This window comes from Parambassis ranga, chromosome 20, assembly GCF_900634625.1.
Source record: "Parambassis ranga chromosome 20, fParRan2.1, whole genome shotgun sequence".
Classification (NCBI taxonomy): domain Eukaryota; kingdom Metazoa; phylum Chordata; class Actinopteri; family Ambassidae; genus Parambassis; species Parambassis ranga.
In genome coordinates this window covers 11346819-11489441 of record NC_041040.1, presented here as the reverse complement: position 1 = coordinate 11489441, position 142623 = coordinate 11346819, and the positions used below count along the sequence as shown (strand labels likewise).

The window sequence follows — 142623 nt, the reverse complement described above, 5'->3', positions numbered from 1 at the left end:
AAATAATTACAACAACAAAAAGTCAGGACAAATACATACATACATATATACATGACAAATGGATCCCTGTGCCTGCATGTGATGTGAAACTCCCTCTCCGTTTCACCCCGACGACCTTCCTCCTGGTACACAAATATTGCTCATTACATGGGGGGTTTATGTGCTCGAAATAGCCATTGACCCTCAGCCTGCCTCTGCCTCCTGCCTTTCCTTCTCTCTTCCTCATCTCCTCCCTGTCGATGGCTAGTTACCGATGGGGCAGTAAATTATAGTGGCTAGGATTAGGTATGAGAGGAGGTAGGTGGGGGGGCGTCTGAGAGGCAGATCGGAGGAGAACAAATACACACATGCCCACACAGATGATTGTCTTTTCGTATGCCAGACCATTCCACATTTTACTGCTCCTCCCTCCTCCTCCTCCACCTGCAGATTGTGCTATCAATCAATCTAATTTCCTGTTTTTTTTTAATACGTTTTTATGTTTGTAGACGCACATCCAGCACATTCAGAGAAGCAGCAATTCTGCATCTGTTTAGGCAACAAACATGATGGATAATTAAGACTGTGTGAACTTGGTGAAGAGAGTGGTGATTGGTTTTGAAGTTTGTCTTCCTGTTGGTGGAATAAGAACATTTCCTGACATTTTTTTTCTGCGAGCCACTGTAATGCCCCATGCTTTCTTCCTCCTAAAACTGCATGAAGTGGATATATTTTTGTTTGCAGTGCATGTTTGGGGTAAGAGAAGCCCTGCGGTCTTAATATAGGGGGTGACCTCAGTAGTGTCCTTTCCTCGGCTCCTACTATAGACGGACTTGTGCACACATGGACTCGCGCTTAAGGCATCCGATGGAAATAGAATTGCTGCAGGGATTTCTCTACCAAATGACCTGGCAAACATTGACTGCTTGACTTGTGGTAAAATATGTGTATCTCCTACATGATTTCACACTGACACCTAATATCTCAGAAGTCATCTTAAGCTCTGATGCTTAATTAAATCATCGTCTTCTTGATGTGAAATGATATGAAATCTCTGCATCACAAGTCTTTAAATATCAGGACTGTGCTGTGTTAAAGGAACAAATTCACTTCATGACTACATGCTAAACCAATTCAAGACTTCTCTCTTGGTGTGACTCCAAACTATTTGGCATTCCTTTCCCAGTTCTCTCTGCTGAGCACTGCCAAAACATTTTAGAAATAATTACGTGTACTTCTGTGAATACACTCAGGAATCTCCCCCTCTCTTCCCTCTTCTCCTCCTTTCTCTCGTATGCACGGGCAGATATGCTAGCAGTCATTGTGTTGGTGTTTTTGCATGTGCAAGTGTATTCAGTGGAGTCGGCGTGTGGGGTCTTTGTGTCCAAGAGTGAGAGACCTGCTTCAGTGATTAATGGGGTTCCTGTGTGAGGCGCTGCAAGGCGCCGTACACAATCACTGGGCCAGACCGCAGCCCCGCCAGGCTTGTCCTTCACATGAGAAGAGAAAGGCGGGAAAGGAGGGAGGGTAGAGGGGAACATTTTCCCTCGCTGTCCTTTACTTTCTCTCCTTCCTTCTCTCTACCCATCCATCCTCTATCCTCTTGTTACAACGACTCCCACCTTTTCTGCCTCCTCTGCCTTTCCTCTGGCCCCTGTCCTCTCTTCAAATGTGCAAACGATGTGAAAGACATTTTTTAAAAATACACTGGAAAAGAGAAAAAGCAGAACTGCAAAGGGAGAGGGAGAGAGAGAGAGAGAGGGAGAGAGAGAGAAGATAACGTGTCAGCTTTAAAGAAAAAAAGCACCGGGTGGAGGATGAGGAGCCTGCTGTGAATCTCTTTCCCTCCCCCCACCTTCCCTTCCCTGCGGTTCGGGTATGTGGCCCCTCTTCTCAGTGTTAAACAAGCCTTTTAACTAGGCTTTAACCTGGGCCCACCCTCAATGGGGCCATTGTGGGAACGGATGTGTGGACAGTAGTGCTCGGTAAACACTGCTACTTGTCCCTTTCTCACATTCTGAGGCCATTCAGCACCAGCCTGCCCGGAGGTTGTATGTGTGTTCTGTGAGGAAGTGTGTGTGTGTGTGTGTGTGTGTGTGTGGAGAAAAGTAGAATTACCTGATACCAGGAGGGAAATAACAGTTTGTTCATGGAGGGGAGGGTGGGGTGGAACTCAAAAATTCATACATTAATGTGCCTGTCTATTAGTCTGAATGACCACCCAGGGTCGTGTGACCATGTTTCTTGCCCTGATGTCTACCCACTCATTTTTTTTTTGCTTACACCAAATGACTGCACTTATTTAGTCAGTCTGCGGCTGGATTTCATTATCTTACCCCCTCCCCAGGTCTCTAATTGGACCTCGCTGCTGTCGGCCTGGCACCTGCAGTTGGCCTGTATGTCACTGTAGCCGTGGTAACAACAATGTGCTGTGATGCTGATTCTCTGGAGCCATAACGACTGCACGTCCCCCAGCGACACCCACCAGCTCCTCCCCCCTTGCCGTTCCCCCCACTACCAGCTCCACATTGTCCTCAAGTAAAAAAAAAATTAACTCATCCAAAGTTCTGTGCTGATTTGCTTTGACGACAACCGCAGCCCCAAACTAACAACAGCCCACAACACAAATTAAGAGGGCGACATGTTGTTAGGTTGAGCTGTCCTTCTTAAATACCACTAGATGGGCTAGTGAGTAAATGAGGCAATAAATCTGAAGCCTAATGTTGGGAAGAAGAAGCATGTCAGGTGTCCATGTTTAACTAACTCACTTCATCCTCTTCAGTGTTTGCTCCCTGGACAATAAACTGAACTACGTCCATCTTTAAAAGTCTACACAACCAGAGTTTGGCAGCCAGGAAAGCGTACATGAGGTCGATATTTCCATCTTTAAAAAAGTGGAACATGTGCATATTTCTCCAGCCGCATCACTGCATGTTCAGGGATCCAGGGACAAAATGACCAGCTGCACCGCAGTGTTTTTTTCTCGAAAAAATGTGTTTAATGCTATGAATTCATATGCGTTAAGATGATCCTCACCTAAGCTTTTACAATGTTTTTAATATTTAACCTTAACTTGCAGTTTACTTCAGCTTCAACTGCGATTAAAAATTAACCATAACCGTGGACCAAAATGAAACTTTACACTGTGGGTGTTAAGAAACATCTACTGTGTGAGGGGGACTCAAACCCTCAAACCCCTGAGTGACAGTCCACCACATTGTGTGTACCCCCTCTGTCCCCAACTTACTCAGCTGTATCGGATGTATGTTGAGATGATGTCGGGCAATGTTCTCTCTTTTTGTGAGGACATGTTGAGTTTGGAGGTTAATGCATCTTTGTTTTTGCAGAGACATTTACATCAACATCTTGTTTTGGTTGTGTCTGCATCAACTCGATGCTTGTTGTAAGCTACTTCTCATTAGTGGTGAAGCAGTGGATTGACTCAGCAGTCCACGGTTCCACTGTGTATTAAAAAAAACTGCTGCTTTTATCCCTCATTATTCTGCTTCTACGCATGGAAGTTGGCTTCAGTATCTCAGGGCTGTTTAACAGGCACCACAGTGACCCTTTCTTGGACGAGGCACTGCACCTTCTTTTTAACACACATTTCTCTTTCAGGTGTTTGAAACCTGACTCCCCAGTTTCCTCCAAATCCACAAGACAGCAGTGGGTCAGTGTGCTTTCTTTTCACAGCACAGCCTCTTTATGATATACGCATGCATGCTCTGAAACACACACACAGACAATAAGAACAGAAAAAAAGAGGAAGTGCTCGGTTTGTGACGGGAAACATGGCTGTGTGTGATTTCCTTCTCCTTGTGTCAGTGAGAATATGACGTGGTGAGGGACTTCCATCACATTCTGACGAATTCTCACCTTCTGTGGTAGAGAAACAGCTTCGCATTGTTCTTATCATAGCCGATGTGTTTCCATAAAACAGGTCCCTAATAACACTGACAAACAGTACTAACAGCAAGGTATTTCATGTCAGATGTAATATTAATTGGAGTGGCAGTGATTGTAAATTTAGCCAAAGTCAAAAATATTCAATTGGAAGCTCAGTGTGTGCATGTGAAATAATAACGTATCATTTCTTTGTTATCAGCTTGCAGTATCAGCACAGTCACTGGCAGCTTCCTGCGCTTGAGAAGCCTTCTTTTCTTTGAAAGCACGTGTGCTGCATGTAAACACTTCAATGAGGAAGTGCTGCAGTCAAAGGAAAATAAGCTGATGAGCGGTTTCAGTTTTGTTGTCTGGCACTCAGCTGAGCTAATATCTCTGTGCGTGCACTACATCCTTTAGGACTGTTATGTAGCCATAAAGCACGAGTTGCCATGTATTGATTTCTGGGCGATGCAGGGAGCCATCAGGAGCTGTAAATTCTGGAAGACATACAACAAACACTGCTGCTGCTGCTGCTGCTGCTGCTGGCGGAGCACCGACAGTGGTTTCACAGCAATTGAGGAGAGTCTGATGACAGCTTAGAGGTCCACAATGATCACAACGTCTTTGTGATGAAGTGGCCAATTGCAGGGTCCAGAGTGGAAGTGGGGTTTAGCTCAGTCGGGTGAATGATGAGTATGGCTGAGCGATGTGATTGGATGGGCCGTGCATGCCTCGAGCTGGAGACCCCCTTTGTTAATACTGGTGTCACTCATCATTAACCTTTTCAGCGCCAGATTTACACACCTCTTCTTTCAGCTCCCTGTGATCATAACTTTTGTGTAGTGAGGGATGTTGTTTGAACACCGTGATAACAGATCCAACCCCTCCCATCCGTCTCATGTCAGGGTTTGACGCTATCCATGTCACAGTGTGGTTTATACTGTACATATGCAACAGGTCACATAAAGGCCAGGGATGACAGAAGAGCTGATGTATGAGGCCGACTGAACAGGAAATGAAGCCATATTGGTATATCCTTATTGGTCAAACATCATATAATGTTTCTATCATCAAATCTTGGGCTTTGTAATATGAAAATATTTAGACCAAACTATCAGCTGATGTATTGAGACAATAAGCAGCTAATCACCATTTGTGCATCCCTATTGTTTTTTTTAATTGATTATCTGAGAAAATAAAGGTGCCCTCAACTCTTTGTGCTTTAAGTGGAGCCATTCTTTTGATAGTCTATTAGGAAATCAATAACATTATGTCGGGGGGGGGAGTCTATAGCACATCACACCGATGAATAAAACATAGAACAAACGTCCTGGGAGAGACAATCCAGAATGCATTAGTCAGACAGACCAGTGACATTGCCAAGTAAACAAAACACAAACTTGCAGCTTTTTTTTTTGCCCTAAAGCTAAAGACAGAGTACAGAGAGGCTGTAAGAGCAAACACACGTACTGTATGCAGCGAGAGCGAGCCCGACATAGTGCTTGTTTGTTAATGAATGAATGGAAGCATTGACAACTGAACATTTCTTGTCACAGTGTAGTGGTGACAAAGGAAGACGGCCGAGGCAAGTTGTAGAATTTCTGAATCGTGCCTGTCTCAGAGCTGAACAATTGAAACTGATGAATATATACATTCAGATCAGACAGTCATGGAAGGTGAAACTATCATTTTTTATGTGAACAGTTTGTGAAAACATGAAAGCCTGACACTTAAAAAAAAAGTCTTCAGAAGTTCAGCCTCACGTGTCCTCACTCTTCGTCCTCTCTGAGGTGCAGGATAAAGGGATGTGGAGAAAAAGTGACCTCTCCTTTAATGGGCAGCCAGTGATGTCATATCACTACACAGATTCTTTGGTCTCCAAGTAAACCAGCTCCTCTGCGTGCTGATTGGCTGACAGGCTGCGAGAGGGGGAGGGTGATTTTTTTTTCCCCTTCTTGCTTCTGGATTAATCCCTGTGCCTGAGTGAGCTCATCTCCTCTTTCTTCTCTTTCTCTCAAGTAACTTTAACAGTCCTTCTTAATGTCCGAGTAATTGCACACAACATTGGATGATTTAGAGGGCTGTGTTGTCATTAGACGATGACGAGGTGTGTGTTTTCTGCTCAGGGTTTTTAAGTAAGCTTATTAACCAAACACTTAGGTGTTGAATTTGCTTTTTCTGCTTGACATCCAGTAAATTAGCCTCACGTGTGCTTTACTTGGCTAAACCTGTCTCCTCAACACGCCTTTTATTCCATGAGTCTCATCCCCCTGCAGCCCTGCTGCTTGTTTTTCCGACTGTGATGAACAGTGGCCTGAACTCTGCGTTGCACTGGTTGCCCTCTGCAGTGAAACACAATGCCATGCGCCTCTATCACAGTCATGTCTGGGGCTACAGGTGACCAGCTGTCTGCCTGTGTTCCTCTCCTCTGGGACAGCTGGAGCCATCAATCAGCTATAGCCCCCCTTCCTCCTGAGCCCTGTTGTGTCCGTCTGCCCAGCCGGACCACCACCACTACCACAACAACAACAACAACAACAGTGTCAGGCTGTCTCATGAGGGAAATTTGTCCTAAAGTTTTACAATAAGAGTCCTATGAGGACTGTTGTTGTGGTGGCAACGTCAGAAACGTTAAAGTTTTTGGTGGTTGGTGTTAAAAGATCCTAAAAAATGAAAGTACACAAAGTAGAGACCGAACACCTTATCACAGAAAAATGTGTCAGAGCTGTGCTGATTCAGTTTTTTTGTGTGTGTGAGGTTTTCAAACACTGAACTGAAGTGTTGCACTCTTGAAAAAAAAAACAGTGACTGAAAGTGATAGAAAACACTGAAAAACAAAAACTTAACTCTTTAAAGAAGCTGTCCCTGTATGTAACAGGATCCCCTTCAAACTGACCTGATGTGAACTTTTGTTTAAAAGGATACACCGAAAAACCACCTCACAGTTATTGAGCTTTTATTTTAATGTGTTTTACTACAGAAGCCAGATCTTTGTAGACTAGCTGCTAAAACCTTAGCTGACACTTTTGTGCAGCCTTTGCCTTTTTTTTTTGCCCCACTCTTCCTCTGAGTTTTATGCTGCCGATGATGGTCATAAATTGATACATTGTTGAGCCCACTCCACGCAGCACGTGCAGTCACAGGCCTTTCTCCCTCCGCAGATGGAAAGCATTGAAGCCCATTATTGTGCTCTTGGAGGGGCGTCTTCCACCATGAACTCTTTGGCACACTTTTAAAGAGAGTGGCCTTAATGTATTCAGGCCTGATTCACAGTGGCTTTGGCACTACAGCTACCATCCCCCTTCCTACACACACACAGTTCTTTTTCTTAGAAGAGAGGGTAAACATGTGTGAGTCGCACTGTTCCCTGGAACTTTTCCTTGTTTATCAAAAAGGGAATTGATGGGCCTGACAGGAGACTTCAAAGGGCAACATAAAAAGCATGAGTTCTACCGCCAAGACATTTCCTGTTTATCTCAAGAGAACTTCATGAAGGACACTTCATCAAAGACTAGAAAACTCAACTTTGTATGCTGCTAGTTGCGCAATGTGTCGAAACAACGTTGTTGAACCTGTGTCAGTGATCTGATGTTTGCCAACGCCGCTGCTATAATTAGGCTTTACACTGAACCAAAAACCACAGAAGTGGCAGAGCGAGCAAGAATGTCTACTCTCTGCTCCCTGGGTCAAACAGAGGACTAATTGTTAAGTGTTTGTGATTATTAGGTAGTTTTTTGTGAAGAGAGCAGAATTCCTCAGTAATAGCTGCGACTGCTGTGCTGTTCATGTGACTGTCATCTCTCTTTCTTTCCCCCCTCTGGGCTCTGGATGGTTCATTGTTGTGTCTTAAAGAGTTGCAGGGCGACAGGGAAGCTAATTGGGTGGAGTCTGTCTGGACATACTGACTCCCAGGCTCTCACTGGAGCATTGCTGTGTCACACACCCTCACCTCCTCCAGCACACACCTTTGGACACATGACAACACAAACGTAGACCGTATAATTACTGTAGCACGTGCAGTCTGATTGTGGATAACAAAGATTCCCAGTGAAGATAGCGCTGTTAAAAGTTTACTTAGATACTTCCTTGTTCCTTAGATGCTTCCATTTTAGTGAGCAGAAAGGATCAACAAAAGGATTTTAGATATTTAAAGTACTGAAACGAGCCAATGACTAATAACAAATACAAGTTTTTTCACTTCCCTTTTCTTTTTAATCATCTCATTCTCATCTGGTGTCTGTTTACTATATCAGCAGTGCAAAAACACTTCTTATTATGCTGTTATGTTAAATAAAACAAGTCTTCTGTATGTTACATTAGCTCATTTATTTCACAAAGAAGTTGCATGAGGAGCCATAATCTCTGTTATCTAACACGTTCACACAGGCCTTGTTTTAGTCTTGTTTAAATGCTAATCAGCAGCTCTAGTGAAACCACCTCCAAAGCAAATGACTAAAATCAGTAAGTAAGTAAATCCACTTGGTTGCATACTGTGCTGTGCACTTATAGCACATATCACAGTCTGGAAGCCACTGTGAGTTCAGTACGAGCTGTACAGACACTACATTTCTGCTGTCATTCAGCTCGATGTGCTCGTTTATCCTTTCAGTGTGTGACGCCGTTAATGGGACCCTCAGGCGCAACAAGCTAGTGAGAGAAGGAGCCTCTATTAGCAGGAGACAATTAGCATAGGTCTATGTACACAGCTCTAGGAGAGCCCCCCCACCCCCCATAAGTCCAGCACCTGTATTAACATTGGCAGGATACTTTGCCTCGGAGTTCAGGTCCTGCTGAGAATGAAAGCAAAACATCTCAGTGTGCTTCACTGTGAGCAGCGAGACTAGTAAATACCTGAGAGGAGGTTCGGTGGAGGAGGGAAGGGTGTGTGATGCTGCTGCTCCCAAGGAAAAGTGATTACAGCACGGTGGCATTTAAAACATGAAGGTACCAAAGTAAAAGTAAAAATGTATAATCGGACCTGATTGGAACAGCTTCAGTTCCTTTTGAAGGAAATTCCTCTGAAGCTTAACCAGTGTCCAATAAACTGGACTTTAAAACAACAGGAAACAGTCATGGTCCTGAAAAAGTGGTTTTAAATTAATGACTACATTACCAAGATGAATTCATTTGTTTTGTTTTTTGAGGACTCAGCATTTTAAAGCAGTAACTTTGTGGGGGTCTGTCTGACATATGATCCTATAAAAGACCACTGATTAAACTGTGGGTGTACATTAAACAAATGATTCATTATTATTTAGTTTCAGGCTTTGTGTGTGTCCACTTTACATTCTTCACTTTGACTAAAAATACATAAGACTTGATGTCAGTGACCTCTGAAGGAGCTACAAACAGAAATCATGACTCACACTTTCAGCCACAGCTCTGAGCTAAGATATCCATCTAAACTGTCTTTATGATGAAAAATACCATGGCCTAATGATAGCCGTTATTGTAACAGGCTGCCTTTCCTCTGAAACTATACATCACGCCGGTGTTCCATGCAACACAAAGTGAGTCATATTTTCATTCGGCTTAGTCAGTGTTTTCCTTTAACGGGAAATAAACCACTACACTACACTACACGATGATAGCACCTCCTACATCGCACACACAGAAGATGTTTTCTGTCCAGGGATCACACCTATCCTCACTGCTCACCTGCTTTATTTACTGTTCATCTATCCTTCATCATATCATAACAACCTTATAATATCCGATGATATCACTGTTGGAGTGTCACGGCCTAAAAACAAAACAAAGAAACACAATGACAATGTCACTGCGTAAACTCAGAAATCAGCATCACCCATTCGATAAAACGCCGAAGTAAACTATAAGAGCTAAGCTACATGACTTTATGTGGTCACCACCACCTCTATCCGGTCATTCAGCTTCTGTGTGTGGGTTAACCACATGATCGAGTTAGTTTGTAAGTTTAGATTATCATGTGAAGATTTTTGGTTTAAGCATCTTTAAAAAAAAAAAGCTTTCTAACAAGCAGCTAAATCAAACTACACCGAACACTGCTGAATCAAACAGGTCAGGCATGTTTTGTTTTTATAGAGTCTTGTCGCAGTGCTGTTTCCCCCTGCTATACTTAAAGCTAATGGAAATTCCAATGTTTTTGGCTAACTTCCGGGTTTGCCTACAAAAATACGTCATTGATGTGGCCCCAAGAGAAATAAAGATGCTGGATTATTTAATAATATGAGTTAAAAACACACCTCTTCTTCTTCTTTAGTTTCTTTTTCTTCTTCACATTATTAGTATTAATATTATTATTAGTATTAGTAGTATTATTATTAGTGAGGTGTTTTCTCAGGCAGGTAGTCGGGCTACAGTAACAGAGGAGGACAGGCAGGAAGCAGCGTGGGCAGCCTCTCTGTGTCACCGCCTGCGTCAGACCAGACGCCAGGAGGGAGTTTTCCACTGACGAAAAAGGCTGCGCTTCTCGGCAGCCTGCTACAGACAAGGGAAGCGCTTCAGCTGGTGCGGAGCCCCGTGCGGCGCGGACACTCAGACAATAGCACAGAGAGGAGAGCTGTGTGTATGCGAGCGGATAAAGCGCTGTTTCTCATTCGTGCCGTTTGGATTACTTCCACTGTTATCCCATCGACTCGCTCAGATCCATTTGGTCCCTGATGGTGATCGGAGACTTGAATTGGTGGTGAGTACTAAACAGAATCGGGACGGAGTTGGCTTCTCTATTGAACAGCGTAATTTACGTGTTTACCCTCAGCAGCAGCAGCAGAGGAGGAGGAGGAGGAGGAGGAGGACAGCCGAAGAGTTTGAATTGACTTCTTTATTTTTCTGTCATTTAAATATCCTGCTTGTGTCGCCTGTGAGAGAGAGAGACGCTGGATTTCTGTTAACTTGACGCTTTATTGTGACACGGCTGCCGCTAAAGTCAGATTAACTTTGGTTTCACAGGCAGGTGATCATAGGATGAGAGAAATAATCATTTTAAAAAATGTTGATTTAGGCGACAGTCCATCCATCCGCTTCATTCACTTATTGATTTGTGATCGATCAGTGATTAATCGGAAACTTCCCAGCTGACATAGAAAGGGCTGCGCTTTACGCACCGGCGTGTTTTTTTGTTTTTGTGTGTATGTGTGTGTGTGTGTGTTTTTTTACGGTCGTGGGCTCGTTTGTGTGAACTGTTGATGAGGTCGGCTTTGTGTATCGGAGTTGTTCTTGTTCACCTCAGCGGTGCTGGTGCGCCTCTTGTAACTAGAGCGACTCCTGAAGGCACTACATCTGAGCACACACAGCTGACAGGAGCCGCTGTCATTAGAATTAGCATTAATCATGAGGAATGATCAGGTCAGCGGGGAAGGAGCGCTGGCTGGCTGGGCTCACGAGGCGCACGTTTTATACCATTTAATCAATGATTTGTGATTGATTTCCCCGCAATACACCTCGTGCAGGTAACAGCTGAGGCTGAGCCAGGTGCTGCGCTCCTTCATTGTTTGAACAACGCATTTTCCCACATATAACTCAATATAATTTTAAAGAAAAGCAACATGCGTAATTGGGTTTATTTATTTAGGAATGTATTGATCTTATGTGGCGCTGTTTATTTGCACATTTTTCTGGTGTGACGCTGTTGTCTCTGGCTCTTGTGCGCGTGTTTTTTTTGTAACCAGTATGTGCTCTTCATAAAGCGACTGAATCAAATAAAATCGTCTCTAGCGCGACCTCACCCGGATCATTTTTGGAATCATGTTTTCTGGAATTAGGCTACAGGGAGCTGAATGATCCTTTGTTTACTGAGAGGCCATATAGCACTTGCTGCTGTGCATTTAATGTGGCATGCACTTCCCAGGAATGTTTAAAGACGCTAAATAACTCTTTATTTCCACTTATTTAACATCATTTTCCATTTTAGCCCACATTTTATGCACCCTGAGCAAAATGTTGTTGCCTTGCCTTGTAGGCAACAAAAAGCCCTGTGCAACATTTTGAAGGAATTTCAGCCTCTCTACTCCCTCATGTCCATCATGTGATCCTGTCTTCAGCTAACCTTGTGGTGCCTGCAGCTGTCAGACACGGCACAGATAATCTGGATAGCCACTTCCTGTGCACTGCAGCAGTGTATGTTTCACAACCTCAGGAAGCTCAGCCACAGTTTTAGTATCCGTCTCCGCAGCAGCATGCCGGGTTCAGACAAGGTTGTCTGTGCCTGCTTCATTTTGGTCACGCAGGATGGCCCCACGCTTTTGTGCCTGCAGACGAGAGAGAGAGCTAGAGGAGTGGAGGAGGAGTTGGTGGTGGTGGTGGTGGGGGGGACTGGGAGCCTGCTGACAGCCTCCAACACAGCAGCAGAGAGCTCCCATCTGCTTTGTCCTCTCCCAGCATTCCATACAGCAAGTGTCCCAGACTGGAGCACGACCCCTGAACTCGCAGCCACCTCCTCCTCCCCCTTCTTCTCTTCCCTTCCTCCACACAAAGCTGCATGTTTTCTAAGAGATTTTGCTGCACTGTTTGCGATCATTACAAGCCTGTCAGATAGAGGGAAAAAATAACAGCTGCATATTTTTCCACCATGTCTAAGAGAAATGGCTTCAACCAACAGAAAATCTGTGCGCAGGCATCACCTGGCCATTCAAGTTAGGCCTGCACAACAGATTAATGACAGCTGAGGGCATGTGAGGTCCGCGTGCAATCTAATACCCTGACAGGTGTGGCTAGGAAAAGGTAGCTCACTGCACTGCCTTATGGGAGCAGGACTTTCCAGTGGTTAGCAGTTGAAAACACATCTGGGTTAGATAGAGCCTGTGTTCTTCTCCCACTATTACAGTGAGAGCAGCGCTGCCAGAATGGAATTCCTGCGGCTTGGAGACATGACATTATTTATTTGTTTTGTACGATCCTCCCTCCTTCTTCCCACTACCTCTCCTTTTTGGAATCAGCACGGGTCGAAGCGGAGGAACAGAATGTTTCTGTGGCACAGTCACAGCGAGCTTTTAGGCTTTAGTGGGAACAACAGGCTCATAGAGGAAGAAGCAGGCGCGCTCCCTGCATTGTTCCAGCAGGTGGAGCGCTTCTGGCTTTTTTTTTTTTTTCTTCTTCTTTTGATGGCTGTGATCAATTACCTCCATCTTCTCAGTGACAGAGCTGGAAGTGAGAGGTGCAATACCTTGAAGCCTGGAGGAGGAGCAGGAGGAAGACGGCCTGCCCAGACATGACTCCCAGGCTCATCATTATCACATTTTATGAGCACTCAGGCAGTCATTCAGACACTGTACAAGGTTGTCATGTAAATGCTCTCCACCTCCACCTCCACCTCACCCCTACCTCCGTAATCAGCTGCACAGAGGCTGGACAGGGAGTGCAAGGGGGCAAAGTCAACTGTGTCCTGTCCTGTTGGACTTCAGGGCAAACGTGCAGTTTACACAGCCTGCTATAGATGCTGTATCAGCATCTATCCAGGAGTGTGTATAAATATTTTTGCAACTTCGATGGTGAACTAATTTAAGGCTCTTAATAAGAAGCTGTCTGCAGATAAAATAGAAATGAATAGGGATTGTGAGGACTTATGAGCAGCCTGTAGCTGCATGTATCAGGATAATCTTATTCCACAGACATAGTTATGCATCTGACTTGAGCTGTGTAGTGCTTCTGGTGACAAATCTCCTCGCCAGAGATTTATCTTCCCAACTCTGTGACAACTGGCTGGGGAGCACCTCGCTGGATGCGTCCTTTATCTGCCTGCCTGTGTGCGGTTGATGGAATGACAGTGATGCATAATTTAGTGCGTGCTGAAAACATGCTGCGCTCCCTCTCTGCCTCGGCTGTCCGATCACATCCATTCTACCATTTAGAGCAGACATTCACAGGCACGGCTTTCTTGAGGAGTCAGCTCTGAATTCCTCCCTTTCTTTCCTTTTTTTCCCTTATCTTTGTTCTTTTCCCCCCCTTCCACCCTCCTGCAAATGAGTCATTCCACAACGTTGTCTTCTTTACTCCCAGTCCCTTGTTCCATCCGCTCACCGTGCTCTCTTGGCCCTTGTTCTGTGGGTGCAGCAGCTGAGCAGGCTGAGAAGCTCCAGATTGACTACAAGCCGTCCCCTTGCCAGGATTAACCTCTCGCCATTGTTTCTGCCCGTTGAACAGGATTAACAAATCAATGTGTCAGGTAGACTGCAGTCAAGAGACAATGACCCAGTTCTGACACCACTGCCCCAGCCCCCCCTTCTCCTCCCCCTTCTGCCTCACTGCAGCTTTTAATTAAAAAGACTTTGCTTAGCTGGCGCTATGCGCTCCCTTGAGGTTGCCTCACAGCTTTATTTTCATTTTTTTGCAGTGAATTTGGGGGTGGGGGGGACTGAAAAGGTGAGTCCTTGTGCGTTCCACTTCGCTTGTGCTGCAGCATTTGCGCACATGTTGTCTGATAAGTGCAAACACAAGCAACAGATGCTGCACCCAGGTGTTTCTAAATTGTTTCAAGGCAAATCCCATGATGTGATAATATTAGTGGCTGAGGAAGGCATTCGGAGATTTGTTCCTGCTCGAGTAAGTTGATGGATGGGAATTTAGTGGCTTTTTTTCCCCCTCACCATTGCCTCACAAGGGTGGTTACAGTGAAGAGGAACCCTTTTTTTTATTTGTTGCAGAGACGGTATGAGCCAGCTTGACCTATTGCAAGGTGATTCATTCATCATACGTGTGCTGGGGACAACAATATCCGACTGCAGCAATAACAATAACACGCTACACAGCTGCAGAGCTGTACCAGCTGCCTTTCCAAAGGTGCCAGCCTCTTGCCCTTGACTCTGACTCTTCCTTTATCCTTGTCAAAAGGAGGACTGGTTTTGCATAATTGCTCCCCATGCTGAATATGCCCCCCCCCCCTCTTGCATACGCGCATGTTTTTTTCTTCAACTGCTGACACTTGCATAACATCCTGATAAGACAAGCCAGCCACACAGGTCACACATGGAGTTAAAGTTGCTTTAAAGTGACTGGAGGATTTCTGACATGTCCTGCGGTGGCGACAGTTTAGCCTGTTGGCAGGGCAGCTCGGTGTTTGTGTGTCTGACTCGTGTGCTGTCTATTAATTGACACAGTGGAGAGTTAAATATAACTTGATGCAAATGCAAAGATCCCTGCTCTGCAATTATTCCAAAAAAAAGGTCTAGAAGCCAGCAAAGAAACAGAAGCAGTGGGAAAAAAATGCCTTTGACTGTGAACATTTTTCACATAATTATAGGTGTTACAAAGAAAATATTTGAACAAGCTCAGCTAAAAATAACCAAACATTTGAGTGGATACACACACACAACAGGCTCGAGCTGCAGCAGCTGTAAGCGATTCCAAAGACGATAAACAGTTTGATGGCAAAATGATCTCTTTATGGGCAAAGTAAAAGCCTCCTTTTCCCATTCCACATCATCGCTGGGAGTGTCTGCGCTGGAGCAGAGCCCAGTCATGTCTTACCATCCCCTCACTTCCTTCCACCCTTCACCCCTCTGTTTACGTTAGCAGGAGCACAGACTGGATGATGACCTGTCCTGTCTGGCAGCCGCCCTCACTTTTTGCGCTTCATAGATGTGAAGAAGATTCTCTACCCTCACTTAGAGCTACATGACAACATTTATGTCCATAAACACACCAGCAGTAACTCTCTTTTTCACGGCAAGGATATTAGGTGATATTTTTAAAGATTAAAAAAGTAAATGCTGCTGATGATTTTTCTTTTAAAGGATTGATTGCTTTTATTGCTGAAGCTGCAGCCCCCTCTCAGGGGAGCTCTGAAGAAATGCAGGAGTTGCATAACAAAACATCTTGACCTTGCATAGCTGCACATACTATGAATTCCATGTGAATGCATTTAACAGGACCAGTGGCTAATTGCCCAGGCGCTGGCTTGCATATTTGATTATGACGTCTGCCTGAAGAGAATGATTGGAATGGAACATCTGTGGAAAGATGATTGGGTCACCTCTGTCCAGTTACTGTTCTCTAATCAATGCATTTGCTGAGCTGATGAGATTTGGAAGAGGGTGAAGGGTCCAGTAATTGTTGACTTAGGCAAATAGAACTGATTGATTCCTTCCTGTGCTGTGGCTCCAACTCCCACTCTCCGCTGAGTGCAGCTCAGAGACTGGGACGCACACAGCCTCACACGGACCAGCGACACTGTACAAAAAGCCTGTGTGTGTGTTTGCCAAACAGATACTGTTGATAAGGCCTTTTAAGGTTGTTCAAATGAGTGTGAATAATTCACTAATAACCCCTCTCTCTGCCCCTTCCCACAGATTGTTCGCGCTGACGCCATGAGTGGGCTTCTGAAGAGGAAGTTTGAGGAGGTGGATGAGGACCCATGCTACTCCTCACCCTCACCCTCTTCCCTCTCCTCTGCCTGCTCAGGCTGGGACTCAGAGGGAGAGAGCTGCTACTCGGACACTCTGGATTCCACTCCCAGCAACCCCAGCTCCCCAGCAACAAATTTCAACAGTGAGTGTCCTCTTCCAGTCGCAATAAATCATGGGAAACGCATGTTTTTTTTATGCATTCCCTCACCTTGTCTTCAACATCCGCAGAGGCTCTGATAACAAAACCATAAAAATGGGGAGAGGTTAAAGAATTTATGCAGCTGGCAGCCCATGAAACACTTCACAGAAATGATTTCAGACTTCTGCAATGAATACCTCTTTTGATTTCATGCCCTAAAGCTGCAAAATGGCTAATCGCATTATGTAGTGGCTGCTCACCTTGGCGCTGCCTCCACCTCCCTCCCAGGAGCAGACAGACGGACCAGAGCCTCACCTTTCCTTCGCAGATGTGGGTCGAGCCGCTTTAGGGTGTTTTCTGTCTGTATTCGGGTTCGTCCCTAGGTCTTTAGGGGACCCGGCACCGGGTTTGAGAGGGATTGTGGTGTACAGGAGAAGGGCAAACAGTTGTGAGGTTTCCAGCATGGTGGGGCAGGGAGCCAGGAAGAGAAGTGTGGCTGGTTGCCAAGGCTGGAAACACACAGAGCCTTGTCTGAAGCCTGGGCACGCACCCAGCACAGGTGCTGAAAGAGGCTGGGTGAAGGGATACAAAAAGGAAGGGGTGAACAATCAAGAAAAGAAGGCATGCAAACACATCTAGAAGAGCACATTATAATCTAGTGTTTGTGTTGGACAGAAAGTTGTTTTTAATGGAGAGAAAAAAATCAGTCAAGTTAGTGTCATTCGTCTCCTGCGGGTGTCTGACTGGATTTGATGGATGTGAAGCTGAGGCTGGCAGTTTGTTTCATCTGTATTACCCCCAGCAGCAGCAGATTAGACAGCATAGTGAGGCTTTTTGTGTTGCCGGTTACCTGTTTTGGGGTAAAAGGTTACTTTTCCTCTCCAGTTATCACACTGATTTTCCCAGCTTTGCAGACTAATTGTGTCAGGGTGAGAAAAAGGGAATGTACAAGGAGTTTCCCACCACATAAAATAAAGGTAATGCCCAACATATGTGAACGGTGGATTATCATCCTTACACCCTCATATAAAAAGAAAAAAATGGCAGTTTAAGCAGCGGAACATTTTTGCTTCTCTGTAAGTGAGCCTTAAAACTTGAATACTCCTGGGTGGAGGAAGTGGAATTTATAATGAAGCTTAAATAATTGTTGGGCTGTTTTCCATCACATGTGGTTCCACTTAATTTGCCATATTGCTTTATTGCACTGGGTATAGAAAGATGGCTCGTTGCTGTGGGTCCTGAATGTTTTTAGCAGAGTGAGAACCTTTGACTCCTGTCAGTTGCTGGGCCATCTGTGGGGATTGTCAGCTTGCAGAAAAACCGGGGCGGCCAGCTTTTATTCCTGTCCTGAGAGCTGCACTTCCACCCTCCTCCCCATCTGGAAGCCTCAAGCATTTGCTCAGGAGCCCTGCCTGTTCTGCTTCCTCCACTGTGTCGGCCACCAAAGGGAAATTCCTGTGCTGGGTGTTATGTTTTGTGAGCGTGTGTTGCACACCAGGACAAGAAACAAAGCTAAAGGGATTCTTGGTTTGGGTTTCACTTTACAGGATATAACAGTGTTGGGCTCCTGTTAGCAGTATCTTTTAATTGTGTACATGATAAGACCAGGGCAATGAATCAGAGGGGTGTCTTTTTACAGTCTGCTCAGCAACATTCACAGAATTAAAGTGTAGGAAATGATGCCATCTGGTGGCACACCCTTTCTTTCTGGACAATATGTAATCTAATCCTGCCTGTTGTTCCTCCACAGCAACCTCTATCCTTAAGAAGTCCAAGCGAGCACGACGGGGCAATGTGACGTTTGACCAGGTGACGGTGTTCTTCTTCCCTCGGTGCCAGGGCTTCACCAGTGTTCCCAGTCGGGGAGGATGCACTCTGGGTATGCTGCAGCGCCACAGTGCGCTCCGCACGTACACGCTCGCAGAGTTTGCTGTGGAGCAGCGGCTCCTACGCCGAGAAAAGTTCCTCAACAGACTCCGAGAAGAGAAGCTGGAGGCTCTTAAACTGAAGGTGAGGATGCTTAAATATAAATAAAACAATTAGTTAAAAGTGTATAAAACTTGTGTAAACATGGCTCCCCTGTGTCCTGCAGCTGACTAAGAATGGAACCCAGGAAAGCGAAGAGGCAGAGCAGCTGACTGTGGATGACATCCCTGAGCAGGATCTTGACATCAGTGGAGCAAACCTGGATGAAGGCTCTTTCCTCCAGCCTTATCCATCTAAACGGCGCTATGCACTGCTCAAAGCAGCTGGTGTGAAGAAAATCGACAAGGAGGAGAAGAGGCAGCTGCACGAGCTGAGGATCTCCAGGGAGAACTGTGGGTGTGACTGTCAGGGCTTCTGTGAGCCTGAGACATGTAGCTGCAGCCTGGCTGGCATCAAGTGTCAGGTAAGAGCTGAAAAAGCCCCTAAAGCTCCACACTCATAACAGTTTCTGTTACGTGAAGGTGACAAGCGGTTTTCTTTCACTTCTTGTAGATGGACCACTCTTCTTTCCCGTGTGGCTGCACAAAGGACGGCTGTGGAAACACAGAGGGTCGCATTGAGTTCAACTCCACCAGGGTACAGACACATTACATCCACACAATCATGAAGCTGGAGCTGGAGAAGAGGCTGGAGGAGCAGTCGAGCACAGAGGAGGAGGAGGAGGAGAAGGAGAACACAACAGGTGCCACCCCACTACCAGCAGTGCCCTCCTTCCCCTTCAGCTCAGAACTGACAGCAGTTGGAGAGAACAGCTGCAGCAGTGACATGACAGACTTATCGGACTCTTCAGGTCAGAGCGAGGACTCGGAGGCAGGCGGGAGCCTGTGTGAGCACCGCTCCCAGCTGGACGTCGATGAGAAAGGCCTGAGCCGCATACTGTGTTTCAGCGACACAGAGAACTGCTCCATAAGCAGCAGGGATGATGGAGATAAGAGCAGCAAAGATCAGCAGGAGCAGCAGCAGCCATCCACAGAGGCGTTTAGTAGCTTTAGCATGGCGGACTTTGCTGATGAGAACGACAATATAGATGCTGCACTGCTGGATGATCACACAGACAATCGAGCAACAGCCATTTCAGAACTTTTGGATGAGAATGCCAACCAGGGAAACGCCCTGTTTCACAGCAGTAGTGTGCCACGCACGCCCTCCCCCACTGTTGACCGCACAGCGAGCTACAACATGGACCTGAGCCTCTCCTCTGAGTCTGACCTAGAGTTCTTTGATGGTTTCCCCTGTTTGGGGCCCAGCTCGCTATACAACTCCCTCAAGGAGTACGAGCACATGGACAACTTTTTTCAGTTTCAGTTGCCTAGTTACCCCAGTTTCCCTGCAGCGAGCGACCCCGGGACCTGCCTCCTGGAGTCACTGATCGGCCTTTCAGAATCCGTCCCCGAACCCCCCGCCACATTTACAGACAATCAGCTGTTGGAGGAAGCCATGAAGCTGTCTGTGATGGAGTCTGTGAAGGTTTGACAAAACGTGAAGATAGGTGGACTGTGCAAGGAAGAAAAAAAACTGCGGGGAGGGGTTGGGAGGGGGGCTGAAAATGCACATAAGATGTCAACATGTAGGAGGAAGCTGTGATTTCCCTCTTGCCTAATAAATGTTCAAATTCCAGACTTGCCTTCAAAATGTTAGCAAAGCCGTTTGGGATAATTGCTGTGTGAGATGGCAGCTAGTGTTAAAAGATACAACATGGAGATCAATTTGACCAGGCCCATAGAAAACCAATGATGGCTCCCAATTCCTAAGAAAGCTCTTTTAACCAAATCAAGATCACCAGGAATCGACCTTAAACCAGGTTGGAAATCTCAACACAGCTGAATGTGCACCTCAGGGATTTTTTTCTAGCTTTCTAGCTTTTGGAGGCAATGTATGGTGACCATTGCTGTGATGGCCTTCATATGAAAACCGAGTCAGATCGCAACATTTGTCCTGTTCATGTTCACCTGGACGACTTGAGCAGGTGGGGGTCTCTCCCTAAAGAATCCTGAAGCTAGTTGGACTCCTCTTCTAAGGGTCTTGGTACAAAAAAATCCCTCTGAAAGCTCCTTGATCAGCACTTTATCTGTGAAAATAGTTATGTATAAATAGGCATTGTTTTGGTCGTATGGGATCGATTCAGCAGTTCAACGCTAAATTATGGAGTTTCTTATTTATGAGCTGGGTAACTAGAAATGATGCTCATACCATTTAAAAGCTGTATTGTCTTTATTATAAGTTATTTCCTTTATGATTTTATTTATTTCAGATTAATCGCCTACTTTCACTCAAGCAGCACTGTGGTTTGATATTTTCACCTGAAAGTGCAATCTTCCTTTCTTCTTTTTTTTCCATATCACATTTTTAGGCATTGTTACGGGGGAAATGGGACCACACGTCCACCAGAAAGAAAGTATTTAATATCTTTTTTCTCTAATATTTTTTCTCTCTTTATTTTGTAACTTATTATTTCATTTAGTTATTTAAGACATTTGGCAATAAAATGGGCTGTTGTAAAGTTTACTGGATGTGCCTGCTTATCGGGGAGGGAGGTGGGAGGAGGGGGGAGCCACGCCTGCCAGTGCTTCCATTTAAGCTTTGGGACTGAAAACTGTGGAATCTCCCTAATCACTGAAACTAAATTATGGGTCTTATTGTATCGCTGCCTATATTATAACCATAGAAAACAAATTACACTAATATTTTGTAACTAATTTATGTAGGATGACAAAAAGAATTCTAATCACTGACAAATTGAATATTTTATTAAAAAGTGAAATGAGTCATTTTCAATCTGGGACGACCTTTGTAATATATGAATTATAGAGAAATGTATACTTATGAAGGTTATTGCTCTGCAGCATTCTGAAGTATTTTTCTTAGGCAGCCTTATATCTTAGAGTAATGCCACTAAAACTGAGTAAATCGCAAAGATCAATTTGATTGTACTGATTTTTTTGGAAGTCTGTGACTTGGGTTACACTATGTTAGAAATTACACATGTAAAGAAAAAGGGGGTTTGTGTGGATAAAAACTGCATATATTATACAATTTTTATTGCACAAACCCTGATCATTGAAGAGTTGCCTCTAACTGTAGAACAAGACCTTTTTTGAAAGGTGACGGTGTCGCCGCCGCCTGTGTGACGAGCTGAGGGACACTAGAGAGCTGATGTACATATCTCACCCTTTCTACAGCTGTTTCAACAGCCTTTCTGGACCCTTTAGAAATTATGCATGCAGGTCCTGTTTGTTAAAACTTGTTCTGATTAATTGTATACTTTTGAAAAGTGCAGCGTGCACATCAGAAATGTATTATTCGCTTTTTGCCTTTTTTTGATTATGTTAAAAATCCATCCGATGTACGTTTTGACGCCATGAAGACGGCACTAAAACATTTACTTTCTCTTGTATAAAAAGTACAAAAAAACATCATGATGAAGTGGCAACAGTGAGTGTTTATCAACGTAATGTATTACAGTACAGTTTATTTTCTAAGGACGTGTCTTATTTTTTTTGCCTTTTGTGTTGTACATATTTCTGCTTGAATGGTCCTGCAGAGCAAACAAAGCTGCTTTATTTTTTACATATTCACACATTAACCTGCTGTTCAGCAACAGTTTCTTTCATCTAAGCCATTTTGACAGCCTGTCCCTCCAAATAACAATAAAAAAAAAACTTTTTCTAAATGCTGGACTCTTTGTCATATGTTCACTGCAGAGCTATAGACCAACAATGTGAATGCTGGTTTCATATTTAACAGTTTATAGAATGTTATGATAAATCCTTAGCTGAATAACTAAGCACCATATTTCTTCTACTTCCTGCAGTTTTGATGTAGTTGTACTGCTCGAAGCTTGAGTGCCGTTCTTGAATAAATACATGCTGTAACCCTGAACAGCACAGCTTTTATGTGAGCCACTTTTTTTTTCATGAAGGCAGCTTAACTTGATTTGTTTCTAGGCTTAGCTTCCTACCTGAAAACACTGTCAAAGTTTGGTTCTCTAACCATTTAAAACCATCTAATATTTCCATATTATTAAAGATAATCTACATTTTAACCTCAGTGAATCAACATTCCATTTCATGTAAACCACTGGAATGCATCTGTGGTTTCTGGTCTCCATGGCTAAGAGGAAAACACATCTATATGATGTCATGCTGTGAGTCTCCTGACTACCACCGCAAACATATGGCCAGAAATTCCAGACAAGGAGGAAATGTCGTGTCTGTGTGACTGTATATAGCCACGTTTGGCCACAGATCGGAAAGCTTGCCTCTTGTTTGGTAGACTGTTTTTTAATAACATGATAATACCATTAGTCAGACAGAGGTCTCTTGGTTCTGGTGTTTTTCATGTGAGGCTGCAGCAGCTCCACAGGCCACATGAGGATTATCAAATGTTAGCAATGTGTAGAAATTCCTTTCTGATGCTGTGTGAATGAACGGGGAGCATCAACAAATGAAAATTAGTCAAAACATGATACATGCCTGCCCCCATTTGGCCTATTTAAGAACTACAAGCAAACACAGATGATGAGATGCACATGAACTTTATTTCACCGGCTCAGTTTGACACCCTGAAGACAGCACTGCCCCGTCTACAGAGTCTGGCTAACCTGAATAAAAGGAACAAAACATGAGAAATGTGTAAAATCAGATTGAGGTCATGTTCTGTTTGCAGTCATTAAAATCCTTACTGAATAGATCCAGTCCATGAAGGAAGAGACTTTGGTGAAGACAGTGGGTTTAGTCACTTGGTTGCACATGCCAGCTGGACCGTAACTGACAACGCCATGGACTCTCCAGGCTCCGTCAGTATAGCAGTTCAGAGGACCTCCAGAGTCGCCCTGAGACAGGAAACAATAAGAACAGAGCATGCAGTGACACAGAAGTCACACTTCACATCCCATTTAGCAATGGGATCACACAAGATTTCTGCTCTCTGCCTGCTGTACCTGGCAGCCTGAGATGATGCCGTCCCCTCCAGCGCACACCATGGTCTCTAGAACAAGGCTGCCCCACCAGGTGGGCTGGGAGCAGATAGAATGCCCCACCACGTCAATGGGAGCCTCCTGCAGGACATCTGGGACGCCTCCTACAACTGCAGGGGATACTTTCTTCATTAGATAGGGTGTGCATGAACGTTCAGCACATGCGGCCATGTGTGTACTCACAATCAATTAATCCCCAGCCAGTGATGTGACAGGTGAAGCCATTAGGCAGCGTCTGGCCTGGGTAGGGAAGGTTAGCGACGGACACGTAACCGTTGTTATACACAGGACTGGCCAGTTTCAGGATGGCAATGTCGTTTCTAAGACAGGTCAAAGGTCGTATAACTCAGTCACAGTTGGTTTAAAAGGCATGACCTGACTTGCTGCCACATTACCCCTTCTCGAGTTGGTCAGTCCAGCCAGGATGGACCACAATCCTGTCCACCTTGAGGAACTGCTCAGTGCCTTCATACTTGTACAGGTTGTACTCACCAACCACCGCACGGTAATAAGCAGGATTCATGCTAGTAGGGTCAACACAACACACGGTGTTCACCTACACTCATTCATCCAGCCCAGCAGACACGTAGAGTGAATGTAAATGAGAACCAAACCTGAGGATGCAGTGAGCGGCCGTCATGATGTGGTAGCTACTAATGATGGAGCCTCCACACACGTGGCTGAATTTACCGTCATTGTATGAATCATACTGCAGAGAGACCTGAGAGAAAACACACACACACACAGATGAAGTAGATTCACTTAAGGAGTAACACCGAGCCTCCAAGGGTTACCTGCCACTTCCAGGTGTTAGGCTGAGCATTGCTGCCTCCTATGACCCTGTCATTGTGCACTTTGTGGTTGAAAGGTTCTTCGGCACCGATCAGCCCTTCAGCACACAAAAACAATAGGAACAGGTATTGTGTAAATGTTAGAGTCTACAGTGTATCATGGTATTTCATGTCAGGCTTACCAGCACAGGACAGGAGAGCCACCAGCCAAATCATGTTGGAGAAGTGAGGACACAAGCAGTTTGTTTCTCTTTATATCAAGTGGAGACTGGAGGACCTCCAAAAACTGTTACACTACCTGCCAATATCAGCAATCCATGGGGGTTATTCCAGATCAATTCAACACTACGTCATGTTGTATTGATAACTGCAACAGACAGAAAATAACAAAGTATTATATTGCATTTAGCCTACACTCAGGATCCATACATATTGATACATCAATACATAGTTTATCTGCATTTTTTAACTCACATAGAGAACTTTAAATACAAGAAAGCTTCTGTCTTATCACAGTGGGAACAGAACAGGTGCAGCAACACTGAGGCAAGGTCAACGGAACCATGTGTAGAAGGTGTGAGCCGAGCACAGAGTTTCCATCAGATAACCGTCTGAACTGATCAACAACAGTCAGTGTGAAGAAAAACATGTTCCACAGCCTGCTAACAAATCGTGACTTTATTCAGAAACAGATGTATTCTTATCTCAGTGGAAGACACAGACATGTTACTGATGTGATTCTAAAAATTTAGTCCCATGATAAAGTCATATTGCATGCAGAGTTATACCAAAGTATAAGGATTTGTTTTTTAAATAAACACTATAATCTCTTTTTAAGGTGTAGGCTGTGGCTCTAAATAAAATATGCTTTATAAAATTAACATCATTATGTTAAATTGCTCTTTTTTTGTTTGTTTTGTAGAATGGGTCCCATCATTGTGAATCAGTGAAATAAATGTTCCCAACCCTTCCGGTGAAGGATGGTTAATCGAGCGCAGCTGTCAGGCTCAGTTTGCATACGCTGCCGACTCGCTCGATTTTTCTGCCTTCTTTATTTATTAGCTTCGCCTAACTCAGGTCCGGTTGACAACCTGGCTGCTGTAGCTGCTGGCTAACTAGCTCGAATCCGGTGTACATGCTCCAGTAATGACTCCTAACACAACTCTACCTCAGTGACATTTAGTCAGCACCACTGACAGTAACTGTTGGAGGCAATGGGGCTACCGCAGAGCTCGTTTTTATCGGACGGAGGAGCAAACAGTGGATATCATGTCCACGGGGTAGGTTGTAACGTCTTACAAGCAAGGTTATGCATCACATCCCATGACTAGTCAGCACTATAGCTCACTTCTTGAATGAGAATTACTCGTTTTTAGCTTATCGACTTGCTAACAATGCTAACCCTGTACTGGAACCTTGAAGACATGTAGTACTTATGAGGATTTATTTTGTAAGTGTAGTAACTCGTAAAGCCGTTGTCAGCTCTTATGGTGTCCGCCGCCCATGATGAGCTGGCGTTTGGCACACACCCATGACATGTAGCTTTGCTAAGTGTGTGTGTGTGTGTGTGTGTGTGTTTAGAGCTCACTGTACGCACACATACAAGTTAGGATAAAAAGTGAAGTTACATGCAACTTATTCATCATGTGAGAAACGCCCTCCGTGCCTCCTCTCAGTGTGGAGTCCCCAAATTCTCACCCCTGCAATACTTAAAGTTAGCACACGGGGGCGATATAACAGTGCAGCTTTTTCTATTGTCGTTCACACCCATCTGTTTTATGTGTGTGTTTCAGGTACAAGAGCACTCCCCTGCGCTGAGGGCTGGTCTGGAGCCATTCTTTGACTTCATTCTTTCTATAGGAAACACCAGACTTGTGAGTAAACTCATGAGGGCACAGACAAGAGTCCTGGTTTGTCGTAATTATGTTACCAAATAAGCAGTCTGTGAATTCAAAGGGTTGCTTTACATAAAGCACTTTAATGACTGCACATGATCACATGATCAAACAGATAATTGTGGATTTAGTAAGTGCTGTTTTAAGTATACTTTTAACTGGATCAATATGTTGCTCTAAATTTGGACCCAGTTTGATGTTAAATGAAGCTAAAAATTTGTGAGACTGATTCACATTATCATCTGTTTACATGCAGAAATGTAGAGCTACAGCACATGTTTATCAGGTTTGATTATCCTTTGTAAAACCTTATTTGATTGATTTTTTTAAACATGTTAGACAACATACATCTACATTTTGTTGACTTTTATTTTGCCTTGATAGGATTTTAGGTGTGTTTTAAATTGCTGCTGTGTGTTTCTGCTCAGTGTTTTACCACAAATGTAACATGACAGACAATTTTTCTGTCCCCACGATTAAATTTAACCATCAGGCTTGAGTTATAGCCTCTGTAGGAAAAAACAGGGCCACACAGTCTGCTGCTGTAATTTCATTTCGTGTTCTTTGACATGAAATCGATCCTGCCGCTGTCACAGCCCGAAAACAAACAGATTCCTGTGTTTCTTCAGAATAAAGAAAGTGACTTGCTGAAAGACCTCCTAAAGGCTAACGTGGAAAAAGCGGTGAAACTCGAGGTGTACAACTCAAAAACTCAGAGAGTGAGGGAGCTGGAGGTGACGCCCAGTAACATGTGGGGCGGTCAGGGTCTGCTGGGCGCTAGTGTTCGCTTCTGCAGCTTCGAGGGAGCCAATGAGAACGTCTGGCATGTCTTGGTAAGTCAAGTGTCGAAACATAAAAACAATGAGTTCAATTTGACACAATTCAATTTACATACCTTTATTTATTTTTTTATTATATATCCTTATTTTGGGCTTATGTTTTGCCACATTTGCAAGAAATCCCCAAAATACTGTACATTTATTCAGTCAGCTTTTTTCCCTTTTTTTTAGGATGTTGAAGCAAATTCTCCTGCAGCACTCGCAGGCCTCCGGGCTCATGACGACTTTATTGTTGGAGCCGACCAGGTGCTACAGGATGTAAGAGTTGTGGTCTTCACCTTTTATTCAAATGCAGAAATTGCTATTTAAAAGCATACACGATCAGAACATTGTGAAAAATGATGAAATCCTGTGTTTTTTGTGTAACTCCTGCAGTCAGAAGATTTCTTCTCTTTGATTGAAGTTAACGAGGGGAAACCTCTGAAGCTGCTGGTGTATAACACCCAGACTGAACAGTGCAGAGAAGTTGTAGTGACTCCCAATGGAGCATGGGGAGGAGAGGGAAGGTAGACATCTTCCTGTTGAAGCACCTATTTACAGCATACTGTCATTGTCAACTGTCTCCTCTCTCCACAGCTTAGGCTGTGGTATTGGCTATGGATACCTGCACAGGATTCCAACTCGTCCAGTTCAGCCTTCATCTTACAATAAAAGTGCTCTTCAATCAGTGGTCTCTGGCAGCAGTGAAGAGCTGACTGACCGCACTGAGGTATGATTATTACAGCTTTTTTTTTTTAGTTATGCTTCTTTGTAGAGACCTTTTCTAATCTCTACATCTGTCTCTTCAGGTGCCTTCTGTGGTTGAATGTAGCTCCTCTACTGAGGCAGGTCTGAGTCAGACTGAAGGAGTGGAGCAGGATTTGCAGCAGGCTGTAGATCCAGGTAACTGCATCTGATTTACTATCAATCAAAATACTTATTATGTATTTTCCCACAGAATAATGAGGGTTTGTTCTGTGTAATTGTCAGATACTTTCAACGAGGCTGAAACAATGACCCCAGATTTGCCCGGCATGGCTTCCACAAATGAAGAGGGCCACAGCTCAATGTTCGTGAATTATGGAGATGACTCAGGCGATCAGCGCAGCTTGGGTAAGTACCACACATCATAAAATGGCTCTGCTGAATACAGCAATTATGTGTTTATACGTCCCTCATGCATGAAAAGAAAAATGAACAACTTTAAAACTAGCTGTTGTTGACACGCCTCACAGGTCTGGGCTCATGTTAATAGGAGCATTATTCTCTTTGCCTACAGAATTAAGGTCTGTGCACATACATCATTGTTTTGTACAGAGATGTTAGAGTCATTACACAAACACTGCCAACACTGCTTATAACGTCTTTGATTAGTCATAAATATATGGTGCCTGTGGGACAGGAGCTAAGCTAACCTAGCTTGGGCCTGACAGAGCAGCACAGAGAAAATCCTTAACAACGCATCTGACATAATCGTAATATATTTACTTATAATAAAAGGTAGCACTAGCTTGCTTAAACAGGATTATATTGGTGTGACTTTTCCTTGCTGGAGAATGCTGAGAGAAGAGAAGTAACTGAAGGCAGCTGATGTCTGAACTGGCTGCTCTTGAAGAGGTTGGTATTTTTAAAATATTTGAGGGTTAGGGAGCTGTTACATGTCCTCTACTTAAATTATGGATTGCTCTCTTGGAACTGTGGAAATCTGTGTTTATGTAACAATGTCTGAGCACATGCCTGCAGAGCAAGTGGTGTTATGTAGCGTTGATCCTCGTCATGGATCGATTTGTTTTTTAGACTATTATTCTTTGTCACATTGGTTGCTTCATCTTAGCTTCATTAAGACTTACAAAGCACTTAAAAATACCTGAAGCAGCTCAGTCTTGCTCATTACCAATCAGTTTCAATCTGAGTTCTAACCCACAGTTGGTGTATCTGATTACTTTTTTGTCCTCTTATCTAATGCAAGAACTTCATTGCAGACTTCCTTATAAACATTGTAACTCCTTTTTTTTTACAGATAACCTATCTGATGACCAAAGACCTTCATCTCTAGTGAAGGAAGAAGAGGCAGACATCCAGGAAACCGAGCAGGGGCCTGATATTGACCCGACCATTGACACTTCTCCCACCAGAGAAGCAGTAGATGACATCGAAGCCACCACAAATAATCTAAGTATCCTAGAAATGCAGGGTACTGGTTTAAACCCCTCAGGCTCCACCATGGTTACAGGGAAAGAGATGCTGGAGGCTGCTGTGCCAGACAGTTAAGCAGACTGTGGTACCACTGAACAAGTAGCTCTGAAGCTAATTTGCATAACAGAATATTAAGAGCACACCATGATGCAGTAGAAACCTCCCTTATGATTGTAAGTTGTATCACTGGAACTATTTAAATTTGCAGGAGTTTTATTTATAAGCCAGTGCCACTGCTGCATGCTGCACATTTAGGAATGATATTAGGTCGACCTGAAATACAGATGCAATATGAATGTGTGTGTATAGTTGAGGCAGACTGTGTGTTGCAAAGATGGAGCCTTAGTTAAGTTGCTGCTAAAAACAATGACATCCTTTCCCCTTTGCACAAAAAAAGCCAAAGTCAAAAAACATTTGTTGCTCTTACCATCTTCATGCTCTAAACACTGTAGAAAGAAGAAAGTCCATCATGTGGTTTTACGTTTGACATATCGAAGGTTTTATGTTTTTATATCTGTGTGGGTTCATGTGTGCAAACATCTTTTAATCTCAGGCCGAGCCTTTCTGCCTTTGTGTCTTAAATCCTTTCTATATGTACGTTTGACTTTTGATTGGTATAAATGAGTGAACGGTGCGTGTTCTTTCTGTTTATTGAGATTTTAATTCTGATTATGTCTCTGGTTTGTAAGGAAGGATGACAATATACAGATGTTTATGAATTTAACCCTCCAGCAGTTCTGGTGTCTTTTTTTGTTGTTGCATCATTAGAGTGTATATACATTGTGTTTTCTGTAATGTCAGCCCTGGAGAGAAGAATCCACCGCAGGCCTTGTTATCAGTACAGGAGTGAGTTCATGCTTTGAGACAGCAGGTGTCAGCAGACTCCTCACTATACATCTCAGCTGGAGTGTGCTTCAGATTTTCTGGCACTGCAGCCTCAAAAATGGTGTCAGGTTAGGTCTTTGATTTTCGGTGATGAATGGAGTCAGTGATTTTTACTGGTTATTCAGATCCCATCTCCTTTATGGAATTATACACATCAATGATGAGATAGATTTCTCTGAGCTATACAACAGGAGGAGCAGCTTTGATGACTGATGGAGACTTAACAACATGATGCCTCATCATTTGAATCATTTGTTTGATAAATATTTGGTACCTGGAAAAGGTACCAAATATTCAGTGTTGGCTGTATAAAGGATCTAGCTGGTGTGGTCAACAGAAGAAGAAGAAGGCAGAAGAAAGCTAATTTGCTTTATTGGCTAATATGTTATAATGTAAAAAAAAAAAAAAAAGATTTCTGTTTCATTTGAACCCAGACCCTGATACCTGGAGTAGATGCATCCATGAAGCAAAACATGCGGATGAATTTTAATGTCTGTCACATGAGTGTTACCAAAATAACTGTTAACATAAAACATTACGTAGAGAAGCTACAGTCGCAGAAGGGGAACATGCCTCAATTATTTACCAGGGCACTCCACTACTCAGCTGAAGGGGGGATGGGCATCGGGGGAAAGAAAAGCCTGCGAGGGGGAAGAAAGACGAGAGGGAGATGGATTTGTCTTTTTCCTCCGGAGTGCTGGAGTGGTGTTCTTAAGGAAGCTTTCCCCTGGTGCACCTGTCGGTGGATGTTAGAGGAGGATTATATTTCTCAGATGAATAAGAAGTAGCTGAGTGGCTTTGAAGCTTTAATAATGTCAAAATTTTGGGAAAACATCAAGCTTGTCATCTCTTCATTGCAGAGCTGGATGGTGTTTGTGTTTCATTGTGTTCTTTTGTTTTTTAACGCGCCCTCAGGGTGAATATGTTGTTTCATTGCCTCAGTGTGAGGTTTGCAAAAACAGGGTAGTTTTGTTTGAAGAAGCAGCCCAAGGCAAAAGCCAGCAGCTGCGTGCCAGCAGGAGCCGAGAGGTGAAGTGTAAAGGGGGCCACCTCCTCTGGAGGAACAAGCCTTTCCTTCCTTTTTCTCCCATTTCTGGGAGACTGTTTCAAAGGACTGTGACGCAGCTGAACCCACATGTCAGCTCGGCTTTATCTCAATTCCTGAGAGGCTCGGCTCACAGGCACCAGCATAGTGCCCGCTGCCTCAGCCTATCGTTGCAGCATGACAAATTGTGAAATAGAATAACTACAGGGAAACATAGCGGAGGGGTGAGATGTGGAAGGAAGAGATGGAAAAAAAGGTATAGATGTGAGAAAGAGTGAGCTGCTGCTTCAACCACATTGGTCACACATTAAACCTCATCGTGGTCTTTGTAGCTGAATGATGTCACAGAAATAAAAACATTGTGGCACGATAAGATAAGACGGTTCTTTTTTCTTTCTATGTGTGAGCACACGTTCCCACTGCACTCAACACACTTCTATTTTTTTGTTTTTCATCACCTTCCCACCCAGATCACAAATATCTTGTTGAGACCGTGTCTATATTTGGAAAGGCTGTGAGGTGTATTTGCATACAAGCATCATGCGGCGTGCTTCACAGTGTGCACCTCGCCAGAGCCTGGCAATAATCTGCCTGTCTGTGTTAGACCACCAATGTACAGGCTGTAATTACATACATTCATGCAAAAGGACTGTTACTCTGAGGCGCCTGAATTCATTAGAAAGTTGCAGTCTTTACCAGTTTGCTGCATGTAAGCTTTCAGTTGTATGGTTTTTCCATCCTTTTAATCTTACATTACAGTCCATCGGACATTTTAGGCCTCTAGAATAAGAGCCAGTCTTGTGAATACATGTCTGTTGACAAGTGTTAGAAAAGCAGACCTGGAGGCCATGATTCAGGTTAAGTTCAGCCAATCAGGTCTCTTATCTGTTGTCAATTTATACCGTAAAATACAGCACAAAAGAAAATTTCACACTTCAACTTCAAGGCTTTGGCACTGTAGCAGTAGGGTTGAGAGAAATGAACTGTGTTAGCTTTCACAGAAAAACAGAGGCGCCATCCCACAGCGGCAGGGGACATCCATCATGTGTTGGATTCCATGGCTGTCACATGGTCATCTAGAAAGAAAACGCTGTAGACTATGATTGGTCTGGTGCAGGGGACTGGTTAGCTGCTTAGTTTGCAGTTTGTACAGCACTTTTGATTGACTTTTTCTGTGGCATGGAATTATTTCCTTGGCTCCTGGATGGATTTCCGGTGGTTTGTTCAGGTATAGTCTGTAGATGTGTTGGGTCTCCAGATCCATGACTCCAATGACCATAAATGTTGCTGCACAGTTATTGTATTTCTCTCTATTACCTACGGCCTTATCTGGCATGTTCTCTTATTTACTTGTCTCCTGTCTTTATATCAACAGCTGCAGATCCACTTAAAACAGGTAATCTTATGCAATTTGCAATTCTTTCCTGATAACAGCTGAGCAGGAGATGAGGTAGATAGGATGCCACGGTCAATCAGAGGGTTAAGTAATAGAGCCCTGCTTTATTTCCTGCACTAATTGCCGTTCAGCAGGGGCGAGGAGCTGGCCACACAAGACAGCACACATTGTTCTACTATCAGGATGACCCTGCTGTTGTCAAGTCTGGGCCCATCTGCCACTGTGGCTCTCCCCCCTCTTCACTGGAACAAAAGGCTTCACATGTTTTTGATTGGATTTATATAAACATTAGATAAAGATGACTGCCATCCCTCAGGTTCATTCAGCATTGGAGTACAAAAAAATGGGATGTTTTCTGATTGGATTTGTCTTCGCTGCTCTTTGTTGTGGTGCCTCTTCTATATATTATACAAAACATATCAAGCTGCAGCATCTGGAAGCTCCTTTGTTGTGGTGAGGAGCAGCAGATGAGGCAGAGAGATAAAGGTTTGGCTCATCCTCTCAGAATGAATACGAGTAGATGGAGGAACACGCCATGGCACGTTCCCTGCTGTTTTTCTGTGTCTGTGACATATTTGCTGTGACATCCCTACCACTAGTCAGGCTGGGTTTTGACCTGATAGGGATCTGTCTCTTAGAGTTAACCTCATTTCCCAGTTAACTATCACCCCCACAGGGCAACCAATGCCTGGACATGGCCCCTTCTCTGTCAACATATATAACATTTAGCCATGCTAGTCAGTAATTTACACGTAAAGCATGAAAAAAAGTAAGATTTGCAGGGTTAGCCTCAATGTCAGCCAAAGGATGTTTTTGTTGTGCAGGGTCATTGTTAGGTAAAGCTTTGAAAGTTAGGCAGCACAACAGCCTTCAGGATGTCTGCAGTTTCTAAACTCTGCAGCTGCAGTGCTGCAAACATGTTATTAAGCTTTCAAATTTGCATAAATCCTTATTTTAACCCAACAACTAATCTTGAAATCTGTGCTTCATAGCTCACATTCTGGCTTAGAGAAAAGCACAGCCAGTGATTTACCATCCACTTACACAAACACTTATTTCCAATTGTAGCCCCTTCAATCAGCTTTGCTCCTGCTCTTCGTGATGCCTGTTTCATGAACAGATGACAGTCTGAATTTGACAACCCGGCATGTGCAGCTTGTGCTCCTGTCAAGCCAAAAAAAAATCACAGATCCACCTGATGGAGGTGGATGTGGGGATGTTCCTGCATGATAGCACTGTCAGTATGGTGGAGAGGAATGAACTGTGTCAGCTTTCCAGAGCCAAATAAAGGCACCATCTTACAGCAGCAGGGAGGATTAGAGGGAATGGAGGCACAGAAAGATAAAAAAAATGTAGAAATGTAGAAAAATTATCCAGTAGAGCTGTCGGAGGTGTTCAGGAGGGGGGAGGGCATGTGGAAGATTCTGCCTGGTTTGGTGAGAATCTTTCATGTAGATAGATATAAAAGAAAATTATGTCTATTTCACTGCAGTTGACACGATATGTCATGTTCTGTAATATTATGCTCTGTTCAGTCAGCAGCGTTGGAACAGACAGCAGAAAACAGGATTTACTTAAAGTGTAAGGCTCAAGGAGAAGTAGATGGGTTAAACGGCTCTTATTATATACAGGGATAAAGACATATGTTACCTCAGCCCCTAGCACCAATCTCTCTGGGGTGGTGGAAACACTAGTGGAGGGTGGTCCTTCTCACATCATGGTGAATTGATGGGCTGCTGAATTCCAGCCAGAGAGATGACCCGGTCCTGGAGATGGCGATCTCTTTAATGAATGTGTCCATGCAGGTATCCACAACGAACATGAGAAGGGACAATATGAGGTTTTTCAGGCAGGACATTGGTTGATCACTATATTTCCGGAATCCACCTGCACCACAAACAGAGTGCTGCAGGTGGATGATTGGGAAAATGGACATGCTACTGTGCTACTATCTTGCTGATCTCTGAGACGGCTACAGTAGAACAACAAGAAGATTCATGTTGGCGACTGTCCCACCACGACTGTAGTTTTTTAGTCTGTGATGGCTACATTCCCGAAATGTGGATTTGAAACTATTCACCTGATTGTCTTCTTGCTTCTTCCTTACTTCTATGGCACGGAACTAGTTTACTGGCCGCCATTTTGGCAGAGATCATGAGGTCATTGCTGCTATTGACCCCTTTCTGGAAGCCTGAGATGCCAGCTTCTACAAAGTAGGGACCCATATGCTCCATGACAGCTGGACTATTTTAACTATAGATGTGCTAGGTTTTCTAAAATGGCCACCTTCTAGCATTCGACTACACAAAAAAGCCACTGTTCTGAATTCTCTGCTCTGTTCTGGCAGCTGTATTGTAAAAGATACTAGTCAAAAATCAAATTTCAGGCATACATGACTAATATTTGAGCCACTCTAAATGTGTGTAAACATCTGAGGGCTGACAGGTGGTTTTGGTGCAGAGCCTGGGATCTGTGTCCACATTATTTTGAGCCCCTAGACATGAAGAGTGTAATAATATTCAGACAAAGAGGGGAGGGGGAGACAATTTAAGGGAGAGGCAAACAGGAGAGCCAGTGAAAACAGTGGCCAAATGAGTGTGTGTGTGTGTGTGGAATTGCCATTTCCTGTGTACTAAAGTGAAAATGTGCTGCTGTTATCAGTTTAGTGCAGAGCCATATTTCCCAACAACAGCTGAGCTGCACAAACACTCGGCCTCCCCTCAAGAGTGGCTTTTTTTTTTGTAATTACTCTGCAGAGCGGGGGTCCGCTGTGCTTTTTTCTCCTGCTGTCAGAAAGCCTTACATCCCTCTTCCCACTGCTTTTAAATGGTCTGACTCTTATCAAGAGCTTTCTCATTGAGCCTTCATGCACGATACTAATGTGGCCGTAAATGCATCATTTGTTATGCGAGTCGTTAAATTGCTATTAGAGTTTTACGTGAAGAGCTATCAGTTGATGGCATTAACCATCTATCATAATTATACTGGCTGAATGAATGGGCAGGTTTTACATTGGCAGATTAAGCTCTCCTGAGTGTCTGTGGGGGACGAGGGGGGAACTCCATGTCTGTGCAAAGAAAACACATGAAGTGAAGGCAGTATTTACCTAGCGAGGAGCAAACAGACAGTGGCAGGCAGGTCCAAGTCGCTGCCTCCACCTGTGACTGCAATTACCATGATAAATGGAGATCAGAGTCACTCAGGTGACTCGGAGAGGGCCGGACGATCGCTTATCTGGAAGTGAGTCATCTGTGGCTCCTCACTGTCAACACCAGTCCATCATTGAAGGGAACATTGCGTATGCATCTGTGTGTGGGTGGGAGGCTTTCAAAGTGCTGATGGCAAGTTTCCACCGTGGTCATCTAGTGTCCTCTGACAATGTGACTGTGGCCTCTTCAGCTTTCCAGCTCTGCCTGCAGATGCACATGTGTCACACAGCTATGAAGATGAACACACAAAGCAGTGGGAGGAGCACTTCACTGATTTAGATGTGACTCTTTTTTTTCCCCCACACTGTTCTCTTGAGGCACTTCACTGTAGTGGAGAAGGCTTCTTCACATATGGAGAACTTCGCAGCTGTAGTACCGGTGAAGAGGTTAATTAATTCTCTTAATCTCTCTCCATCATCTAAATTAGACTTTATGAGTGTCAAACTTTCCAGCATGCTGATTTAATTATACCTGCATTTAAAACAGGAGTGTCTTCCTTATGTGTGATTGCAGAAACATTGTAATATTCTCTTTTACCTATAGAAACAGTGTGTTTTGCCTTTAATCAGTTAAATAATTGCCTTAACATCTCTGTCTTCTATGTGCAGCTTAATTGATTGCATTGTCTCAGTCCCCATGGCAACTGGAAAATTACCATGGAGCACATAATTACAGGCTTGTGCAATATGTCTAAAAATTCAAGAAATTGCCTTTTTTTCTAACCCCCCCCCCCCTCCCTTTGTGCTTTTATGTTACACTCTTATTGATTAGGCAATTGATTTTTGGAAAGGTTGAGCTGTGCTGTGCTTTAACTGCAAAGTGGACAGTGTGCTCACACAGGAGACGAGGGGTGTAGAGCTGCACTCAGATGTGTCTGTGCTGTGGAGGGAACACCATGGTGTAGCTCACTTGGTAGGCGTCGCTACAGCGCTGTGCCCTCAAGTTAGCCAGCTGGCAGCTGCTGATTTTCTTCTTCCTTCCTCCAATCGTGACATTTCATGCAGCATGCAATTCCAGTAAGGGATGTGAAAAAATAGTTAAAATAACCTTCTGAGTAACCCTGTAATATGTTTATATGATGTGTTGTATTTGAACTCGGGCTGCTAGCAGTGACACAAATTACCATACAAAAGAGTGGATTAACACAAATCTCTGTGGACTGAGAAAATAATGACTTGACACTTCAAACGAAGAACCTGCCCTTTAATTAAAAATGCATACTACATTTCTAACCTTCCTGTTGGACCACATTTGGCGTGGCGCTGTGGTTACCTTTCACCTCCTTCTCTGCTGACCCATTGATAACCTCTTAAAATCCGGCTGCTCTCCAGTCAGAAACAATCAATTGATTGGAAAGGCTAAGTAGGATCCATTTGAATCCAGGTAATAGCTTCTGGCAGGTGGAAGCGGTCTTACTTGTGGTGGGGGATGCTTTTGGACAACACAACAGAACCATCACGTGGTTTAAAAATGGAACATAAGCAGGTGCATGTTTAGAGTTGTAAGCTGCTAAATGCTGTGATAGAGACTCTAACTCTGACTGCTGAACACTTCTGTGCATTCACCATAACAAATAGTTCCACACGGTGACAGATGTTTTGCATTGATGTGAAAGTAAATATGCAATTATTCGGCCTGACTCAGGAAATCTAGCTACTCTCTCAACATGGAAAACAGGCACATGGATAGCAGACTGTTTGCTTCTCTTTTCTCCTCCAACATTTTTTTTAAACCTTTATTAGTCCCACAATGGGGAAATTGCTCACACACCAGTGAGTACACTGGAGGCTATGCAGGTAAAGTGCCTTGCCCAAGGTATGTCCCTGATGATGCAAAATTGATACTGTGCTTGTTTATGACAGTAGTTTAAATGGTTCGGTTGTTTTTACAACCATCTTTAATATTCTTTCTGTTAGTCTGCTTTCATTATTTCATCTTTACACACAACAGCCAAACAGAGATCCACATGCTAATGTCTGGAAGTTATGATGTATGAAATGGGTACCTCCTGGTAATTGGCCCTGACGATTGAATTTGTCTTGTTGGATAATGTTGCTCTCAGCCTGCTGCCAAAGGCTTTTATCTTCATCTGCTATTCACGGTGGGCAAAGGAGCCTTTTTATCTTGCATGCTGATTTAATAATGAAACGACTGTAATGTCCGCTCGTCACTACACACACGCAAACACCAACATGGGAAGTGGACAGTCTCTGGTGTCAGTATCTCTGGCTCAGAGGTAAAAACAATGCACGAAGCACAAACGGAAAACACAGTTTAGAAGTTTTACTGACATGTTTTGTGAGTTGTTATATAGTTGCCTTTCTAGATTAACATAACATCATTTATCATTTTTGATTTTAATCAGGATTAATTGTTTCTTAAAATACTTGGGTCCCATCCGAACGAATGCATGGATGCAAACATATGTGCGCTTTAAGATGATGATCCTACTGAGAATTCTAACACAGCCATAATTACTCTTCAGAGGAACCTGTAGTTAAGCTGCTTAGTTCTTAGCCTGTGATTCAGTACAATCAATTCAGTGCATGAGTCAACCGCATCTGAAATATAATTTCTTTTTCCATTTTCACTTTTTTTTTCTCCCTAATCCCTGAAGATCTGGAGGTAGGATGGAGAGGAGGATGTACTCTCAGGGATTCAGAGTACTTCTTTTATAAGACAACTTTAAGAAGCCCAATAATGTTACGTTATTGGAGAATGCTCATTACCTCTTTGTAGAAAAGGACCCCTGGTTAGAAGCAGGTGATAGGACTGGTTCAAATCCACATTCCTGGAAAGAAGCCATCACCCTTTTTTCGGACTGAAGCATTGTTCTAGAGAAAAGGCTCTCCTTCTGTCACTTTTCCAAGATGAATCTTCATGATTTTCGGTCACAGCTCAAGAGTTGAGTGTAGTAAAGCCCCTGTAACAGTGTAAACCTTTTCCAGACTGTTTTGTTGTCTCTGGTTGGAAGTGGACTCACAGGCCCATTCTGTTTAAGGACCCAGCGAGCTGACGCCTTGGTCATTTGGAGTTTGTTGTAGATAACCGCACATTCATGAGGGATACCCAGCTCTGTGCCAGTCTACTATAGTGTTATTAGATTATGTGACACATCTTGTCAACAGTCGTCCGTGTGGTGTCCTCATGGACCTCCTGTAGGGTGATAATCTTTTGACACTGAGGCAAGAGCTGACTGCACGAGGCCTCATATTCTCAGACAGCGTTTACATAAAATATATCACAAAATCAATCAGTCCATGTTTTTAAAGGATTTAAAGACCTGAATTGCTTTTGTGTGAAACAACATGACTTTTATAGAGTACTACAGAAACCTCTTTAAGGTGAAATATATAGCTATGTAGAAACACGCTTGGAGACATCAAATAAATCCTGTTTACTGGCGATAATGCCACATCAAACAGCACAGTAGAATACTCCATTAAAATGACATAACACTCAGAGGTATGGCAGCTATTGATCCAGGATTCTTCCCTCGTTTTATTGCTCAGATAATGTGCCACATCCCCCTGCCTTCCTGCAGTCTCTCAGGGCCAGTGATTACACGACATGGGTGCTACTTACCTGACCCGCTCGTCTACGTCAGCACCATCGTGACTCATGCCTCATTTTGTTGTGACGCTCCCTCTCTCAGGCCCTCCCTCACTCCCCCTGCTCCCTTTCTCTCCTCACATTTGTAAGCTCATTAATGCACACTTTCACACATACACTCTATATATGTATATGAAATAGTCTGAACAGAAAAAGAACAAAGAAAATTGTTAAATGAAATGAAAGTAATATTTCCACTGGGACACATTGGCTTGTTAGTGAAATTATAAAAAAAAGCGGGATGACCTGATTACGGAGCCGCTGTGCGTCTATGCTGGCAGGGCTTATTCTCTCTCGAGCTTCAATTTTGTATTCTGGTATAGAAATAGGGTTTCACATTTTAGGCTGCACTGCCGCCTCCTATGCTGCTCTGTTGACAGCTGCTCAGTGCATTAAATAGGCTCGGGCAGGCCAGACCCACCGAGAGGGGAAAAAGAGAGAATAATAGATGGAGAAACAGGATGATAACAGTTGGTAGGGTGTAGATCTGTCTCAATTTAACATGTGCTCAGGTCGCTTCGTAAACACCAAGAGGAGGTGCGCCAGGAATCAGGGCAGGCAGTACTTCAGAAATCTCTTTAGAAAAGCCCACACATTCTTTGTGTTGTGAGTCTGTGTGAGGAGAAATGTCTCTGCCAGTGAAAAATCCTTTCTAATGACGACACTTTGGGATATAATCAACAAATCCTTCACAAGCAGCATGCATGAGTAACAGTGTCTTTGACACGAGCTGCCGTCTGTCACAGTGAAAAACCTTCTTTCTATGCATTCATGTACATTTTAAAATCACTTTTCCCCTGATCATTGTTGTTTCACCTTGCAAACCTTCATCAAACATCATTTTAAGAATGAGCTAAAGCCACTACATTGATATATTGCTGTATAGACTCGGGTTGCATTCAGGTACCTCTAGATTATTCTGCTTTTCTGGTCAATATCTGGTTGAAATGCATGTTTCAAACACAAAGAAGAGGTTTAAGATGTTTTGGTTGAAAAACATTGTCTTATGGCGATCTGGAGGTACCTAAAGACTCTGGAGATGACAACTGTCGAAGGTTTATCCCAGCATGGATCTCTCACTCTGCTCCTGGTGTCCTAACGGTTCCCCTTTGGCCACCACTAGAATTTGTACCTTTAAACAACAGCTACAGCTGCAGTCACAGCCGCTGGGTGAGGCTTAGCTCAGGCTCACATCAGCACTCTAAACGGGGTAATTAGCTGGAAACATAAACCAAAGAAGAAGTCGATGGTAATGTCAATATCACTTTGTGTATTGGTTCTTCGAACAAAGAATTGGAGTTTTGATGAAATGTCAGGACATTACTAAAGTCAATATGGTAACACAAACTGAGGTTTATCTCACTAGGATTCATCATTACAGTTTCGTGTCTGCACATATAAAACATAAACAAACAAAAAAAACAAAACAACAATCATAAACAGTGCCACAAAATTGTAGATATATTGTAGATAACAACTCCAGTGGAGGCAGGAATATGTGACATTACAGTGGGAGCATTTTCTCTCTTGTCGCATGTGACCTGATCCCATCAGCCTTCCTCTGAACAGAAAATTGCTCAGCATCCATCCTCTCCTTTTGTCACTGCGCAGGCCTTAGTCACACGGTCAGCATCCTCACGCCATGTGGTGTCACCGTCTCCTCACGCTCCATCTGTTTGTGCAAAGAAAGGTGCATGGGGTTGTGTTTTTTGACCGGCTCCATCTGGCAACAAGGCAGTAAAGATAATGACTACTGGGAGAAAGAGAGAGAGTCAATATGTGTTATAGCTCGGGCTGCTGGTCGATCAGGCTTTCTGCAGGCTCTGTGGTGTGTGGATGATGAATTTGGTGGCTCTTCGGTGATTGCATTACAGATATGATGATGATATAATGTACACATAAAAATCTTGTCTATGATGCCTTTATCTTAAATTGTTGACCCAGATTTATAGCCAGGAAGGAAGCATGTTTGCGCCTGTGTTTTTGCTGCATGCCTCTTCAGTGTACTCGGTATGATTCATGTCTTTGCTTTGATGCCATCATTTGCTGATTAGAATGCACACAGAGCTATTGTAACCTGTTTCTGTAATGACATTTGTTGCACTAGCATCACTGACAAACAGACGTTCCCTGATGGAAATATTGCTGTTTGCATTGTCTCACATCCTCCGCCTCGCTTTGCCATTCTCCTTATCTGATTCTTGTCAACCTTTTCAGCAGAAATGCAAAATTAGCTCAGCAGTGGCTTTTATGTCATGGCCACTGTGTTTGCGGAGATAAATGTAATGGGGTGACCTGACAGCTTAGATCAATGTTCTGTGGCATCCAGCGACAAGGAGTGTTTGAAGAAAATGTTCCCTTCAACCAAAAATCAAAACAAACTGGTCGTGGTCTAATACACTGAGGGAACATCTTGATTGGTATTTTCAAGGACGCACTCTAAAAGGATAATGGAGGAAGTTTGAGTTTAGAAGTGGAAACATGTAGTCAGAGGTAATAAGGAAATGACATGTTTCTGCTCCTTCTTTCCCTAAATGACAAATAGCCTGTGAAATAGAAGGTGGAGCTTTTCAGATTGACAAGTTCAAAGGATAGCCTCTCCTTTATTACTGGGGCCTGTTAACGTCTGTGGACTAAAACACATTAAGTGTGTGAGAGACAAAGGACCGTGTGTGGCTCTGTGGTGTGTTTCTGTGTATTGGCATGGTGTTATAGAAAGCTATGTCAGCCTGTCAGTGTGTTATAGACCCCCACTAAAATATCACAGCTATTATTGTATTGATCTTTATGAAATTTATAGTCCTCAGAGGATGAAACCCTCTGACATTGCCGACTTCCTGTTGCTCCATTGATTATGCTAAACAACACAGTGGTGTAAATCAGAAATACTTTATTAATTAGCCCCAAATGAATCCCACCATTATCACTAACAGATTAATGCATCAATAATTATAATCTCAGAATTTGTATTAGTCTAAAATGAACCATTCTGCCGACTCAGAGGCTTTAGATTTGTGTGAAAATGGTGGTTATAGAAACTGTAGTGTGGGATGTCGAACACAGTAGCATACAAATGGTTAATTATAAGAAACACATTTAATCATTATGTTTAAATTAGCATCCTAAATGTTCCACAGCTACTCCCACCTTGATGTAGTCAAATGTTGCCATAATTTCCAGTGAGTGCACTAGTTGCCATGTTTGATGTGAAACAACACTACCCTGCCATTCACTGCACAAATAGGCAGCAACATGGACGTGTATCCACAGCGACTGTGAGCGAGTTAACATGCTGACATTAGCATGTAGCTGGAAGTTCCACTATGCCTCAGTAAGCAACTCCATCACGTCACAATTGTTCACGGCAAACAAAATGTTGTTTGGAGAATGATGCAAAATGACTATGAATGTAACCTTAATGATGTTCAGCTGGGATAAAAGACAGGCAGCAGCACATTTCCATAAAGCAACACTCTAATATGTAGTGATGAAAATATAGATCACAGACTCACCCTTAAACAACACAGTTGCTAGGAATCCAAATCACTTCCTGACAACACACTTCAGGCCGTGCTTTAAAGTCTGAGCTACATCACTGTCTGTATTCTGCTTTTAAGGAGTGGCTGTATCAGGGAGAGTGAATGCAGTGATGGATGGGAGCATTTTGATTTAAATCTCTGCTACACTCGGGTGCTCCAGGCAATCCATAACCCCCATCTTAAATAAATCAACTTGGCCTCTGACCTTCTTCACTCCCACCTCTCCATCTCTGCTCCGATACAGATGATGATTAATTCCCTATCAAATAATGGATCTGTGATAATCCAGTGTCAGATTACACAGCAATTACCAGTGTGTATCACAACACTGTCATATTATGAAAGGAGCCATCTTGTGTCATAACAGAATGCATCACTTCTTCCATATGTCTGCTTCCTGTCCAAAGTGAAGCCATGACAAATGCATCAATACTGTTGCAGCTTTAGACTCCACAAAGGACTTTGTAGGACACATTTATTCTCAGGTGCTGCAGTCAATTTGATTTCCATCTGCTGTTGTTTGTGATTGATTTTATTCAGGTCTTCACCATTGGTGGTGTACGCGTCAGTGGATTTTCTGTGCAACAGCCAAGGTGTAAAACACAATATCCTATTGATCCAGTTTCCTTTTTAGTGCCTTTGTACAAGGGCTGTAGTGGAGTGATACTGCTGTTTTATTCCTGATCAGGTTATACACATAAGCACACACTAAGTGAGAGACACTGTGACAATGTGAGATTCAGCTCACCACCCAGAACCAAATGAGTTTCCAGTGTCAGTCAGCACATTTATAGCAAGAGTAGCATCCCTCAGGTGTCTGCGACCTTCATAACTGCCCCATGACATCTGAAATAAAACTTTGTAATAGCTTCATTCTCCGCCGAGCTTTTAAATGTCAGGCCTGGGTGAAGACTCTTTATCATGATCATAGGAAAAATGTTGAATATTAAAGAATACATTCGTCTTGTGCCTTTCTCTAAAAAAGGCTGTTTTAAAGGCACAGGACTTGTGAACAAGTGCAGCTAAAAGCAGCGGTTTTAGGTTGATATACAAAGCAGACACATGAACTAGATCCACCAATGATGAAACATTCAGTTGATGCGAAGACCAGCAGCAGTCTGTGCCATCACATAATCCAGATCCAGGTAGTGTAATTTCTGTATTGTTAGCAAGCAAACACTGGAGAACAGGATGTACTGGAAGACTGGGATGTGACATCATGCAGCTGATCCTGCAGCTCATCACAGTGCTTGGTTGTTGGAGGATTTATACACTGGGAACCCTGATCTGTTTGGTTTTTATAGATGGACTGAGGTTAGTCCGTTGGGTGTTTCAAAGGGCTTTTATATAAGAGTAAGATCTGCAGCTCACTATTAGCATCTTATCTTTAGTTTTGATAAAATTTCAACTTGTTAAACTAACACTTAAAACAACTCTCTTCTTTTTTTCTCTGGATCTGCTGTCCTCAGTCAAGCGGAAAAGTTACCACCGATCATGTCTGACTCAGGATAAGCTGCTGTCTGGAGTGTGAAGTGTTCTTGTCAAACGTGTTTGAATATCATTCACATCAATTTCACAGTTTTTTTTCCTCCTGTCAAATGAAAGTGAGTGCAGCTCCCTAACAGAGGAGAAAAGTGAGCAAACGGAAAATAGAGGATTTAATCGAGATGCAGATTCTTTTTTATATAATTGACCTGCAGTTTTGATACATAATGTCATGGAAACTGTGAAGATTTAACACTGACATGGCATGACCTCATAATCAATATCACTATTGATGCATCTAGTTTGAGCTGCAGGTGTAAGTTGATAATTTACATCATCACACTACAGCACCCACTGTCATGAAGCACTTTGATCAGTGTTGCTTTTGTTCTGCAGCCTGCAGTGCGCTCTCACAGTTTGAGTGTGATGTGTGCTGTCACAGTTTGCTTCATTTTGCACCTCATAATTTCACTCAAGCATCCTCTGTTCTCTGTATAACTGTATGATGGAGGCACAGAGACTTTCAAAGATGGTGCACAGTGAGTAAAAACGGCCTCCTGTGCTCCTGTGTCTCTCTCTGTAAACCTTTAAACAGACAGCAGCTATATGGCAGCATGGATCATGAATACATTTTTTATAATAGTGGATTTAATAAGTTAACATATATTTGTGAATTCATATGAGAAGAGATTTGTTGGAGAGGCTGTCCTTAAAAGTGTCACATGCATTATGAATCAGCACACATACTGTAGAAGCTCAGGCCTTGTGGGCTGCTCTGTGGCAGAAGTCTGATGCGGTGAGGGTTAATCAAACCAGAAATGGCCAATCACAGACTGACGTGAGGTTTAACCACCTGAGGCAAAAAAGGATGTTTCCTTTCCAGATGGTCTCTCTAATGATATTTTAAGGTTGAGACAAGGCAGAGATGTTTGTTTTCTGTAGTTAACCCTCTCTGTGATGTTACATGTTCTCCCATAATGGAGCTGATTTTTTTTATATATGAACTAAATAAATTAATATTCACAATGTTGAACATTCTGTCTCACCTAAAAATATCACCAAGACAGGTCTCCCATCACCCTGATCTCACACAAAAGGTGTCACTTTAGGTGAAAAAGAAATATCATCATGTCAAAGTGTGTTTTCAGCCTGTTGGTTAGTGATCATTCAAACATGTGCCACTCAGTGATAAGTATGTACAGATCATACACTGTACAGTCCTGCTAAAGGAAGGCACATTGTACAGTGAAGCTCAGCCATATTGTGAGATCGCTGCCTGGAAGTAAGGACAGACCACCTGACCTTAATGACGCAGTGTTGCCTGACATGCATCATTCCTTTCTGCTCTGACGAACTGTTCTCACAGGCAAATAAAGTTACAACAAATCAAATTAAAAAAATGTGACAGCTGCAAGAGCTGCAGGATCCAATTATATTCGGCTGCTCTGACGAGCTGATAACATTACAGCAAGTGAGAAAAATAATGTGTTAAAAGTCCATGCTACAGTGGGTACAAGTTTGACAGGAGTGTGGAAGGAATGCGGGAAATTCTGAGAAGCTGCTTTCTCCTAAATAATGCACCTGCCAGAGCTGGATTAGTATTATACAGAGGGGTATGTGTAGGAGTAGAGGCTGTATCACTGTATTTAATCCCTGCCGGCACTCAAAGTCATATTTTTTAGAGATAGAACAATCACTTCTTGTCTTTTAAAAGTGTAGTTGAGATAATCCTTAGCAGAGATTTGAGCTTTTTATGAGTCATACATCGTGAATCTGTCTCGCTGACTGATACAGATCAGATCATCTTGTACTCGTTCATGTACTAACTTAGTCCAGCTTTGTTTCAGCTGAGCACTGTGATGACAGCCCTCGGTCGTAAACATATATTAGTCCTCCTTTGTTTTGTTTTCGTTGTGGTCTGGGTGGAGTAGAATCAAACATACAGAGCGGGGAGTTCCTCTGCTCATACATAATTAAAGTGGCTCAATTCAGGACAGAGTGCTGAGTTGGCCCATTTATGATTCATAGAAGAATGAGGCACTATTTGATTTTAGATTCAACAGACAGAAGTGATAGTGCTGAAAGCTTGCCAGCAGCGATGAGCTATTCTCGGAGCAGTGTCTGCAGGTGCCATCATGCTGGAGTGGCCGGGTCCTTGACAGTGTTCTGTCAGTGAACCATAAAGTTTTTTTTTCTTTCTATCACCAAGCCATAGAATTTATTTTAAAAACGTTAAAACAGAAATGATTTTATTTATACATTAGTCATTATTAATACAAAAAGTTTGACATGATGATCTGTGTTACTTCTCTTTTACACATAAAGAAGAACAAAACGTCTACTCTCATCACCCACACACAAATGATCCATCTAAGCCACCAACTTCAATTTATTTCACCTAATTTGCTTCATGTCAGCAACAAGCTACTTCTCACCTTCCCTACTCCTGCAAATCTGCTAGACTGTCTGTCAGTAAACCAGCTGAAGGGGTGGCTGTTTGTCGTCCTCTGCTCCCTGCCAATAAAACAGAGATATAGCTGCTTAATCAATGACACATTGCTCAGGCTCCAGATGGAGGATAAATGAGTGACATATCCACTGTGGATTTAGAGAGACAAGACACACACACACACACAGGTGATCAATACAGAACACACCTCAAGGCTCTCATGTATTCCCCAATAAGCTTAACAAATAGCCTGCTGAGGTAGTGCAGACCTCAATTTTCTATAGAAAACAACTGATTAACAGAAAATGAAGAAGAGACAGATGAGGATTTATAGCATGTGCTGCTGCCTTCAGTGTTTTAGTTGCCCCTGAAGCACTATGTGAAAGGGAGAAAACAGCTTTTGATATGTTGACCCAGCAAAAGTCTACAATACACATCGCTGCATGAAAATCCCTGCAGTCAGTCAGATGACCTTTCAGATTTCAGTTTTTAAACAAAACTAATGAGTCTCTTTTTCTTTTTATGTCCAAAGATATAAGATGGTGTTATTTAATATTCAGTGCACATTCTCATGACTGTGGTTCCTCAGATGCACAGAGTTTTGAGATTTTTTAATTGATTAGCCTGCATCTGAATACAATTCTCTAAGCAAAAGATTGCTTAGATAATGCTAACTAACACACAGTCAAATCAATACATTCTTATTTCCAATATTTCCATAATGGAGCCTCTGCTCAAGCTGACACACATAATAAATCAGTGTATTCAGGAGTAGAGAAGCTTAACATGTTGCTATGTCTCAGGAGATATTCAATAGGACAGACCCATTTCCCTGTTAAGTGAGATAATAAAAAATGCTCCAGCATTCCACATCCATGAACACCTCCTCAATAGCCTGAATCATAAAAACACGACCATGAATTTCTTATGTCGAGATTATACACCCTGGATAATAAAATGAAACAGACATGGCTCTATTGCCGCTCAGTTTTCATTGTGCTTCAACGAGCTGTGAGGCAGTTTGCAGCTAATCTCTAGATTTACTCCACTAGATGCTTAAACAGCTACATTAACCATAACTACTTAAGCATCATCATTGTCAAAATGTTGATGAAATAGCTTCATCTTTATCTTAAGGGTGAGGTAGCAGTCTGAGGACGAGTACAGATTGAAGAAAAGGTAGACTACATACAACATTTCTTCCACCTCTCAGCCAGAGAAATGGACTTAATGTGGCTGTTCATAGTGTGTGTTGAGGACAGAGTGCATTATTTTGCTGATAGTCCCACACACATTTAATGCTTCCTGCATATATGTCTCAAAGTTGCTGTCCCCTGCTGTTGGAATTATGGTGCCTGGAAATAGCTTAATTTAATGCTGACACAAAGTTAATTGCCACATCATCACAAATCGACTTCCATGGTGCTCTGTACCAATTAAAATCATAGCTATGTTACATCGGCGGTGGCAGTTAGTGGCAGCACCGTACTACCAGCTGAGGTTTCAGTTGCATTGCCCGGGGGGTAAACGCAACAATCTAATTTTAGTGCTTTCAACTTCCTCCGTCTTGAAGTGACTGTAAATGCATTCCTGGCTTTCATCAAGCTGAACATGTCGTCTCTTTATTATTATGCGTGAAGGTTGTTTTATGTTTTTATCCAGACAGTTGGATGAGAAAAATGTAGTTTTTTGTAGTGAAAAGTTTAAAAACAGTATATAGTGGTGGCATATAGTGACTTCTGATGAAAGTCACTTTTTACAGCATCTGAGTGTGCTTGCTTGTGTGTTTGCGTGTGTTTTCTAAAGCTGCAGTGGATTCAGCTTTCTCTGCCACAGTATGAGGACTGCACCCAAGAGAAAACTAATGGTCCCATGAGAGGCTCCTGGAAGCAAATGAAATGATCCTAATCACTTCAAATAAAGATACATGCATCCTTAGTACATGGAGGCCATATTAAAATAGAACCCCAACTTTTATGTCAGCAGTCATGATGAGCTATAATGAGGCATCTTAAAAGTGCAATATTTCTGCAGAATTCATTCAAACAGGAAAAGCAAATGAGGATGGGGACTGATCTGCGGAGTGTGACGATGACTAACCGACGCACATCCTTTTCTGACGGATGACGAGCATGAGCCAATCTAGGTATAGGGAGCGCTCTGGGGGGAGAGAGTAAGGAGGAGAAACCGCTGGCTGTGACAGTGACAGTTGCTTCTCTGCTCGGCTTGCCCCCCTCCTCCTCCTCCTCTCTTCAGCTTCATCACCATCATCATCATCACCCGCCTCGGCAACAGCAGCTTCAGCTTCAGCAGCAGCAGCAGAAGCACAGGCAGAGACCGTCGACAGAGCGGAGAACGAATAAGCAGCACGCATCTTCAAGAGGTGCTCCACTTGAAGGGGAAGATGGGGAATTTGCAGATGGCCAAACGCAAGGATCAAGAAATCCGACAAAATCTTCTTTTATGACACAAACTCGGCTTTACGAACCACTAGGAACTATTCAAATACTAAAAGGTAAGTTTACCGATATTATATTTTTTTACTGATGCACTGCTGACTACAATGCAAACGATTCACAGGTCAGTCTTCAAAAATATCCAATCAGTTTGGATCAAATTTATATATATATATAATACAAAATATTGCGCTGGATTATGATTATGAAAAGCGAAAAAAATCATCAATTATAATCTTAATTTTATTTTTAGATTGTGCGAAAAAGACCAAGCTTGTTGAATTCGCTTTAACACGTTATTTTAAGGTTACTTTCGGCTCCCATGGAGAAAATCCGCTTTAATTTTCATAATTTCCGAACCTAACATGCATATTACTGTCGAGTAATGAAGTTATAATAATATATGTTACAGAAAGGAGGAGCAACCAGAGGAGGAGAGCAGACATTTAAGAGGATCTCTCTGCCCCCTTGTGGTTCAGTTTCATGCTGCGTTGCAAGATTTTTCCAAAAATAAATAATTTGGGGGAAAACCAGCAGCGATAACAGCCTGTTTGTATCTATATCACATTTTTTTCTAAATTGATTTAAAATATAGATATATATTTTTTAAAAAACCATATCTGTTCAAATCAAAGCCTTTTTTGTAAAACATACTCTCTGATATCTTGAAGCACCATCCAAACTCTTCAGCACCATTTAACCCTTTCATACAGTCCTTTATAAGCCTACAGGGTTTGCTTATTTATGCTGTGCAGCTCCATTCATCTCATAAATGGCCCACATTCATGTATCATCCCCTCTGTGGTTTCCTGTTATGTAATTTCATCCCCATCAGACTGCATCAGCCTCACAATGTTTGCTGCTCGGCTTATATGAGCTCACGTGGGATGTGTGCACATATAGAAGTAACATAACACGCATGTAAAAGACTAGGCAGGGTTAAAAAAAAAAAAGGTAAGTGGGATGCAGTGATAAGTGTTCTTTGTTTTGCCTGTCAGCATGAGTGTGTTTTGTATGTGTGTGGGTGTGGTGAAGTAATGAATTCATGCAAACAGCTTTCACTGTGTGAAAACCTCTTTTGGCTAATTAGGGGAACAAAAACAAACCTCACAGCAACTGTGTTTAAATGTAATTTAAATACACTGTAATGATGTTTTGCTTCATATTTCAGAATACCCCTATTTGACACCTAGAAAACATGGATGTGTCTGCATCATCCCTCCAGTATGGATCCAAAAAGCGGGTTAAGATTCACCCAAACACGGTCACAGTGAAATATGCCACTCACTTCCCTCAGCCTGGTGATGAAGGGTATGATGATGCTCCCTCTTTTGAGGATTTTGGCGCCTTTGCAGAGGCTAATGTGGGGAAGAGACTGGTGTCAGAGAGCAAAGGCGGCAGGACTTTCTTTGGGACCATGGAGACCCAGCCTAAGCAGCCCAGTGTGCAAAGAGACAAGGGGGTGGAGGGCCAGCTGGCGAGCTTTGGGGAAGCGAATGTGTTGGCTTCCAAGGTTACCTGGATGGCTTTGTTTGGAGCAGCAGTGGCTCATGGTTGTGTTGCACTGATTACTCGTCTAGCGGCCGATCGTTCCAAGGTTCCCTCTCTAGAGCTGCTCTTCATCCGCTCTGTGATCCAAGTGCTGTCTGTCCTGGTGGTCTTCTACTACCATGAGGCCCCCTTTGGTCCTAAGGGCTACCGGCTTCGCCTCTTCTTCTATGGTGTCTGCAACGTAATCTCAATCACTTGCGCCTACACATCCTTCGCCATTGTACCACCCAGTAATGGCACCATCATGTGGCGTGCCTCCACCACTGTCTTCAGTGCAATACTGGCCTTCCTGCTGCTGGACGAGAGGCTGGGTTACACAGATGTGGTCACAGTGGTGGGCAGCGTGTTCGGTCTGTGCCTGGTTATGGTACCAAACGTAGCAGATGAGGAAAAGTCCAGGCTGGGGTTTTGGAAGGAGGCCTTTGGCTACACAATGACAGTGATGGCCGGCTTGACTGCTGCCCTGTCCATGATCGTCTACAGAGCCATCAAGGAGCGCGTCAGTATGTGGACGGCACTGTTTACCTTCGGCTGGACAGGCACAGTGTGGGGTGCGTCCACCATGTTTATCATGCAGGAGCCCATCATTCCTCTGGATGCGGAGACCTGGGGCTATTTAATCGGGATCTGTATCTGCTCCACTGTGGCATTCCTGGGAGTCTACTATGCTCTGAATAAATTTCATCCGGCCTTAGTTAGCACCGTGCAACACCTCGAGATTGTGGTTGCCATGTTTCTCCAGCTCATTGTTCTGAGGATGATCCCATCTGTCTATGATGTCATCGGAGGCCTGGTCATCATGATCAGTGTGTTCACGCTGACAGGAGTCAAGCTGTACAGGGTGAGCAGAGCCATTCGGCAGGATTATCAAGAGATCTTGGACTCTCCAATCAAATGAATTTAGATATGTCAGTCTGTTTGTTTACAATGTTGCTTGGTTGTGCCATTTAAAGAATGTCTGGATCTTCATCTGATGATTTTTGTAATGTGTTGTCGAAATGAGTGCCAGTTGTGTAACTAATGTCTTAATCTTTGTGTGTGAAATAAAAGACAAATGTAATGTGGTGACTATTTTCCCTCAGTGGTAATGCTTTGATGTCAAATTGTGTCACAGACCAGAAAAACAAAAAGGAAAAAGTGAGATTTACTCTTCAGTCATTCTGACCTTTCTGATTCTGGTCTTGTGAGTGGCAACGTAAAATCATAACATCAACAAAGTGTGGTGTAAACCTTTTGGTGTCACACTGTCACAATGTGTACATGTCAGCCCAGAAATCATACGTGCCAGCAATGAAAGAATAAAAATAAATACCAACCACACTCTACAAAATAACTGGTATTGATTTTCTTAGCCTTAATCTGCTGCTTATCAACACTGTGTCATTTGTTCAATGAAGATCCCATCACAGCAAAAGAACAGAGAAGGGGATGATGGCTTTTATCTGCTGGGACAAAGTTTCTAAATTGTTCCTATTAAAATTTAAAGTCAGTTTATAGTAGATGAAATGAAAGTAGCAGTCTCTAACCTACCAGCTGCAATATTTTTAAGGCCGAACGGCATTGTTTAGTGCTCCTCTCACTGCCAGGAGCCAACGCTCCTAGCCCCATCGGATGGTTAATACTTATCACCGGTGACTCCATCCCTGCATATTGCTTCTGTTTACTTTCAGATGCATATCAAACTAATGCCAAGAGGCAGGTGCACTGTATTGAATTAACAATGCAGAACTGTCTGCTTGTTCAACAGCGCATGTCTGTGATGCATTTTCTGAAGCTGAGGTAGCAAGTCAGCGTCTCTGTTATTGCCCCAAAACACAAAGCAGCAGCGGTGGAATAAAAAAAAGGCATAATGATGATGCAAAGCGGATGAAAGAGGAAAACCGACACAACACGAATGGTTCACTAACAGCCCAGCAGGTGGCATTGACAACCTACTTCATTATACTCAGAGCCGCAAGTGTTTGTGTGATTTTATTATGGTAAGTTATGGAGCTAATTAGGGCTATAACCAGCGGTTAACAATATTCAGCTGATGCATCAAACCGGTTGGGGAACTGAGGAACACACTTCCTCCTCATTTAGTCAAAATAGTGATTGTGTACTAGAAGTGAGGTAAATTATGACAGAACCTTATCAAAGCCACACATAAAGCAGATAAGTTCCCTAAAGCCATTCTGTGTTGATGACACTCTACTATTTCATTACATAAGGGAGTGATTAGACCACAAGCCCCAATCATTTACAGACCACATGTAAACAAACACCCTCACAAGCTAATACTGATGGAGTAAAGTAAGCTTTAGTCATTTTCACTCATCCAGTACACATGCCTGTATGTTATAGTTTTGTGGGTTTTGGGTGCAGAAAGCAAAAAGCAAAAAGCAGAATACATGTAGAGGAGGCCCATCTGTTTGAGCAGGAAACAGATTGCATCCTGCAGCGAGCTGCACAAACCATCCAAATTACTCTGCAACTCTCCTCACCACAAACATGTTTATTCGATGTATCATTGTTCCCCAGGAGGGGCTTGAATGGAATTTGATGATGAGTTATTGTACGTTTTCTCGTGTGTGTGGGTGTGTGTGTGTGTCTGTGTTGCATGGTAAAGATGAGTGCGCATTTTATGAATTGTTCAAAACCACATCAATGATATAATAAATGTATTCACCCATTCTTTTTTTAAGGTATACAGAAGCAGAGATATTTGAGGCTACAGCTAGCAGAGATGAATTGGGGAAAGCTGTTTGGACACTTTTATGAGAGTGATTAATCAGATTGTCCCTTTAAATGTTTTCATTTTGAACACTGATTGTAGGTCAGCCCTTAAGAAGTAATTAATAAAGCTTAAATAGGCAACGAGTTATAAGATACCCCCTCTGCTTGGTTCCTCATTTACTCGTTCATTTATTGTAAAAACATTGTTTCGATTATTTACCCTCTCAAGGCGAAAACCATGACGAAAGCCTGTGGGAACGCAAAAAAAAAATCAGCAGCTGCATTGTAATTGACTGACAGCATGTGATCTCCAATCAAAAGGGAGCCAACTCTTCCTCAGCCAATCGTGTATCAGTAGGCGGGACCTGAGGAGGTGCCTGAACTACTTGTGTAGCTGCGGCTAGTTAGCTTAGCTGCGCTGCTGAGCTTACATGCTTTGATATAGAAATGCTACTCCAACGGGGCACAGGGTCTATTCGGCTAGGCTAGCTTCTCATGAGTGGAAAAAAAAATAACTGGGCGCTAGTTAGTTCTCTGGATATCATTTGCGCGCATCCCTTGCTTGTGTGTCCAAGAGGTTAAAAGAAGAGGTGGCCGTCAGCAGTCAGGTAAGACGCGGTATGACTGAGCAAATGAATCTGAGCTGCGGCTGATGGTGTAGCTGTGCTGCCGCACCAACGTTCCTCACGTCTGGCGTCTGCTATCCTTCAATCCAACCGTTGGACCGAAGGATAGCATGCTAACAGCTAAGATGTTAACCCAGACAAAACCAGCCTGTCGCCTCAATATGGCCAACATACAGACACCCAGCTTGTTGACGGTTAGTTTGGCTGTGGAGGAGATGTTTTTGTGAATTTTCTCATCCATGTTTAACTATGTTTGGTAGCGTGACACGCTGACAAGCTAAGGTTACGTACAACCCAGATATACGTGTATCCAGACTTCAATTCGGGCAATGCACCACGTTTAACATTTTTATCTGAGATTGAAAATGGGGAGGAAGCCTTACCAGCACCCACAGTGGCGTTAAAACGGCACAATGCTAATTACACTGGTTTACACGATTCCCTTTGTGTTCCTATATTTGTTTTTCCAAGACTGCAGCTCAAGTTGAAGTTATTGGTTGGTGTGTACTGATGCAAACTCTCCATAAATGGTTTTTATACTCGGTCCATCACACATTGATATGAAGCAGTATCACTGTAAAGGCTTTATTGGCTGATTTGTGTATTTACTGTAATTTATCACTGTTTAAACAATAAATCATGTGTCAAGATACCAAGAAAAAGTCAGAGCTCCATTCAGCCCAAAGGAATGTCTTAATTTTGCCTTGTGTCTGCTGACAAACAAGTCCCAAATCTGTCCATATGGATATCTATTTCTCTATAGATCGATATCTATCTATAGGGATAGATATTCTATTTTGAATGGATGAGTCTTTGTAATTCAAGGAGCACAACTGCATACTGGAAACATCTGTCTGGGAAGACACTTAGTACATGGAAACCATTTCTGTTTTGGGGTAAGATTTTAGATAATTGCACTCTGTTTATCTCTTAACATTGTTTCTACCTGACACAACATAAGCCAGACTAAATGTCATGCTTCAGCAGCACAATGAGTGACACAGCTGTATAATTGTTGACAAGACTCTTACAGCTTATGCTTGTTTGCCCTTTTACTAAATTTCTTAAACAGTACTGTGTGACAGTCAATGGATTATCATGGCATCTCACAGGTATTCATTTGTTGCCATGTGTGTAGTTATAGGAGTGGCATGTGTGTCTTTTTAAAGAGCACAAGCTGCTGAATAGAGCAGTTTCTGTAATTACTGTCACTCTCAGGGAGGCTAGAGGTGACGGAGACATTTGGTCTCTTGTAGCTCTTTCCTCAGTAGGAGTCACAGGGAGGACAGCTACAGTTTATAGGCAGAGAGATGGTTAAATCTACTTGTCAATATTTTATGCTTGGAGGCCAGCTTTTTTTTTTTTTTTTTTTTGAAAAGCAAAAATAGCATCTTTGGAAAATTTGCACCTGTCAGCTGCCAGGTCATGAGTTTATGTGCAGGATTGAGGCCCCCCTTAACTAAAGCTCTCACTATTCTGCTTATGTTGACATGGCTGTTAATTGGACTGTTAATCCATGTCCAGGATGTTTCAAATACCTTGTAATATCATACTATAACAATCCTATGGATCTCATTTTAACATGCTGCCCTTGCCTGTTTTCCTGGCTGTGTGCGATCTGTGGCCTCCAGCAGCCAAATCTGTCCTCACAGCCTAGGGGAAAATACCAACTGTGCATTTTATGATGGCCAAAAAACTAATGTGGCTGAAATTGTCCCTTGTCAAATGACAAACTGAGAAATCCTGACTATAAAATATCTTTAGGTTTCTAATAATGTTGCGCAATGGGGATTTTTCTGTCTTCTGTTATCTCCCTAATTGAAGTTATTGCACAACTCTCTTCCAGTTCCTCTTTCTTTGATGATTTAGTTTTCTGTCTGTCTCACATGTTCATATGATTGCCCATGCATGTAGGCCAGTTTGAACAGTTAATAGCAGTCTGTAGTTCATGTTTAGGATAAGTGACAGTCACACTTTTACTTAAGAAAAGATTTCTTCAGCTGTTAAGGCATGTTAAAGCCATATAACAAACCTACACTGCTGAAGTTGTCAGTTCGGGAAAACAATTCTCCACTTCTGTAAAATGCTAGGTCTAAGCTGTGTGCTGTTGAAATATTAGCTGTCATAATTTGGAGTATGTGAGTTGACTTCCTCATGTAGGAGAAAAGAAGTGTGCAATTTCACGGGAGTTTTTCTTTCTTAGTTCATTATGGTTCAGGTTTTTTCTTTCAGTGGGTTTGGCAGTGAAGTGAAAATGAGGATGTTTATATTTTTGCAACCACAGATCTCATTGTGTTTACAGAAGTAAGTGCCTATGATATAAAAAGCAACATTATCATGTCATCTTGTCATCAGAATTATATATTTCCTCAATGATAGAATTTTTCAAGAACAGCCATGCTGCCAGTAAAGAAGATACACTGAAATTATTCCCACATTTAAATATTTTGTGAGTTTGTTAAACTGACAGTAGGTGCAGCCTGTTGGTCTACCTGACTCCCTGTCAAGTTCTTTTGATTTGACCACACTACTCTTTTTCTCTTAATGCCTTATTATGATCACTGGTACTCAGCTGGCCATAGTCTCTCAGTTGTATGTTTTCATAACTGGAGCCCCTTGACCGTTGTCATCCTCCACTTGTCGATGTCTCTCAAATCACAGAACAACTCCATTTTGGAGTGCAGCCTGATGGACTTTATTGCATCAGATCGCCTGTGCTCCAAAATAAGGACCACTATCTGTAGGTGCAGTCCAAGATAGTGGTGTTTCCGTACAACTATGTCCACAATTAAATCTATGTGGAGAATTACAATACAGATCATCATTTAAAAAAATGTTATAACCATGTAGCCTGTGTCTTTGTGGGAAATTACAGTGTAGAACTTGAGGGCAGATAATTAAAATCTCTGACATGCCTGACTAAAACATGGCTTCAGACTGGTTGTATGCCACTGTCTCATTTGACTCAGGGGGTGGATTTAAGTTAAATAACATGAGAACATACGTTCTTGGATAATATTAAAAAGAGCTCATTTTTATGAGAAACAGTCTTCCCAGTGTTTGGAATATGTGTAGGCTGTTGCAGCAAGGCCTTGCAGAGGTGAGGGTTTCTGTGAAAAATGTTTGCTTTCTTGTTTGCGTTCTATCACAGATCTTGTAGATGTTGTGATTTGTGCTGCTGCTGACCCTAGATTTGTGTGGCATCACTGTGCAAATCTGGAATGCCTCTTGCTCTCCAGATACTCATACACAAGTCCCAACACGTGGCCCTCCTAGACTTCTGTCCCAAGTAACTTGTTTAGTCCTACTGTGACAGCAGCCTAGGGCTCATATTTGCCAGGATGTAGGAAGACTAAGAGGAAGTGTATCCATTTCATCTTTTTGACACAGGATTATTATCTTGTGGTTTACAAACAATCTGCTATTTTGACTGCAACAATAGCAGTTTTCATTCAGCAGGGTGCAGGTATACAGCTGCAGTACAGTGTGATCACATTAAGATGTTTTGAGCATGATACGAATAGCTTTAAGTAGCCTAATGGCACACAAAACCAAACCACAAATGGCGTTATTACACAGTATGCGTTCGTACACAGTGCTCAAAATCACTGTTCTTTGTAAATTTAGATTAGTCATCAGGAAATCCCCTGGAGCTTCAGGGTTTGTGAGGTAACCCCAAAGTTTATTTTGCATTTCCTTGATCGCAGGTTGCTTGGATGCGGCCATCATTGGACCTGGTATAGGCAGGCTGCCCAGAACAAGAACTGACAACCTCAGGGTGTGACTGAAGATGCGTAGGCTGCTGATCTAGGTGAGGTCTCAGGGAATGGATCCTTTCTTACTTTGAGGTATTATGTTCTAATGGGTATCTGCTTACAGATTGTATTAAGCATTTTCCTGTTGAAACTCACTCTTCCAGCTGTAGATTATGCATTTACTGTAAATTAGTAATGGTAATTTAATAGCATGGGATTCTGGCTTACATTAAGTTCACTCTGCAAATGGTTATGCTGCAGAATTGTTTCTATTTTTGGTCTGTTATGTCGCAATGTAGGCTTCATTCAATATACTTTGGTTAAATAATTTACTGCGGTTTATGGTGAGGATGCTTTGATCAGGCTTTTCAGGGCAGATGCAAATCATTGATTTACTTCATTTTGAAAATCTAGTTTTCAGTATTTTTTTTTCAGCAAGTCCCCACATGAGAGAAAGCCACCCTTTGTCTCATGTCTGTCATCTATTTTCCATTTATCTAAACTCTTGCTCCAAATAAGTTACAAGTGTTGCAGCTGTAAATGTTTTATTCACTTTGTTCACTTTCCCCCTTCAAAAATCACTCTGAATTTTTGGAGCAATATTGTGCACCAACAATATATGTTTGGAAGACTTTGCTCAACATGTTAGAAACTTTTCCACATGAAAACTAGATTTGGATCAGTGCATTAAGTCCACAGACAGACACTGGAATGCTGTTTGGCATCTCATCCTCTCTTCAGGCCACAAAAAACAAGCCGACTCACCATTGCCACCTCTCTGTGGGCTAGACGGTAGCATCCAGACTGGATAATATGCACCCGTAATGAAGTGAGGAGTGAAATGGGGAAATGAGTGCCTTGTCAGTGGAGTTATGTTTGTTTTTTGCATTGGTTTTTGTTATGATATAATAAAATGTTTATTATCACATTTAGTTATGACTGTTCTCTGATAGTCTGTATCGGAATATGTTTACTTTAAACAGTATTGAAGTGGCGATTGTGGCCTTATTAAATTTATGAAGTTATATGGTTTCCTGAAACCTTATAAATATTAGATTTTGCATGAGACAGACTGTTGGTGACAATTCTGTACACTTCTCACAGATTTGTTTGTAGTAGTGTGCCTTTTTGACGTGAACTTAGTGTAAATTAAAGCTTGAAAGTTGCTGTTGGTTATTGCCATGAGAGTAAATCTCTGGCAGTTCTCAGAGGACAGGAGCCACGGTCTATTTTAGGCCATTCCCAACTGCTGAGGGTGATCCCGAGGGTTGGATAACCAGCGGCTTTCACACAGTCAAGAATGTAGGCTATATGCTTAGCCCAAAATACTGGAGGCCCCCATAATTAAATTTTAATATTACACTGGAAGAAGTTTTTAATGCAGAAGCTCATGCGGTGTGTGGTGTTAAACTAATCCTGAACTTCATCTCTTTAACGAGGTGCATTACATGCATCAGCGCAGAGCAAAGATAAGTTATCTGAACTCCTCTGAACTCAGGGGTCAAGCCTGCACTCTGTCAGATTGCATCACTTTCCCATCATCCGGTCACCCTTGTGTCCACACTTCCTGTCTCACAGCTGGCCTGCCAAGTCTCCCATGACCCTTTGCTGCTGTGCTGCTGGTTTGTTTTGAGAGAATCTGGGACAGCTGGGATGAGATGCAGTCTCATGGGTTTTAGTTTGCTTTTTAGGGTGGTTCACTGTGGAAAAAGAACATGAGCGTTTATTCATTGGTCCACCATCTCCATCTTGCAGTGTCAGTTTGTGAAGCAGACCTGCCCTGTGGCTAAAATGCAAGTTTTGGTGTAAGTTGGGAGGAAGTGCAGCAGTGCCAGAGGGGCTGAGTGAGCAGTAAGCATACAGAGCACATTCCAGAAGGCAGCAGAGCCCTGTGATTTTAGCAGGCTGTCACAGGGATTAGGTTACTCTGTCTGCCTCTGTGAGCTCATGCTGTTGCTGTCTCAGTGCCTCAGCAGTCCTGCCGAGCAGTGGTACACTATTTTCTCTCACAGCGAAAAGAGACAAGGATCTATACTTGTTCTCAAGTTCTTATAACAGCACCCAGCTGATGTGACTTTATTATTACAAAGAACTGAGTAAGTAAAGTCATAGATATAGACTTATGTGGACAGCAACACATTTTTTTCTTCTCTCTTCATATGCATGTCTCCAGTAGAACTCCAGTATTGCATCCCTGTAAAATGTAATACCACATTGGCCACTAGGGGTGCTCTTTGACTTGATCTCTCCTGTGTTTCTTTCCTGCAAAGGCACATGAGGTTATGGCAGCAGCTGTACACTACAGGATGTGGTGAACTCGTATCATTGTTGTCTCATTGTAACATAAGAACTCACAATGTTGCAGCCTGCATCTCAATTACATTGCTAAGATACAGTTGTTGTGGTTTAACAGTGTCACTAAAGCCCTTTGAGATTATAGTTCTGCTAATCTAGCTACACTATCAGTACCATTTGAATATTAAAATACTCTAATGATAAGATTTGGCTTAGTTGTACATTGCTGATGGGAAACAGTTGTACCAAGTGTTGCCACTCTTGAGAACATGAGTGGAGCATAGATAGGAACACTGGCCCACAGCTGTGTCTCTGCTTATAGATAAGATGTGCTCACTAACACTTGAGCACTCTGGTTTATAATGCTGCATGTTGGAAATATTTTTAGACTTCTGGTTGTCTATCTGACATTTTGCAAACAAAATCAAGCTTGATCTAAAATAATTTCAGGGTTTCATCTATTAAAAAAAAGTGCTGCTTCAGTTCACCTACCATATTGAACAGTGGAACATGTCAGCCAGATATTCAGACTGGAAACCTCTTACTGTGGAGCAGCTACAGAAATCTTAGGTTGTTCTGTTAAATAAAGGTTAATAATATACAGTGGGGAAAAAAAGTATTTAGTCAGCCACCAATTGTGCAAGTTCTCCCACTTAAAAAGATGAGAGAGGCCTGTAATTTTCATCATATGTATACCTGAACTATGAGAGACAAAATAAGAAAAGAAAATGTAGAAAATCACATTGTAGGATTTTTAATGAATTAATTGGTAAATTCCTCAGTAAAAGAAGTATTTGGTCACCTACAAACAAGCAAGATTTCTGGCTCTCACAGACCTGTAACTTTTTCATTAAGAGGCTCCTCTGTCCTCCACTCGTTACCTGTATTAATGGCATCATGGAGTCGTTATCAGTATAAAAGACACCTGTCCACAACCTCAAACAGTCACACTCCAAACTCCACTATGGCCAAGACCAAAGAGCTGTCAAAGGACACCAGAAACAAAATTGTAGACCTGCACCAGGCTGGGAAGACCGAATCTGCAAAAGGTAAGCAGCTTGGTGTGAAGAAATCAACTGTGGGAGCAATTATTAGAAAATGGAAGACATACAAGACCACTGATAATCTCCCTCGATCTGGGGCTCCACGCAAGATCTCACCCCGTGGGGTCAAAATGATCACCAGAACTGTGAGCAAAAATCCCAGAACCACACGGGGGACCTAGTGAATGACCTCCGGAGAGCTGGGACCAAAGTAACAAAAGCTACCATCAGTAACACACTGCGCCGCCAGGGACTCAAATCCTGCAGTGCCAGACGTGTCCCCCTGCTTAAACCAGTACATATCCAGGCCCGTTTGAAGTTTGCTAGAGAGCATTTGGATGATCCAGAAGAGGATTGGGAGAATGTCATATGGTCAGATGAAACCAAAATAGAACTTTTTGGTAAAAACTCAACTTGTCGTGTTTGGAGGAGAAAGAATGCTGAGTTGCATCCAAAGAACACCATACCTACTGTGACGCATGGGGGTGGAAACATCATGCTTTGGGGCTGTTTTTCTGCAAAGGGACCTGGACGACTGATCCGTGTAAATGAAAGAATGAATGGGGCCATGTATCGTGAGATTTTGAGTGAAAACCTCCTTCCATCAGCAAGGGCATTGAAGATGAAACGTGGCTGGGTCTTTCAACATGACAATGATCCCAAACACACTGCCCGGGCAACAAAGGAGTGGCTTCGTAAGAAGCATTTCAAGGTCCTGGAGTGGCCTAGCCAGTCTCCAGATCTCAACCCCATAGAAAATCTTTGGAGGGAGTTGAAAGTCTGTGTTACCCAGCGTCAGCCCCAAAACATTACTGCTCTAGAGGAGATCTGCATGGAGGAATGGGCCAAAATACCAGCAAAAGTGTGTGAAAACCTTGTGAAGACTTACAGAAAACGTTTGACCTCTGTCATTGCCAACAAAGGGTATATAACAAAGTATTGAGATGACATTTTGTTATTGACAAAATACTTATTTTCCACCATAATTTGCAAATAAATTCTTTAAAAATCCTACAATGTGATTTTCTGGATTTTTGTTTCTCATTTTGGCTCTCATAGTTGAGGTATACCTGTGATGAAAATTACAGGGCTCTCTCATCTTTTTAAATAGGAGAACTTGCACAATTGGTGGCTGACTAAATACTTTTTTTCCCCACTGTACTTTGCAATCTTTTTTTCTACAGGCAGATTGTTGTGGAATTTTGTTTGTCCAAGAAAAAGTAGCCACAGTAAGCAGAGAATACCTGCCCTTACCACAGACCATCAGATTTGACCACCCCTCTACTATTTCATTCACTCTGGATTCCCTTGTTGGCAACCACAAAGCTTGTACATAAAGACCTTAGTTTTGTTTCTCCAAAACATCTATACACAACCATACAGTTACTCATTATAAAGGTCATGGGCTATTTGACCGGGAGAGGTGACTCGTTATGACAATCTTTTTCCACACAATAATTCAGATCAGAAGCTTGGACTTCATACCCTCAGTTCAGCACTGTCCTCTCATAAAATTGTAATTCCAAACAGCAGTTATTACAAACAGCAGATGGTTGTGCAGATGTTGCAGATCTATCAGCCTTCTGTCTCATCAGAAATACAATCCAATCATCAGTTTTCATGGCTTATGTAAGTGTCAGAAAGGTGTATATGACACATTAGCACAAAGACAGTCATGATTTTGCAGCACTGTAAATTAGATTAAAGTGAACAGCGGGTTGGTGATTGATTTGGCTTACCTGTTAATTCTGCCTGGCAGTACGGTAAACGGAGAGCCACTGATGTGAATGTGATAACATTTGAGCAGTTTGACCTATCTGACCTCGTGTTTAGTGCTTTGGAGTGGCGACTCGCCTTGGCTCAGTCTGCAGCTGCGCCATTAGCTCAGAGCATCTGTCACCTAACTTTTGATCCTCCCTCACATCTGCAGCGTCGTAAGTCACTGCAGTGTTAATGTGTACATAGAGCTCTGCCACCCGAGATGTAGGGGGAGATGGCAGCTAAAAGGCTGGGATGCAGTATGCTTTCTGAAAATGGGAGACGGCTCGGAAAGGGATAGTCTGAAACTGATGATTCTGTCATGCTGTGGAAGGGAGAGTTAAAGTGGAAAAATGATAGGAAGGGAGTGATATTGTAAATGGAGAAGGAGCACATATACACACTCGTCGGCCTATTTGGCAGACAGTTATCCAGCCCAGCCCAGGGAGTGGAGAGATTGTTGCCTTTGTCTTGGCGAAAACGCCACTCGAGAAGAGTAAATCAGCTCTTTGTTTTTGTGTGCCGCTCCCTAACATGTCTCCCAGTGTTCATTAATTAAATTAATGATGGAAAAGAGCAGGCAATAACATGCCATGAGATAAAACCTGTTTACATGCAAATATTTTTTGATACATTACTGAAGAGCACCCCACATGGGGAAGTACAGCCCAGACCGCAGGGTGCTGTTACACCCCTAAAAATTTTATGTGAGCTGAGTTGCTCGAGTTACACTAGCAGCTGTGAAACCTTTTTGTCTCATGTCTTATCTTCAGGCTCTAAACTTGATGTTGTTGTGTGTTGTGGCACCATCATCCAGTCATACTAAAATCGAAAGCTGTTTTCTTTTGGAGTTCTTATCAACATTTTGTGGGTTTTTTTTCCCAGAAAAAACTTCCCCAGCTTTCCTTTATGCTTATTTATTGTTTGTTCTACTCATCCTGGCTAAACATGCTGAAAGTTAGCTTGGCTGTTGTTTGCCTAAGATCAGGTTCTGGACCTCTCTTAAGGCCAGCTGTAGTTGAAACCCTGACACCATTTCTGCTTCAAATAAAAAGCAAGAGCTCTATCAATGAGGTCAGTCTGTGGTCCCTGAAGTCAGTCGGGGGGTGTAAAAGGTGAAACTCCATCCACTCTCATGACATCAGAGCATCTAAGCAGCTGCTTCAATAGTGGCTCACTCCATCAGAGCTGCTGACCCATGTATCTACACTATTAACCTAAGCATAGCCTGACTGTGCTGACGGCTGTGTGGGTCATAAGACGAGTTTTCTTGAATGGTGTTCATTGTTGAACGAGTTTTCACAGTAGATCTCAGTACTCCAAAATCATAATTTTAGATGGCCTGGGGAACCCATGCTAAATTAAAAACAATGGAGCAAGGCTCATTTGTAATGCAGCTCACATAAGCCGACTATTTGAATAGGCTGCAGACACAGGAATATTCATTGGCCATTGCTAAACTTAAAACAATATCCTACATCATTAATGCTCAGTGAGAGCTTCTCTGTGTGATGTTGCCACACTGCTGACGCACTGTGCCCAACTCGTTTACTTCCCCTCTTAAAGGAACCTTGCTATGTATCACACGCAAGACAATTGCTGGGCTGTCACTGTGAGGAAATCATGCTCTGTGTAAATTTATGAAGAATGTAGACACTAATAGATTAGGTTTGTATTCTGAAGAATTTCTGTTATTTCGAGATTACAATTGGTGGAGGGAAATTTTGTCTGAAGAGACTAAACTGTGGAAATGATTCTTGGCATTTCTGCAGGATCTTGGCCGAGCTGTAGTATATTTGGATAACATTGTCCATATTTTGGCATGACTATAGTGCTTGGTTTAAAAATTAAGGCACTGAAACAGATGTATAAAGTAAGATTTTGAGTTGAGTTGATTTGTAATTGTACCATTTCTGTTCTTGTTTCAGGTCAACAGAAGCTTATAGCCCTTGGAAGTTCTCAGCTTTGATGCAGTACAGGTACAGCCATCTATATCCAAATATCTATGTTTACTGATGGAGTGTCATCTACACACTTGTGCAACAGCTTAATTGTATGTAGAATGTGAGCAAGCAAAGGAAACAGATGCTCATGATCTATACTTGGGCAACCTGTCATTTCTAAGGGAAGTGTGTGGCTTAGAAATAAGTTGCTAAAACTACACTAAAGGTGACGTAGTCCTGCCTACACTTATCTTATTGTTTTGTGTTTGTAATGAAGTGATGTTCTTTTTTTAGTCCCTCTGACATCTAATCTGTCTCCATCAGTGCACTGAGTGCAAGATGACGGAAGAGGTGATTGTCATCGCCAAGTTTGACTACATGGCCCAGCAGGACCAGGAGCTGGACATCAAGAAAAACGAGCGGCTGTGGCTCCTTGATGACTCTAAGTCCTGGTGGAGGGTTCGAAATGCCACCAACAAAACTGGCTTTGTGCCGTCCAACTATGTGGAGAGAAAAAACAGTGCGAGGAAAGCTTCTATTGTCAAGAACCTCAAAGACACACTTGGTAAAAACAACTCATGATCATGTTTTTTTTTTTTTAAGCTTACAGTGAATTATGCACATAATGCATTGATAAGCAATGACAAGGCACAACATTAAAATTTACACTCTCCTCACACATTTATTTTTATGTATCCCACAATGTGTTAGTTCAGCTGCATAGATATTAGCACTTTATGTCTTCATTTGCTTCGTCTTTTTACAGTGAGCTGACATGCTGTGCGTTTGGCACGTTTTTTTTAACTAACCAATCAAACATCACAGAGCATCCTAGATCTAGGCCAGCTCGCTGTAACGCAAGTTTGTTTTTGACCACACAGCTGTGGTATGTGACATTATATGACAGTCACCACAGAATGGTCCCAGGCTGATGTCTGATTGGTTGAAGTGCATACAGCATGTGTCTTCTTGTTGTGCGCTTACACTGGAACTCTAGTATCTGAATGAAGCATCTTTAGTGTTGTCTCCGAGGCAAGGTTTTGATATTGGTTCCTTGAAGCGTTCATAAAGGTAAGGCAATTTTTAGATTCCAGATTTTTAATTATAACGCTAACAAATATTCACCTTCTGTTTATGTGCCTGCACTCTTATCATGACTGGAATTGATACGACGCAGGTGTTTGCTCCGCTGTCAACACCACAGTAATATTTCTGGGCACTGCCATTTGCCAAGGGCCTCTGTACTGCCAGAAACAAGCCAAATGTAACTGTGTATGTAAGCCAAGGTTAGCATTTGTCTTAGCTTAATTTTTCTTGATGACAGATATTCATGATAATTTGTGATACACGTACTGACCACTGGCATCCAGGCTGCAGCCCTATAGCTTGGCATTAGTTTTGCTCATGATTGCACTGCTTGATAATTTTTGTTATCTGTATTCATTAGAGGCCTTGGTGAAGGTCTTAAGTTCACTTTGCTTGTGGGTATACGTGGAGTATTTTTCAGTAACCTCATTAGATTGTATGCCAACACTTGCTACTGTGTAGACTTAAAGGCAGATTGAAGGGGGCTTACATGATGGTGACGGTGAAATGTGCTGATCTGATTTATAAAGGCTTCAGGTCGTTGTGTTCTTCTGTCGGTATTTATGAAGCGGAACTACAAAGCCCACTACCTGCACTTTATGGAACCCTCTTACGAAAACATACCATCATACTGCACTTGATGTGGTGATGACATGCGCTTGCATTGGGTGACCTGTGTGAGGAAACATGAGGTTTTTCCCTGCAGAAAGGACTCCGAGAACGGGGTTGTTCTGGGTACTTCTAACCAGAATAGTGTCAGTTGGTTTATAACTGCATCACACGCTGCAGTGTTTGCAAAACACTTATCTGTGGGACATGTGAACTCTGTCTTCCTGTTAGCTTCAATGTGTTTTTCTTTGTGATTGTGTCCCTGTGAGAGGAGGCTGCTTATATTCTGGCAATATTGTTTACTGGAAGACGTTAATGAAGAGAAATGATAACAGGAAAGAGCCTCTTAAGTTATTTTTTTCCATAGGTCATCCTCTTTTGCGCTTTTTGTCAAGTTGAGCTGACTTTGATTAACAAGGATTTTCCTTTTTGTCACAACTTGAGTGGATAAATTGTTAAACGGCTGCTCCTTAAGCCTGGCTAGTCTGTTCTGCCCTGAAGTGTTCAGGGTCATATGTAGGGTCATATGTGTATTTATGCGCGTGTTGTCTTGCATTGCAACCAGTTGCCTAAGAACAACACCCCACCTGTCACTCCATCCATTGATCAAATTGTTCGGTGGAGCAGCTGAATGTCAGTCATGTCTCACCTGCACATAAAAGACATTTACCGAGGTGAAAGATGAATAAAAAAAAAAACAATCCTTGTTAAATGCAAATAAAACTATTTAAAACTTGTACATACTCCACCTCTGCTTGCCCAATTATATTATCAAGGTACAGGAAACTGACTGTAATTTTATTTTACTTGAATGCGTGGGAGAATAAGAGAAGAAGCCTGAGGACCACGCTTTCATGCTGTATGTAACGTGGGAGGACAAATCTTTCTTAAACAGGCCTGTTGCTGGGTGTGGAATGGTGTCATCGATTAAAAGAATGTGTGAGGCTATGATCTGTCTGCAGATGGCTGTGTTTTGCTATGTGAGTGTGAGTTTCTATGTTTGAGGACTCATGTTTCCTGGGTTTGTTGTAAAGTTATGAGTGTGTCTCTACAAACAACTAGAGTCATGTGACACTAAGCACTCTCTGACTCACTCAGCCTTTTCTGTGTCCCCTTCAGATCCCTGTATTTTCCTTATATCTTTTCAAGACACTATCCTCTCACAACAGCTTTATGTTGGGGTTATGTCTCCTTCACTTTTCCAGATATCTTGTTTCTTTCATTTCTTTCTCTTGAGCCTGAGCTTCAGCCACCCTCCTCCCTCCTTCTTCCCCTCTCCATGAGGCCTCTGTATTCTGCCTTCTAGAGCTGTACTAGAGGCCTCTCTATCCTGCACTCTGATTGGCTTAGCCTGTCCACATGGTCTGGGAGTGGGCTGCCCTCCACCACAATCCACCCAGCTCTCTGGGTGTTCACATGGAATAACTCTACAGCTGCAGTGGGAAGAGAGCAGGGGCCGGGAAAGAGAGAGGGAGAGACGGCGAGCCCAAAATGGACATGGCTAATCTATTCAAACATTTCTTTCGTGAGTTTTATACTTTCCCAGTCTTCTGTAGCTCCTTGAAGTTGACCTGATGTGTTTAATCTTTTACAAGTGTTCTAGAAGTCTTTTGTCTGAAGTCTGAGCGTCTTTTTCTTTTCCTCTCTCGCTGTGCAGAGCGGTTGTCATTTTTTTTAGTCTTTCTTTTGCTGAGTTTTCTCTTTGGTTTTAAGTCGGTGTCAGAATCAAGTTAGCCACATGAATGTGTCTTGATTAATGTAGACGGCAACTGATTTTTTGTGCTAACATGTTGTGCTGGCAGAGAGAAGGTGAGACGAGTATCTTAACAGCTTTTGAGGCTGTCTGTGTGAGCGGCTGCAAAGACTGGGTGGATATGCTTTTGAAAAGCCTTCTGCTCAGCCGAAGCCTGTAATTGCCTCAGCAATCCTTCTCTGTCTCTTTCTTTTAAACACATATACACACACACACACAGCAATCTTACTCAATTCTTTTTAGTATTTGTCCTACTGAGTGGGCTGCCACTCCGTGGATTACATTATCATGCTTCCTGTTTAGGAATATCTCAAGACATATTGTCTGTTTTCTTTTATACTGCCCTCAGGGCGAGCTCACTTTCTGGGAGGGCCCCCCCTCACCACCACCACCGCCGCCAGTCATGAGCTACAGTTGAAGGGACACGGGGTGTTCGTGTAGAACACTGTATTCATTGTGCTAAGAGGAGGAAGGGGTCTTTTGCTGATTGATGGGACCCAAGCTCCCATCTCCCACACCTCACTCTGTTATCAGGGGAATGTCATTACTCTGTGGCTTGTGGATACTTTACAGCTACACTGACACACTTTTTCAAAAGGCCCCATACACACCCTTGCTGTAATCTCACCTTGTAACTGCTGATTGAGTTTTGCTTTCAGTCTAAAGGATCCAGGGGGAAGAACACAGAGATGAACTAACACACATTTTGCTTGTGTTAACTGAGAGCTGTTCATCTTCTCTCGCTCTCTCTCTCTCTCTCTCTTCCCCTCCCTCTGTTTTCCTGTTTCTTAGCCTCCCCAGTGAGCGGAAACTCTAATTTGAGCCACATTTCTCCCTGAGCTTTGGAGAAGTGCAAGCCAGAGAGGAAGTGAGAAGTTAGAAGGAAGTTGAATCATTGTGCAGGCAGGGTCTGTCTGTTGGACTTTCTGGCAGTCGCTGTCTTCTTCCCCCCAATTTTATGCCCCCCCCCTGTTCTACTTTAAATCACTAGTCACTTTTATCTGACGATCAAAGCAAAAGACATCATATTTAAGGAGTTGGAGTTGTCGGTGTCACTTTGGCTTGATGTTTTCTCTTATGAAGTCTGTTACTTTGTTTTCTTGCCGTCTTCTTCCTTTATTCCTTTATGTGCTGCTTTAGAGGAAGTGAGTAGTGGTTTGTGCTTGTTGGTAGAAAGCAGTATTGATTTTTGTTTAGTTTGTAGTGCTGTAGTTCCTTTACATTTTTCAATTTTGTATAGTCTATGAAATACTAGAAAATAGCCACAAATGCAAACTACAACAGCCCAAAACTAAAACAAACAAACAAAAAAAACTTCTTGCCATTTGGAAATTAATCGGCCACAGAGTGTACATGTCTTCTCCTGGTCTCTTTAGTTCTTTCTGCTGCCAATAAATAAGTGACATTAGTCACTGTGTAACATATCTGTGATGACATTTGTTGCTTTTCTGCACCTAAATATTACAGTTTCTAGAGAAAAGGTTGAGGAAAAATAGGTCCAAGTTCAAAAATGTATTTAAATTGATAAACTTAATATAATACCTTATTTGTTTATTTTGTCTTCTACCTAACAGTATACTGTCAAAAGCTGTATAAAAAAGTAGATTTGTGCTTCACCCTGAACTCATTCTGAGTTGGAAGGCTTTTGCTTTTGATGTCTCAGATGGCTGTAGTTGAAAGGACAGTGCACATTTCCTACGCCGCCATCAGTCAACCATGTTAGCAGCTTGATTGAAAGCGTAGTCTTAAAAGGCAAGCCCCACTAAAGATCATGCCAACTCGTGTGTCGGCTTTACTTGGTTTGACTCACTGTTTCTGACTGCGCATGCTGTCATTACATTTACGTCTCATGCTAAACCATATGGCTGAGGGTTGCTTTGTTACATGTCTGGTGACACATTTTGTCTGTATTGCTATCAACATATCGTAATATGTTATAATCATAATAATTGCAGCGACCTGAGTAGAATGGTTGTTTTGCATTATACAGACTACTCACAAATTCAGGTTATCAAATGAGTGCTGTGGCAAGGCAGGAGGATGTTCAGGCACTGTCAGACAACCTGACGCGGGGTGTTGTCGTCCACAGAGGAAGAGCCATGGAATGGAGGGAAGCCGAGAGGTCGAAAGGGCCCTGGCAGACAATGGACAGCCAGCCAGCGTAGGGAGACCAGAGCTAAAAAACTACTTCCTGTCGGTCACTTTTAGCCGAATAACCCCCCCCCCACACCCTGGCACTTTCTTCTCCTCCTGCTGTTGTCCCTCATCTGTAAACAAAAAGTGAAGTTTTCAGAGCGGTTTAACATATGCGTGTTGTGTTCATTGTCATTGTCTGAGGTGATTTACTGCAATATGACTTTCTTCCTCTACATCCTTTTCTCAGGAAATGCACAGGAAAAAGCATGTGAGGTAAAAATAGACACATTTCCAACGCACGGTGCCTTTTAGTTTCTGTTGTAAGCCTTTTGTAGGTAGAAGCAGCAGGGTAGTTTGTGAGGGGGAATCTGAAACCAATGCATTGCACATGCAACTTTCATGTAGTCAACAGTATTTAGAGGAAACCTCTCAGCAATGAGAGCTTGGCTGTAAGGTCAGGGGCATGTTTACTTTTTGTGCTTTTTATCTGCTCCAGATGTGTGCCGCTCATTTTCTAGTTTCCAATACAATAATTGTCAAAAAAATTCTCTGTATAATTACTTATTTACACTTTGAATATTTTTGCTCTTCTTTATGTGGGTTTTGCTGAGTTAAATATGTCGTTATTACAGTACTGTGGGCAGCATTCAATGGTAAGACAATTATCATAAACTACGATAGTTCTTGTTTTAACCGAGGCTGGCTGGTGGTGTCTTTTTATGTGGCCCGTTTTGTTTAGAATATAAATGTACACCCTTGTTGTCTTGTTTTATTATTATGTCACAGCAGACACGGGGTAGTTCAAGTCTAGAGACTGTGCTCAGATGTCTCGTCGTTAGCTAGAATGCAGCCGTTTTCACCTTTAAACACTGTGGCCTTTTTCTTAGTGTTGTTCAAAAAGGGATAAACTGTAAGCGGAAGCACACACTCACACTTGTTCTACACAGCACACACTGCTGAATTCTTATAATTAGTGTACAACTGACTGACAGATGGGCCTTTGGAGAAGCAGATGCCCTCGGTAACAGCCTCTTATCTTCTCCCTGTATCATCCACCTATAGCTGTACAGGCAAATCCCACATTCCCGCTGTTCAGATTGAACATCTAGTCAAATGAGTGGATCTGCTTTTTTAATGCAAAGCATTTATATCACTGTAGCAGGAAGTAGTGGGACGAAAATCCTGACAGGGAGACTGATAAGGGATGTGTTACCTGGCAAGAGCGATAAAATATAAACTCTCACTTGTTCTCAGCTGGAAGTCAAAGATGCTTTATTTATACAGAATTGACCCCTAACCTTTTGTTTGGAGCTAACTAGGTCATTTCCAACTGTGCAAAGACACATCCTGGGGCTTGCACCTGCTTTAACCCCCTCCCTTTGATTTAGAGCTAGACACCGAAAGGAGTGGTGTGTTAGTACTGATAACACATGATTTATATAGCTACACTATTGTCATCAGATTTTGTAATTTCTTCCTTTCTTTTCCAATATCAAGTCAGACTGCACGTATCCATAACTAGCATCTGTGCAATACCTAAACTCTACCTTACAGACATCAGCTCTTAACACCCTGTCTGGAGTCTGTAGTTATGTACAGTGGTGTGGCTAATAACAGGGTCTACCTGGAAGCAATTTGACGTCGGACTCTCAGCGCTACCATGAAATTTGTCTGCACTCCTTGAGTCAGAGACACCTTTCAGTAACAATTTATCTGTGGCAAAGCATATTCAGTATGTCGTTGTGACACATTAGTCATGTTCTCTGCTCCATCCTGGCGACTACACCCTGCTTTAGTGTATAATTTCACCCAGCTGTCTTTTGATTATGCAAGCAATGACCCTGCAGATAGTAATCAAAAATGGGTTCTCAGCTTTTGTCTGCCCTGTTACCGTGATCAGTGATGATTTTTGCTACAAGGAGAAAAATGGTACCTTTCTGTAGATGAATGTATACAGTACTTGAGCTTCTTGGAAGAAGGCATAGTGTCACTGCTTCTACAGCAGTGCTAGCTACACATGTGTTTCGCACAAGCATGCCAGGCTGCCATGTGGAAATTCCTGCCCTGTAAGAGGATGACCACAGCTCGGCCTCGGGGCTCCACAACACAGGAAAAGGCTCAAGGGTATGGTTATCCTGCTGCTGTTCGCCTCTGGGCTATTAAAGAGATAGTTAGGTACACACAGAGGCTGTCTGGATGTATGATGAAATACATCCCCATAGCAGCGTGTGTGGCTAACAGAATGGAAAAGCCATTTTTCTGATAACCCATGGCTGATAAATGTGCTCTTAATCATCCCTGCATTACACCAGAGTCAAGCGGTCAGCTCAGTGGGGTGCATGAAGAGCGATGGGGTAGGGAGGGAGCAGGGAGTGCAGGCGAAAGGCAGGAATGAGCACTAAATAGAGTGCTGGCAGAAATGTGATGGAGTTTGGTGTCGCAGGTGTCAGGGCAGCTGAGGTGATTAGTGCAATGTGATTAGCAACATTAAAATGTGACGGAGGTAAAGGCGAGTGTTGTTTGTAACTAGTTTCAGTGTTTTGTAGCAGCGCTGGTTTAAATGTTTTGGTTTCTGCAGGATTTTAAAGGCCTATGCCAAAACAAGTTTTCATCCCACTCACATTTTTTTTTTTACCATGCCAGCATTGCTTTTTTGTTTCCTCAGCACCGAGGCCTTAATCCCCAAGAATGTATTTGGATTTGGAGTGTGGGGGGTTAGGGCACTGTAATGTGGAAAAGGAAGGATATTTAGCCCTGCTTACCCACCCTCCCTGTATTTCAGCACAGCTCCTAATGCTTATTATTGCCTCCTGGTATTTGTCTGGGATTTTTTTTTGGCTCCCTTAAATTTTCAGAGGTACTTTATAATGGTGTGTGTGCGATTCTTGTTTTTCCGTTGAGACTTGTTCTGTGGATGGGTGTGAAACATGGAATTCTAAGAGACTTTTTTTGTAGTAAAATAACCAGTTCTCATATTTAAATCCAGCCAGTTGCAGTTTCTCACCTAATTCAGTGGATGTAATTTTAGCATGGATAATGATATCTTTCAACTTTAACGCCTTTCCTTGATTATTTTTTTTCAGGAATTGGGAAGGTGAAGAGCAGAAAGGCGGGGATGAGAGACACAGCCTCCAATGCTGACACAGATATGTACGCAGATAACGGTGAGAGGCTTTATGACCTCAACTTGCCGGCCCTGGTCAAGTTCAGCTACACAGCAGAGCGCGAGGACGAGTTGTCGCTAGTAAAGGGCACACGGGTGGTGGTGATGGAGAAGTGTAGTGATGGCTGGTGGCGTGGCAGCTACAACGGACGGTCTGGCTGGTTTCCGTCCAATTACGTGACGGAGGACGTCGACGGGACAGCGGGGGGTGGGGGTATGGGTGGCCTTGGTGATCCAGCGGGAGGATCACTAACAGAGAAATTAGCTGCCGTGGTGAACAGCACCGCGAATGGTAACAGAGTGCTGCACATGGTGCAGGCGCTCTACCCCTTCAGCTCAGGCAACGACGAGGAATTAAACTTTGAGAAGGGTGAGGTAATGGAGGTCGTGGAGAAGCCTGAGAACGACCCAGAGTGGTGGAAGTGCCGCAAAGCCGATGGACAGCTGGGCTTGGTGCCTAAGAACTACGTCACTGTGCTGGACTCCACCTCCCATAAACCTGGAGCAGGGCCCGCTGGGCCTCCCACACCTGACTGTGACTACATTTCACCTTCAGGCAGCGGGCGCTTTGCAGGGAAGGAGTGGTACTATGGGAAAGTGACGCGGCATCAGGCGGAGGTGGCCCTCAATCAGAGAGGCACAGAGGGAGACTTCCTCATCAGAGACAGCGAGTCCTCGGTCAGTAACCTGCACCTATTTCTGAATCAACCCCTGATGTCTTATCTGCTATCTGTATCTCACTGCCTTTTTTTTCTTTTTAGCCAAACGACTTCTCCATCTCCCTGAAGGCGCAGAGCAAGAACAAGCATTTCAAAGTGCAGCTGAAGGAAACCCTTTACTGCATTGGACAGCGCAAGTTCAACTCTATGGAAGAGCTTGTTGAACACTACAAAAAGGCCCCCATCTTTACCAGTGAGCAGGGAGACAAACTGTACCTGATCAAGGCCCTGGCTGCCTCCTGATCCCTCTCTCACACACACACACCAACACACACATACGCACACCTACACCAACACATTGTTAACGGCATATAAGACACAACACACACACACTAACATTTCAAACTCCAAGCCTGAGGACTAACACATCATCAGGACTGAGATGCCTGATTTGTGAGCATTCCAAGAGGAGGTATGGAAAAAGCATGGAGATGTGGAGGGGGGGAGACAAAAGACTGTGGACTCCTGAGAGTTGACTACAGACCTCTTGGTCACCTATTTTAAATTATCCAGATGTGTTAGGTCATAGACAATGCCATGTATTTTCCACCTTGATTATCATTAGAGTTGCATTTAGTTTCTTTTTGTTGATAATATATAATCTTTTAACAGTTTCTTTTAAAATGTGATTTTTTTTTTTAAAACTGTATACAGTTTCACCACACCCACCTGACTGATGTTAGCAAATTCATAGTCTAGCATAGTTGTCTACATTTCATTTTTTTTTTCTACCTGTCTTCAAGGGTTGTGGACACACTAAGCCACAACAACCTCTACTAAACTGCTAATCATGAATAAAAATTAAGTGACCAAAATATATTTATTGATACAGTTCTATTAGGATCAATGTGAGATTGGAATGTCACACTGTGTTTTTTGTTTTTTTCTTGAGGTCAAACTAGATATTCATGTTTTTTTTTGTACAACAGAACTACTTGTCTCACATTTTGATGTATCCACATCATGAGAATGTTACAAAAAGCTGAGACTCACACCTCTTCCAAAATGTGGCGGTCCACATGGATCATCTCTGCATGTAGGGGTCATGTGAACAGTTAAAATATTCCATCCCCTCACCCCCAACCCACCCCATTGCCATAGGGGACGGTTCTCAGGATGGAGTGGGGAGTGTGCGCGCAACTGTGCAGCTTCCAAACAAACCAGCCTGAAGAGGAAATGGAGGGCTAGTCCGGAGGATGATGTCACTGCTCCTGAATTAGTGATCACTTGAAGGGGATGGAGGAGAAGAGGGTCACCCAGGGGTCGCATTTGTGTGGTTGCAAAGCTCATACATCATATTAGGAGACGCCCTTTTCCTTAAGCAGGCACAAGGGATTTCCAGAAAACAAATCCTTCTCGAAACATTTAAGTCTTTGATTTTGTAGCGTTTACTTCTATGACTAAGTCTCCTAGTTTGAGGGAATCCAGGTTGTTTTACCAAATGTGTGGTCAATGTCAAGTCAGAAAACAATGCATCTGAAATGTCCTCAGCAGCACATGTGGTTTATATTTACAGTAACGGTCTCTAGTGAGTGGGTGTTGAGTCAGAGGGGACCGGCAGCGTTAAACTGCTGAGCACCGCTGCCTGCAATCAAAGCTGCAGCAGTGTTGGCAGCCGCTCCAGCAGTGGAGCTCTGGGAGATGATGATGATCACGATGCCTGTGATGATGAGTTCCCCAGCTGTTTGGACCCAAGCACAGAAAAAGAAAGAGAGAGAATGGTAGCGGGATTTTACAGGAATGGACAAAAGCAGTGTCTTAGAAAGTAGCAAGGAGAGTTGATGAGTGGACAGGAATATCTGGAATACCACCCCCAGACTAATGTAATGATGCATCACAGCAGAGAAGAAGTGTTGGATGGGGGGTATATTTTTAAGGTCTTGTTAATCCAAGTGTGAAAAAACATCAGTCATGCCACAAAGAACACAGAACATGGGTGTGAACCTCTTTTCCCTGCATTCCCCAGGTGATTGACAGAGCTATTCATGCAAGATCTGTGTGTGATTGCTTTGTAAAAAAAAAAGATGAATTATAAACAGTGGAACAATTACCTTTCAGCTGGAGTTCTGATGGCTTAAAAGGGCGAGTGCTAATTTTACACTTTTACCAGTTGAATCCTTGAATGCGTCTTATTAATTAAACAAAACAGAAACAACATTCCACAAATATGACAGGAATATTTAAGCAAGATTTCTAAATGCATGGTTGAAAGTGTTAATCATATTTACATCAGTGCCTGTATTCCCTACCCTTTCACGCACCAGTGTTTAGAGAGTCGTTCCATCACCCACCCGCCCTGCCCTGTTGTGTTGTTGCCATTTTGCTGACACCTCATGCGAGATAGTGTTTGCCTGCATTTGTAATCAGCTGCTATCACCAATCCGTTTTCATTTTAATGGCGATATTTCCTCCTTGACTTCCAGTCCTACAGCCTCTGCAGTACTGCGTAGCGTTCGAAGTGACAAACGCCAACGCAGTGTGCCCCAGTTTGAAGGATTTTAGGAGGAGATTTTAACGTGCCTTCACAGCTTTTTTGTCAACCAAAGGTTTAGTGTCCAAGTTTTTCTTTTTTTTTCTTCTTCTTCTTCTTTATCCCGTGCTTCCCACTTCTTTTGTCACTGCTGCGAGCGATTTGGTTAAAGCTTTGCATGTGCGTCAGCTGAGTGATTAGTGAGCGTCGTGTTGGGGCATCTGAAAGCATCCTCGTTGATGATGATTTCCTCATTTAGCTCTCGCTTTGACATGAGCTGAAAATGTCAATGTCTATCTTTTTTTTTTTTTTTAAACACAAATTTGCATAAAATGCCCATTAGTTGCTATTGTGTGTTAGTCTCAAGTGACCTTACCATAGCTGATTTCATCATTAAGTGAACAGTGAATGCCTAAATGTACAGTATATAAAAGAAATATGTGCTGATGTTCATTCAGACGACCCCAGGTGTGATGTAATCATGACCTGAATCTCATGTATGAGCACCTCGAGTTAAACGGTATCACATATTGTTGGTTGTGAAGAAACTGTCATGGTTTCTGAGGATATAGTTTTTTATGTCTGTATGTAAAACTAGTGTAAGACATTCACTTTTACAGTTTAGTCACTTAAATATGTTAAAAAAAAGAAAAAACAAACAAAAAAACCTCAATACTTAAATGTTTTACTTGATATTCAAACACAGAATTACAGTATCTCCTTGCATAGATATTGTTACTGGGATCCTTTTCATTTTACAACAATGGAGGCTGCATGAGCAGAGCCTTGTAGCTGTACAGAAATGAATTTAAAATCTGCGTTGTAAAAAAAAAAAAAAAAAGACACTGAAGCCAGTTGTGACAGATGTTATCAAGAAATCGTTCATCAAACTATTTACAAACTACAGTGCGGTCAAAAGCGTCGACCGCTTGACAAGCCTGAGAGAATTTCCACATAGATTTCTTGATAATATTCGGAACAAATGGCCCCACGTGTTCTTCTTTTAACTTTGGTGCTTTTGTGCTGCTTACATTTCTATGGTGTTCTTTGTCTCACAATGCTTTTTTTTTTCTTTCTGTATGAGAGAGTGTGAAGAAAACAGATTCATGCTGTGGAATGATAAAAGGCAGTGCTGTGAAAATTTAATGTCATGCTCTTAATACTGTTTTTAATGGAGGGGAGATCGTCTTCAGGTGTAATAATTTAGAAGAGTTTATTAGAGTGTTCAAAAGATGTAATAAACAGCATAAAATTACCACGTCTGTTGATTGTATCGGTACTTCCATTTCTTAAAAGAGACAGTTCACCCTAAAATCTAAGAACGCCTGTTTAACTGTGGACTGCAGTGTTCTTATTCACCAAGACTGTGGTGCTCCAAAAAATATGTTTTCAGAAATCATGACATGGTTACTCAAATTATGGATCAGCTGACGGGGGGGACGTCATTGTCGTGTCAGATGTGGTTTTCACATGAATTTACTCAACAGCAGACTTTCCTTTTTCTTTAGTAGTTTGGTGATTGTTGCTACTGAGCTTTCCTCTTTGTGTTTTGGCCCTTTGAGCGCCGGCCAGTTCCACTGTTTTGGACACAAGGCGGAAAACTCTTAAAACTTGGCAGCTCACACCTAAAACTATCTAAATGGACAGTAAATAAACAAAGTGCAGGCTACAGAAACATGAGTGCTTGTTTTGGGCTGAACTGTCCCTTTAAAACAACGTTTTACAGAATTACAAAATACAGTACTTTACTGAGTTGCATCATAGCCGTGTAGCAGCTTGTCCTTTGTGCTATTACCACACAGCAAACAGGATTATTGCATGAGAATGGCAGTGGCTTTTTTGTGTGTGATGTGTGTACACCACCTGGTGGCCATTTGTATCATTACATTTACTGACAACAAAACGCCACACACAATTTGGTCAATTTATTTCCACTTTCTTGATTTTTTTTTTTTTTAATAAATAAAATGCTCTGTTTGCAGCATTTTAAATATATATATATATACTCTGACCTTCTTGTTCAGGCACGTCCATTAATCACATCAATTTACCTCACTGTCAACAGTAGACTGTAGGATTTTGTGGGGCATGTGGGACAAAGTGTGTTTTGTGTGTTGTTGTTATGTAACGCTGGTGGTGAGTCCGGCCAAAAATCTCACCACAGCCTTACAGTAAATGACCTTAGTTTGTTCCGGTGTTGGCCACAACAGAACAGCAGGAGCCTTCTCTTGAGCTCCAGCAGCTTTGGTCCTTGTGCCAGTGGGGGCCCCAGAACATTAAAAAAAAAAAAAAAACACATCAGAAATAAGAGCACAAACACAAGTAATCGTTCTTGCCACGCATTTGAAAAGCAAATAATTTACTTACAGTTTAAAAAAAATCACGTTTTAAGGCATGATCAGTGAATGATTGCTGAGGAATACATGGCAGAGGACCCCCCCCTCAGTGTGAGTCTACATACTGTGTATATGTGCTGCTATATAATCTGAAGGAGAAGCAGGAGTGAGCACAAGATTCTCTTTTAGAAGTAGAGGAAGTCGGATATGGCGCCGGGCAGATGGGTCATCGCCTGCACTCTGATCCACCAGTGCGGCTCCATGGGGTTGTATCTCGTATACGGACGCTTGGACATGATGGCATCGGTGATGTCATCGAGAACAGGTGCCACGTCTTTCTGTCCGCTGTTGCAGTAAGAGCGCATCAGGGCCATGTGGTGCTCAAAGTGGGATTTCCCATAATCCTCCTTCACGACAGAGGGGGCCTCGCTCCACAGCTTGTTGGCTGTGGTGGCAACAATGTCACGTGTCAGGATGCCGGTCGCCACGATGAAGTTCCCCGGTTCAATTATGGACACTTTCACACCCCAGGCCTTCATCTCATAGCGTAGGCAGTCAGAAAAAGCCTCCACGCCGTACTTAGATACACAGTATGGTGAGCGCAGCAGATTTCCCATCCTCCCATACATGCTGGCTAGGTTCACAACACGGCCTGCAAATATACGGCACCAGAAATGGGCCTTAGGATTTCATGTCCAAAATTATGCTTGATACATTAATCCAGCTCCACTAGTTATAAAATAATGAAAAATAGAAAGCTTAGTGCAGTTTTAAAGTAATAAGCTCCTATGTCTAGAGTTTAAGTCTTAAGTTTGTGTCATTATATGTGCACAGTGCCAGCACAAATGTATTATCTTTTCTTTTATTTCCTATTTTTTCTCGATTTACTTTTCATTTTTATACTTTTGTTGTTAGATTTTAAGTCTGTTACATCGTTAGCTAAGAAGTCATGGGACACAGGTTATTGTTTAGCAGCACTGTGTTCTTTTAATGCAGGAATGCTGATAATCCTTCATGCAGACAGACTTTATTTTGGACACTCTGTAACTGTGTCATGTTTATACATCACTGAGTGATAGCGTTCTTACCTTTGGCCCTGCGGATCAGTGGCAGAACAGCTTTGGTGACCCTGATGGTTCCCCATAGGTTGACCTCTGATACCTGTCTGTAGGTGTCCATGGAGGTGAACTCCACTTCTCCAAATGTTGACACACCAGCGTTGTTCACCACAGCCCACAGACCTGAGTCACATACAGACAGAAGGTCAGTGAATGAACACATGTTCCTAACTCTGAGTCCTGCTGCACTGTAGAGTTTACCTCTCTCTGAGTCAGCCAGGTTCTCTTTAATGAACTCCACTGCCTGGTTCACCTGCTCTTCACTGCAGACATCCAGCTGGAGAACCTTCATGCGATCTGAATGAAATTCCTCCAGCTCCTTTGCACCTTCTCCACCTTTATCCTTCAAGGGTGACATCATCTCATTCCACACCTTATTCATGATAATGTACTGATTTGCTCAGATTGCACAAAATATATAGAATTATAACCCTTGGAATACACTGGCTGCTGCCTACTGTATATATTTTATGATTATTAACATTATTATTACCTTCAGGTAACATCCTGCAAACACTGTGAAGCCCAGGCTGTGCAGATGTTTGGCAAGTGAATGACCAAATCCACTGTCACAGCCCGTGATGAACACAGCTTTCCCCTCCACCTGCAAACACAGGCAGGCTGCAGTGAGGCATCTTTCCCAAGAGTGATACCTCAAAATCATAATTATCATTTAATAATAATTATAAGTAACTGTAGCATATCAGGATTTACTGTGAGGTCAGTTTCACCCTGATGATCACTGTGTGTGCATATTTAGTGTTCTCCTGTATCCTGATTAAATGTATTACATAACAATAAAGCGGAAAGCACTCATTTCCCTACTGAAATAACACTCCACGCTGTAACATTACCTCCACCAGTCCTCTGGGGATTCGAGGCATCGCAACGTACAACACGAAAAGTACATACAGCAGCACTATGCACTCGGTCACACTCGTCTCCGGTAATCCCAACATCCTCATCGCTCCGTTCAGCAGAGCAGGCAGTCCAAAACCCAACACGACCGTCAGCAGAACCGAAAATGTCACCAGAAGTACCACTCTGAGCACCGACATCGGGGCCATCTTGGCGGAATGATGTGTTTACTTTCCAGCCGTAGAGGTCCACACAGGGGGAAACGGCACACCCCCTGAACGACGTCCACGAAACGAGGCAGTAACACCTCGTCTTATAGGTGTGGTCAGCTGCTTATAGGCGCTGAGAGCCAGTAAAATTAATGTTTGTGTTTTCTTCGCTGTCAAACGTTGTTTTAATGTCCATTAGAACCATAACGGTAAAAGCATATTTTGACGTTAGCCGCGCCCAAATATATTACACATTAGAAGGCAATGCAATAAAAGATGTGACTTTAATTTATGTTGTAAATTCTTAGAGGTTAGTACACTTTTTCTTGAGCCTGAAGAGGCTGTCAGCGGGATTGAAGCGAACCCGGAAGTAGTCTGGAGGTTAACATCTTGGCTCAGAAAATCTTTGACTCTGAAGTCTTCTATTAAACTGCACAGCTAGGTCACCACAAAGTAATATGTCTTTTCTTCATACGTTGGTTTTATATATTTAATTAAACTCAGTTGGGCACTAATCCTCGATTTAAATTTACTACAAACACCTAATTACAAATTGTACGCACTCACGTGACATCACGTAGGTGGGCGCGGTTAGCATCCAACCGGAAGTTAAACCTGCAACTCGCTAGGTGAGGACAACATAAAGCTGATTTTTGTTTTAGGCACGTTAAAAGTATTATACAACTCAAAGCTGAAAAGCACAGACTATTACATGAAAAACACTATATGTGTAAAGGATCTATTCTTTTTGTTGGAAATGGTTTGTCAGCTGGAGTTTGCACAACAAAAATGTAGTTGCTTAGCTAGTTTGTTGGCTGTTTTGTTTAGTTAGCAAAAGTAAGTAGCTTAAGGAAATGTCAACGTTTATATCATTATAAAGCTAAGTTAGCTTTGATCTTATTGTTAGCTATGATATAGCAGAGAATTAATTTATAACGCCAACAACAAAAATGTTTGAAATTTATATATAAATCCTAAAATCAGTTACTACTCACTCAATCACTTTATGCTAAATGAGGTATGCCACCACTCATTACATTATTATAGAAATGAATCAAATACAATATACAGTATATCCATGCGCAAATTGACCGACCATGAAGAAAGCCACCTGATCCAAAACTTTTAAGGAAGTTTTTATTGTTTCCAGATGAAAAATTTTGCCAACATCATAGTCAAGAAAAATGCCGTAGGTAAAAACCAGACCACCTACAGAGAAGCTGCTGCTCAAGAACTGATAGGATGAGGGCAGTAGAGTAGAGAGAGAGAGAGAGAGAGAGCAAGACACTAAGGCACTAAGGGACTACTGTATGTATTGCTAAGATGCCATACTATGGCTTTTAAAAGTGCTGTAAACATTTATTTCTATGTATAACAGAGGCAGTTTCAATTCAAAAAATTCTGAGAAAGAAAATATCAAGAAGGCTGCTAGGTGACTGCATACTGTAGTAAAAAACAAAAAGCAAAAAAATCATACACTGATAAAAAAGGCCCAGTTGAACTCTTGTTGCCGAGTATTGATTTGGGAAAAAAAAACATTGCAAATGGTTTTCTTCACAGTGTAGCAGAACAGATAGGTGTGTGTTTGACATTTTCCTTTATTTAAATTGCACTGTCTTTGGAGTATGGAACGGGTAGTGCTGGTGTAGACAGAAACAGGCGGGACAGGGAGGACAACTGCAGCCTGTTTTACAGTATTTTCTTGAAAGTTTGCAGTTTGTTAAACTAAAAAAATGCGTTTTTTTCAATTTCCCACATTATTCCTTCTTTATTTGAGAAAAGTGTCAAGCTTTCTCTTGATATTGTCAAATGAGTCCATTCCCATGTAGTCCGCCTGACCTTGCTCCCACTTCTCCTTCCGTTCCTCAGAGGACAGCAGGGGTTCGAGTGCCTGTGTGTCTGAGGAGCTGCTCATGCCCTGAGCAAAAACAAAATTAATGAATGAAACTGCACAGAAAACATTAATAAAGCATGGAACTTGCCATATGTACCCTTTTAAAAATTAATGGCCACACGCAAACATAAGTGAAAGCTCTGATTTTTAGAGGAAGAGCAGTAATAGCATGTAAAACAAAACGGAACAACAAATTGTTATTCATGGTTAAGGTACAACACCAAATCTTCTACTCCATACCTGTTCACTCTCAAAAGTGACCATGTCAGTGCACTGGAACTTTATGAGGTGAATATGAAGACAAAAAAGATGTGCATAAATTTACAGTACTTTGAGTATATAGTTCCAGACAGATTTACCTGTAGTAACAATGTACCACAAACCACCATACCATTTTACAGTAATGATTTACCAATCCCAGGTAGGAACACTTAAAAAACTTTAATGAGGCTAAATGAAATGAATAATGAATGAATAAACACAATGATTATTTTTCTGTAGTAAAAGAAAAGACCTAATACTCCCATTTCAGACCATAACACTGTGTGGTGTTAGTAATTGTTCTAGGTTTCTACACAACATAACTTGTTTTTGCAACCACTGCTAGCATTTAGAAAAAAAGTTTAGCATAGAATACTTTATTAATCCCTTTGGGAAGGTCCCTCAGGGAAATTCAGGAGGGGGTTTGAAGGTTCTTTTGCACTAGCTTCACTTTTTAGAAGCTAGGTCCACTTGTTTTATATAATTTTTTGTTGGAAACAGTAAACAAAAAAAGTTGTTAAACACATAAAAAAAAAAACAGTTTGACAGTGGGGGCGGAGCTAGAGGGTTGGTAGGGATAGCACGGGCCACCTCAGGTGATTGACAGGTCGCCTTGCAAGATGCACAAGAGAGAAATGAGGTATACAGACAGTGGGAATGGTGATTCAGCTTGCAACAACAGATGATTTTTTTGTTCATGTTATTCTATTCCTGTATTTGTATATCTATGTATATCAATATTCAGTTTTGTTAAAGGATGAGATCAAGTACTATATTTTTTTAATGTAAAGAGTGTCTTATTGATAACTATAATGATCACAAAAGTGTGTGTGCGTGAAAGAGAGAGATGCATCTGGATTATGACAATTGTCAAGAAGGTACCAGGTTAGAGAACCAGAATATTTTACTTATACTTACTAGTATATGGACCCTCTGATAAAGCCTTGCCCACCCTCTGGCCACCCCTTGTAAAAACGTCCTGTTCTGTTCTGATGTTTTTTTAAGCAAACTAGTCCATTGACAGCAATAAAATGATAACAGCAATAAAGTGATATAATAAAACAGGACTTAAACTTGAAATCTGTAACTGCTTTGGAAAGGACTCTTAGATTATGTTGTGTATTCAATGTTCCTTACCTCCACACATCCAGAGTGAAAAGGCTGGTCTCCATACTGCTCCTGGAGCATGGGCACCACAGCACTGGAGTACAGAACCCACCAGTCCAGGAGGAAGGTGGGATGTGAGGTGGCGTCCTCCACACTCCCTAAAATCCGTTTGGCTTTGGGGTCAAATGTGTAACTCCATGGCTTGGTCTTTCCCAGGAAATGGACCACCTTAGCATTTCCACCATACCTGAAATTAGGATCAGAATAGAGATCAGACACTAGACACAAAGATTTTGATCCATAAAAATCAATAGTAAAGTGTATTTGTGACATCTAGGTCCCTTAACTATTGATTGACAACCCTTACAGATATAGATGTCTTCTTAGCATTGGCAAACGGCATGTGTACTAGAAACTAGCCCTGTGGGGTTTGTTTAGTTGCATTTGCCAAACCTCTAAGCACTATTGCTGACAACTCCCAACAACTAAAGATATGTTTATCACCCCTGTCATTTTGATGTGGACGCCAGGAAATACCAAAACCTTAAAGCTTGTTGAGAGAGTTTGTTTCCAGAAGAGGTGTAGACGTAGAGATGTAGAGTGAATGAGATGGGGAGCTTAAGGCAACAGTACACAATGACAAGTCCTGAAGGCAAACATAAAAGGGCTTTAAATAAACTGCTCTATTTTAGGGCTTGGTATCAGCTGTTGGAGAGCTCAAGATGGATATCCAAGCCAGACAGCGGGCCTGCTGGGGGAACGCTACGGCTTAGCTGCTGGAATCTCACTGCTCATCTCATTCGTAACCTGATGTCACATCAAGATGGGACGACACATTCATGTGATCAGGTATCTGCTTACATCTTTGATTTTCATCCAACTAATTGGAAAGCAGTCACAGTGACACAGTGTATAGTATAACTTTGTAAGAATATATTGTCGCAATGTAATGTTCAAATTGCTTCTGTGAGTTCTGAACATTACACAACTTGAGTGACAGTCATCATATGACCGTTATGTAGAAATCATGACCTCCTTTGTAGACAGATACTCACTGCTTGAATGCTGGAAGGTAAGTGTAGATGGCTATGCTGCTGAGGTTGTAAATGAAGGGGAGGTGTTTTGATATATCAGCTGTTGCCCAGTTGCCGAAGAAGCCATTCAAAACACCTTGGTCTCCTCCTGCAACACAAGACATGTTTCAAACGGTCATTATGAGTTGATGGTTAGGGAGACCTAGTGAACATGAAGAGGTTCTTGGTAAATGGGGCATGGGTACTTTTACCAGCTCTGATAGAACAGCAGTATACTTATTATCATTTGAATATTAGACAATGGCTGTTCCAGGGTTATACTTTCCATATACGATACATTTGACAAAGACCTTGTTATCAAAGGGGGATGCTTTGTGAGGATATCCATGTACTCTACCCACTTATTTGTGGACTTGACTGTGTGGCCAATAGCTACAAAGGCATCAGCATCCAAGCTTAGGTGGCATTAACACTTTCTACATCTGGAAATAGAGACATGTGTTTCATCATCAGAGGGTGAGCACATCCTCTGTATATATGGTCTGTTGTTACCACTGGCTCAGTGCGGTCATTCAATATATGTACCAGGACATATAGACATTTTGTTATGTTTCCCTGCAAATTCCGATGTTTTTATATACTTTTTTTAACTTACAAAGAACTTTAACAACAGAAAATCTGGTCTACACTGCACTCAGTTCAGCGTGAAATGATGAGCACACCTTTGACAGACAGATTTGGTAACCTTTCTGCTCACACCCAGCAATCTGCTGACAAGCAGGCTTTTATGAAACATTCCCATTCATTCAGACCTTATAACTAGATTTTTTTCTTCTTCTACTGATTAATGTGGAATGCAGCTGTCTGACTGGCTACAAGCTGCTGGAAGTGATTGGCCTCATAAAAAGTCGTGCTCCTGCACACTGTAGATTTGTTGTGAGTGTAGCTGTATTAAAGGTTAAAGAGACATGCTGTTCAGAACACTCCAATCACCTGCACTTTACTGTTGCCACCCTACTCTCCAGTGATAGCAAAAGGGATATGCTATTTACAGTATATATAAATATACACCAGTGAGGATTTATTCAACTGACTTCTGTTTGTTCACTGGCCTCAAACACTGCATAACTATTATAATGACTGTCTGATTCAATCATATAGGAAAGATGTCAGATTGTTTTTGAACTTATGCATAAATGCAAAAATTATTGTTAGACTGCTGTGTAACAGTGCTGAATCATTATTTCTGCAGTTTTATAAAATAGATTTTTTTTTGTAAATTAACATATTGTAATTGCTTTTCTCAGGTGCTGCTCTGCACCAGTATCAAAACATTCCATCCACCTCCTTTCAGCAGTCAATTTTAAATAATACAAGTAGACAGCTTTGAAAGTCTCTCTCTCTCTCTCTCTCTCTCTGTTGCTGACATAAATTAACATTGCCCTCTGGGTTAACACTCATCTAAAAGTTTGCACTTGATTTTCCTCAGCTCCTTGTTGCCCAATTGGAGCGCTAGACAGCCACTTGCCCCTCACTTGATTTGGCTAATTTAGAACTGGGGCAGCCATTCACATGGCAGTGACTTACATAAACAAAGAACTCGAGATACTTTGGGGTGCAGGAATGCATTTGCTCTTAAATAGGTCACTTTGTTAAATCAAGCCTCATCAGATCCCCTTTTTCCCTTTAACAACTCTGATACATCATGACAGCTGCAGTCCGAATGTTAACTTTTAAAGCCTAGCAGCAACAACAGGTACACAAGCTCATTGACAGCTGTAGCTGTGTTGCCGTTAGGTGAGTCACTGAATTGACACTGGCACAAGATGAGAAACTGGCCATTAACAGTATGTCAACATGTAGCTCTTGAAAAGGCAGTTTGTGAAAGCGCAGAGTGCTGCAGTTTTAAATAACTGTTGTTTGTACGAACCCACAGCCTCCTCTGGGTATTTCAAAACTTAATATGGGGCTGAGTATCTTCATTTTGAGGGGATGAGCAGAGCTCAGCAAGAATGTCCATCTAACTCTGCCAGTTTGTTTTGGCAGCAGACGACACTGAAGCCACAGATGCAGATAGAGCCTCTGGGTACAACTGCTCATTTTCTTTTCCTCAGCTATTTTTCAGTATCAGCCACAGTCTACAGAGACACAGAAAGCTACACATGTATGTCCTGTATTCCATGTAGTAGAGTGGAACTGAAATGCTAAAGGTCAAAGAAACTTCAACTCATGCCCCAGTGCATATGAAAAGACTGTCCACGGCTATAAATAAGACAGCTTTACCCATTAGCATGCCATCCGGCCTACAGACACCAGCATCACACTGAATTACGAAGCAGAAAAATATAAATACAATCATGACAGTAATGATTAAATGAGTTTTTTAATTGAGAAAGGGAGTCCTGGAAAAATGAAGTCTTTTGTATGTGGTTATGATTGTGATGTGCAGAGCTCTAGCCAACAAACACTTGTAGCAGCCAGAATGAGTCGGCACTTGAAAGCTTTGGCCCATATTAAAGCAAACTAATTGGTTTTTCCAATGAACTCCCATCCTAATGGAATCTCTTTCACAGTTTCACAAGGGAAAAGGCTTGTCATCGGATGTTAACATGATTCAGTGCCACTAACAAGGACAAGGCACTCCACTTCCCGGTATAAATTGCATTGTAGCTTATTCTACAGCTTTAGCATCTTCTTTTTTTTCTTTGGTTATTTATTTTTGACGCATCCTTTTCTTTAAAAAGCTGATCAATTTATTGTTAAAACATGGGGCCTTTATCCATATATTGTGGTCCTCAGCACTAAAGTTACTTTTGTCAAATGACCTAACGTATGGCCATCAGTTAGGTCATTTACAGATGACCACCTGAGATTTGTGTGACTTCCTGCCATGCCGATCCTGGCATATCTTTGTTTATAATGGCAGTGTGTGACTTCTCCAAGCCAATAAAAAATTTGCCAAAGAGGTGATGTGTATGTGGGGATGAAATGGGCGGGGACACCTGCGCAGACGGCTTATGACCTAAGATGGCATTTGAAGCAGTTATGACCTTAAAAATGTAAAACAAATAAAACTGTCTGTTTTGCTGTTCTTGGTGAATTGTTGGCTCCTTCCAGCTTGGAATGAAAGCTGCACATAGCATTGTAAAAAAAACTTGCTGGGTACATCAGAAGGAATGTAAATTCAGCTGAGGTGATGTAATAGTATATTTTAGCAGGTCTTCTTGTGAGTGAGTGTTCTGTTCTGTCGTGGCAAATCGTCTGCTGGATTTCACTTTGGAGTGTTAGCATTTCAGCTGGCTTATGTTAGGTTATGCCTTTTTGGGGAAGGCAGAGGTGGTAAATGTGTAGTATGTGAGAACCGCAGCATGGACCGGTGATCTTTTTAGACTCTGATTTGAGAAGAGCCCTTCACTAAACCTGATCTAGAGCCAAACCTATGACCACAATTCACTTACAGTAAGCTGTGCAGAGAAGACATGCTGAATGTCAACCAGGACTCTGTGCAAAACCGGGCCTCTTAAATTTAACCTCCACCCCACCCCAGTGAGCCCCTGAGAATAACTCAGCAGAGCTAGAAGGTCTCTGACAGGAGGGCCTTGTGTCCCAGCAGTGTGCTTGATAAAGGCCTTACTTAGAGCAAAAGATAAACAGGCTTGGTTGAACATCATGTTTCCAAAAATGTAATATCACTGGTTAGAGCCTGTTTGAATACCACTGAAAAATTATATGTTTGTGAAGTGACTCCAGCTACATGTATTACATCCTTGGCAGTTAAATGCCACTGACTTTAGAAAACTTGTATGGACAGATTATCTGATATCAACATAAATACATACAAGATTTGTTTTGATAAGAGCCTCAAAATGAATCCTCTACTGTATCAGTCTTTAAACCAGCCAGATTTGGGGCAAATGAAATACAGCTTACCGTCAAAGCTGCCATGTTCTGTAGAATACTGAAGCAGTTTGCCATAAGTCTCCATAGATGGACAAAAAACAAACACACCAGAGTTGAAGCAGTCAGGCCATCCGGGGTCAGGAGCAGCTGACAGTTCCTCTCTGTCAAACAGCTCATCTATATTTTGAAGCACCTTGGATGCAGACACAAACAAATACAGACAGACCGACATGTTTTTACACAGCTGTAATGTGGAGCATTTTTCTTTTCTCCTGATGAATAACCTTAAGCTAGTCTCACCAGTGTGTCTGCATCCATGAAAACACATTTGGAGTAATGTGTGAGCGTCCAGCAGTGCAGTTTGGTGAAGGTGACGCCCAGGTCAGGCCTCTTCATCATGGCCAGGTGTGCCGTGTCGCCGCTGTCCAACACGTCCACCAGCCTCACCTCGTCATAGATCCTCCTCAGCACGGCCCTAATGATTTACAGTACTATGAAATGAAGCGCCATCAACCATCCAGGTGGAAAAGAAGAACTGACAGGAGCACTGACAGGTGCGATCCAGAAATGTTGTGCCACTGGTTGTAGGGTTAAGGTTTCTTACCGGCATGGCTCTGACAGCTGTGGACCAATGAGTGCCACCAGTTTCTTGGATGTATTGTGGTTACGGAGGGACTTGCCCAACACCATGGCACCCCGGGCGTAGCTGTCATTGGTAGCCAGCGTCACAAAGGCCTGATCTGTTGAGACACAATGACATTTTTAACATGTACGATTCCACCTATATATAACATAAGCAGAGTAACACAAGTGTAAAGGGGCACTTGAGGTCAGGTTGTGGTGTTTACAGTGCAGTATACAGAAACTTCTAACTTAGGTGGAAGATTTATTTTCAGTAAAATAAGCCTTGAGTGCTGTGTAAAAGACTTTGTTTTCAGTCTGCTGCCTATTCTGTACCACAACCTCCAACTGCAGAGAGGAAAATCTGTCAGCTACCTGCCAAGTCATGCCTCGGAACAATGACTTGCCTGTGAGAGGATGCATAAACTGAAATGATGAAATCAGCATGGCAGCTGAGATGGTTGTGTGACTGTAGCATGCCAACAGGAATCCCCCTGGTACCACTGTGTGCTACCAATAATGGGCAAACAAACAGGAGGCGGAGTACGTCTGAAACGCTAACAGGCTCGGAGTTTCTATCGTTTTGGGCCAGTCAGAGCACAATGTTCCCATTGCCGAACTTGCCAGGAAAAGCAGTTCTGTCTGGCAGCCACACCTCCTCTCTCTCACGCCCCCTTTCCAATTGGTAGAACCAGAGCTGTAGTATTAGTACATGTACCCTAACCTGAAACACATGGTTAATAAAGGGCTGGAGAATTGGCTCCAACACAGTTTGGGATTTGGTCCAGGCTTGTATTTTGGCTGAGGGGACATAAGCTGAGTTATGGAAAAACATACAGGAGCACAGTGGTTCTCAAACTAAGAACAAGGAACCTAAAATAGGTCATACCAATAAGTATGGAAGCTCATTATTACCAAAAAGATTCTGTAAGCAATTATAATAATCATATACACATACATATCAATGCTTATCTCTGAAAATGACAAATGTCAAAATAATGATTTAATATTGCAAAATGATGACTTGGTACATCATAATAATGAGACAGCATCCTTATAAAAGGACTTCATGTCTCAATGTTTGCCTTAATATATCAAAAATAATGGCCTAGTCTCTCAGAAGAATGTGAAATAGTGACTGTCGGACAAATCTTTTCTAAATATTTTTTCAATTCTTAAAATAATGACATGTAGTATCTCATAATAATGGGAAATGTCTTCAAAGTGGACACAGGCTCATGTTTCCTTTCAAACTGATTTATTGAAATATTTAAACATACTATGATGTGATTTTAACAAGATCTCATATTAACATTTTCCCGTCACACTGGCTAATTAGGCGTCCAGTAATGTGGCTACTTTAGACAGTTTTAAAAAGAAGTATAATATAATTCGATATAAATAGTTTAGTATGTCAAAAGGTGTATTAAAAGCATACCGGAGATCAGTTTACACTGACATCTCTGTCAGCTGGTCACTGTCGCAGGTAACAAACTACACAACAAGTCAGAATGCAGCAAATAAAACGAGTCACTAATGGAGCGAGCTGCTGTACAAACACAACAACCCAACAACAACAGAAAACACATTAGACAAGAGCAGCTCCGCGAAACTTTGGAGGCGTCGTGTGAAAAGTGAAAATGTTACGTACCAGCCATGACTGACGAGTAAGTCGAAGCTACGCTGTAGCCCGGACTTGAAGACGGCAGCTTTGCGAGGGGAAAGGACTGCCTAAATATACAGAGGTGGATTTATACCAGCATGACAGCGGCCAGACTCAGCGTCATGTGACGGACGGTCTCCCCACACACCCACCTGCTCCCAACATGAGCCGCCCTCCTCACACACACACACACACAGTGCACATCCCAGTTCAGGGGGTTCAGTCACTCACTACACAAAATCAAAAGTTAGTTTCTCTGGACAGACCTGATGTTCTAATTGTGCTCTCGTTTTGTACTTAACGTGGAGAAATAAGTGTAAACCCTGCGAGCCATGAGTCTGACAGTTCAGAACAAAACTCTGCAACCTTGACCTTTCAAACAACTGACAAATAGCTGCTGCCTGAAGCGGTGTCATCTTCACTGAATGGAGCAATAACAGCGATGAGAGATTGAGTTCAGGAACAAGACGTCCCATAACCAACATTTGACTATTTGTCGCCATCTAGTGGAATAATGACTTCACAGCAAGGCAAACAGTAGCTGTGAAGGTCAGTGGCCCCACTGTATTACACAACAGTGGATTATTTTTAGTGGTCAGTACAGTAGAGCTTTTGTGTAAGTAGCAAAGTGGCAGGGTGCTATTAGAAATGATAGTGAGGAGAGGATGAGCTGCACTTAATCTTACATTTAAATTAAAATAAATTAACATATTTGTGGTGATGAATAATGTGCAGTGGAAGTAAGAGCTTAGTAGAAATGGAAAAAACCAGGAAAGTAAGAAAACTTAATCTATAGGAAGGCTTTCATTGGACAGCTAATAAAAAGCAAAGGGTTAATGCAGAATGTTAAAATAATAATAATAACAACAACAATACTAATGCTTATAATAAAAAATATTATAATATATAACAAACCTTTTAACCTGATGATGAGTACTAGACTTTAACAAGTCACCGCATATTAAACATGTGTATCTAAGCAGGTCTGTCTCTTTTTAAGGTCCCCTGGAAATGTTTCTGTTTTGTGTAGTTCAGTAATATGCAATGTTGTCATAATTTTGTATATTTATGTAGTTTCTTAGAGTGTATTCATCTTAGCCACAGTAATGATTGTTTGTAAGAATTGTTTCTTGATACATTGTATACAAAAGAGTTGCTTGGCATTGTAGTTTTTTTCAATCTACAGTTGTTATGATATTAAAAAAAGCAGCTATTGATGTTCACCTTTGCACACTCCAGTCCAGAATGTGTGCCAGTGCGGTTAAATTTCCTGCTGGTCTTTGGCCCCTTTATTTTCTCCACTCAGGCAGATGCTTGGCAGAGTGGACACGCTGCCAAGGAGTACTCTGTGGTCGTCACGTACTGTGCTGCTCGACTGAAATCCTAAAACACTGATACTCCCACCCACCCAACCTTCAGCTACTGGAGCAGAGCCATGTGCACATGGGGGGATCACTGGGGTACAGTAAATTAGAGCATCCTTTTGTTTCATGTGTACTGTAGGCTGTCTGCATGGTTAAATTTCAGTGTGTGAAGTCTTATTTTATTCAATGTACATCTCTGTTCTGTTGTATATTTTCATACAAATGCTTCCGTACTAGAAGCTAAATTATCATATAAGCATAAAAACTTGATTCAGTATGTGGGGATGGATCATTGATTTTATTGTTTGCACTCATCTTGACATTCTGTCAAGCACAGTGAGGAGACATGGCGGGTGGTGGCCGTATCCATGGATACGGGCAGGAGATGGCTGAGAGGTTGGAGGGGGCTGGTATGGGGGGTTGGTACAGAGAAGCAGAGTTGGCAGGGGTCCTGGCAGTTCCGCTTTTTTTTTTTTTTTTAATAGAGGTTCTTCTGCACGTAGGCGGCAATGTACTTGACGGCCAGCATGGTCTCCTCGCATGTGGGCTTGATCTGAGACTCGGGCAGCAGGAAGCCATAACGACCAGTGTCACGCAACTCAAAGGTGTAGGAGTATTTCACTCCCAGGTCGTAGGCCCAGTCGTCAGAGCCTCCAGCAGCAGGGTCTGAGGGCAGATAAGGGGAGGGGGATTATTCAGAGAGGGATATGCTGATGAGCCCAGACAGTCTGGATGTGGGTTTATACATGTACCCTTCATCCTTACTGCGTTTTAGGGCCACATCTCAGTATGTAAAACATTACTGACAATAATAGATTCACAGAATATCTCTCTACATAGACCAACACGGATGCATTAATTGCTGAGTATACTCACAGATAGTTGTAGCACCAGGTCCGCTGGTGTAGCGGGTGCCATACAGACTACGCAGAGCAGCAGAAGCTCCCTCAGCAACCTTCATCTACAACAGGGACAGACAAAATTAAAGGGCCGATTAGTGGGGTTTTGACCATATAAGTACAAGTACACGTCCTTTTCTCTGCAGCGTCCATCATCTATTGCAATTGTAAAACCAGACAAAACATTTTACCGATATTAAAAAAAAATAGTAAAAGGTTTTGGTGAGTTCTGAGGGAGGAAATGAAACCTCCAGAGAAATGCACACGCAGGAAATGATATTTCTGGATGGACATATGAGTTATGACAGATCCAAGAAGTTCTTTTGTTCTGTAAAGTATGGTTAGAAGACAGTCCTAAATTATTAGTGAGTAATAAGAGAGGAGGAGATGTGTGATCTGGCTCAGTTAGATGTGTGAGAGCTGCAGCCCGGGTGTGAGTGTTAACTGTGCAGCACTTGGACACCCCAGTGAGAGGTAAAAGAGCCATGAGAATGAGGCAGGGCAGGGAGTAAATGATTTGCAGCAGCGAAGTGAGACCCTTAGATAAGAATCACACAGTAATGGGACTGGGCTGAGTTCTATTAAGCCTTTGGAAACACCTTTACATGTTATAATAAGATTGTATTATATTCACATTATATAGTGTAAGCTCCTACTTGGACATCATAGTCTGCCTTTAATGGGCAAATTTCCTGTATAGATTATTTTCAAGTCTACTACACTACAGTGATGCATGTGACACTGCAGTGATGAATAATTATCTGTTGATTGTGATTCAGCTTTATGTACTGACCAGCTCACTGTGGTGTGCGGCCAACTCATAGGTGTAGGAGTAGGGGAAGAGCAGCAGCTGAGAGTAGGAGTGGATGGTGATGTAGGACTTGATGATGGATTTGTTCCTGCGGATGAAGTCGGCGACGTTCTTGACCTCAATTTCGGACTCAGGAGAGTATCCGCAGAAGGTGTCGCTGCAGGGGTTGCTGGAGGCTCCAATGGCTGCAATGACAGTGCAGAAAATCATTAATGATGCATTTCTTTGTCAACTTTTTGTCATCAGACAGATTGTTTCACAAACAGGAGGTGTGAGTGTTTACTAGGCAGAGACGCTTTAATGAAAGAGGCTGCCACCTTGCATTTTGGGAATGATTTAAGACTCATAGTGGGGGCTTACATTCTTCTTTGTGAGATTAGGTGTGATGATGGCCACCGAGACGCCATCTGATTAGTCTGTGTTCGATGGTAACAGACAGATGGTTTATCCAATCTCCTGCCAAGTTTTTTTTTTTCTAAGTGGCTGCCCTTTTCCAAACAGTTTCAAGGAGCAGCTTCTCTGACAGTTCAGTGTAAAAACCATCTGGTGCATCAGGCCTCTGCTGCAGAGATTTTAAATATTATATTGTTGCACCACAACTGTACAGTATTGTACAGTGCTGCGGCACTGTTTATTGTAATCCTGTGCTGCACTTACTGCACCAGCCAGCGTTGAAGTTCCTGTTGGGATCAGCTCCAATGCAGCTGGATCCAGATTTCCTGGAGCGAGTCTTTCTCCACATCCTGTTCTGAAATTCCCAAGTGGACACAACAGCACATGTCAGACAAACATTTCTTAAGATAAACGGCGCAGCATGGCTTTTAGTTTCAGCAAGACTTGATTGTAACATACGCTCTTGTGGGTAAAGTCGTAGCCATCAACGTTGAAGACGGGCAGAACGAAGACATCCATCTGGTTGAGCAGGCTGGTCATCTGAGAATCACTGCCGTAGGTGGACAGAGCCTGAGGAAGATCGAAAAAAAGCTCAGTGCAGTAATCAGTGAAAGCTTGTATACATGTTTCAAGTGCTTTCTTTACCTCCTTGACAAACCACTGGCAGAAGGCAGGAGAGATCCACTCTCTGGCGTGGATACCACAGTCCATGAAGATGGCAGGCTTGGTAGAGCTTGTCTTCTTACCAAGCTGTGTTTGTGAAAGGCAATCATGAAACATTCAGTGGACTAAAATATATATATTGATATTCATTTTTGGAAAGCAGGTGAGCCTGACGTACCTTGAGAACAATCATGGGGCGTCCCTCGTAAGTGTTTCCAATCACCTGCTTGCTGATCAGACTAGGATTAGAGGAGGAAATTGAGGCAATCCAGGACTGGATCTGAAATCAGAAGAAAATAATACATAAAGACTTAGAAGAAGGGTCTAATCAGCACTGTGAACAGAGCTGCTGATGTTTTTGACTCCTACATCGTTCCAGGTGTTGTACTTGGTGTAGCTGTGAGCTCTGGGAGAGGCCCCACTGTCAGTCTGGGCATTGATGGCTTCCTGAACATCCTCAATAAGAATCCTAAGGAGGGATTTAAACAAAAGTGTCAGACCATCGTCTGAAAAAATATTCACGACATTTAATTCCATACAAATCGAGTGGAAATCACATAGGTGCTTTCCCTCTCTACATATGTATCTAATGACATACTCATGCTCCATGTCACTCTGCTGGAGGATGGTGTACACCATACTGAGATACATGCCAGGCACATGGATGTCCACATCGATGTCAATAGTCACCAACATAGCATCATCAGGGGCCCACATGTCAACCTGCAGATGGCGCCAGAGTCAAAGATTTGAACAGTGCAACGCTCAGTGGAGAAATTGTTAGTGTTTAGTAGTGATGAGTATGAGGTACATGTTCTCCATATAAAATGTTTCAGTTAAATAGCTCTTAGAACCATCAGCAAACAATGTAAACACCCATAATGGTAGAGGACAGCAGTGAAAGGTGTGAATAAAACCAGACAGGTACTTTAATGTTCTTGGCCAGCTCCCTGATGAGGGTCACATGTTCATCAAGCACAGGCTTCAGACGGATGACTTTGTCTCTATAGAAACAAAGACAGAGACACCATAAACACGACATACACATACATGGTGGTCCATATTAATAAACAGTCCCTTTACTCCCCAATGACTACATTTTTTACAAGAGCCACATCTTTTCTAAAACTGAGCTTGTTCACTATATTTTGTTGCTAATATTTATAATTAAATCATTTTACTTTTCTGTTAATGTACTTTTAGTAAATTCGGAATACTTTTTTACTTTTTTTTTTTTTTACATAATTTTTTTTTACTTTTTACAACACCCCCAAAATGCCGTCAAAATACACATACATACATAAATATTTATTAAATTTCTTTGTATTGTCCATAATTCCCAAAGGCTATGTTGTTTCAGTAAAGTTAAATATTTACCCCTCAAAGCGTGTGACCTCAGCCAGGGCAACAGCCACCAAACCAAAAAACAGGAGGACCTTCATGTTGGCAGTGATGCTGACTTCACCTGTGGACAGCATTTATAACACCACAGCCTGCTGCCCATCCACCAATCCCAAGCCAAGCTAAAAGATCCAGTCCTATTCATCTGATATTTTTACAGACTACGCCTACATGATGCACAGTGAATGATTAATAAATGTTAGAGGTGTGCAGTAAAACTCGGTGGTCAAGGTCACTTGATTTTGATTCCTAATAGCTGTTTAATCTTCGATCAGCTGTTACTTTTAGAGGTTGACTAGATGTTTTCATGACTAAAATCGTGTCAAGCGGGCCTCTTTTAGGTTAAAACAAAACTCAGCTTTATGACTCATTATTTCATTGTTTTATTTAGATTTTTATATATTGACAAATGTACACTTAAAGAGTAGAAAAAAAATCTATCAACATGTTAAATATCACAGAGACACCAAAGACATTTACAATGATCACCCAACCTGGAGTGTGTGTGTGTGTGTGTGTGTGTGTGTGTGTGTGTGTGTGTGTGTGTACCATAAGTTCATTCTTATATTGTCAACACATACATTTTCACAGGGAGCACATTATTAGACATATAGGATACAGACACTGGTTATCATAGCGCGATATGCTACAGATGTAAATGTACATGATGTTTTGCTACACACTGTTATTTAGTCCATGTACACAGCTGCTGGCAGAGCATACATAGATGGCATCTTTGCTGAGCACTTGACCACTTGTTCCAACTGGTGGAGGGCCACCTGAACACACAGAACTATACATTACTGCACTGTATCACTAAGGCTGACAAAACCCCACAGAGCATGCATAGCTTACATAAATAATGGGAAAAACGATTGGTAATTATGCATTTCCACTCCATTAATACAGCTAACTCTTGGATTTTTTTTCTGCGTCGACACTGATGTTTATTTCACAGGCTTAGATGGAAAGATTTGCCAGCATGCTATGTGATGTGTCGAATGTAGATGTTGTCTCTTAGTCTTGGTCACGGGTATGTGAATATAACTTTTTCACCATGACCATTCAGCATGGTTCAGTGCTTGGTAATACAGTTGGGGTTAGAAAAGCAGCCCTTTAGCTGCAAACCACAAGAGCGAGGAGAGTGAAATTGTACCCTGTTCTTTTTTTTCACTTAACATCAGAGGAGGCATTACTTTTGACTGTAAGGCTCAGTGCCTCAGAGACACGGAAAGAGAGAGCGCTCATCTTGGAGCTGATGCTCGGGTGAGGCTCAGTGGCTCCACCTGGCAAGCAGCGCAACAGCCGCAGTAAGTTTTTGCGAAAGTTGTGCCCTACAAAGCCGTACACAATGGGGTTGACGCAGCTGTTAAAGTAGGCGATGCAGATGGTGAAGGGCATGGCGGTGTCAATGATATCCAGGAGGGTGCAGTTCTCCACTCCTGTGAGCTGGGTGAGTACTTGCATGAAGTGGAACACCTGATGGGGCACCCAGCACAGGAAGAAAGCCAGGACCGCAGCTGCAAGCATGCGCAGTACCTCGTCATCACGGGAACGAGAGCTTTTCTGTATGTGTTTGGCCCCCAGCAGCGCCCTTCCAATGAGACAATAACAGGTGATGATGATAATAAAGGGCACAAGGAAGCCCAACAGACTTTTCATGAGGCTGATTGCCAGAAGGAGGTCCTTCAACCTCATAACATTTTCAGTTTTTGGGTGAAGGATGCCACACACTGTAGTGTTAAAGTTGCTGAAGTTGTGGACATCCCTGGTCAGTGCTGTGGGCACACTGAGCACGAAGGCAAAAAGCCAGATCAACACACAGGTGATGCGCGCATAAACCACAGTGCGGAAGCGGCGTGATCGCACTGGGTGTACAATGGCGAGGTAACGGTCAATGCTGAGTGCTGTGAGGAAGAAGATGCTGGTGTAGAGGTTAAAAATCACCAACCCACCACTGGCCTTACACAGGAATCCTCCAAAGGGCCAGTGATACCCTGTGGCGGTGAAGGTCGCCCACATTGGCAAAGTGATGAGGAAGGTGAGGTCGGACACGGCAAGATTGAGGACAAAAATATTGGCCACCGTCTTGAGCTTCATGTAGCAGTAGATAACAGCCACCACCATACTGTTTCCGACAATGCCGATGACAAAGTTACAGCCATAGACGATGGGTACCAGGGTGAAGATGATTTCATGGCGTCCAGACATGCCACATGTCAGCGCTATCCTTTCTGTCGCTGCTGCCGTTAAATTCTCCATTTTCCCTTTTTTGGTGCCAGATCAGAGGACTTTTAAACAGGGGGCCCTGTCGGCAGGGTGCGTCTGTGGTGACTGATACAGGCCTTGGGCGAGGGCCTCAGCGAGTCCTATAAAAGAAACACAACAAAAATGTCACAGCCAGTCTCGGAAAGGAGCCATCATTACCGCTGGCATGGCCCATAAATGCTAATCCACACAAGCACCCATGAAAGTGCTCACCCTACACCAGCTCATTACAGACCTGCACATTAAAGCCATCCTAACGCTTTATGTTATTTCTGTAAAATAAGAAGCCATGCAAAACAGATGTTTCATGTTATTCAATATTCCAAAAATGCCCTTTGAAACATCATTATTCAGAGAGTCTTCATTCTGCCTCTTCCTTTAAATCGTCTCTTGGCTAATGAACGGCAACAGTAAAACTGCATGCGTTTATCAAATTCTCCGTCCATCTGGATGGACTGTCAGCACCCGGAAGGAGAACATTTATGCCTTGTGTTATGACCTGTGTTAATGAAGTCTGCGTGGCAAAGTGTGGAGCTTGGATAACAACACCATTAAACACTAAAGGTACTGAGGGAGAGGGAAAGAGAGGCTCCAGTCACTGTAAAAGACATGTCACGTTTCAAACCCTCGGTGTGCAGAGATACATTGTACCCAGCATGAGAACTTCTAATCAGCGCGCACCTAAACAAACAGGACAGCAGGGATTCGGCTCTGTGGAAACTTTGCTCTGTGAGAAAATCAAACCTGCGTGCTGCGGAAAATTTGCCTTGGGGCTAGTTTTTGTTCATTTGTATGAGCAGAATGTGAGATGGGAATTAGAAAAAAACACCCCTATGTTTAATATAATAGCTTAGTAAGTATCTTTGGTGGAGCTGATATATTAATATAATCATAAGCCTCAAGACAGCAATAGAGATCATTTCTGTTACTAATCACATGAAAATAACAACATATTTGTTGTTATATGACACCTAGGGAGCTGAAATTGGAGCTCAAAAGGAGACAAGAAACTATTAATTTAGCTGTTTAGACTATAACATTTAGACTATTTAGTATAACATGTATGACTGAGGAAATGTAAATCTTCTGATTATCAGGTTGACAAAATTAAGCATGTGTTTTGCCACAAGATGGCATTCTAGCTTTAAAGTTTAAACCTCCCAGCGAACTCAGATTGTAACTTACGCTAGTCTACATATATATTATTGTAGAAATACTGATATATCCATTTGTTGTTGCAGCTACTTCTGTCAAAAGACACTTTTCCTATCTGCATTCCTGCTGCCCTCTGGTTGGTATTAGGCCGTCTGAGCCCCAGCAGTAGAACTATTTTATCTTGGAGTCAAAGATCTCCCCATTTTCCACCAGGTTTTAGTAGATGAATGCTTTGAAAGGAAAAAAAAACCTCTACACACTAAAGCAACAACAGTATCGGTTGCAGATGTGGGGATTGTTGAGTGTGGAAGATGTCTGTGTATGCCAAGGGCAACAGTATAATGAAATATCTCTGTGACTTTCTTGCACAGACTCCAGTGTAATAGGTAGACTAGGGCACCAACGCACATGTCATCACTAGGATTTACTGTACATAGGTTTTCTTTCTTTAATGATTATAACAGTGGGTGGCTGTAAATCCAATCTATGCAAAAGAAACAAACACAACACATACCACTGGGACAATATAAGGATTAAAAATCTCTGGCCACAAATGGGAGAAAATTGCATATTGCATGTATATTTTTTATACTGTTGCTGGAAGAGCAGTGTTTTTCCATGAGGGAGATGCTGATGGTGGTATAACAAAGCAGACAGTTTTTGCTGTGTATATGTAGGCTATGTAAGTCCTACAAAACAGGTGAGGGTGCGCAGACAGAAGGTGACTCGGAAGCAGGTTATTTAGCGAGACTGTGTCCAGTAAGATGGCACATTACTGATTGGCAGCCACAAACCCTGGGTGACCACAGACAGGAAGGTAAATAGCTACTTCACAAGGTCTGTGAGCAAGCTGCATCCTCTAAGACAAGACAAAGGGACTGCAAGGCCCCACACTGTTTGTAAACACAAAACTGCTTACAATGAATGATAAAATCAGGGTTAGGAGGAAGTTTGGGGACATTTTTTTGCTCTACGGTTCATTGGCTGACTCCTAAATGACACTATAGCAGCAACATTCCGAATCTAATCCTTTTTTGGGGGCATTTCAATGTAGCCTCTTAATGGGATCATGGGAATTTTTTTTTTAAAAAACCCAACCCTATAAAAGCTAAAATCACAGCTTGGGCTTGCTGAGTTTGGACTGAGTCACAGTTCCCATCAACTGAGCTATCTGAGGCTGCCCTTGGCTTGAGCACCCAGCTTCTCTGACATGAGCACCACCATCTGGCTGCCCTTAGAGCCACTAAAATGTCAGGTTGATGGAGTTAATGATTTATATCAGCCCATTATGAAGTGAGGTTGATCTCACTGGAAACTAAGTCTGCAACAAAGGGTGCATCCAACTACATCCTAAATACAGGATGTTACAGGACCTTAGATTTATTGTCCATCACCAAGGCAATGGTACTCCTTGTAGATTAAAAATATGGGAGTCAAACAGTGTAATAGCATGATGCACCTCAACCGTAGCCTCCTACAGCTCACTTCCTCTTCTGTCTCAACTTTCAGACTATCACCCCAGCTCAAATATTACAAAGTGGTGCCAGGCCTTCTTCTCATCTTAATGTGCAGGAGTAACATATACATAACCGGAACCACATTTTTAGCTTGTGTGCATGCATGTGTGTGTGTGTGTGAGAGAGAGTGACAGTACCGCTAATGGAAATATTGGCTTCAGAAGTCATGTCTGCATTTTTGTGTTTACAAAAGCTGTGCTTTCATGTGACTTGTACAATTAAACAGCACAAACCTCTGCCTGTGAAAGTGTTCTGCCTCCCCCATCCTTCACTTCCTGTATTTATATATCCCACAGCTACATTTAATTACAATGACACAACATAATAGAAATCATTTTGGCTTCTGCTTATTTTCAATCAGTGCCATTGTTTGTTAGGAGATTATTTTTCCAATACATTTGAGGGAACAGTAAGCACCTGTGAAAGTGAAACCTACGGGCACCTTTAATTTTTTTTTCCTCTCTGTCAAACTTATTTCACTTGGAAATTAAATTTCATCACCTGCTTTCTTTTTTCATGCCTGCTTGAATTCTTTGTAAGCGAGGATTGAGGAGTGTTAGAGCTGCTGTTTATCAGGAAATGGATCTAATTTTGTGTGAGGGTCTAAAACCCGGGTTTGTATAGTTTTGCAGTGCTGGGAGTCTTCCCCATCACTATACCGCAGAGCTATAGCTTTAAAGTAACACACACACAGAACTTCATGTGGACAACTTTTAGAGCAACAACAGGTGGCACTAATCAAACTGTGCGTGTTGTTTTGTTCCTTGCTGTCAGTCCCTACACTTGCGTATCAGCAGTTTTAAACAAAGGGCTCATGAGATAAGAGCTGCACAAAAAGTAGTGAAAAAAGAGCTTATCTGATAAAAAAAAGAGGCTATTCAAGGCAACTTTGCGAAACTAAGAAAAGTTGAGTCAGAATGAGGTAATGTGAGCTCTTACCTGTGGTGCTGAACCAGGAGGCTGTTGATGCTTTCAGGACACGGGGGACACACAGAGATAGAGAGACCACCACATGCAGCGTGCCAGGGACTGCCTCTGATTTAACTTAACCGGTGGAGCGAGACGAGCAGCAATACTGTCTGACACACAACCGCCCCCCTGCCAACCACCCACTACTCTCTCTCTCTCTCTCTCTCTCTCTCTCTCTCTCTCACACACACACACACACACATCAATGATGAATGAATTATGTTGGAGCCAACCAGCTACGTATTGTCCAAGCCCATGTCTCGCTGGTTTTTAAAGACATTCACACACACAAACAGGAGGTTACACAATAGCTTCTCCTCCTCTTCCTTCTCCTCTCTTCACCCATTCACTCCCCACTCACCATTTCCACACTCTCCTAATGTCTGCTTTAAATCACTCTCTCACTTTTTTTATATGAAATGTAGTCCTGCTTTTGACAGCTGCAGCTGATTAAACTGCCAAATGTAAGCCTGTTTTTCCTTCAAGGATTTAGCAGTTTTACAGTGTAATTAACCAGACACACACTCTCACACACTTTAACATGTTGACCCCCTTTCTCCTTTACTTGTATCATCCCATGACAGTCCCCTGTCCTCTGTCCTCGGCTCAGCATGAAAGGAATGACCAGGCTCTGATTGTGATTAGACCTGTCAACACACTTTATTAATAGCTGAGACAAGCTCGGCCTTATAACATGAATCGGGGTGTAATGGGGGCTCAGAAAAAGGGGGAGGATGGAGACAGAGGCAGAGAGTTGGGCTTTTTTTACACTCCTGCTGGGGGTCCTTGGAACATTCTCACATTTACAGTGTATGATTCAACTGTCACTCATTTGTCAAGGCCCTTTTTTTAAGCTGGCAGTATTGTTGGAAATGTGTGAATGTTTAGTAAAACTGCAGGGGTTGATTGATAAGTTCATGGCCTTGAGAGTGGAGATTAACTCAAGATTATCTTAATAGTCAAAATCTCTTTTTGGTATTTCTGTTTCAGGTGTACTGCTGAACTCAGATGTTGCAGAAAGAGCCTGGAAGGTGACGCACATCCTGGAAGTTTGTTCACCGTCACTTTATTGATTGCATTGAATACATTCAGCACAACAAATCATGGAAGAATCTGCCATCTTTGATATTTCTTTAGCATTTCTAATCATGGATGAGACTTCAGTGCACAACTTTAAACCAAAGATGGGAAAAAAAAACTAACACTCATATCAGGGAGGTGTGCAGACGAGGTGATGTCCAGACACAGCTACAGGAAAAAATCTGGAAGATATGGTGTGTGAAACCGACAATGCTGCAGCCTACAAGTCCACATTAATGAAAGCTGTCATCCAAGAATGTGGATTTAAACTCGTCCAGCAGCCGTCCTAATCGCCTGATTTGCCATACTCAGACCACAGCTTCTTCTCTGAAGGAGATGTGTGGAAATGTAGCATGGGACAACAACATGCTAACAAATAAATGTATCAGGTAGGTACTGATTATACAAAACTATTAATCACTCCTTGTATTATAACGAATAATCCCATGTGTGATATTTGTGCAAAACAGAAAACATAATTTAACGTAAAAGAAAGGTATCTGAAGCCTGCCCACTTTACGGTTGTGTAATCCAGTTGTATTAAGAAGGAATTTCTATTTTTAGGGACTGCACAGCAGACACAGCTTGGTGCTAAAGTTATTTGTCTCCTACTATTCTTTCCATTCTCAAGGTCCTGACAGGTGTTTGAAGTGCTTCACGTCCTCACCTCTCTGCTGCAGTCTGTCACAGATGTCATGGAGATGGATGATGATGGATGAGGCGGCTCGGCTGTCATAAAGTAAAACCACTCGGTTTTAGTCACAGCGGCGTTGGCGATGAAGAAAGCCATCACCTGGGGTAAAGACAAACAAGGAAAGAAAGGAAAAACAAACAGTTTGGGCTAAGTGGATGTCCTGTTTGGTGGATTTTGCTCATTCAGGTGTGACCCAGTTATTTGAGAATGATCACATTAACTGAGCTTTCTATGGGAAGCAGTCTGTAAGAGGTGACCTGGGGTCAGAAGGCAACAGGTTCAAAACTTTTTGAAAAATACGCAGCATGCAACAATGAGCTCTTCAGTCTTTATATACCTGTCATTTATCAGGAACAGCAGCTTGGGGAGGAGAAGAACTCACTGTACACAGCAACAGAGCCATTTACACCTCCAGGGGATTATGATCAGGCTCCATTATGTCTTCAATTACTGTGAATGATAAGAATCATCCATTAGGTGAATGTTATTCTGTCACAGCAATGAGCATCTGTATGGTATCAGTTCATCCTCACAGTCTCGCTGCCTGCAATCTATATCTGACTCATGAGACCTCTCAGGAAGCAAGGAAAGAGTTATGTATCGAGCAACGAATCTCTAACTGTATTTTCCACAAAACAAATAATTCCCAGTGGGGACAGGATGTTGTTGCAACACTCCGCACTACAACATTGATTTACACTCCTAGAGTACAAGCAGAAACAGATGTTAATGATTTAAAAATGGAGATCTGTGGGGAGACGATTGGTTAGAAAATGTCTATTCCAAGATCATTTCTAAATTCATGTTGTGCAACCTTTAAGAGCCCAACGCAGCCGTGGTAAAATCCAAGAAAATATCTTCATTCATTATTTACGGTTCAATATATTCTTTCAGGGTGAGTAAGGCCAGAAAAAAAAAAAAGAACAGGGCCTCATCTCAAATTCTCACACCCTGGAGGTGTGATAGTGGGTGATGTTCTTGCTAATCAAATCACACTAACCAGATTAGCTGTGTTAGCACTTAAGCTGTAATAGAATGAATTGATGACTGGGGTAATTACTGGTAGCATCGAGCACTGCAGGGAAGGCTGGACTTTTTACACCACAACAACACAGGCGGTGAAATGCCAAACCAGCACACAGCCACCTGCTCAAGAAAGACAATACTCTGCGAGGCCTGACTGAGCGTGAGCCGTAAATAGCTGACCAGGGCCAAGTCTTATTCCTGCACACATATATTAAATATGCAGATAAACCATGTGGTGTGTACCGTGTGTTTCTTTTCACACCATCCGTTATGCCATAAGTTTTGATAACTGCAGCATCTGAACAAGGTGTTCAATTTTTTTAAGTTTAACTGATATGTTTTTCCCCAAAAATGTTTGCCCATGTGCTTTAGATCTAGTTATGCAACTGGTTTCTTCGTCATTCATCATTCGGAGTGAACCGTACTCATAGACCTGTTTACACATTTTGACCAGTCACAGTGAGAAAAGCACAGATGTTACTAATCATTTTTCTCTGCTCCAGTAATCACTGCAATGTATGCAGCAGGCAGTTAATGTTATTGGATACACCTTGAGAGGTCAAAATGTATGCAGTGTGAAGATTTGACCTTTTAAGGCATTTCTGGTGGATCCACTGGGATTTATCTGAAAGAAAAACACATGCTTTGCTCCGAGACTCAATGTAAAAGACACAAACTATAGAGAAAAGATAAGCTGACAAAACAATCCTGCACATTTTTGACAAGCACATTTGACTAAGTGTACTGGCCATGACACTTTGTGCAGATGTTTCTTTATCGATGTGATTGGAATGCAGATCAGCATTTTGAAATCTGAGGGTGAATCGGAGGTAGTGGAGTTCAACCTTGTCATGAGTGAAGGGAAAAGAGACGGTTAGGTTATGACAAAAGTGTGAACACTGGGAGCTGAAATAATTTTTTCCACAGTATGACTGAGACCATTCTCCAAAATTAGGCAAGAATTTGTTAAATCCAGGACAGGTGGATCAGTTCAGGCATCTACCAGGCAAGCCCAGTTGGACAGAGGCCCTTTGGAAGAATTGTATATTCCAGCTGGACTGGGAGCAGCTGAGGAACCCAGAAGAAGAGTTTTAAAGATGTTCCTGGAAGGATGGATGGCAGCAACATGCACGAGATACATTGATAAAAATGCCATGTAGCGTGCTACATTTCTTATTGTGATGCTATATATGATGCTAAAGATGGTGCTATGCTGTTTGAACACATTAATAAAAGATTATGATACAGTTTTTATTATTTATTTTTTTTCTTTCTTCTTATTACTTATTACTTTCTTCATTGGTCATATCCTCAAACAATAAAACTCCTACCTGTCAACGTAACATTTTTTTTCTGTCTGCGTCGCTGCGTCGCTGCGTCCTGCGTACGTAACGTCACGACGTACCAGGAGTGCCGCCGACGCGCTACACTTAGCCGATCATTCGCACGCCGCTAAAAGAGTTTTATCCTGCCTGTTTGGCGGACTGTTCAAACTATGATCCCGCTTCCGCTAATAACACGACAACAGTGTGAGGTAGAGATACTAAAATTGCCCTGAAAGTATCATAAACGCACGCAGCTAATTGTGTTTCTTGCTAACCTTCTTGCTAACCTAGCTAGCTCACCTGCGTGTTTTTAGGTCGTTTGGGACGTCCATGTTTGGAGCTCCTTTGGTGGATTTTGAACCTGGATTTCAATTCTGAGGAGGATTTACTGCACCTGCAGTCAAAATTGGACACCAGGATGAGTTTTACAAACATCTGTGGATCACCTGGTTTCACCCTTTATTAAGGTAGGAGCTGCTTCTGACTCGCTTGTAATTTAAGTGATTTCTGTGGGCTGTATATTCTTGTTATTGCTGCCATTTGATTACAGTTTATGTTAGTTTTTCTTCAACATTAGGATTAATCGTATCATATTTCCTTTAATATTGCTGAAATAAGTGTCTTTGTACTGCCTGAATGTTGGCTGTGGTAGGGAGTTGTGGCCCCTACTATCAGTGTTTCATAATACCTGCCTTATTTTGTCATTTTTGCTGCTCAGCTCTGAGTATTTCTTGTCTTCTAGATCTTAACTGTATGTTGGTAATCGTTGCTGCAAAAGATGCTCTAATGCAAATTATGATGCACTACAAACTGTGCTTAATGTATGAAATAATATTATGTATTAAGCCTGCCAGGTCAGTATGCTTTTTGCTTGATTTAACTGGCAAAAGTAATATTTTTGTATGATCATCAACAAAGGCTAAAGGGCATGCAGATTAATGTCCCAGTTATGTTTCTTAGTTGTATTTACTTAATGTGTTTATATCTATTTTGCCATAAATAGCATTTTGAAAATTAATTGATGAGGCACCAGCATCATTTTAGCAATTATCTTGTTGTTCTAATACAATGACAGCAAACATTTCTAATTCTAATACCGTGTGATGAAGACACAGTTATGTGCATAGTCTTGTATCTGAACAGTTTCTGGTGCCGCATAATATTTCTGTAGAGGAAACTTTCCACTCCATCACTTTCTGCACTTTTGCACCTCCTATAAGTCTTTCTTCTACCACACCATTCACATGTAGGCTAATGTTCCCTGTGTGGAGGAAACATTGTTATCAGTGCTTCATATGCTATTTTACTGCTAAATACTGGCAGGGATGAAGTCAGCTCTAAACTCATCATAAATCTCATATCTGTTGGCTACAGAACACATTTCTACCACCCTAATGTCCTGGAATCATGATATATTATGTTATCATAATGCTATTCATCTATCTGTGTGGATACATTCTTTAAGTAGTACATGTAAGTGCACCTACTAGACAGCACTCACATTAAATGCAGAGTATATGTCAAGGAACACACACTGATGTTGAGACAGATTGGAAATTTATCAACTTAATTGGAACAATTACCTTAAATGGTATGTTTAAAATGTAGATGATTATATAGAACAGCCTTTAAAGACTGTTTATAACAGGGAGCGCTGTGGTTTAGTTGTCAGTGCTAAATACTGTAGCTGATTTACATCTGGTCTGGGATGCTATAAAATCTTAAGAGTTTTTATGATGTTGGAGATAACTATCTGACCAGAACACATCATGACATGTATTTTGTCTACTGGACACTCAGTACTGCCAAGTTTTGTCAAAAATCTGTATCTGTAGGTTTGGCCCACTGACATATGTGCTGCATATCTCACTCTCAGACAGCTCAAAAGGGAAGTGTCCAGTGAGACCGTAACAAGCCTTTTATTTTCACAGTGTGCTGCGTAGGTGTCAAGGACAGCTTGAGGACCATCCCTCTGGTGCAGCCAAGGCTCAGAAAATATTTACTGCCTCTTTCACACTGAGTGGAGATGCCTTGTTAGTGTTGTTGCCCACATGAGCCGACTCAAAATGTGGTTGTGTGGGAGGACAAGCAAGACGTGGACAAAGAGTAATAGAACACAGAGTGTGTTTTGTCACATCGACCGTGTTTATTAGTTAGTTGGTACTGTGGGTAACCTGTAAGTACACTGGTTTTAGATTGACCTTTACACTTAAGTCTCAGTTCCCGCTTAACATCATGGAAATCTCTGACCCAGAGGTCAACCCTGGATATGTATAATTATGTGGCCGCAACACTCCTCTCAATCGGAGCAAAACAACAGATATGTCAAAGACGAATCTTTTACACAAACAGGAAGTGTCAGGGAGATTGGAAGGAAAGTGGTGGGAAGGCCTCAAACGGGCCTCTTGGAGGCTACATTGTTTAGGTCTGAGCTTCCCAAGGTTGCCTTTTTACATCCACATGCAGGGAGGGATGGAAACATTGGGAGGGAGCGGGGTGCTGAGGGAGGCTTGCAACTTCTTCTTTAGTGTAACCTCTCCCATGAATATTTTAAGCTCTTTATTTGATCTGTGGAGGATAAAAATGCATTCATGCTTCCTTCCAGTCCTCTGAGCTTTATCTGTTGGATGATATTCGAATTCAATAAAACAGAGAGCTGTCATGCAGATGTATTTCGCTTCCTTAAGGTACTCTTAAGTCGGGCAAAGGAGCGTCATAGACTAAGATAATGGAGGAAGAGCTAGGTTGCCTTCGAGCTAGGAAGTGTAGGTTTGTTTCTGTATTAAAGTGATTTGTCTTCATATTTAGACATCTCAGGCACAGATAAACAAATAAATCTGCCTTTTTGTTCTTTAGTTCTATGATATATCGTTTACTTTCCCTGTACTTCAGCAGTGCGTTGTCTGTATGGATGTATTAAGTCAAATGTTTACTTTTTGCTATTGCTGTTACTACCACTTTGAAGTGAATAGAAGTTCTTTGTGTGTGTCCATAGGAGGCTGCGTGCGTATGCTCTCACTGCTATTGTAAAGTTCAGTGTGTGTGTGTGTGTGTGTTGACGCACATGTAGTTTCATGCACACATTGGTGTACTAAGAGTCTGGAACCTCTTCTTATCCCCTGCCAGGCTTTCCTTGTGTAAACAGTATGTGAACAGCTTTGCGTTGTTTTTCTCACCCATGACCCCAGTTGCTTGTTTAAAAAAATACAGAGCCCTAACCAGACAGGACAATATTAAGAAGAGTTATATGTAACATAAAAAACACACAAAAATATAACACGTTTGTAACAAATAATCATTTGGGCAAAGCTGAATAGCTTTTTAAAATGTTTTGTACTGTATCTCAGCATGTACCCACTTCCCTTTCAAACTCCCCCTGATGCTGCAGTGATTTCCGGGTCTGCTGGGAAGTTTGTTGGTCTCAGCTGAGTCAATAGCACTGGGGCTCTCCGTTCCGTATAAACACCTCTGTCCTCCGGGAAGATGTTGACCCAATCCATGCTGGCAATATTTTGTCAAGCCTTCATCCTTGTAGTAACAAACAGATTAGTCTGTTTCACAGATCTATTCTGAGGAAATGGTTTAGCCTCTGACAACTCTGTCATATAACAAATAAACAACCATTCTTTGTTAAATGGTTTTTAATTTTATCTGGGTATAATTTATGTAAAACAATGATACTAAAGTAGTACAAGTAAGCTGGAAGGCACACTTTCTAGTTTGTTTTGAGTTGCAGCTCAACTACTACATTTTTGCAGGCCTTCTGTAAGAGTAATAGACACCTGCTTAAAAAACATCTCTTACCTGCATGTTTGTCATGATAAGACCAAAGCCCATCTAAGAGAGCGTTTCTTCCTCATATGCATAGACTTTAATAAATGGGAGTGAATAGATTGATCTAAGATGTCACTTTTGTGCAATGAGGTGTTGCGAGTTTAGGTGGTAAAAACATGAATGCCTTGTGTCAACAGTCCGTGCAGCTAGTGGTAGTTTAAAAGTTTATTTTATGTCATACAATCATGAACTATCGTAACATGTGAATCTGTAGTGTGTACCTTGAGGATGTTGTAGAACTAAAAGTTCAACTGTGTAACTAATAAACTCGCTAAAATAATTACAGAGCAATATGTTCATCATAGAGCAGAACCTTAGAGGTCCCCTCAGAGATTTGAGGCTCAGGGAATGCTATGCAGTACTTGTATGGTGTTCCTAAAAGAGGTCATGTGCGTACATTACATCCAGTGCTGTAAGAACCGGTCAAAAAGAGGGGATGGGAAGCTAATAAAATCATAAATGCACATCCAAAAAGAAATATGGTTCTTTCCTTAAAAGGAGACTTTGATTATTGTTTATGCTGTTCCTTGCAGAGGTTGACTGATTGCTTGGTCATTTTTTTAATAGGAAACTAATAGACAGCTTTCTGCACCTGCGGACAGCACAGTGCCATTGTGGAACACCTGTGTGAGGAAAGCACACTGTAAATCAGCTGTGTTTACAGGTGGGTTCTGTCCTGTCTATTGTAAAGACTGTCTATTGTAAATTCTAAAATGCCTTCATATTATGTGGCGACAACTTTATTGATAGCCGAGAATTTACTTTCTCTCAAAGGTCGCATGTAGAGCGGGGCAGCTCTCCCGTTTACACATGTGTGCGTGCATGTCAGCGTTTGTGTGTGAGACTTTTTTTGCTTTTTTTAAGTGCGGCAAGTTGTAACTATAATGTCATTGCTACTGGACTGTGTAGGCTGCATGGGCCTAATGCAGCAAAGTAGGTCTGAAATGTATAAATACTTTTATTTTTGTGAACACATTTGATTGCAATAGCAATTTACACCAGTTAACTTTGTCCTATGTGCATTAAATAATGGCATTGTAGAATACATGGTGATAAACTACTAAATAAAGTTTTAACAATTGCATTGTAATGGATGAACAGAAACATAATCCTTATGCAGTGGAATGCCAGCACCACATGTGATTTTGTGCAGACAAAATGCAGATTGGAGAGACATAAGTTGGAAAAAAAAATTGAGCCATATTGTGTATCTTTTGTAATTTCTTGACTGTTACATAGAAAAACCCATATCAGTCGACCTCTAGTTCCTTGTACTATGACACAGAACTCCACAGAATTGCTAGTAGTACATTTTCTGGTACTCAGTATTCACATCTTTATCCCATGTGTACCATAAGAGCCATGACTCAGTAAATGGCGGCAGTAACCTTTTACAAGAACATGCCAGACTGCTGTTACGTGCTAATATTAAATGCAACTTAACATCTAAAAACATAAATGGCCATTTTCCAGTAGTCTCTTTCGTCATCCTGCTCTGGGACACTAGGTTCACTTGACCTCCGGTTAGTAACAGGTCAAGAACTGTGTTCCAGTCATCTGCCTGTTCCTTCAGTGCTGCTATGTGCACAAATCTGCAGATGACAGGCAATGATAGGAGAAAAACAAATACTTAATATATGTACGTGTATGTAGTCATGTCTCTAGTACCTGAAAGTATGTAGTCATGAGTCCCTGATGTGTCTGCCTACTTAAATTGAATAATTTTTTGGACATTTTGTCTACCAGCCCATTCCCAGCATTTTGAGAAGTGGCCTTGCTCAGGGAGTTTGTCTTGGCTGTGTGTGTTAAAGGGGTGCCAGTTAGTCATACCAAGGTCTTGTAATCGGCACAGAGTCCCTGAAAGGTGGAGCTTATTTCTAATTTTATTTTCTGTCCCAATGTTTGTATTGCATTTCAATACATAACTTGATCCTTAGTGACAAGTGGGAGCAGCTATAGATTCCTTTATGTGAGTAGATGTTGATAGAAAAAAAAAAAATCTTATATTACAACTGATTACATGAACGTGAGTGTGTGTGGGGAGGGGGGGGTGGTAATACATCCAATCAATACTGGATAGTAACTGCTCTTTTTAAACTTTAATCCAAACTCGTCACTAAATGAAATACTAAACTTGCATGTATTGTTTAGACGTTGTGTAAACAATATGCTGCTGAGCATGTTGGATTATGTCCTCTCCTTTCAATGAACAACTTAGTCAGTGTTTTGGGAATCAAGCCAAGGAATTCCCCAACTGGAGCCAAAATGACTAAGTGTGTTTTCAGTGGCAGCAATGCTTCTTTCCCCCACACGACTGACGAATACATCATGGCAACAGACTTCACAGAACAAAAATAAACACATTGGACCTACACAAAACATTTGTAATTTCAACTCTTTATTACTATACATTGCAAAATTAGTTATACAGTGTTGCATTTTTGGCATTAATTTGTTGTCTTCATTGGTTAGTTAGTCAGCTTTATTAAGCATCCTGTCATCCAGCCATGTGTCATTTGATTCTGAGTAAACTAATAAATGTATGTGCTGGCACAATAAAATATTTGCTTTCGTACCATTACGGTTATGGATTGAAGTCAAAGCTCCTAAATTGGTCATAAGATGCATGCACTTGTTTTCCCCTAATACTCACAGTGGCTTTCAGCTGCCCCATGGGTGCTTGTACTGTGCATTTCTGAGGTCAGTTAACCCCCCCTGAGAATGCCGGAGTGGATGGCAGAAAAAAGAGCCAGAGGAAATAACAAAGCAGCGGGGTTCCTTATGCCAATCAACGTATACCAAAGTGAGAAACATTAGGCAAAAGACTGATGCTTACCGATTTTTCTGTATGGGTGGATGTTTTTACCCTTGAGAGACAGTTAATGTGCCTACTGTAGCTTCAATCATGCTGTCTCAGTGGGGTTATGCGTTAGTTCCCTGGATATTTTAAGCCCTGTACCATATTTTAGCTTCTCATGTTCTGAGGCGGTTTAATTCCCATTTTATTGTTTGTGCTGTTTATCCTTGTTAGAGTAAAATCATCTTATTTTATGCCTGATTTCAGTTCTGTTGATGTCATTAAGGCATTTAAAACAAGTGACTTGACACACAGGGTCAAGTTTCAGAGCACCCCCACTCTTTGTCGACATGAAGGCAACTCCTAATGAAATCCCTTCCTGGGAGCTCTGTAAATATTTTCATCTTCTCCCTCAGCCTGCTGATAGACTAATTCCACTCACTCTCCTTATTAATCACTGAGCAGAAGAGGGAGGCTGAGATGGGAGGAACTGGATAAGTGGACACACGGCTGTTGTTGGAAAGTGTCCACATCAACACCATGTATGCAGCGCTATTATGTTCTATGAACTGAGCACACGTGCAGAGGCAGGTATTAATAGATTCATAAACAGTAGCAACACCAATATTTCTGGCAGTGACCAATAGTGTAACTACTTTTAAATGGGCTTGTTATTAATTTCTGCAAAAATGGACAATGGACATCGCATTACTACAGTGGACTTAAATGGGATCTTGAATAATTAAACCGCTTGTGGGTTAATTTTGTATTTAAATCAGTTTTTTCTTTGTTGCACATGTAACAGTTGAAAATCTAAATATTGTTTTAGTGTCTTTTGCAGTCGTTCATATTTAATAGTATCCGAGAACATTCATACCACTGCAGAAAGCTTCTAATCACTTCACCTGGAGGAAATAATCTTTATTTTAGGATGGGGATGTTTTCTTTAATAAAAATTAATTTGTGCTAAGAGGTTTTGGCACATCAACATCATCAAACACTTAGATATGCCTTTTTTAGTTCAAAAACATCGATTCACAGTTGAAATAATATGCTGACTTCATCACAGATATCCTTGGACTCATATCCAGACAGCATAATAAATATACGCTCTCATGCATGTAATCCGCCTTTGACAGGTGAGATGCACCACTCTGAAGAAATTGGGAAATCTGTCTTTTCTTGCAAGCTTTTGCTTAGTTTAACCGCCTTCACTCATCCAGGTTATTTGAAAAGCATTACTTACTGGTGGCAGTAATACTGATTGATGAAGTTAGGTTTCCACATGAGCCTCCTATCATTTTCTTGGTGTGAGCCAAACCTCAGATGGATACCATGTGGGTTTTCATCATACTTGAATGGTCATCATATTTTCATACTTTCTATTGCTATATAGTATCAAATGCAATTGCTCAGTCTGTGAACAGTATGTAGGTTTTATTTTAAAAGGATAAGTAACTCATGAAAATGTGTAAGAGAGGGCCACACGTTTAGAGTCTAAAACCCCAAATTTGATGGTAATAAGTTGAACATGTATACAAACACATGCTAAACAGACGTCACAGTTAATAATAGGCCCTCCAAAAACTGTCCATCATGTTTATTTAATCTCTCCTTATGGGCTTTGGGTGATGCAAGCAGATATTAGTCTCAGAGCTAGCGTATTGCAAATCAGATTAGCCCTTACACTGAATGTGGAGGAGGCCTGCAAATCTGGCCCCTGTTCCATTTCCCCTGGCTGCATTACCCACTTCTAACAAAGTTACAGCACACTTCTCATTTTTCATTGGATTAAAAGGGCCATATAGATTTGGACATGAGACACTGTGGTACATCAATCCGTAAGTGGATCTGCCCTACTGTTCAGATTGTCACTCACACACCTCTCTCCTTCCTATCTCTATTTCAGACACTTTTTTCCTCCCGTTAAGCTTGTCGCTGACCTTCCTCACAACAGCCACTGTTCATTACCCTTTTGTCTGTGCTGCCAGTTTAATTACATTAGAAAGAGGACAACAGCGCAAACACTGATTGTTTGCCATGACTCAGACCCATTAAAAGCTGTAATGAAGCAGACAACAAGGGCTCTGATATCTGCAAATAATTTTTGTTTTTGTCAGGACTTTAGTTGGCCATTGTGATCTAAGCAGATCGCAGAAATAGAGCGAGCCTGTGTATATTATGCTGTATATGACACAACACAAATGAGGTTTACATTTACTTTTCAGTGTTATTATTTTAATAAAAAAAACGTTTTTTTCTTTTGGCATACATTTAATTTTTCATGGCATTATTTTTCCAGGGACAATTTATTTGTATACTTTTACAACACTATATACCTGCTGGTTTAAGGAATACTGAGTCATTGTTATAAAGTTAATAGATACACATCAGACCTATAAAAGTGGATATATGAACTCTGTTAGTAACATTTATATTTTCAAGATGGAAAATGGATTCCAAACATTTACGTTCTTCCCTATATGGTCATTTCCTTTGTTGTACATCTGTTTTATGTTATGTATGTATGGGATGAGTTACACTCCCCGGGGCATATTACTATGAGGGAAACCACACTAATTGTGTTCCATTTGACATTTGAGGGACATCTTCCCATATTGCTAAGTTATAGATTTTGTTATGGTGACCTCTGCTTTTAGTCCAGAACATATGTTTTCCTTCCATAGTGAATCTGGGTTGGCCGGCCATTGGTTTGCAGTTTCCCATGGCTGTTTCTCATGCACGTTGTGCAATACAGTTTCTACATAGGGAATGACTAAGGGGCACATACGTCTTGTGTATCCAGTAGGTTGTACCACTGCAGATCAAAAAGTGTTTGGTTTTCTTGTTAGTTCCGCACCATCCTGCCTGACTGTTTTCCTGTAACAGCTTGAAGTTAAATGGGTATCAGTACAACCAAAAATAATGCGGATATGAGGAGGGGAGAATTTGTAAACTCACAGTGTACTTGCTCACCAGGGACAGTAACATTATATTTAAAGCATCAAGTTATGTGTAAAACAACAAGTTATGATTGTTGCAAAGAGGAGTTCAATAAAAAGTAAATGTAAAACATCTACAAGGAACACTAAACGGGTCTAAGTTGCCCTGCTTTAAGCTCCTGAATGTTAAAAGAAAAAACCTGGATGACTAAGAATCTTTATCAAAAAGTCATATTAAATATGTCCTCCTTAGCCAGACAGTGGAGTCTTACATTATCCAGAAAGTAGGATATGATTTAACAGAAAAAGAAATAAACAAATAAAGAATTTTGAAATTAAGGCAGGAACAAAGGGAGGAGGATTGAGGGAGGATTAAAGAATGAACTGGGTATTTTAAGACTCACTTTGTGAAACTTGTCTCTATCTTTATTCTTTGATGTGTAATACGTGGATGTTTTACAGTGCAGCATTTGTTGATGAATGGGCTCTGACTAAGCCTGTATTATATGTGTATTAATGTGTCTCTCCATAGTTTGGTAATGATTTGAAAAACTGTCAAACACTCCTCTAGTCCGACGTGCTTCCTGTGATTCATATACCTTAATATATTACCAGGGAGGACATCTGCTCTGACCATGCACTCAACAGTAAATAGAACCTGGCTAATGTCATTGAAAGGCCTTTAATGTTGGGTACATGAAAGAGCCATACAGCACTGTACTCTAAAGCTTTACCTCCATAAAGCATCAGCAGTACAGACACACAGAGAAACAGAGGCATCACCAGGCAGGTCTGTGCGTATCCAAGGCCTGATGTCACTGCACAGTGTGTGTACTGCAGCTCATAGACACAAAAACACTGTACTGTTTTATGGGTGGGTACTGGGCAGTAGGCCACCAGCTCACTTCCAGTCACAGCTGGCACTCCGTTGTGTTCGTTACCACTGATAAGATTTGTAATTTTCCACACTCTCCACAATGGGAGACTTCTATCTTTTCTGCCACCGCAAGGAGAGATATAAGTTAAATGGTCTGTGTCTGGACCATTGGTTTTGATTGTTCAACACACTGACAGTAAAATGAACCAGTCCTACTTATTCGCCACTTTTTCCACACCTCAACTCTGCCCCTTGGTGGACACATGAAGGAACAGCTGAATGAGTGACTGTCTGCAAATTGTAGTCTCTGTTCTGTCATAGTGCAATAATGTGGGATTCATTTTTACTAAAACATGTTAGTTACAGATGCCTTCATGCTTAGTCCAGTAAATTGAGGCATCCTAAAACCTTATAAAGTGGTCGAGCCATGACGTTAATACTGTCACAATGAAAAACACAGAGATCGTCTAACTTGGGGAAGAGGTAGTAATCTGAAAGTGCTAAATCAGGTAAATAGAGCAGGTGCTGGACAAGTTCAAATCTATACTGGATCAAATGTGGTGTCTTTATGCTCAGACGTTGCTGCTTAAAAGTTTCTATTATAATTGCTTTTGCTTCTTCCTGGCTGTACAATTGAACAGGCATGCACACATTTGATACACATTAGCCTTTTTGGAATCCACAATGAAGACATCATGGCAGGTTGTTTTTCAATGTGCAGCAGATGATACCTTTTGGGCTGTGCACAGTATGGGTGCCATCTTGTGGTTTGCAGTATCAATTACACCACAGCCACTCAAAGTCATTTTATTAACTGAAAAACTCAATATATATTTGCAGCTTAAAATAAAAAGCTTCTGTTAATTTGTCATTCAATGCATTTTTTGAAGGGTTAAAGGTTAACAGAGTAAAAAGAGGAAAGACTGCAGACACATAAGATCCTGTCAGCCTGGTGTTTGCATGGAGTTGCAGGTGTATGTATAGGAACACTCAAAGAGGGTTTTATCACTGGTATTTTAGAAAGACTGACTTTATCATGCTTGTAATTTATAGCTTTATTTCTCTGCCACAGGCTTCTACTGTCTCTATCTTTAGACGTTTCCTCCTGCCTGTTCTGCAGGCATATTTAAACTACCTTCTGTTTCTCTGCTTCATGAAACTTCTCTGCAAATGTTGAAATTAAGTTGACACACGAATGACCTCTTCCTTTATGTGTTCAGTTTAAGGTGCTCAGCAATAAAACAGCAACTAAATCTCTAGAAGTGTACGCTGTGATGACTATTAAGTTTGACCACACTGCTGGAGTTCAATTGATGCGTTGTAGCATGCAGTTAGTGGCTGAATGTTTGCAAGTCTCATGGTGAGAAGTTAGCGACGCTAACTCTGTGCCTGCACACCAAGCACATCAACCAGCTAGCCTTGGGCAAAGGAAGCAAAACATGCTGGAGTATTTGAGTCAGTTTGCATCCCTAATGTCAGAACAAAACGTTAGCCCCGGCGGTAACACTCAACGCTTTACTTGTTTATTTATTTCTGTATTTTTGCCCCCTTCTAATCTCCTGTTCCCGAATTAATTACTCAATTAGCATAGTAAATTAGCGAAACAATTATGATGCATGGAAAACTTCCAGCACATACTAACACAGCCAGTCTGGATACGTTTTAGTGAAGTGAGGAGGAGAAAAAAATAAGAGCAAGCAGGGTGGCTTAAAGCCTCAGAACTTGAGCCAGCAAATTAGAGAGTTTGTAATGAAATAAAACATTTTAACAAACAGTCCTGCCAAATGAAATGTGATACCCTTTCCTCAGTGTGTGGTGTAATAAACATAGCAGTGCAAATTTATTAGCAATGTATAAAAGTAGCAATGAATTAATTCTTTGTGCTTCTCAGAAGGTTGCATGGAGTGCACAGAGGATTAAATGTTTTCTATCCACACACACACATACAGACACGCAGAAATGTTAGAGGCTGTAACACAATAAAGCTTGAGAAAATAAACGATGTTGCTTAATTCATTAACTTTTATAAAGGGGATCGTTTTAGAAATGGTAAATGCATTGTCTCTGCTTTAAAACTTAAATCAGTCATTAATACACGCAGTGGTGCTTATGTTAGCTTTCCCCATCTAGAGCAGAAGGACAACTGGCCCTGTGGCAACCGCGTATCCCACAACTACATAGCACTTTGTGCGTGCTTCTGCCAGCTGTGCAGTAAGCTCGCTTCTCTAGCAGTAGGAAAGTGGCTGAATTTAAACGTGACAGTCAACCTAGCTGTTCACACTGTGAAAGGTAACAACAACATGGCCCTGTTTACTATGTCACCGATCACTGTGGCTCAAACACGGCTGCAGATTTGAGTTCAGCTTTTGGATGTCAGGACAGCTAAATAATGACCAGTTTTAGGTCTAGGAGGGCCCAGAGTTTTCTATTGCAGTTGTAGCCTCAGAGCCAAGGACAAGGACTGAGCCTGACCACAGCCAAGAAGATGTTAATGTGTAGCAGCCTGACCAGCACTGTCAGGGTGTTAGGGGGCCTAACCATATGGGTGCCTCATTTTTTTGCTTCAGCTGAATGCCAGAGAAGTTTATTGATCAAACACTGCATGCTTGTATGCAACAGTAGAGATGTTTCACCAGCATTTTGCGGCACCAATCAGTACAGACAGTTGAATGAACCCAGTTAACCTTCTGATGTCATCTAGCCATCAACAGTAGCTCATGTAGGTAGTATAGAGTATGCAACCAAACATAACTACCAATTGATCAAATCATTCATTATTCTGATAGTAAACCCGTGATAATGTTATGAGGCAAGTGTAAGTATACAAACAATTTGACACACAGTGAGAGGTTCTGCCTTTGCTTCTTATTCGCTTCACAGGCGAACAGTATGAAACTCAACCTGGATTTGTAAGGTCACTAGAGGAAAGCAGGGCTGTGCCAGGTTACAGAACTGAATATGTTTAATCTATAATCTTTTGGACTGGGAATGATTCGGCTGGTTTTTACCCTCCAGCAGTCCAGACAGCTCAAATTTACAAACTGCTCGAATAGTTGGAAGAAGTGTATTATGTTTTCACTGGGTGTGAGTTTCAGGCAGGTGTGGAATGGTGGCATCATAAATTTCCATTGGCCTGTTCCCAGTGGCATAAGTTTCTTGTGAATATCACATAGCTCATTACGCTCCACTCAGTTTAGGTTCAATGTGTAATTAGTTTAATGAGTGTTGTCCACTGAGAGCACTGTGGAGGGACCCATCTCCTAAGCTAATGTATTTGCATGACAATATGAGAGGCGAACAGATTGCACATCATAGTGTAACAGTAGGCTACTCTCCTATGTGTAATAAAAGATCAAAAAGTCACTGATGGTTGAAGTGAGTGGACTAACATTTTGTACTCAACAGCTCTCTTGTTTTAATTGCATTACAATGTTTGGCAGATAACTGCTTTAATTTGTCCAAGTTTTTCTTCTTTCATTTATCTTTTCCAAGGCCGATGCAATCTGTTCAGTCTTGTCATGTAAATAAAAGCTGCATCTTGAATAGATGAAATTAAATTCAAAGTACCCCACTGGCTGCCTGGCAGCTACATCAAATAGCTGAAACAAGAACCTCTGTTACACTTTTCAGTGTCGTTGTGTCTTTAGTTGAGAGCTTAAAGCCACTCCAGGGATAAAAGACAGCTCAGCGGATGAACTGAGGGATGATGGCGCAAATGATGTAGCAAGACTATCAATTAACATGTCAAGTGCACTACATCCTGTACACTTTGGCACAAAGGCTGGCATGATCAAATGTTTGCAAGGGCTTTAATGGTACAATGTAAAGAAAAAACAAAAACTGTTTTCATTAGAGGTGTCACTATAGCTTCTGTCAGAATCATGGTTGGTCCTTGGTTTTCTTTAGCCTGGCTTTCTGTAGATTCTCTGGCATGACGACATGAATGTTTGCATAACTCTGCTAGGTTGGACTTTAGCTCTTGCGATCACATGATGCCATTGGCATGGGAAGAGAATGATTTAAAAAATGTTTAAAAAGATAGATACATGGCAATCAGTCTTAGCTAAGCTGAAATCGGGTATCTAACTGTAAGGCAGGGATAGTGCTAAGGTTATCGAACACAAGACACTGGAGCTCAGGCAGACTTGTTTCTGAGATCTGGGCCAGTTCCAGCATGCGATGCAAAAGGCGATTGGGTAACTAAAGTAACATCTTTATACAGAGTTAAACATATGGTATACATTATCTGTCCTCTTAACCCCATCACTAACACACTAAGGCTTGTGTACCAGAGGGGTGGGCCGTTGTTGTTTTTTTACAGTTTCATTCATTGATTACCTGTCCATCAACATGATTGACAATAGGATATAGACTAGGTTACAGATAAGAGAAAATGTCTCTAGGCAGCATACTTCCTGCTACTTTCATGTCGGACTAAAGGCAGGCTACAGCAGATGCTAAATGCAAAACTTATGAGACTGAGCAGGCAAGTATAAAACACATTAAATGGTTTCACAATTATAAGTGTCTTGTTGCACCAACACTCCTGCACACATGAAGGAAGATTTAAAAAAAATGACAAGTTGTCTATATTTAAGAGCTAAAAAACTCAATTAAACTTAAACAGTTTTCTAGCCATGGGACGAGGGAGGCTGTTACACTTTAATTCTAAACCCATCTATCTCACTAACTTGTATTTTGTAGTCGAGACTGCAAATTCACTGGTCGCCTCTCCCTTTTTTTTTTTGGGAGGATGTAGGGGGGCGGCAGTCTGCCGGCAGTCAGAACGTCACCAGTCTTCGCCTGTCAAGGCTGTCACAGCTGGACTCCGCTTGTGAGTTGATTAAAATAGGAGAGTCCATAGCTAATTAAAAAGCTCTTCCCTTTTAATGCGAGAGTGTTAAATAAAGGAGCGGGAGAGAGGATATAAACAGCCTCCTGACAGATCGTTCATTTGCAGAAACTCCAGGCTCCCTGTTGGCTTGAGCAGAGTGTGTGAGGAGAGTGTTGATTTGGAGGGGAAATGCAGTGTCAAAGGTCACCTTTATGGAGATGCCACACCAACCTTTTAATTGAGTGTCCATTCTGTCCATTCTGCAGTGTGCAGAAAGTTGTATTTTGTGATTATATTCCAGGCTGTGACGGTTTATGTTATTGTTTTCCCTACCTACAGAGAATATGGGAAAAGAGGTAAAAAAAAAAAACAGCCTTCCTGTCTGCATTTCCTTCCCTGGCTCAAAGGGCAGGTAAAGTCTTCAGCCTGAATTTTGTGTTTATTTTATGAGTAACCGCCTGCTGGTTATGCTGCTGGTTATGCTGCTGGTTGGGGCTCCCCCTGGAGGTGGACATGCTGGGGTGGGTGAGATGGGGTGTTCTCTGCAGTTTAGAGTTACAGTATTCCTATACAGTAGAGTTACAGTACAATTATTTTTGTACTTTAGATTCTACATCCCGCTCGGTCAGAGTTGTAAGGATGTCTTCCTCTTGATGAAACATGTCGCTCACCCCCCAAAAAAATCCTCCACTTCTCTCACGTTTTTCAAGACTTTAACTACAGCCATACCTACACACAGATAGCAATATACTGTTCCTTGTTTGAATTTCAAAGTGCCTCTTTACAAGGAAAAGTAAATATGATACATGAATTTGTTACTCGTGACCTTTGTCCTTTTCAACACCTAACACCAACACCAGTCACCAAAGAGGTGGAGATCATTATTCAGTGCCGTGGTCATTTTTCCTTTGCTCAGTAGAGGTTGACCTTCTACACTGAGCAAGATTAAGTTTCTAGTACAAAAACTGCCCTTATGTTTTTGGATAAATAGAAATAAAGAATCTTCTATGTGTTTAATAGGAGAAAATTCTTTTAGTGCAGCATGTCTTTCAGCTTAGTTTGTCTTCTATGGGCCAGCAGGAGCCATGCCACGTTGCACACACTGGCTGTGTAGTGTTGTGTGACTGGATTCCAACCACTGGACCAAAAAAACAAACAACGCACTGTAGTAAAAATAGGTAAAACATGAGAATCATTCAGCGATAGTGGCAACGTACTTTCAAGTCATAAATCTTTTTCAGTCATTACAGCTACAAAGGAAATATTGTTTTGAACATAGGAAAAAGCAGACAACTTGACTTCAGCTTGCAGTTGCATAAATAAAACTGGCCCTACAAAACAGCGGTTCTTGAGAGTTTTTGTGTGGCCGTCGAGTTTTATGAACCTAATTCTTTCGCATATATTGCCAACATAAATATGGCACTTCACCGTGGGATGCTCCACGGAGGGTCGTTAAGACCAAGACTCGGCAGCAACAGGTTTGGATGCACAACTTTTACTGCAGAACCTATGAATTTTTCCCATCAGTGCCTTCTCCGCAGGTTTGGGTGTGAGCACAGGCCACATACTGTGCATCCTTTTAAAAATGTAGGTTGCTGATGTGAGAGGATTTAGGGCTAAAACACAGGGGAGAATACTTACTCTGCATGCAGATGTAGACCTCTGTTAGAATTTTAACACTGATGGCTGTAATTCACACCATTAAAACACATATAGGAGTGACACGTTTTCTTTTCACAACTTGTTTTTAAGTATAACACACATACACATTGTCAGATTTAGTCTCTTAACTGGAAGTTTTCTTTTATATTATGTGAGGAATAGTTGACAGAAGGAGAGTTGAGACTTTATTTCATAATAATAATGTCAAGAACACTCTGAGAAAACAGAACACGAGAACCTCAAAGGCTATGATGCAAAACAGGAAAAAAGTGACTATATCATCATAACCCTTTTGGCAATAACACTGTGGTGGGTGATTCAGAAACATGTGCTGCCATTTTATCATGCCGAGGGCCAAGTTTTGGAGCCTTAAACACCCCGCCAAGGCTTGATAAATCTGGCTTGAAAAATCTCATTTGCAGAGAGTTAGGCATCTGCAACAATATTTATCTTCTTCCCTGTCCAAGGGTAATGGGTTAGGCAGGATGGATGAGGGCACAGTCCTCTTGCCTTCAGGTGCAGCGATCTCACAGAGGACCCATAGACAGGCTGCTTATGACGAAGCAAAAGGAAACACATCAACTCCCTCAGTAAACATATCACCATGGTTGAACAATTGGCTATTAGCATAATTAGCCTGCCTGATCTTAGACTTTTTATGTATGAGGTTGTGTATGTGTGTGCATGTTTGTGTTTGGGGGGGTTGAGTGTTTTGCTGTTGTTCCACAGCAATTAAACCCATCTAATTTCAAGAAGAACAAACATTCTTTGGTGGCTGGGGGAAAGCTTCGGGGCGCAGAAACTTCAGGAAAAATATAGTCCTTGGTGGCACCAAGTCTTGTCTGATGATGTTTGCTAATTATGTAGCCAGGCACTTCCTGGGAAAACACAAAAAAGTACCAAGCAAGGGTCTGTGCCTGAAGCTTATCAAGAAACAAGCAGGCAGCTCTATCTGGATGTGGCCTTTTGTCTCGTACAGAAATAAAGAGGAAGGAGGATCGGAAAAAGAAAAAGGGATAAAGGAACAGAAAATCTAAAGGTCAATTTCCAGTGAAGGACTCTGTCTCAGATGTAATTAACCTTTTGATTTAGGACACACTGTCTCGTAAATAAGCTGGCAATTAGTTTATTTGGCTATCATGTGATAGTAATGACTCTCATTAGCATGATGTGACCTCCTGTAATCTGCTGCCTCCCAGACTCTTTACTGCATTTCTTGTCTGGCCTGGTGAACTAGCCTCTGATTACTGCTGATGTGCTTGCACTGATAGAACACACAAGAGTAATGTAAAAGGAAATTTTGCTAAGAAGCCAGCACTTCTGTCATCTTATTTCTGACAGATTCAATCTCATTTTCTCTCAATTATTCTCTTTTGTCTTTCTGTTGTCTTATCTGCACAAGGACGGCTGTTTTTGTTGTTTTTAATTGTAAATACTTGACAGGCGGCACATGCATGAGTGATCAAATACTTTCCAAATCAACTCGGATGCCATTCTTTTGTTCCCAGGAAGTTCAGATACCAGTTAGTAAAGACAACTTGGGCTCTGTAACTTCTTTTTCCTTCTGAAGAAGTAAATTGGGAAACAAAGTTGCACAGATAAGGCACAGGAACAACAGAGCAGAATGTCTTTTCGCACTATCAGGTCTGAGTATGAGTTAACGAGGCAGAGAATGCAGGAAAATGTGGAGAACATGGACTCGGTAAGCCAGGAAACCACAGGGTAGTAAGATGTGTGAAATGGTCTTCCCTGGGCAGCCTCACTCAGCGAGGCCTACAAATGTAAAAATATGGCCTGTTTTTACAGCACACTGACTTTATTGGTGAATATTGATGTAAATGGTGACAGCGAATGGCCTTTTTCTTAAAGAGAAGAAGCTTTTGCTACATGCCTGAGCATGATTTGGGGGTATAAACAGTGTAGCCCTTGCCCTTTAATATCATTGTACTGAACATGCAATAGCGACACTGTGTATACATTAGAAAACTGTGAGGCACAGATGTGATAATAAAAGTCCCAGACTGAAAACAGAAACTCTTTGCTGTGTGTGCGCAATATATCAGTGAATGCTTTAGGGTGACAAGCTGCAATTAAGCGTGGAGTCAGAAGACATTTATAAGCATTTCATATCTCATTAAATACATTTATTTATTTTAGAAGAAATGATGTTGTGGAAGATTAGTCGGAAGAAAAGTAGAGAAGAAACATCGATAAATAAAAATATTAATGCCAAAATAAAATAATTCTTTGGAGACCTCCCTATTGTCAGGATTTCTGTCAGCACTCCTTTTTTGTAAGTCATTCACTATGAGATGTGTGAGTTATCTCTAAAATATAAAGTAAAAACAGCTGTGGAAAAACATGATTGGACAAACGTGGTGGTATAAACCATGCGCTCCAGTAAATGTCAACGTTACTAAACAGTTGCAGTTCTCGCACCTCACCACCAACTGAATTTGTAACCTCAACAACAAGCTATACCCCATTATACCCTCTCTTTACAGATAATAAACTGCGAGTAAATAGCTGTACTACTAATTGTATTTCACTTGCTGTTGACTTTAGAAATTTTTAGAAAAGGTTGGCAGAGAAAAGATTGTTTGTATCTATGAGACACCTTCAGACTTGTGGGAGTGCAGCATGTCATATGGCGTTCGGTCATTTCAGATGATGCAAACAAAACAAAGCATAAGAAACTGGAGAATGTTCCATGCAGAAGCAGTAATAAAGAGCTGACTAGAACCATTTGATCCAAAGAAGAAGGAGGTGTCTCTGTGTGTTAACTTCAAAATATCCTGCATGGACATGTTTGCATTGGCTCCAGCTCGCTGTCCAGATCATCGTCGTCCTCCAACATCAAAGACGTCCAGCTCCAGCTGAGATGTTTATCTGCTTCCAAGTCTTGAAGACACCCAGCCAAAAAGAACAATAGTGTTTTCTCACCATCTTGGTGTCCCACTTACTTCACTGCACAAGTCCCAGAGTTCATAGCGAGTGCAGCCATTAAACTTCCCTGCTCTGAAAAAGCTATGACCACTGTGATGCAGAAAAACTTAAAAGCTTCTCTTCCATAACCGCTCTGAGCGAAGAGAAAAGAAAACTTCCTCATGTTTGACTCCAACTATGTTTCCAGATGTGCCAGAGGTCAGGGGTCAAAGATAAAAGTACCAGGATGTGGCATACCCCAACTAGAAACTGGTTTGCAGTGTGTGCATTCCTCGCTGGAGGGGGCGATGAGCAGAGGGCCTTGTGTTTCTTCTTTCCACCGCTCCCAGTGAGAGGCCTCATTTTGCAGTGGTGAATTATGACACCACAAGTTTCGTGCTTGCTACTTTGGCAATGTTTACCAATGGCAACAAGGCAAAATGTCAGCCGTGTTAAACATGGCGGGTGAAAAACAAGTGGGGAAGTTGTTTTCAGGTCTTGGCTAGAGTAGAGGTCTCAGACTCGCTCCTGACCCTTCACGACAGGGAGTCGCTGGAAGTGTTAAAACATTCCAAATCTTTCAAATGAAACCATTTAGCACCACATCCTTGATTAGTAATAAAAAAATGGAACTTAAAGTGTTGAATATAGAAGGCCAAGCAGAGAGCAAGGGTTTGACTGATAGCTCTGAATAAGGACCAGCCTATCCACCCCCTGCCTGGTGCTGAGCAGCAATAGAGACATCACAAGTTACGTATGAGAGTCTATTATGTCGATTCAGGAATGTCTGCCAGAAATTGGGCTAATTTCACAAAAAAGCGCTAATACGATTATTTCGAGTGTGTCAAAGGCTTAATAAGTGTGGAAATTGGCCTGTCATATAAGTCCTGAGAGTGGTTGTAAATTGCGTGATTACAGTGGCAAAGCCTTGGCCTCCCTTATTGTTTCTTTACATATCATAATCTGCTAAATGAAAATGGACCGGACAACTTCATTAGAATTCTAAAAAAGTGGGTAACATTAATATGACAGAGACAACTTTATTGTGGTATTATGGTAATAATGAGCTTTAGAGGATGTGCAAAGATTACATGTCCCTTGAGATGGCTTCTTTTATTATTAGCCTCTGAGTGTTGCTCCGAAAATTTGTTTTATTACCCCGAGGCTCAGGGAGACTGGTCCTTCAGAAACATGGCCACAGTGGCCCATTAAAAGAAAAGGGAATAAATGCACGGTGCTGAGGACAGATGATATGAAGATACTGTAGATTAGAAAAGTGGACATGTCCTCTGAGGTTAAACACACTTTTAAAATTGCTCACAGGATTTTATTTAAGAGGTAGACTACGAAGCATATGACTGTAAGCTGCTGCTGAAGAGAACACACAGGGCCACTAGATGGAGTTAGATCCTACAGTAGAGCTTTGGGACCTTGGCAGAAACTAGACAATAACGGCACAAGTGGAGCAGAGGACACGTAGCCCCCTTCATGTGCTCAGACCTCGGGAAGCCAGAATGCATAGCTTCCTGCACAGAGACCTCAGGACAATCTTCAAGTGGCCCGGTCTTATTTGGAGCATTTATGTTTCATAAATAGACTATACACGTACTTACCATGGGAGCAGCTACCTTTTATTAAAATGAAAATGATAATCACCATGCGTGCATCCCCCAGCTTTCAGCCTCTCTCATACAGTGAGCTAATTACCTACTGTTTATGGATTATCCATACAGCTATATGGAAGTGTGAGTAGAGCAAGATATTGTGTTTATTTGCTTTAAATCAAATCAAACTCCTAAAAAGTGTAGTCATATATGTGAAAACCTTTCAAATGTATTATCTGTATAATCATTTTTTAGATGAATGTTAAAGAATATAATGTTTTTTGTAGTGGGGTGGGGATAATTCAAAGGGGGAAAAGGATTCAAATTCATCCTGCAATACGGTGACGGTGTGCCTTACTGTGTGATTTGATAATGCTGATACAGAAGCATGTCTCTAATGGAGAGAAAATTATATAGTTAGATACACTAATAAGAAAAAGAGGTGACATTTTTAACCCTCCCTCACTCTGCTTTGCATTTTAGTGTTAATGGTTGATAAAAGCAGAAAAATTATTGTAATTGGAGAGCATTAGAAGTCCAGTTTGTTCCAAAAGAACAGTTAAAAAAAAAAGAAAAAAAAAGATGTACTTTAAGCTGACGTATTCGAGCATCACTGTATATATTATGCACATTATGCCTGTGACTGTGTGTTATTGTGTGTCGTGACACAGTGTAACACAGGACTGAGGGAAAACAAATTCAAGTGCTAGTCCCACGGGAATAAATGTGAACTCTGTCAACAGATGTTTAATCCTGTGAAAAGAAAAAAAAAAATCACTATTTCTCTTGATCTCTCTCGTGAATTGCACCATTTAGCATGTAGCAGTTGTGACAGGTAATTGACTTGAGGAGTATTTGTGTCATCGTAAATAATGCATTGTTTCACTGTCATTATGAATATTCATAGTGATTGAAAGGCTTTAAACTAATTATTTGAATGTTTGTTTTTCTTTCAGTTATAAGAAATGTTTTATAAAAAGAAGACTTCTTTGCTTAAATACATACTCCTTTCCCTTCATCTGCTGTCCCTGTGTAATAGAAAGTTGACTTGAGCAGCTGATACACTTAAAATACTGGAATGAATGAACCATTGTTGTTGGATGATCTCATTTACGCCCTGCTTTGAGCTCAAACTCTTAATTCTCTTTCAATACTGAAATATTAAAAGCCTAATATGTCATCTGTCACGACTGTCATTTATCATTTTAGCTGCAGCGTGTCTTGTGGGCCTGTAAAGATCCCCTTCAAATTACCTTTTATTAAATTGCCAGCATTTGTTCCTGTTTACATGCCTGTCTTTCCACTTCATTCTGACTTTTGCTCCATTAGCAGCTGCCTATCTGTGATGCGAGGTTTGCCCTTCTCTGCCTCCATTTACCAAATGACCCAACTTTGCAGTTTCTGTGTGGCTTAGACAGCTGAGCTGATTAAGAAGTTGCCTTTTGAGCACTAATTTATTCCACTCCACCATTTTGTTATATGGCCATTGTTTCATTTTAAAGTTTACCCTGCTCCTCCTTAGATGGAAGTCACGCTAATTCTGATTTCCTTTTGGAAAAGCTATTTAGTTTTACAATGTATGATGGATCTGATTAGTCATTCAGGCCGGCCTCTGCTTTTATGCTTACATTAACTAACACAAAGAGCCCCCCTACAGGTTAAAGTTTAAATGTGGATTAGCAGATAAAGCAACTCCTGATTAGGTTACTGTGGGGCTTAGAGGGGGGAAAAATGGATTTTCCCTGCACATTATTTCACAAACATCTTCACTCTGCCTTCTTTCTCTCCCTTTCTTTTCTTCTCTGGCTTCATCCTCTCACACTCACTCCCAGCATGGATATCTATTTTGGCGCAAAATCTTTGAACAATTATGCAAATGCATGTAAGGCAATGCACAATACAGTATGGAAATGCCTCGGAGAGAAAATGGACTCATTAAGGACAGATGGCATGAGTGCTAAAAGCCATTTGTTATGGATGCAGGAAGACATTTCAGACAATGTCAGAACCTGAGAGACATCAGATATGTTTTTCACACCAAGCACTATTTGTTGTGGTGGTGTAGTTCTTGATTATTTCAGCATGTTGATGATTATAAATGAGCGACTTTCAAAACAAGATGAGGCAGAGGCTCCTCTCAGTGTGGAATATACATTTTTGTTCAAGTGATGACAACCTTGTAATATTTCATCTCAAAAGAATTCATTTTTACAGACACATTTAAATGATATCGTTGATCATTACAAAACCTTTTAGCAAAATCACATATTTTGATCAAAGCAGCTATATATTAAACATGGAGGCTTGCATTGTGATAAGATCACTGAGGCCAAATATGAATAGGAATGTGAAGCGTCTGAAATTACATGCACCATATGCATGACTTCTGCACTGATATTACATACGTTTCATCGTCACTACACACAACCCAAATTGAACTGCATATAAAAGAGACTCTAAACGCTTGCAAGAGATTAGTTTCCATATATTGAAACGTGCCTCGAAAGGATAATGAATGACATAAAAGTGAACAGCGGGTTTTTTTTTTCTTTCTTTAAACAATTAAGAAAATTATGTCTTTCTTTCAGGGTGGTAAGGATAAGAGGTTTAGTTATCACTGAGGCCACCATTATCTCTGGGTGGGAGAAAATTATTTGCAGCAAAGATAAAGCCTTACAATCCATTGCAGATGGCACTATAAACACAGCAGCATGGATGCAGGATTCACTGTGAAGACCTGCAACAGTAAATGTGTCTGAAGGGGGAGTTGTAGGTGGAGAAATGCGGGCTTTGACATAGCCACTGTTTATTTTGTTTCTGGCCCACTGTGGGCTTCCCCAGTACCACTGTCTGGGCCTTTGATGTCACTGAGGTTATTGTTGACTATTCTCTGCTGTCTGCCTCAATATTCATCCGAGCTTCACATGGGACACAGAGGAGGGAGAGGCAAAGACTGCCATTTATTCCTACACTAATTTTCCTTTGTGATGGATGGCTTTCTTATTGTGTCATTTGTGCCTTTTGAAAAATGCTCCTTGGAGCAGAAGAAATTACCATCTTCCAAATCATCACAACCACGCACAGTTCTCAGAAGGAGAAAAAAAGCTTGTGTGTAGGACAAAGAAGACTATCTAAAATGGTGCGAATTACACAGGAAGCATTGTAGATATGTTGAATTTTAAAATACTTTTATTGCCTTAAACTGACCAATAACATTTAGAAAATAACAGCTCATAATAAATACATAAATAGATTTTATTCTATTTTAACACATCTTTAACAAGACTGACTACAGCTTAGTTGTTTAATCACAATGTAAGACATGAAATCAAATATTAAAATAAATCCTATATTATTACTGGATAAAATAATAAATCTATAAAATGCACAAAAATCCAGTTTCTGATGGTAACTTACTTTTCATAAACAAACAAACATCAAAACAATTTACTACTCCTGAAAGTGTAAAGCTTCATATCAAAATATTTTGCTTTCATGGTCTGCCATACAAAACAAACAAACAAACCCAATTTCTATAAGAAGTCACAGAACAAACAAATGAAGGGTATCAAAGGCGCTCATATTCAGGACTTTCTCTTTGTTGTATTCAGGGCATCTTTTGTCCGTCCTTTGACTATTGTGACAGGACACAGAGACTTCTAAAGGCCAAAGTTTCTTATTAAATTATTTCTGGGTGAGATGAACAGAGGCTGAATAGAATCATTAAAGTTCACCAGTTTTAGGAATGCATGCGCCGCACTGCCGTCTGCTGTGAGATGAAAAGCTGCACGTTTTCATGCTCCTTCAAAACCTTTAACTTGCCATGAAAAGATATGACATCAATCCTGGCAAAAACACAAGGGGAGAAATGAACGATACCATTGTGGTCTCTAAACATCAATCATGCTCAATACTTTGGAAAAACAATGCATTTTTGTTTGCATTTCAGAGGTGACAAACAACACTTGTGACTGGCTTAACATTGTCAATTCCCATTACTCAAAACCTGAAGCAAATCAGAATTAAACTGTGGCCCTGTTGCTAGGCAGCTGAGTTCTCTTGACATGGTGGTTAGTTTTTCTTTCATTGCTTGACAAGAGCGAAGTGAAAGGAGTTTAGAAAAACTTGCTTAAGGCGCTCAGAGGAAGGGGATAATTGGAGTCTGTGGATTGTGTAGTGGCCCTTGTGTGGAAACTTCCAGAGCTGTAGACAGAGAGAGTTGGACGCAACAAAATTTTAACTCTTGTACACAAACTTGACCCCGGGACTACTGCGGAGTTTTCCACACTTCATTTGCAGAGTGTTTGCCCCTGTGTGGCCCAGGGCCCAGTGTCAACACTGCAGTGTATGGAGACACAGGTGAGAGAGCGACAACAATGACAGTGCAGCAGTTTTATTTACAGAGCGCAGAGAAAGTGTTAAAAGCACAAACTTGTCAGGGGGTGCTGTGAGAAAATGCATTTATCACTGCTCAGATTTTACACTTTTTTCTTTCAGACAAAACGTAATCAAGTGAGGTCATCCAAATACTGTAGCCATGGTCAATTTTATTAGTCTGTCTCTTGAAATATAGAAGAAGCTCGTTAAGTAAACAATGAGAAGGGGTCTATGCCTTTAATGACCCACGGAGGAGCCCAGCCTGTGAAAGTGCACACCCAGTTTAAGAGGGAACCAATTAATGCTGGATTAACATTCATGGTTATTTACAGTTGCTTTTGTGCTTGTTTCTGCACTCCGACTTCCACACAGAAGAGAGAGAGAGAGAGAGGGAGAGAGAGAGACAGGGAGAGAGAGGGGGAGAGTGAGTGAGTGAGGGAGGGACTTGAGGGGGAGAGAGAGACAGGGAGTGCCGAGGGGCTAGGAGAATAGGGGGTTGTTTGGACGCAAGAGGTGCAGCGAGGTGGCTGGGTCCATTGTGAGGACACCACCTCTCTCATTATGCCCTCTCAATCAACACTCCTGCTCACAGGAAGCCCCTGTAAAGCCCATCTGCCATAGCTAATCTACAGGCAGCCCCGCGCTTGCGTCTGGGCCTGCTACCCTCAGCCGCATTATTCTCAGATCCAAGGCTTCGCCAGGGATCAGCCAAAGCCCATTAAAGTAAATAATAGCCAGAAATGACAGGCTTAGCAAGGATTGGGGAGGAAGTTGAAGACCAGTTTGAGCTGTGAGCTCTGATTAATAGAGAAAAGCATTTTGGGGGAGAGAGGGGGTTAGATGGAGAGAGAAAGTGAGGGAGAGAAGAGGGGAGAGAAAAATGACCTTAGTCTGCTGCAAAGAATTCCTCAACCTCGGGGTTGTTAGGACTTGTGCTACCATCTGAAGCATTAGCAATCCTTGAGCTACTTTTGCTTTGATGAAGCTCAAACAGGATGGGGTGAGGGAGGGAGAGGAGGGAATGGGGGAGTGTGGGGGTGATGAGGCAGGGGGTGGGATGCATGCCACAGTCTTCAGAGGGCCTCAAGACTGAGAAGCGTCAAGAGTCAGTCTCAGCAGTGGACAAATAGTTTGTGGGTACACACAACATTAATACCAAAAACACCCTGATTACCCTGATTAGACTTTCTTTTTGCAGTTGCCCTGTAAAGGCTGCTTTTGTGCTACTTCCTGATACATTGAATTAAATTAAATCGTTTAGATCAGCAAAAGTTGTACAAAATGTCTAGTTTCACCTTCTCTGATGTGCAGTGTCTGATTTTGGAGTTTGTAGTCTTGGTTGGACAAAGCAATTTGAGATTTGAATTGAGTCCTCTTGGACTATAGGAACTGTGATTTAAATTAAATTAAATTTGAAACCTTTATTAGTCCCACAATGGGGAAATTGCTTAAGGCAGCCCAGCAAATAGCGCCATACACCAGTGAGTACACTGGAGGCTATGCGGGTAAAGTGCCTTGCCCAAGGGCACACAACAGTGACTAGGGAGAAGTTGGGATCGAACCACCAACCTCCCGGTTACTGGACAACCCTGCTATACCACTGAGCCACTGCTGCCCAAAAAATGATGTTTTTTTTTCATTTTGCTTGTTATATAATAAACCATAAACATATTACCTTAAAAATGGAAATCAGCATTACAAAAATGTGTGGTTGCATTAAAAAATAGCATAACATAACCTAAAGTTAATGTGTTCTTTGCAGCACTGCATTATTACATTTGTTTCATGCATTTGTGCTTTTTTCAGGACTCAAACACTATTCTCTCCGCAACGTTATTTGTAGTGGAAATAAGCCTGTTTCCACATTGAAAAGGCTACTTTGTCATGGTCAGCTTAAAGGTTAAACAATTAAGGCTGCTCCATAGAGTAAGTGTCAAGTTAGGCCAATTGTTAAGTTAGTAAAATGTGGAGGAAAAAAAGGGTAAACAACCCAACTCGTTAATAGTTAACTGACCTGCTGACACCCCAGGGCATCATATCAAACATGACCCCTGATAGTCTCAACCTTATATCAACAAAGTGGGATCCACACAGCAAACTGTAAATGCTGTCAGAACATGCTGTTTTAGGTCTGAATTATAATTTAGTTACATGTTGGAAAAAAATGGAACAATAAGTCCATGGAAAACAGACACAAATTAAACATCCATTACCACAAGCTGTGGCTCACAGGGTAGAGGATGTTTTGGTGTACTGAGAGGATGGATAACACTGATCGCAGAAGTGTTTGCGCTGTCCGTACTCACATGTTTATCGCCACAAAAAAGCTTATTCCACTTTGTGCTTGAGCTCAGCCTGGGATTTAACATGATTTGTCATTGGGCCGACAGTGGAGACGGTCTAAGCGAGATTATGTGAAGCAGTTCCACCTCTGCTTAACTACTGTAAAAATTGCTTATATGCCTGTGAAGGAATTGGAATGCATTCATTCAGGAAGCAAATGATCAGGCTTGTGGTCGGCCGGGCTGCTTCTTATGGGGATCCTCTGATTGGACGGATGCCCCAGACAGCCAGGGCGCAGGAAGAAACAAGTTACTGCTGCATGAAAGGTACGCTCGCTCCTCTAAGAGTATTGTCTATTGATCTATCAGGTACCTGAATCTTCAAAACATTGGAAGAAAGACATGTGGAGACATTGGCCTCAGAGATGTAATGAAGAATTTAAGATCCTCAGAATGTTTTATTGACAAGACAGTAAAAAGATATGATACATAGAAACCGACAAGGCCTCTGGGGAAACACTTAAGGTTTCTTAAAGAAGTGTTTAATGGTATCGATTTTTATTGTTCAGTGAACAGTGTGAAGCCTTTGACTGTTTTATTGAACGGATTTAGACACATGCTCTTAAACACAGAGAGGAAGAAGACTTTTCAGTTCTTAGATTTAATCCATCAAACACTGTGTGCATTGAATTTTAATAAGCTTTCTGACTGTAAAGCTCACTTCATGTACACAGCTGTGCTTGAACGTGAAATGCTGCTGTTGTGCTTATTTTACAGTAGCTGCTTCCTCCGAACGCCTCTTATGTCATCGTCCCTCATGCAGGATGTGGTTTGTTTCCCACTAATGCGACAGATGTTAGGACCTCAGCAGCCAGCAGAGGCCTCTCATGCCTTGTGCAACTCTTGATACTATTTAGAGAATTGTATGACTAAAAGCTACATTTTGACATGATATAGTGTGATTTGAAAATTGAGACTAAATATCTCTGAAAATATAATGATTTTTGTGTTTTAAAACACCCCAACCTAGTCCTATCTCAAACGCAAACCTGTTGGTTGTTTGAGGGATACATAAAATACTCACCACCTTCTTTCTGCCTGGTGAATTCTGTGGTTGGAGCCACATCACAGGTCTTTGACCAAGGCCTCTCCTTCCCCCCCTTCCCTCTCTGACCAGCCTGATCTTTCCTCTTCAGAGGACTGAATACTCATCCTTGACCGGCTCGCCTAAATGAACCCTGCACTCCTTATGTACCACAAAAGTGCCACTGTGTGGTGTCACCCAGGCTTTCTTCCCAGGAGACAGTGTGATTTCTATATCCGTTGTCATGGTGATGTGGCGAGGAGAGAGGAAAATGGAGCTCTAACCTCTGGCTTTAGCTGACTCCCAGGCCAGACGGTTCATTTGAGGAGAGCAGGAAACAACACTCTGCCTGTTTGTTTGTATGTAGACAATAGGGGCACTTGAAAAGGTGAAACAGGGACATCGGGGGCACTGTCAAACACGGTGCAGCAAACCTGATAGAATATGTGACACAGTCACACTAGAGCAGCCATTATTATTATTATTAAGTAGATATTATAACCCCAAAATATTGCAGCATCTTCATTTTTTAAAAGATGAGGCAGGGACTGGTTAAGTCTATTCCAACAACTATCAGTGAAAGCAAACTCTATTTCATGGAAGCTAATACAATTCCTCAGTTACAGAAGATTGCCCTCAAATGCTCCTGCCAGAGACACCTGGTACTCCTTGAGCAGGGGATCAAACCAACTGTGAGGTGTTTTTGTCTTTGTTCCTAAACAGGGCCTGAAATCACCCCCATAACCCACAGTTTAAGGAGACTGGGAGGCAAAATGAAGACATTGGCATTATTAAAATCAAATCTGGAATGGCTCACATGCACTTCCCTCCTAATGACGAGGGAGTGCCATGACCAGTCGAGAGGAAGAGAAGACCATTTTCTATTCATTTGGCAGCAAGCCCAGATCTCATTCAACCAAAAAGTCTTCTCAATCCAAACTTAATCCCAGCCAATTAAAAGATGGCATTGCTTTTCCTGCTGTATTGTTATGCTGATTAGAATGCAGTTCATCTCTAGTAAAGGTAGAGGCAGGACACGTGGGATGATTTTACAAGATTTGGAAATACTATAGGAATATGATACAATGACTATTTATGTCAAAATAGCAAATTACTGTGGCCAGATAAACCCTGATGTGTTGCAATGTAATAAAAAAAGGGGAAAGGGATTGATCTAAGAGGAAAATGAATATTTATTGATGTAGAAAAGTATGCTTTGTGTTTTTTCCCGACTCCTATGGGGAAGGTGTGAAATCTAATAAAGCCATTCTCAGGAGGGGAGGCTTTGATCAGAGATTCTCTAAACAAGCAGCAAGTCCCAAGTGAACATAAGATCTATATGCTCCAACATGTGCTATCTTTACATCTTGACTTCTGGTTTTGCTAAAACAGAGCTGCTGGATTGGAAACAGCTGAACCATTTCAGTTTCAGCCTGAGGCAACATTTTCTCCTCAAAGAAGATGCACCATGTGTCAGAAATATTCTCTACAAAGTCTGCCCGAACATTTGTTTTTAACATGCAAAGGTGCAAATGTGCTGTGTTTCAGACAACTTGGTTTAAAGTTAATGAGCTCAGGTTTGAATTGTATACATTGCGCCAAACAAAGTGCCTCAGCAGAGGTTACGACACAAGCATAAATATGTATTCATTACATGTTTCACACTCAACAACACATGGCTTCACATACTAATTACTGAATATCTATATATATACACAAACAATTTGAAGTGAAAAATACAGCACTGTAGTACAGGTACTTTATCTGTTAGGGCATTAATTGAAGGACTTTTCAGGGTTATAATGACAAACCAGAATAGACAAAAAAAAAGTGTTGAGGGATGATGTGTGATGCAGCAGAAGTGGAACGATCTGATGATGCAGAGTGGGCAGTGCTGGCTGTTGCTTCATGCAGAGTCAGTGTGTGTCTTACTGTGGCTCCTCTCACACTCCAGAAGGTCACACAGGAAGTGGCTTACACACATCCATGCACGCACACATTTTGGGCCAACCTCCTAAAATAGCTATGAAGGTCTCCTGCTACTAGTCAGACCACTCTTACACCAAATGAGTGTCAGCTTCACCATATAATATAAGCAGCCTTGATTGTAATTAGAGCTTTGGATAATGGAAAAAAAATAATTTATTGTTAATTAAACCATTAACATTCAGTTTTACTGTTTGTGAAAATAATATTTTAATTGTATCAATATGTTTACAACTTTTGTTGTGATATGATTGTGTAACCAATACACTAATATATAGAAACATTTCTTAAAGATACTAATATTTTATTGTGTAATATTTCAGCCCCTCTTAATAAGTAATGCACCCTAATGCTGGCTGCTACCAGCCATAAAACTGAAAGGAGGAAGATGTAATTAGCTAGCAAGCTTCTAGCACAGTGTGCAGCCACTACTGCTGAGCAAAATCATGTTGTACAAGATGACTTGACAAAAGTGAGACCCTAAAGAAGTTCACTAGCCATCTTATCCGTCCGAAAAGATTTTTTGATTCATTTTTAAAAGACAGGATGTTGGTAGTTAACACTGTTCAATAGAAAATGGCGATCTAATAAGATCTAATAAGATTAAGATTTACTTTATTAATCACGTAGGGAAATTTAAAATAGCGTTAAACTGTTAGCACCACTACATTTAACTGCCCTTCTAAAGATATTGTGACACTGTCGGTATCATACATTATTTTGGTCATGACAGTTATAGAAAAACTTTGATATTGTTAATATCACTGTGGATCCTGCTCATTTTGGCCAACTGTCCAAAATGCAAAGAAATTCCGTTTAAAGCTAAAACCAACACATTCCATGCTATGCTTGATAAACACCTGAAGTGACTGATTTTATGTTCTGTTAGCCTACTGTGAGTAAAGGCATATACTACACAACATAGAGCCTAACTGCATACACAATAAAATATAGCTAGCATCCCGCGTGAGCCATATTTCATACTGCAAGTAACTGACAAAACCACAGCAGCAGTAATGTGTTGGACAGTCATGCACCCATGTGACAGGCCAAACACACTTAACTAACAACTTCCTTCACATTGGGTGCCCTTTGACAAACAGCCCTGCTCCTCAGCGCTTACGCCATGTGCCTCAGCATTAACGCTAACGCCCTGTGGTATGGTCGGCTGGACAGGAACTTGACTGATGGCTCTATTATAGCCCCCCACCACGGCACCTTGTCCTATCCTGGGCCTTTTCCCCCTACTGGATGTGTTGCTGACAACGCACTGATGGGCTAAAGGGAAGACTAAATGGAGGGTCTAAACACACCAACAACCACATTCAGAGACACGCCAATAGACCAACACATATGGAAAAAAAAAAAAAAACAAGGCACAGAGATATGTGTAAGAGGGGAGATACATGGACGCGGCTGTGCGCACAAACACACAAGAACCACACAAGGAAGTAGAAAAGATTTAGCCATGCTTCACCTTTTTGTATTGGGCTGGAACAATAGCTTACACAAATACAGCACACAGCTGATCTGCACCCCTCCAATTCCGCCTCTTTGGTGGCTTGTTCCTGAGACCACCATGAAACATGGAGGCCACTGAAAGGCAGGCTCTTGATAATCAGCTCTGAAGGGGGTGGAAAATACAATTCATATCTGCACTCTTCTTGGTAAAGCAACCACTGGAGCAGGAAATGACAGTGGATGTTTTAATCTTCAAACGGTGAGCACCACGCTCCCTCAGGCTAGATGGAAGAATCTGCTCAAATGTGACGGAGCTGCCTACCCACTTGAGCTGCCTGCTCACTACAGCAGCTCAGATGTTTTTATTTATTTATTTTTTTATAAGTATTCTCAAAAATTAGATGTCATTGTTATAAATGTATAGGCATCTTTTCTTTTGTGACACATGTGTTGATCAGTACAGAAAGGCAGAAACTGCGAGGCTGTAATATGGGGCTTTTTTGGGTAAGACAGAGAGACGGCACAGTCTCCTGAGGCCCAGGCGAGCACTACTCTCCTGGGCAACGCTATAAACACCCAGCCCCCCTGGCACCTGTCATCCACGGCTGCCTGCTACCTTCCAACAGGACGCACACAGGGAATTTGCAAAGTGGGAAATGACATGACACACAATTATATACCTGTGCCCTTCAATAAGTATCTTGCTCCTCCCTAATCTTGAGTTTGGAAGACAAAGTAAAAAAAGTGAGCAGAGAAAAAAAAGTATAACAGGTGACATTCATCTAAATGGAGTGTCTGGTTCAAATTTGGATTGAAATTAGCCCAATTTATCAACGTCAATAACGGCAACAATCCCAGGATAGAGACATGAATATTAATTGAAAATAATCAGATTAAGCCACTAGAATCTGACATTTTGAGATGGGCACTTTATCTTCAGGGCTGGAAAGAAGCAAGATTGCCTACGTACAAATCAGAGAACACTGCTTAATTGCATGTTATCACCCTATGATTGCCTTGGCATTATATAAAACAGTATGGTAATTACTCCACAGATAGTGATGTAAATAGCCTTAGGCTGCTGCTCCCATAAGAGGAAATGGAGAAGAGGGCACAGGGCTGAACATCTGGGCGAAGAGGTAGCGCAATTAGAAGTGTATAGTCAGGTGATTAGCTATATCACAAAGGCATTAGCAGAAACATATATTTGACAGATGCATTCACACTTCACTGTGAACACTTGAGTCTTGAACAGTGTCAGTTTCAAGAGATCTTTACGTGTACATAAACATGAATTAAAAAGTGGAGTCTATAGGAGGATGTGTGAGAGCTTGATGGAGAAGATTGTAAGTGGCCCTCATGGTGTCACTGCCGGCCAGCCCAGTGAACAGATGCACCATGGGCCAGCTGGAGCTCCCCTCCCTCTACGGAGGCCCCCCAGCCCCAGAGGAAACACAGCTCTGAGGGCTGCCGTCATATGTTTTCAACGTTTGTACAACGGCTGATGAATGTAATGTAAAAGGGGCTTTGTGTGTGGGGGCAGTGGGGGTTGACTGTGATTGCTGGTAATAACTGACTAATAGAATAAAGCAATAACGCACAGCCTCAGGGCAAGAGCTCTGTACCGACAATTTCATACTGCAGATTTATCATCGGATGGAAATTAGCATTTCAGTCTGTTCTCTTTCCCATCTGATGCAGCTCCATCGAGAGACTGTGTGCCCTGAAAGGATGTCTGTCGACTTCAGGTCTCCTTCGTCAAAACACTCCATAACTTTGCTAACACCCTATGGAGAAAGACATCTCTAAGTTGACAGGGAACAATAATGATGGAGATTTGCTGCATGGCTTTTGGAGGCACATCGTAAACAACAGACTATTAAAACACAATTCTAATATTGAGCACCAATACAAAGATGGAATTTAAAGTACTTGATCTATGTCTGTTAATATAACAATTTACATATAGCTAGTCCTTCAGTTCACAATAAGACATTTACAAAATGATAATATATGAAATTATTTTCTTTAAGCTTAAATGGAACAGTTGTGCATCACTTTGGTACTTCTAGGTTTGACATATTTAAAAGTTTTAACTTCTGTCAGATTTGTCTTTTTCTCTGTGGTAAAACTAAACTTTAAATTTTGACTGTAAGTCGGCCTTTCTTCATTTTTCTTTAAAGTGGTTGTTTCTCATCAACAGAGTCAGTGAGCGACTGAATAAGCAAATGGTACTCAGCAGATAATTTTGCTTACAATGTTCCGGAGGCCTATGATTAGAATATTAATTAGGCCCATCTATGACGGTCAGATAATAACAATGTCAGTCGGCTGAATGGATTCTGTGACCTGTAAAAGGCCTATTCACAATCTCCAGTCTGCCATAGTTCATTCTTTTGGCCACAGGCAGCAGACTTTTTCACACCCTTTCTAAACGTTCTGATTGTCCCGCAATGAAACACTGGGGAGGAAGTATGTTAAGAAATGCAAATATGTTAAAAAGTGCATGTTTTATGGAAAACAAACTTGAAATTGACAGCTCATTTGGAAGTTTTTCTCTGATTTAATTTACCCCCTAAAAAAGATGTATATTTTGTATGTATACTCCATGAAAAGGAAAAGAGTTTTTTTTTTTTAAATTTAATTACATGACACGCATCACAAACACCAAAGGAAAGTAAAGCTCCCACCACTCACACAGATGATGTTC

General features: G+C 41.8%; 9 protein-coding genes across 13 annotated transcripts; 4 read left to right on the top strand and 5 right to left on the bottom strand.

Annotated features, from left to right (window-relative positions):
• The first annotated feature begins 10296 nt into the window (after nucleotides 1-10296).
• Nucleotides 10297-21979, top strand: csrnp1b (cysteine-serine-rich nuclear protein 1b). The gene is made up of 5 exons (XM_028433136.1): nucleotides 10297-10531; nucleotides 16128-16326; nucleotides 18074-18333; nucleotides 18416-18712; nucleotides 18802-21979. Exons 2-5 carry the CDS (start codon nucleotides 16146-16148, stop codon nucleotides 19780-19782), a joined length of 1719 nt encoding a protein of 572 aa, XP_028288937.1. The 5' UTR covers nucleotides 10297-10531; nucleotides 16128-16145; the 3' UTR covers nucleotides 19783-21979.
• An 848-nt stretch (nucleotides 21980-22827) lies between these two features.
• Nucleotides 22828-24322, bottom strand: LOC114453294 (chymotrypsin-like elastase family member 2A). The gene is made up of 8 exons (XM_028433106.1): nucleotides 24258-24322; nucleotides 24079-24173; nucleotides 23899-24005; nucleotides 23680-23808; nucleotides 23468-23604; nucleotides 23249-23394; nucleotides 22991-23140; nucleotides 22828-22909 (listed from the first exon to the last, which is right to left on the bottom strand). Exons 1-8 carry the CDS (start codon nucleotides 24289-24291, stop codon nucleotides 22892-22894), a joined length of 816 nt encoding a protein of 271 aa, XP_028288907.1. The 5' UTR covers nucleotides 24292-24322; the 3' UTR covers nucleotides 22828-22891.
• An 816-nt stretch (nucleotides 24323-25138) lies between these two features.
• LOC114453210 (Golgi reassembly-stacking protein 1-like) lies at nucleotides 25139-29708 on the top strand. Its single transcript, XM_028432984.1, has 9 exons — nucleotides 25139-25355; nucleotides 25869-25949; nucleotides 26600-26803; nucleotides 26981-27067; nucleotides 27185-27315; nucleotides 27386-27518; nucleotides 27598-27691; nucleotides 27779-27901; nucleotides 28809-29708. The coding sequence occupies exons 1-9, from the start codon at nucleotides 25290-25292 to the stop codon at nucleotides 29057-29059; spliced, it is 1170 nt and encodes a 389-aa protein (XP_028288785.1). The 5' UTR covers nucleotides 25139-25289; the 3' UTR covers nucleotides 29060-29708.
• A 19104-nt stretch (nucleotides 29709-48812) lies between these two features.
• On the top strand, nucleotides 48813-51875 carry slc35g2b (solute carrier family 35 member G2b). Its single transcript, XM_028433261.1, has 2 exons — nucleotides 48813-49119; nucleotides 50232-51875. The coding sequence occupies exon 2, from the start codon at nucleotides 50259-50261 to the stop codon at nucleotides 51507-51509; it is 1251 nt and encodes a 416-aa protein (XP_028289062.1). The 5' UTR covers nucleotides 48813-49119; nucleotides 50232-50258; the 3' UTR covers nucleotides 51510-51875.
• Nucleotides 51876-53730: 1855 nt separating this feature from the next.
• On the top strand, nucleotides 53731-77523 carry nck1b (NCK adaptor protein 1b). 4 transcript variants are annotated; one of them, XM_028432264.1, is made up of 6 exons: nucleotides 53731-53934; nucleotides 57660-57763; nucleotides 64732-64782; nucleotides 65071-65311; nucleotides 73414-74171; nucleotides 74255-77523. In XM_028432264.1, the coding sequence occupies exons 4-6, from the start codon at nucleotides 65086-65088 to the stop codon at nucleotides 74453-74455; spliced, it is 1185 nt and encodes a 394-aa protein (XP_028288065.1). In that variant the 5' UTR covers nucleotides 53731-53934; nucleotides 57660-57763; nucleotides 64732-64782; nucleotides 65071-65085; the 3' UTR covers nucleotides 74456-77523. The 4 variants fall into 4 exon arrangements, with proteins under 4 accessions (XP_028288065.1, XP_028288067.1, XP_028288066.1 ...); XM_028432266.1 differs by having other exon boundaries at nucleotides 57660-57800; XM_028432265.1 differs by lacking the exon at nucleotides 57660-57763.
• A 355-nt stretch (nucleotides 77524-77878) lies between these two features.
• On the bottom strand, nucleotides 77879-81267 carry bdh1 (3-hydroxybutyrate dehydrogenase, type 1). Its single transcript, XM_028432269.1, has 5 exons — nucleotides 80991-81267; nucleotides 80630-80740; nucleotides 80338-80479; nucleotides 80107-80259; nucleotides 77879-79670 (listed from the first exon to the last, which is right to left on the bottom strand). The coding sequence occupies exons 1-5, from the start codon at nucleotides 81201-81203 to the stop codon at nucleotides 79204-79206; spliced, it is 1086 nt and encodes a 361-aa protein (XP_028288070.1). The 5' UTR covers nucleotides 81204-81267; the 3' UTR covers nucleotides 77879-79203.
• Nucleotides 81268-82781: 1514 nt separating this feature from the next.
• gyg1b (glycogenin 1b) lies at nucleotides 82782-91829 on the bottom strand. Of its 2 annotated transcripts, XM_028432439.1 has the most exons (8): nucleotides 91672-91829; nucleotides 90004-90139; nucleotides 89700-89874; nucleotides 89430-89592; nucleotides 85521-85647; nucleotides 84496-84712; nucleotides 83338-83376; nucleotides 82782-83121 (listed from the first exon to the last, which is right to left on the bottom strand). In XM_028432439.1, the coding sequence occupies exons 1-8, from the start codon at nucleotides 91676-91678 to the stop codon at nucleotides 82972-82974; spliced, it is 1014 nt and encodes a 337-aa protein (XP_028288240.1). In that variant the 5' UTR covers nucleotides 91679-91829; the 3' UTR covers nucleotides 82782-82971. The 2 variants fall into 2 exon arrangements, with proteins under 2 accessions (XP_028288240.1, XP_028288241.1); XM_028432440.1 differs by lacking the exon at nucleotides 83338-83376.
• Nucleotides 91830-93326: 1497 nt separating this feature from the next.
• cpb1 (carboxypeptidase B1 (tissue)) lies at nucleotides 93327-97328 on the bottom strand. The gene is made up of 11 exons (XM_028432437.1): nucleotides 97191-97328; nucleotides 96742-96817; nucleotides 96412-96536; nucleotides 96183-96282; nucleotides 95992-96093; nucleotides 95796-95900; nucleotides 95610-95720; nucleotides 95415-95505; nucleotides 94740-94942; nucleotides 93924-94008; nucleotides 93327-93713 (listed from the first exon to the last, which is right to left on the bottom strand). Exons 1-11 carry the CDS (start codon nucleotides 97289-97291, stop codon nucleotides 93526-93528), a joined length of 1287 nt encoding a protein of 428 aa, XP_028288238.1. The 5' UTR covers nucleotides 97292-97328; the 3' UTR covers nucleotides 93327-93525.
• Nucleotides 97329-97581: 253 nt separating this feature from the next.
• agtr1b (angiotensin II receptor, type 1b) lies at nucleotides 97582-103445 on the bottom strand. Its single transcript, XM_028432438.1, has 2 exons — nucleotides 103094-103445; nucleotides 97582-99583 (listed from the first exon to the last, which is right to left on the bottom strand). Exon 2 carries the CDS (start codon nucleotides 99474-99476, stop codon nucleotides 98385-98387), a length of 1092 nt encoding a protein of 363 aa, XP_028288239.1. The 5' UTR covers nucleotides 99477-99583; nucleotides 103094-103445; the 3' UTR covers nucleotides 97582-98384.
• Nucleotides 103446-142623: the final 39178 nt, after the last annotated feature.

Excerpts from the sequence above, each read along its gene's own strand:
- LOC114453210 (XM_028432984.1), top strand. The coding sequence starts at position 25,290 with ATGGGGCTACCGCAGAGCTCGTTTTTATCGGACGGAGGAGCAAACAGT. Across the intron at positions 27,068-27,184 it reads CCGACCAGGTGCTACAGGAT|TCAGAAGATTTCTTCTCTTT; the intron begins GTAAGAGTTGTG and ends TAACTCCTGCAG. Across the intron at positions 27,519-27,597 it reads AGCTGACTGACCGCACTGAG|GTGCCTTCTGTGGTTGAATG; the intron begins GTATGATTATTA and ends CTGTCTCTTCAG.
- cpb1 (XM_028432437.1), bottom strand. The coding sequence starts at position 97,291 with ATGCTGTCCACAGGTGAAGTCAGCATCACTGCCAACATGAAGGTCCTC. Across the intron at positions 96,818-97,190 it reads GAGGTCACACGCTTTGAGGG|AGACAAAGTCATCCGTCTGA; the intron begins GTAAATATTTAA and ends TTGTTTCTATAG. Across the intron at positions 94,009-94,739 it reads CCGCACACCACAGTGAGCTG|ATGAAGGTTGCTGAGGGAGC; the intron begins GTCAGTACATAA and ends TCCCTGTTGTAG.
- slc35g2b (XM_028433261.1), top strand. The coding sequence starts at position 50,259 with ATGGATGTGTCTGCATCATCCCTCCAGTATGGATCCAAAAAGCGGGTT.
- nck1b (XM_028432265.1), top strand. The coding sequence starts at position 65,086 with ATGACGGAAGAGGTGATTGTCATCGCCAAGTTTGACTACATGGCCCAG. Across the intron at positions 65,312-73,413 it reads GAACCTCAAAGACACACTTG|GAATTGGGAAGGTGAAGAGC; the intron begins GTAAAAACAACT and ends ATTTTTTTTCAG. Across the intron at positions 74,172-74,254 it reads TCAGAGACAGCGAGTCCTCG|CCAAACGACTTCTCCATCTC; the intron begins GTCAGTAACCTG and ends TTTTCTTTTTAG.
- bdh1 (XM_028432269.1), bottom strand. The coding sequence starts at position 81,203 with ATGGCCCCGATGTCGGTGCTCAGAGTGGTACTTCTGGTGACATTTTCG. Across the intron at positions 80,480-80,629 it reads TTGCAGGATGTTACCTGAAG|GATAAAGGTGGAGAAGGTGC; the intron begins GTAATAATAATG and ends TCACCCTTGAAG. Across the intron at positions 79,671-80,106 it reads ACTGATCCGCAGGGCCAAAG|GCCGTGTTGTGAACCTAGCC; the intron begins GTAAGAACGCTA and ends GTATATTTGCAG.
- agtr1b (XM_028432438.1), bottom strand. The coding sequence starts at position 99,476 with ATGGAGAATTTAACGGCAGCAGCGACAGAAAGGATAGCGCTGACATGT.
- LOC114453294 (XM_028433106.1), bottom strand. The coding sequence starts at position 24,291 with ATGATTTGGCTGGTGGCTCTCCTGTCCTGTGCTG. Across the intron at positions 24,174-24,257 it reads GGCTCTCCTGTCCTGTGCTG|GGCTGATCGGTGCCGAAGAA; the intron begins GTAAGCCTGACA and ends TGTGTGCTGAAG. Across the intron at positions 23,809-23,898 it reads GCCGCTCACTGCATCCTCAG|CATGAATCCTGCTTATTACC; the intron begins GTTTGGTTCTCA and ends TGACCCTACTAG.
- csrnp1b (XM_028433136.1), top strand. The coding sequence starts at position 16,146 with ATGAGTGGGCTTCTGAAGAGGAAGTTTGAGGAGGTGGATGAGGACCCA. Across the intron at positions 16,327-18,073 it reads CCCAGCAACAAATTTCAACA|CAACCTCTATCCTTAAGAAG; the intron begins GTGAGTGTCCTC and ends GTTCCTCCACAG. Across the intron at positions 18,713-18,801 it reads TGGCTGGCATCAAGTGTCAG|ATGGACCACTCTTCTTTCCC; the intron begins GTAAGAGCTGAA and ends CACTTCTTGTAG.
- gyg1b (XM_028432439.1), bottom strand. Across the intron at positions 89,875-90,003 it reads CAGCTGTCAGAGCCATGCCG|GGCCGTGCTGAGGAGGATCT; the intron begins GTAAGAAACCTT and ends GTAAATCATTAG. Across the intron at positions 83,122-83,337 it reads TCACTTTTGAGAGTGAACAG|GGCATGAGCAGCTCCTCAGA; the intron begins GTATGGAGTAGA and ends GTTTTTGCTCAG.